Source organism: Lampetra planeri, chromosome 21, assembly GCF_965212315.1.
Source record: "Lampetra planeri chromosome 21, kcLamPlan1.2.h2, whole genome shotgun sequence".
Taxonomy (NCBI): Eukaryota; Metazoa; Chordata; class Hyperoartia; order Petromyzontiformes; family Petromyzontidae; genus Lampetra; species Lampetra planeri.
This window is the reverse complement of record NC_136127.1, coordinates 8,865,074-9,009,252: the sequence shown is the minus strand read 5'-3', so window position 1 is coordinate 9,009,252 and position 144,179 is coordinate 8,865,074. Positions and strand designations below refer to the sequence as shown.

General features: G+C 42.3%; 1 protein-coding gene across 2 annotated transcripts; it reads right to left on the bottom strand.

Moving 5' to 3' along the window:
- Nucleotides 1–39,343: 39,343 nt before the first annotated feature.
- CWC22 (CWC22 spliceosome associated protein) lies at nt 39,344–137,158 on the bottom strand. Of its 2 annotated transcripts, XM_078603944.1 has the most exons (17): nt 136,803–137,158; nt 134,300–135,625; nt 133,128–133,256; nt 132,275–132,443; nt 131,496–131,549; nt 130,228–130,363; nt 128,225–128,431; nt 126,590–126,652; nt 124,484–124,576; nt 123,645–123,729; nt 91,879–91,939; nt 62,094–62,171; nt 61,319–61,471; nt 51,192–51,319; nt 49,955–50,056; nt 49,366–49,616; nt 39,344–41,589 (listed from the first exon to the last, which is right to left on the bottom strand). In XM_078603944.1, exons 1-17 carry the CDS (start codon nt 136,811–136,813, stop codon nt 39,659–39,661), a joined length of 4,977 nt encoding a protein of 1,658 aa, XP_078460070.1. In that variant the 5' UTR covers nt 136,814–137,158; the 3' UTR covers nt 39,344–39,658. The 2 variants fall into 2 exon arrangements, with proteins under 2 accessions (XP_078460070.1, XP_078460071.1); XM_078603945.1 differs by lacking the exons at nt 39,344–41,589; nt 49,366–49,616; nt 49,955–50,056 and having other exon boundaries at nt 51,188–51,319.
- Nucleotides 137,159–144,179: the final 7,021 nt, after the last annotated feature.

The following is a 144,179-nucleotide window of genomic DNA, read 5'->3' as shown; positions in this document are numbered from 1 at the left end:
AGTCCAAATGCGGTTGTCGAGGACTTCTTTGAGTAGGACTACAAGAAAATTATATATACTTTATTCAGAGCGGGAGAAAACTCTCCAGAATGTATACAAAAGCATACAAATGCCCCCCCACTCCCGTAAATTCTGCCAAGAAAATGGTGCATCGACAGTCAACCCCGTTAAGAGCATAATGAGATATTTTTGAGCTCTTGGAAGAAGAAGATAAAATCCGGTCCTGCCAAGCAACCTTCATAACATCCTCCCAAGAGGACAATGACGCACTCTCTGACGATGCACCTGCATCACGTAATGCGAGCCGTTTACAGCCAGGTGATCTCCGTGGTCTCAGGGACAAGAATTCTTCCAGCGCGGTGCCCCCAATAAATAAATAAATAAACGTGCGTGTGTACATATAAATGAGCAGACACAACTTGAAAGTGTCTGACAAATTGTGTGTTTTGCTGTGAGCAGTGCACAATTTGGAAATGGAGAATATGGTCTCTTCGAGAATCCATTACTTATTCCTGGAATTAATTGCGTTTATAAATATATATTCATATTGCCATAAGCGGGATATGCTACTCAACATCCAGAAAATGTGTGTTACTCACTGAGCATCCATATATATAAATGTAAGGTAGAGATTGGCATTCGAAATGTATTCTTACAGAAGGACACTGCATCTAAACTGGACCCAAAAAGTGACCAACGTAAATGTCAGAAAAGGTTGCGCGTAAAAAAGGAAGACCTCATGATGTAGGCAGTGATAAGTAGAAGGAAACTGGCATCATTTGGACACATATGTAGGATACATATCAACAGGAACATTTCAAGTGTGTTGTTTGGGAAAAAATGGAAGGAACTGGAAAGAGAGGAAAACCAAACATCAAATGGCTTGACGACAATATCCGAGATTGATGCCAGAAAGATGTTGCACTGCTTGAGCATATTGGCACAATACAGAAGACAGTGGAAACAAATTATGAAATGTGCAGTGGACACCTACAGGGCTATCTGCCCATGGACCGTGGTGATGATGATGATAAGTAGAAGTTGGCCAGGTGGCTCGGAGATGAAACTGCTGAGCTGGCACCGCTGAGATCGTGGGCTTGACTCTGACCAGCCGCTCTAAATTAAACCGAGCTCTCCAGCGTCGCGAGTGGATTGCCTCGGCCTATTCACCGACGCACTCTAAAGTAATCACGTTACATCTTCTTGGTTCTTTCGGTAAAGTCACGTAGAAGAAGGGAAATATTAAAATAATAAAAATATTAAACAATAAAATTCTCACGACGTTTCGACTGCAACACAAGCAATCATCTTCATCATCATCAGCAATCATCAAGAAAATTTGAAAAAAAATATTGCTGTGGATTTCACACTTGATGATGATTGCTTGTGTTGCAGTCGAAACGTCGTGAAAATTGTATTGTTAAATATGTGTATTATTTAATTATTTCCCTTCTACGTGACTTTACCGAAAGAACCAAGAATATGAATCCCTTCAGTCACGAAAGCTTTAAATCAAAATTTTATCACGTTACACTTTAGTTTTTGTACCGAATTCGAGCAAATTTCCAGCTCTGAGAATGAAACGCAAATGCGTTGCCTGTCACACAACGAGCATTGCTCTCGACTGGTGTGGAGGGCCAATGATCACGGTGAAGAAATTTCAGAAGCAGCTCTGTCGCATATCCTTCCAACGAACCGTTCTCTAACACGGCGTGTTGTGTGCACTGCTCCTCGTGAGTTGCACATTAATTCATCTCAGGACGACGCCAGTGGCGCAAACAATATAAAATTGGAAATATTGGGGGACTAAAATTGTTTAAATACAATGCGGTGTGGCTTCTTCAGTGGGTTGACCGATTCGAGACAAATTCACAACCTGCAGGAGGTTGCTTTATTGCAACAGAAAGGTCACAATGCCCTTCGTAATGATAACTCTTCCACACTGCTACCATAAATTCATATTTGCCACGGAATGCTCAAACTGTTTTTTTTTTTTTTACTGAGGAATGGTGCACTAAGAAAATTGTTGAAGAGCCGAAATGCATTGCATGGCCTATTTTTTCTCCCTGAAATCAATTTCAATTTATAGCAACAATCCCAATTTGTGTTTCGCAAGTCCATAATTAATTAGAACTCCCTGAATATTGAAGACTTGCCGTCAAAACTGTCAGCTCTCTTCTCCCATAACCTTACAGTAATGTGTTCCAAAAACACGTGATTAGGCAACATATATAATTTCCCTAAGCTGTGATATATATGGCGTTTCATGGGGAGCCTGAAGTAATGAACAATGAGATATATGGATATTCCATTTTTCTTGCTGCCCAAAGCAGTCAACTTTTAAAATGGCCATTGTGGTGTGTGTGTGATGTAGGACATTTTAAATGTACAAACACAAGTGAAAGTACAGGACAATAAAAATGCTGTTTAAAATCATTATTCTTATTTATATAATTTAATCAATCAACTTCTGGAGGAGGGCCTCTCCACTATGTGTTAGTCGTGGGGGTTATTTGAGATCGCTTGGTTCATAGTGCAGTGCGCTAACCACTGCACTACCACTTCATCACGTATTCAACAATTAAATAGTTCATCTTCTTGGTTCTTTCGGTAAAGTCACGTAGAAGGGAAATAATAAAATAATAAAAAATAAAACATAATAAAATAATTCTCACGACGTTTCGGCCACAACGCAAACAGCCGTCCTCAGGTGAAGAACAGGTCTGTCGGAAAGACAGCTGAGGACGGCTGCTTGCGTTGTCGCCGAAACGTCGTGATAATTATTTTATTATGTTTTATTTTTATTATTTTATTATTTCCCTTCTACGTGACTTTACCGAAAGAACCAAGAAGATGAATCCCTGCAGTCACGAAAGCTTTAAATCAAAAATTAAATAGTTAATTATAGGCACGTAACAGCGCATCGATCCATTGATTACAACTGATTACTGCACTTGCGATACATGCATCGAATTGCGTAAGAAGCAATTATTTTCTGTACGTATACACTGTATGTAATTGGTTGACACGACCCCTGAAGCTACCACCACGCTCACCAGTGTAACAACAGGTTATGCACAAATCAAATGGTGACAGTCCAATCGACAAATAGAGGGGAATGTTTGTACCCCTATTTTTCGAGACATTTTATATGTACAAACGTAATTTAGAGTACAGGAAAGCAAAATAATGGTAAAATATAAACATGTGAAGAAAAGCCGTAATATGATATCCTGAACCAAGTTTTTACATGGTCATCCATACTACAATAGTTAATCACAGCCATTGCAAAACTGAAATTAACAGGCAAAATGTAATTCTGCCCTAAAGAAATACAATACAAAGATACGCACGCTTGGAATTACAAACACGTTAATGTGCAAGAGCGCAGAAGAGCGTGGAAGCGTGGTCAACACATCTACGCCTCTACATAAGGAACGAAACAATTAGACTTCTCCACAAATCTGGCTGTCGCCTGATGAAGCTAGTTGTAATTACTGGCGAAACGTCGTACTCAGATTGTAAATGTTGTGGCTTGGCTCTCCAACACACCGGTGTGCTGTACTAGTGACGAATTGGCACGTTTTGCTTACGTGACAAACCTTATTAATTGGCTGTGTCGGGTGGTGTCGGGTTTAAACGACACATTTATATATTTACGCGATCTAACCCAAAAACCTCTATTATGGATGATATTGGTCGCGAAAGCCGACGTGTTAAACATGAATGTAGCAATATATTTACTTCTTTTTGCTATAAAATGTGCTTTTTTTTCATTTTAGTGTTACCATTTCAAGGGAAATTACTAAATGAGAGGTTAAAATAAAAAATGGTTGACATTTATGTATGTTAGATGTAAAAAAAACCCCACACTCCCTATCTCCACGGTACCAATTTCTCTGCATAATTATGGTTGATTGAAAGTCATTTAGGGAGTCGTTTGCTGCAATTTTAATGTAATAAAAATGTTAAGAAGTTAAATGCAAGTGACAATACTGCAGTTTATATTTTTGGGACTTCCTTTTTTTGTACTCGTAACCGAATTATGTTTGATGCTCATCCGATCAATGCAAATGCAATATGTTTAATCTCTACAATCAAGCAATAACTTTTCAAAACATTATCAATATGAATGCAATTTTGAAATTTATTTCTTTTTAAGCTGACATCGAAATCTCATTCCGATTGAAGGCATAAGCACATTTTCAAAAATTTCCTAAGCCCGAAAAAAACACGTCTTTCTTTTTTCCCAGTGTATCACGATAGCTGACAACACCATCGAAAAAAACGCCAGATAATTCTAACAACACGAATATCAACGATGACGTTAGGTTAAATAATAATAAGAAAAACAATACATAGATTTTTGTTTAAATAAAAATACGTCTTTCTTTTTTTTACAAAAAATCTGTAAAAAGTCTCACAATACTTGGCAGAATGTAGCAAGGATTCCATTGTACATTTGGCAGCGTTACTCTCAATCAATGCGCCCCCTCCATGGCAGCACATCCCATTAAGCAGACGAGCCATGCCTCGAAGACTTCCAGGCACTGCGCCACGCTCGCGTATTTGACGTCGCTCAAAAAATCGCGTCCGTGGGGCACTCTCGCCTTACTTTGACAAGTTCCTCCCACAAGGCACCATCCTTTTGTGCTCCTCCACTCAAGCGCCGCAAAAAGGCAGACGCGGGGCACTTCTTGGTCATCCGGCGGACAGACGGCACGAACTCACGGCGGGCAGATGGTGGACAACAATCCCCCCCCCCACACCTCTAACTAGCAGCATGTGCAAAATTTGCTCATTTTTTTCATTTAGCCAGTCGGTCACACGCACGGATTGTCAAGCGCTGAGGCCGTTATGAGTGGCCTCGCAAGTGGGAAAGGTGCTTGGAAGGAAGAGCTGCTGTAGGGGGGGGAAAGGAGCAACCTTTTTCAAACTATTCACTCGCGCGACGAATGATAGAAGAAAAAAAAAATGTGCTTTCACCGTCTTCAAATCCGTCGTGACCTTGACGACCTTCCCATTATATTCTCCCCCCCCCCGCCCTCTAATTTCATCTTTGCCCTATTCTAGCAGCCACTTCCTCTGCTCCGTCAATCCCAACAGGATAATAAGCCAATCCTCTTTCGCTCCTGTTATGTTCCATTATTCCTGAACAAGGGGGGAGAAAGAGAGAGAGAGTGGCCGAGCAGCGGTTCAGCTGCATTGTAATCTGAACCCGGTGACCTGAGTTCGATTCCCAGCCTACGGCTAAAATCAGTGGCCGAGTGTTATTTATCTCTCTGTATATTTTTTAACTATCGCTGTTATTGCTTTTTTTATTTTCTTTCAATATCGTTTTGTTGTTTTGTCAGAGTTGACATACGATTGTTCAGCTTATCTACCAATGTAGCAGCTTTTTTCCCGTAATTTTCTGCTATTACCGACCCCCAGATTGCAAAGCTTTGTTGCTTATTGGCTTCTTCCGGCTTAACAAAAAAAACACTCGAATTGTCGACGTCTCTTATGCGTGCGAGTGATTCAGGATTTGCACGCATTAATCGCTTAAATGCCACGGCATATATCAAAGAGGCCTGCAAATATTTGGGAGACACAAAACACGTCAGGGCAAAAATACAGAGGGATGAGATGTGATCGATGCGAGAGTCCCAAGACCTGCAGAGAATCCCATGGAAGCATGGGATGTACACGAAAGATCTTATTTTACCATAGCTAATAGCCCATTGGGCCATTAGCTATATTTCAGAGGCAATCTGACCACAATGAAGATAATAGCCCATCGAAGGAGATTAATCGTCATCGTCGTCATCGCCACATGTGCGGTTTTATAGTAGCATGGCCAAATCATCTAAATGCACGAGTGGAAATGTAGAAGGCAAAAAAATCCACGTGACAAAAATCGTGAGACATCTGATATCCGAAGGGATCCTGGGTCTCCAATTCACCAAGCCACACTGACCGGCGTGGTAATGTACAGCATTGCCGAAACAAACCCCCTGAATTAATGCAGCAATGGTTTGACAAAGGGTCATACATTATTCGTATTGTTCGCAAACAGCCTTCCCTTCATTCACACTTCTGACAATTTCACATTGTTAAATTATGATGGATTTTTTGTAAATTTAATTTCCTTAATCCCACCGGCCAACCCCCGTACAGAATTGTCAACACAAGCAGATGAAAAGACAACATAAACATCCCATCCTCTGGCACCACTGAGAATCCTGATTTTGAATCCAGGCAGGAAACCCATGAGTTTACCAGGTTATCAACCGCAGTGAGTTTATGGTCTCAACCTGATCACCAATAACTGCACAAACAAAACGCATTAATCAAATTTGGTTCTCCACTTAATTTGGCCAAATTCCAGCTCTGACCATTAAACATCGGCTTGACTTTCATGCAAACGAACCTTACTCTCATTTGCAAAGTGCGTGGGTAGAGTGCTTGCCTCTACTGAGCTGACCATAGGTCACCTGAAGGCATATCAGAGATAGCTTTTATAATATCCACTTCCAATGGCTGTTCTCTCATTGGAAGGGTTGCGATAGCACAATCAAAGCAAACAATCCATTTCCAAAGGAAAGCACACTCTGATCCATTATTTGTAAAGCATCACCAGTGCCAGCACCAGGATGAAGTTCTTAAGATGACAAACGCGGGACTAATGGCTGGGTACGTTAGCCTGCCCCAAGAAATTGTCAACGGCTATATATACGTACCGGGAAATAGGAGAACGTATTGCTTGTCAACCGTTGACCTTGGCGCTTGTAATACCTGCCTCGCACTCTGCTGGTCCGAATGCCCCCTCGTGCCACTGTAATAATGGCCACGTTCACAGCCAGCAATCACCGAGACACTAAAATAATTGGCTGGCGAGCACCTCTTTTTCATTGGCAACAACTGCTTGAGTGCAAGCTGAGATTGCTGTGCAGACAAAAGCCTGCATCTCATTACGCCGTATAATTATCAAAATAAAATAGTCATATCTTTTTACTCCGGTGAGTGTCCCGCAATGTAAACCCAATGCCATTCACTTAAATTCCTGCCCACGTCTGACGACTAAATATATATATATATAAAATGATTCATGGCATATCGAATCGTTCATGCAAAATTGCATCCTCACCTTTGCTGAGGAATTACAGACCGCTGGAAGTCTGGCAAACGGTGAGCCGGTGCCAACAATTGCTCTGCAGTTCTCTATGTCAATTTAACACGTAGGCTTTCGCGACCAAATAACGCGATCTGACCCAAAAACCTATATTATGAGTTTTCTATGTGTTAAAATGTCTTTAGCTAATTGCTATTCATACATGTGGGAGGAAACCGGAGCACCCGGAGAATAGCCGCGCATGCGAGGAGGCAACACCCTATCCCACACAGAAGGGCCAGATGGACGTTAGTCAACACCATGCTGTCCTGCATTCTGCTGGCAAGCCAGGGCATTGTACTTCGTTGTCCACGGGAAGGGAATCTCGCATACATTTTGTAATTTGTCCGGCGATCCAACAACTCTCGCGGCCTCCACAGGGCTGGAATGCACACGTGCGCCGCCACAACAGAGGCAAATTGTTATCCAAACTCACCCTGGGGCTCGCCAACCCTCACCGAGCAGGACTGTGAAAGTATGGACAAACAGTCCCCACGACCGAAGCGCCATCATGGGCAAGCCTTCATTCATTCGTGGATTGATAAAGGAAAAACTATTGTAATTCATCTTATTGGTTCTTTCGGTAAAGTCACGTAAAATGGAAATAATAAAATAATAAAAATAAAACATATAAAATAATTCTCACGACGTTTCGGCCACAACGCAAGCAGCCGTCATCAAGTGAAAACCAGGTCATTCAGACGCTGTCGCCCCGACAGACCTGGTTTTCACCTGAGGACGGCTGCTTGCGTTGTGGCCGAAACGTCTTGAGAATTATTTTATTATGTTTTATTTTTATTATTTTATTATTTCCATTCTACGTGACTTTACCGAAAGAACCAAGAAGATGAATCCCTGCAGTCACGAAAGCTTTAAATCGAAACTATTGTAATTATTCAAACTAATTAACATGAAGGAATGTCTATCGTGCAGAATCGTCCAGAGAAGCAACGGCCAATCGGTATATATTTTCGGCAGCACTCCTTGTGTGCCTTTAAAACACATACATATATTTCAACATTACCAAATTCGTCCAATGTGATTTGCTGAAAGCCAACGCTATAAGACCGGCAATAAAATTCTCTCGTACCCACAAAAATGGATTTCAACGTGAACCACATGGCAGGATATTGATGGAAGTGGCCGTACTTCATCATGGTTCTGTAACAGTGTCGTAACTAAGGCAGGGAGGGTGGGTGGGTAGGCGTCCTAGCGGCGTGAAAACAATTCACAAGCCACCCTCATGGCGAGAGACACGAGGATTTACCGGTCGGTAAAGAGTCCTGCTGAAACCAACACTTGCCCCACTCTTGGACAGTGCCCTTAACAGCCGCGACTGTGCGCGCGTGTGTGTGTGTGTGACTGTGTCTTTGTCCTACAACCGACCGCGGTGCTCCTGAATGAATGAATGCCATCTCATTCGAACTCAGAGGCTATTCAGTAGGGATGCCTGGTGAGTATCTGGATGGGAGACCATCTGTCTTGGAAAGCCGGGTGTTATATTAACCGACACGAATGCTCGCTGGGCCTATGCGGTGAAGCAAGGTCACGTGATCAGAACAGAAAACGCATAAACCAGCGGCAGCTTGAATCTCATGCATCAGCAGAGGTTATCTGGGCCACCACCATGCTGTAGCAAGGGACATTTATTTGCTCGTATTCATTCGTTGATCAAATAATGTCTTTTTTTTACAATCTACTCTATTCAAGGGGGTCATGGCAATAGGTTTGGGGAATAGAGGTATTCCACTTAACGTGCGAGCATTTTTCTTTTATACTGCATCAACGAGATTATAATTGGACCTTTTCTTCCCAGTATCAAAGTATGAAAAAATAAGAGTCAGGTTTGACCCCTTTCTGGATATGAAACAGGTGTTAATATGTTGCTGGCCAATCAGTTGAAAAACCAATGCATAGATGATTACAGTTTGTTTGCACGTTCACCACAAGAACGCGTGTGTGATTAATGCAGACGCGATTCCTTGCAAAAGGTTTCTATTTGGCGTTTGAACACCTGTCCTTATTGCCAGAAAAGGGGTAAAAACCTATTCCCATTTTTCTTTAGTTTTTTCAATTCAACGAGATTGTTGTCCATCGTCAGTCGCAAGTTTCCCACCTGTCACGAAAGGTGGTTCTAGATTTGAAGCTTTCGTGACTGTAAGGATTCATATTCTTAGGTTTTTTTCGGTAAAGTCACGTAGGTAAAAAATGAAAATTAATAAAAGTAAAATAAAAATAAAATAAAAATCACGACGTTTCGGAGGCAACACGAAAGCTTGTGTTGCCTCCGAAACGTCGTGATTTTTTAAAACTTTTATTAATTTTAATTTTTTACCTACGTGACTTTACCGAAAAAAACTAAGAATAAGACTAGGTGGCTTTGCGGGAAGTGAAACGATGTGCAACATTCGTGTGTCCAACCCATTGTGCGATCCGATATACAGCGCAGATTTATACACACTGACCCCCGTAGATTAACTCGGACCAGCCATTTCCCCCCCCCAGCTCAATCTATATGATCCGACACATCGCACTCTGCTTATAGCGTCGACAGATTAACATGAGGTTTAGTGTTTTATAGAAAGTATTTTCATATATAAACTCAGCAGCCATATATACAGATCGATTCACAATCCGACGCATTACCTTCTGTACACCTGTCCGCAGTTGAAATACGGCAGATTTGCATTTTAACAAAACTTGGGGGCGGTTGGTTGAGGTGAAGTGGAGCAAATGTACAATTAGAAAGGATGACTTTGCCTAAAATGTAACGGCATCGCACCCGCAGAGTTTTCACGCAGCAATGCACAATAAATGTCACACTTCGTCAGCTCACCATGTGGCCTTGAAAGGAAAAAAACGATACACCGCCAGGAGACGTTTCGGGCAACGGCCCTTTATCATAGCAGCACGTGGAATATACGTGGCAAGGCAGGCATGCACCATTTTAGGTTAAAACCCGCAAGGCGTTAAAACGTTCAAAACGTGTTGATCCCATTGCTGCCGTGTTTGCTCGTGGTGTTTGTACACCCCAAAATAAACAAATACACTCAAATGATCAAATCCCATCGACACGTTCACAAACGGGAACATTCACAATCAGTGTTGGAAGGGGAGGCGCGCATACGACGAGCGCGCGTCGTAGGAGCAATGAAACACACACAGAGACAAAGATCCCCCGTATAGCCTGTAACAGACTGTTGGGGCAAGTGCCATTAGTGAGCACCTATGAAGGCCGGAACGGCACACGACGGGGTGGGTGACCAGCACAATACACGGCCGCCTTTGTCTCCCCAGTGGCGACGTTTGCACACCGCACCAGGTGCTCATCTGAGGCCGAGCCGACCTAGGGGAGGCCCAGGACCGGTTCAAATAAATCGTCACCGGCGTTAATGGCCGTGAGCGGGAATCGAACCCGGATATCCCGTGTTTCATAGCGCAGCGCGCTCACCGCTCCCCATTGAAGCACAGAGACACGCACGCGGTCATACAATCTCATCGGTGCCTGCTATCCAGTGCCACACCGACGCTGGCACGGCGCGAACCGATAAAAAAAAAAGATACAATCGACGCGAACGCCGCCGCGACTCGTTCCGCCTGCCACTCGTGGGCTGTGGACGAATCTCTCCTGGAGTCGAGTTGTTTGATTGAAAGCGCTGGGCAATCTCGCGCACGCACGCACGCACGCACTCGATACCGACCAACAAACAATTGGTGACGCTTCGTGATATGAATTGCTTCTGCTGCTGGCATTGGCGTCAGTTGGTGTGCGCGCGTGTGTGCGTGTGCGCGCGTGTGTGCGCGTGTGTGCCTATGCGTAAGTGAGTGCGTGTGCGCGTGTGTGCTATGCGTAAGTGAGTGCGTGTGCGCGTGCATGCGCGTGTGTGCCTGTGCGCGCGCGGGTGCGTGCGTATATTTTTTGCCCAAGTGTTAAGAGGAGAGAAGGGGGCATATTGCCGTGCAACAAAAAAAAACCCACAGCGCCGGCACCGCTGAGCGCAGCTGGAGGATTTAACCATCGCCGCCGACGCCTCCGTGCAATTTCCACCCGACTACTGAATCTCACACTCGCAGAGAGACGTGGCACCAGTCATCGATACGTATCGTAGGCACGGTAGATAAGGCAATGGGGCGGGAGGTTGTTTTGTTCCGTTGTAACAATGTTTTTTTGTATCGAGTGACCAAGAAAATGGATATAGAGTAAACGTTGGATATTAGCACACCTCTGGGGAGCAATGCCAGCTGTGATCGTATCAGAAAGGACCCTTTGCCTTCAACTCCTGCACCAGTGTGATATTAGGATGTGTTGCTTATATCAGAACCGTGCTTATGTAGAGTGTCCTTATTACCAGATTATACTTTATAGTTCAAATATGGCTAAGACTCACGTGCTAGATCACCAACCCATGGCATGGAATGCCTTCCGTCCACTGTCATATTGAACATAGAGCTTATGTTTAAGTATGTTCGGTATCGTAAGCTATGTAATGGGGAGGAGTGGAATGGGAGAGCAAAGTTGCTGGACATCTGTGAACATACCGGGCATCCGTGAAAAAGATCTTCACAGCTCATCGGAACCCTGCGGTCAAAATAATAATTCTGAGACTCTGATTCTGCAATGAAGTTGGCGCATGCGCTGGACAGCAACGAGCTACTTAGCATTGGATGATCGCGAACGAAATGCATGCAGCCGTGATCCAGGGGATGGAGCAAAGCCCTGCAAATGACTGACTCCTCGACTAATGAATGGGGGCATGGGAGCCAATTATTGAAATAACATATGTCACGGCTGCTGAGGAAATGACCTCAGTGTTTAATTGGACGCTTCAAATATTTAAGCACGAGGTTAGCACACACGACACTACCTCGAGCGGCAGCGCACTTGACACCCCTTACTTCTCCTTCAGCCGCGATGGATAATATGGGTCAACTGTGCAATCGACTCGCCTGCATTTGTTTCCAGGAGCAATTAAGTAAAATATAGTTTGTCAAACAAAATTGATGATGATGATGATGAAATAAAATGGAGAAAAAAATCCGGCGAACGCAAATTTGTCTCGTGCATCTGCTGCGTCAGTCACACGGTTGGCTCATGACGCGTGTTGAACAATGAGTGATACGCAACGTGGCGTCACTTCAAGGTTGCCACCTATCCTGGTTTTCCCAGTATTTCCTCTTTATTTTATTGAGGTAGCTGCTGTCCTGGGACATCTGTAAGTCTTTCCTGGGATGTTAAAAAGTACCAGGTTTTTTTGTCAGCTGCAAAATAACATTATAATTATAATAACACATCATACTCAGTTTTTTCGGTAAAGTCACGTGGGTAGAAAATAAATTAATGTTTTTTTTTAACCTACGTGACAAAGAGTATGAATCCTTGCAGTCACGAAAACTTCAAATCTAGAAATAACACATCACTCAAGTCAATGCATTTACATGCAGCTCACTGCTCTTCTGAGTATTGTTAAATGTTCTTTGCCCCACAATGTGTGCCGGTTGTTTGTACCTACTGGAGCGTTTGCGAAGCGAGTCACTGCTGCGATAAGAATGTTTTCCCTTGCTTCTTTGACATGAAAGGAGAGAGAGAGCGAGCAGATGCTAATCCAAAGTCTTTTTTTTCTCAGTAGGTAAATGATAATGGCAATCATCAACACAAACAGTTATTCTATATTCACTGATGAATGAAAGCCTCCCCGTGCCTCGGGTTACATGCAGCTATAATCCATCTTGCACCTAAATGCGCTATAATTCAATTTCCCCGTCTCTTTCCTGATTGCCCATCACCGGACTCTTCCTTCCCCTGTGCTGTCATTCTGTCACCCCGTCCGTCTATCGATCATACGTTACAACTACTCATCCTCCATCCCCCGCCTCCCAAATAAAATGTAGAATATATGGAGTTAATATTTTCTTCAGGCTGCCAATGCCAGTTTATATATCGTAACCCGCGCTGGTTTAATACAAGGATTCTATATATATATAATTATTAGCACACATATAAAACAACATGCGGCAAGATACATATAATATCGTCTCTGTGTTATGTTGTTTTTGCGCGCGCGCGTGTGTGTGTGTGTGTTTCTAATAAGGCTCGTGTAATTGCGTTTGCATTGAATTTGCGTAACGATCGTTTAGGCAGAAGCAGCGGTTCCAAGGTTTTCAGCCGACGACGGCCCATCATCATCATCCTCCACAAGCCTCTGCCGCAGCTGTTCCCAACGAACCAGCGCCGTTCGTGAAAGTTCCCTTCGCTTGAGCGCTCCAGTCGGAGACGCACGCGCGCGCGCGCGCCACACCGAGCACGCCGGCAGAACTACACGCGCAACATTTTGCCACCACCCGACTCGACTGGCCCCCTTCTCTTGCCGAGTCGACATCGTGACTCGTGAAGGAAACGAGACGTCCGTCGGAGGCAATGCAACGGCGAGTGGGCACACCTGGCAAGTGGGCACACCTGGCAAGTGGTTACAGGCACACCAGGTGAGGGGTTGAGGTGTGTGTGTGGGGGGGAAATGTTGTGCAGGACAGATAATTGGCACGTAGGTAATGCAGATGTAGTTATTGGTTTTTTTTTGCCACGTGCTATGGAAATACAGACGAGCCCTCTCCTCCTCTCTGTCTCTCTCTCTCTCTCTTGGCTACGTTGAAGCGCAACTTTACCCACCCACCCCCCAACTCCCACGGCTTTCTGAGATCGCTTCTTGTGTTGAATTTGTGGTAGGTCAAAAGACGATCCTCTGGCGATCCGAGATGCGTCTGTTCGAATTAAAGCACGTGGCGTGGCCGTTGCTGCAGGACACGTCAACTTGACACGTGCTTGACTCTCTGTGGCATTGCGTAAGCACGGAGGGGGTGGAGGGGGGGTAACCTCGCGTGCCAAAGAACGCAATGTTTTGAATGCATCCAGATTCAAAGTGCAGGCGCGTGAGTTATGAACGCCAATCACGTTCAGTCACCTCTCGCCATATTCTCAACCGAAGGCGCATTGACTGCTTAACAGCTGCTCATGAGAGCCATTGTACGCGATACAATAGATTATCCACTTATTTGCTTAACTTTAGCTTAAATAATAAATATAAGACACCTTTGTACTATGTGCCAAGGCAAAGGACACGTATACCCCGTATAGCGTTTAATAGACTGTTGGGGCAAGGGCTGTTAGCGAGCACCTATGAAGGCCGGCACGGTACACGAGGGGTGGGTGGCCAGCACCACGTCCCGGCCGTCTTTGTCTCCCCAGTGCGGATGTTTACACGCTGCGTCAGTTTAACACGTAAGTAGGCTTTCGCGACCTATATCATCCGCTGCGTCAGCTACTTATTCTGTAGCGAGTCGATCTAGGAAAAGCCCACTTACCCGTCACGTATTGGTCGTGAGCGGGAATCGAACTTGGCTCTCCGACTTGGCAGCTTAGCGAGGCAACCACTGCACTAACCGCTTCTCATATTCTTGAGTTTTTTCCGCTAAAGTCACGTAGGTAAAAAATTAATATTAATTAAAGTAAAATAAAAAATATAAATCACGACGTTTCGGAGGCAACACAAGCTTCCGTCGTGATTTTTATTTTATTTTATTAATTTAAATGTTTTACCTACGTGACTTTACCGAAAAAACCCAAGAATATGAATCCTTGCAGTCACGAAAGCTTCAAATCTAGAATTAATAATCGCTTCTCCCTCTGTGTGTGTGCGCGCGTGTGTACGATGTGGACACACACACACACAAAAACACATACACTTCCCGGAGCTTAGAGTTGCCCTTGTCTTTTAGTCCAAGTCACAATGTCATGCCCTACCGCACTCAAATTGTTATTGCAATAACAATAATTGGTGAGTGCCTTACAAAAAACATAAAGCTGGCTTCGTGCCCTTGATTAGATTTTATTTATCAGCCGCGTGCCACAGAAAAAAAAGCAACTTGCAGACGCAGCAAACTCGTTATACGTGCACACAATGCAGGCGCACTCCACAAATTAGATATGCATTCACAGAATTGTATTTATCAATTTGCATTAATGGCCATTGTTCTCGGCTGGACGCGCGTCTGATATTAGTAAGACAATGGATTTAATCAAAATGCTTCATCTAATGAAACCCCATAGAATCTGGCACACCCGAGCAAATGTACCAGTCTGCCCCTCCTGGCGCAAAGAGCAAAGCCACGGAAGACTTCGAGTAAAACTCGTGTGCCCGCCGATGTACTCTCTGTGCTTCTGCTTCAGACTTTCATTAGTGGCCGCACGCGAGCTCAAAGCGTTGACCTCTCGCTGACCTCTTCAACAGAGACAGTCCGATGTCAGCTACAATGCTGGCATAGATTTACTGAGGCTAACTTGGAGGGGGTGGGGGGGGGTCCATACTCTTAGTTTTTTCGGTAAAGTCACGTAGGTAAAAATGAAATAAAAATTAATAAAAATAAAAATTAAAAAATCACGACGTTTCGGAGGCAACACAAGCTTCCGTCTTCAGGTGAAACTGTCACAGCACAAAATCTGTATCAAGTGGGGGGGGGGGGGGTCTTCCCATCAATGAGTATTTTATTTTTTGTTTGCCCCCCTCTTTCGGCTATGTTGAAATGCAACTTTGACACTGTTGCGCCACTCTGAAATTTGACGGGGATGAAAACGCCTGTACGCACGTTTGCTGAACGAGTTTTTGTTCGCACAGTGCCGTAGCCAACAGCGCTTCAGCAAAGAGTCAAGCGTGTTCTTAGATTCACCACGTGGGCTTCGACACCTACATTTCGTAGGCAGCCTTTATTTTATTTGTTACAAAAGCTATCCGTTATTTTCACGGTTTGTTTTCTTCTTTATGCGAGCTGTGAATTCCGGCAGATAATTCACCACTCTCATTCCTCACACCCGTGTCCACATTTACCAATCGCCTTCTTGCCTCTGCACATGTCACCGAGTACGATGTTGCAATTCGTTTATCCCTGTTTAGTGGTCGGCTAATGTCCCCATCATAAATTGGGGTCTGCTTATTCATCTCTGTAGTTTGCTGTTGAAGTGAGCGTATCATCTCTAAGTTGTAGCGTTTTGAGAGCCTTTGACGTATTCACTTGCATCTATGATTTCATCATCCTTGATGACAGCAGTGTAGGTGTAGCTGTAACCGCAAGCTACATTAGGAACCACTTGGTAATAACATCAGAGTGTAAGGGTCTATTTACCCCTTTGGTGTAAAAGGCTATCTACAATTGTCTTTGGGGCACCGCGGTGGTGAGATGTTAACTACCTCGCCTGGTATACAGGAGGTCGTGGTTTCGATCACGACCCTGACGCCTGCATATTTTGAGTGTGCGGTGTCTCTCTCCCCGTGGTTGCGTGGATTTTTCTCCGGATTCTCCGTTCTCCCCCCCCCCCCGTCCCACACATTTAGAATCAACATCACGCGTTTCAAGTATTTGGCTGCTATCCATTTTCCAGTGATAAGCCACTTCGTTGAGCTATCATTCGTGATAGCCAAGTCGCTTCTGAAAAATAGCTACATAGTTTTGTGGTACCTTACCTTGGTCAACTAAAAAAATATATAGTTTGTGTTTTAGTACATACACACGGGGGCACCTTCAAAATTAATTCCACGTGCTGGCCGATATTCTCTGCGCTCCGACTCTCACACTTGGAATGGTAGCGGTGACACTTCGCTGACCCCATCAATATTTTCCCACACGCCTGGTGCCCCCATCCCCCACCTACCAACGCTGGTATTTTCATGCGGAAAGTAAAAGAGCACGTGCAGAAAAGTGGAATGAGCCCATTGCTCGTGGCTGCTCGGTTTAGTTTTACTCGGAAGACGTTGTTATGTAAGACCCAACACCACCAAGTGCCACTCATGCACATTACGTTTTCTACTCGAGCACCTCCTCCACCCAGAACAATGCACGTGTGTACGTTGAACTTCTTTCGCACCGTACGTAGTCGACCGTGCTAATCGGAGGTGCGGAGGAGGGGTAGGGGGCAACTAACTAAGCACGAAAAATTGCTCTAAAGAAATTAGTTTTCCATCTAAAAAGAAATTCGTTTTCAATCTGAACAAGACAGACATTTGTCAACACATTGTTGTAGGGGAGGGTAAGCTTGAGCATTAACAATATACGAAGCATGGTTTAATATATCGTTATATATTGCACATTATTAGTTTACGACCAGACGAAGCAAAAACTATCGTTATTTTTTTTCAAAAAATATTTTTTTCTAAATTTGACAAATGTCTGAAATGCAGGACAATCCTGTAACGGAGACACACCGAGTGATGCGACTCAGCGGCGTCTTTCTGAAAAGACAAAGCCCCGCACCGGTAGAGATATTGCTCACCGACCGTGTACTTCCCAAGCACACTTTGAGTCGCGTACACCAAAAAAAAAAAAGCGTAGCAACACCAACGCAGGGAGATGGGCACTTGAGATGAACACTTAAAATGACCACTGCCGTTGGCAATGATTCGTACTTAAATAATATATACACATACACAGACACACAAATTCACGATAGCAAGCGCTCAATACGGCTGTCGCACATCGTGCAGTGCGCGAAGCCGCTCGCGGTCCCTCCGCCTCTCACCTGTGCCGACTCGTGTCGATCGGGGTGGCTTGAGGCCACAGGCGTTGCGAACTCTCCTTGCTGGGATCTGTTTCACCTGAGCCCCGCGCTCACGGTCTAACGCTGGAGCTCACAGCCGGATATCGAACGGCACAACAACCCCCGCTGCCCTTCTCTATACCAGCAGCGGCAGCAGCAGCAGCGGCAGCAGCAGCAAGCAGGCAGACGACATCTCACAACACATCGAATCTCGTGCGGAGGAGCTGCGTGCACCGCGCGCGCGCACGCGTACGGCACATTGCACGAGAAGAGGCGCGCTGCATGTCGCGGTTACTGATCTCGCGTTGTGTTCGATTACTGATGCCGGTCGCCTCGCCTAGCCTGCCTGGCTGGCTTCCCACCGCTCCTCCGCTTTGTGGATATGAGCGCTTGTTCCAAGCGGCTGGTGCGAGGGAGGGAGGGGGGGTGGTGGCGGTTTTGATGGAGAGACCCCCCCAAGAGCCGGGTAGCACCTCCCGCAAGCTACGAAGCCTCCCAATTGCGTCGCGAGCAAAGGAACGATCGAACATCCACCTCGCTTTCTTCACACCCGCCCCGCCCGCCCGCCTTCTCGCTCGCTCGCTCGCTCTGTCTCTACCACCTCCCCCTCCTCTCTCTCTCTCGTCAGCCCCACGCTCTCGGTTCCCTCTTTGCTGAAAGCGGTGGCGTGCGGGAGGAGCGAAAGGCGCGCCGGGAACTCGCGTCTCGATCGGCGACGTCACCATCGAGTCGGACGCGCTCCGACTCGGTGGTGACGCTTCGCGCGCAACGCTCGAGCGGCCATCGTCGCGATCGTCATTATCGCCATCATCACCACGAGTGGAACTTTGTTGTTGTTGTTGCTGCTGTCCTTGTTTGTCTGCCGCGCATCGATTTATAGCGGCGGCGGCGGTGGTCGCGTGTTCTCAGCGTGTTCAATCACAGCGCCTTCACCGAACCGCCGACGAAACCCAAAAAAACACCACGGTCGTGATTTGACGGTTGGCAATAATATTGAGGATGATGATGATGGGAGTGTAAAAGTTGCACAGCGGACGTGATGTTCCCGGGCACACTTTTTTCGTGTGCTTCTTCTTAACCGCAAAACACACGTGGCGCGCACGCCGCCGTGCGTGCCACACGCTGCGCTGAATATTAAGCAGCCGAGGGGGGCGGGGTGGGGGTCCCACATAGAGTCCCCCCCCCTTTTTGACCCTCCAGCCCCCCCCCCCCTCTTTTAACCCTCCAGCCCCCCCCCATTTTTAACCCTCCAGCCCCCCCCCCATTTTTGACCCTCCTGCCCCCCCCTCTTTTAACCCTCCAGCCCCCACCCCTCTTTTAACCTTCCAGCACCCCCCCCCCCCATTTTTAACCCTCTAGCCCGCCCCTTCTTTTAATCCTCCAGCCCCCCCCCCCATTTTTGACCCTCCTGCCCCCCCCCTCTTTTAACCCTCCAGCCCCCCCCTCTTTTAACCTTCCAGCACCCCCCCCCCCCATTTTTAACCCTCTAGCCCGCCCCTTCTTTTAATCCTCCAGCCCCCCCCCTCTTTTAACCCTCCTCCCCCCGTCGCTGGATTCTCTGTTAGAGGCACGCCGAGCTTCAACGCGGCCGTGGCGTGATTCCAAACGTTTGATTATTTCATTCGTATTTGAAGCGAACATCATCCGATGGAGTATAAGAATACATTTTGAGCATCTCTAGGTCATTCTAATAGGCAGTCCTGACCGTGTACGTGCATAGAAGCATAACACCGTTGTGTCTACACATGTAAATGCATATATATAAAAAAAAATGTGTTGTCCGTGAACCTATATTTGCTCGATTGGTTTTCCACAGAAACATTCTCAAGAAGAAGCATTTTGTTCAAGCAAGCAAAATTGTGGGGCCAGGTGTCGGCCTAATGGGTCCCACATCAGCGGACCCAGGCTTGTTAAACAAATGCTACCGCGTGAACAAATGTCACAGGTAAGAAGAGCAACGCTTCCTATAAACTAGGAGACCCTCGTTTAAGGAAGGGGTGGTGGGATTTGCGGGAAGAAATAACAGCGTACAAGAGAGACGTATGAATAGGCAATACCTGCAGACCTGCCCTATGCAAGTCGGCGTGACCCATTGAATCGTCGCGTGATTAAAATCAGACGCGACTTAGGGGGGCAAGGGGAGGGGGACACGGTTAAACTACGCTCAGGGAGTTTTAGCTCGAACGCAGCGTTGGCGGTTAATCACGAGAGAGAACTCGAAAGTCAACGCGAACTGCAATCCCAAGTCATTCAGGATCGGGTTCTCTTCATTTGTACGGCTGCTCGGCTCTCTGGTGAATATCGCACACGCGGCGTGTACGAAACGCGCCGTTACGAGCTCAGTGAGACGCTGGGCTGTGAATGATAGCATGCACCCAGCTTAGGAGGCCGTCCATAAATAACGTCACGCGATTTTGGACTATTTTTGACCCCCCCCCTCGTCACACGGCGTCACAAAAAGTCAGACCCCCCCCCTAAAATATGACGTCACAAAGCTTTGCACCCCCCCCTCCCAAAAAAAACCAGGCTTCAAATCGCTTTAAACTATTGTCATTGTAGTGCGTATTTAATGTGGCGCTGCACTCTGATGCTGTAGGAGAAAACATTTATTAAAACGTCTATTTAATTAAGTAGAACGTGTTGTCTATATTTATTTAAAGTTGCGTATTTTGATGTGACGTCACATTTCTCAACCCTCCCCCCCCCCTCGTAACACATCGTCACAAATGTCTGACCCCCCCCCTCCCCCGCTAGGTGCGTGACGTCATTTATGGACGGCCCCTTAACCCGAGTTCTATTCCCGGCCAGGAACCCAGACCCTCTTTCCCCGTCCCCAGCATCACCAACACGCACTGACCAGCGTGGTGAAGTATGGTCAAACAAACCCAGATGCACCACACTGCGTGCCGATGCCTTCACTATGCATATAACCACACCTTGTATAAGCACAGTTCTGATATAGGCAACACATTGCATGACACTGGTTGGGGGAGGGGTGCAAAGAACACATTTTTATACGAGCACACCTCTTCGGATATAAGCACACGTGTGCTTGCTCCTAAGGGGCGTGCTTATATCCAGCTATTATTGTAGACCTTTCCTGTGTATGTATTTGTAAGGAAATAAACGCGCATTGGACGGTGTAACAATCGAGTCTTCTTTTGGCAGCCGTGGAAGACACGTGATGAATGAAAGGCAGAGCAAGAAAATCAAAACCCACCGATACAATAAGAAACACAACTCTCATAAATGATTCACCTAATGAGATATCAATATACGGCCGCACGAGACGCACGCCGAAGTTGTAACTATGGAAGGGTTGGCGTTCTTTTCTTGGCCCGACCTCGACTTTAACGCACACGATGACAAGCGGAGAGCGGCGGTGCGGTGGTCAGACCCCGAGTTACTGTCGCCTGACCACGGATACCATCGGTGGCGAGCGATAGCCAGGTCGTGAGCAGTACGGTTACATTTTTTTTATAAAAAAAATATAAATATGATCACACAGCTCCCATGGCCGACAACAAAGTGGGCGGCCTTCAATTCAGCAGTGGATTTTTTTAAAATATATATAGAAACGGAATGTTAATATGATATATTCGAACACAAATTTGGTACGTGTAAGTAGAAACGTGCACGAGTGCATGGAGTGATACGGGGGGGGTGGGGGAGGCGGTACACGCGTGGACAGCCCACGTGGCTTGCCTGATTGCAGCTCGCCAGATGCTTTATATGGACACTCGGACGAGTAAACACGTGAAATATTTAAGAACCCGCCCAAATCCAATACCCCGACCCCAGACAGCAAACATGCACGCGTGTAATCTTATATGTTTAAAAAAAACATATCATTCAGCCATTTTCAATCCACTGCTGGATGAAGGACTCACCGCTTTACGTCGGCTATGCGGCTGTTTCTTTTTAACCATACTTCACCATCACCTTGCATGTGTATACGTTTCGTAGGGGGGTTTTATTTTTGCTTTGCGTGATATCTGCGCCGGTCTCGAGAATCACCTTCACCAACCAACACGCGCACACAAGTGTGGTCAAGCCAAGGCACGTGGCCCTCTCACGGCGCGGGGAGGCGCCTTCATCCGGCAGCGGAATTACTTTATTCATCGGGCGATTTAATATTCCGAATGTATGCGACTTACACCCCCTCTCGCATAGCAGCCACGTATTGCCTCGCGGCAGTTTCGTGGATGGGGGCGACAACGATAGCCTGAACAGAGAGACACATTATCCGACACTGTGGTGGCCTACGAGGAGCATATGCTACTGCATAGTGTAAACAGTCATGTCTGCACATCGCTCATTAATGCACAGTACACGGGGGTAGGGGCTGGTCCCTCTTGGGATTTATTGCGAAATAAACAAACTAGTAACACGGTAAGACGTGGTGATGAGCGCTGTTTCCCCCTTCACCACCACCACCACCACCGTCCACCCCATCCCCTCCCCCTCCATCTCTCTCTCTCTCTCTGGGATAATTTCTCTTGTTGCGTCGTCAAGTTGGGGAATTGTGGCGCCACAATCGCTCTCTCGGTGCGGGTCACCTGGCGGAACTCTGCGCTGTGTGGCTGCGGAGTTCCTCATCCTCGTGATGACGCCGCAGTGCGACCTTTCAAAATAAACGGCTGCCCTCCGCCTACAGGATCAGAATATTTATATATACTGGAGGAATCCGATGAGCTATGAAGCTTTTTTTTCCACAGATGTCCAGTAGGGGCACGGGGTCAGAACGGTTACAACAACAACACACAGTACAAAAACACGAAAGGAGTGCAAAGGATAGGGAAGGTAAGCATATCACACAAAAATACAACTAAATATTTTTAAAAATAATTACCAGATAACGCCCAGAGCTATCGGCTTCTTTTTCAGAAGAGACCTGGCCACAAATGATAGCTCAACGAAGTGGCTTATCACGCGTGGAAATGTAAAGCGACCAAATAATGGAAATAATTAATCTAACACGGCACGGGCACACCTTATTTTGCAGGGCGACGGATTGATTTGCGCGAGCTCAGAGGCGCTGCTGCTGCTGCTGAGACTCAGCATGGTCGAAATCGGTCCAGAGGTTTTTGCCGATTGATAATGTTGGTCTGGAAAGGCATAATGGTGATGGATGCAAATAATATATAAATATGGTTTGTCTGTATACACGGAGAGAGACAGATTAATTACATGCGGTGCTGCCTATATTTGCAGTTACCCGCATGGCTTCACGACCGCACAGAACGAGTTTGTGTGCGGTGCTGCTTATCGCGTTAAATGTGTTTCCCGTGTGGTTTTTTTTTACGGGATGCTCTTTCCAGTAACATCTGTACATCCGTCAGCATATTTTTTCTTAAGAAAACTGCTGATGGGACCCAGAGGGTCAAAACCAGTCAACCCTGAGCTATAAATGCTCCGATACGTGCATAGTTCTTGTACCGTTTCGCCTTGTGGCTTTCTCTGGTCTGACACTGGTGAGACTGGGCCCTAAAGAAGGCTGTCACTGGTGTAGCCCAATCAGTTTTTAAGACAATGCTAATATTATCAGAGCATGTTTGTGTGCATTTTCACCCCAGGTACGTGTAGCTAATGCAGAATTGATTCCTTGCAAAAGGTATCTCTCTATCTGGTGTTTGAACATCTTAACACCTGTTTTAGTGCCAGAAAGGGTACAATATATTCTTATTTGTCATAAGTCCGGAGTTTGTTTGCTTAAACATATACTGCACGGTAACGTTTGGCCTGGAAATCCTATCGCTTGATCGACTAAAACACCCCGTGCTGTATTTAAACGTGGAGAGAGAGGACAGAGTTCTGTTTTATATTTGCTTTGAGCTGTATAGATATTGATTGTTTATTTGTAAAAAAAAAAAGCGTGTTCGCACATATGATTAACACGGTTGGCTAGGTACGGTGCGAAAAAAGATCTATATATGTGTGTGTGTACATCTCATTTCATCACTTCACTGCCAGCTTACGCGCTCTAGATTGTTTAATAAGCAGCAGGTCGGTGAGTCGGTGAGGGATAGTTCACCATACTTCCCCAGGTTTGTCAGTGCGAGTTGGTTGAAGGTGGCCGGAGAGGGGAGAGTGCTGAAAAGGAAAGCAATGTTGCCAAGCTGCCCTCTGCTGCCCATAACCCCTACGGCGCCTGTGCTTTGTGCGCGATGCTGGTCACCCATCACAGCACTATATCCAGGCTTGGCCGTGGTCAGTTTATGAGATCTGACTGCCATCGTCAAATTTGATTTACTTTTATGTGTAACGCCTCTGACGACGATGTAATAAGAGGCACTTGATTGGGATGCAGCCACAATAAAGGACCCTATAGGCTTCGTGTCTTGTATTCCAGCTTATAACTTCCTCCCGAAAGCCTCCACTCCCCGTGCTCTCTCCCCTTTTAAATTCCTCGAGCCCCCTTTCTCGAACCTTCTTGTCTTTGTTTTTTTAATTTAGCCAATCTCTGTTCTTCCCCACTAACGGATACTCTCTCTGTTGCCCGATTTATTTCGTTCAAACCTTATGCCTCCAATCCCTATAATAAATCTGCCTCTCGACCAATCACCGTGGAGGCCTCTTTCTACCAATCGGAGACCTTTCTTTATTTTGAAATAGCCGTTCGGCTGCATATTAGCTTGTGGTAATTTTTCGTTAATTACACGTGTAATGTATTATTGGTAGTGTATAAAGCAAGAGAGACAAAGATCGCCCGTGCAGTATTAACAGACTGTTGGGAGCTGTCGAACTTGGGTCGCCAGGTTCGTAGGGCAACGCGCTAACCGCGACACCACCACTGCCCCGAGGTGTATAGAACACACACACACACGTGTGTGGAGAGGTGGATCATTCCTACAGCGCATTATTCTACGAGCCCGGCGAGCTGAGTTCGATTCCCGGCCACGACTGACATCAGTGGCGAGTGATGTCTGAACCGGTGCTGGTTCACAGTTCACCAACACTCACTGTCGAGCGTGGCGAGGCATCGTCAAACAAATCCCACACTGGACATTCCGTTGGGGGGAGACCTCCCATCCAGCACTTGATCGACAAAGTGGGGACAAATGATAGTGAAGGAATTCATTCCGAAAACATGCGTTACTTCTGTATTATTAAAATTGCCCTGTCCTAAAATGTGTGCATTAAAATGTTCCATGAGCACGGCAGATGCCCAAATAGGTATGGGGGTGGATCCCGACCTTGGGGTTGTGCTTTTTAATTAAATGCCACATCCATAAATGGGGAGGAGAGGGGGTGGATGTGTCGGTCACATATGACAGACGTCAAGATTTGATTTTCACATGCACACACACCCACTGGAGCGAGTGGAAATTAGCATACGAGTGTAAACAAACGGCAGCCCACGGCCACTGCAGAAATGTAACCGAGGCAATCAGTCTGAAGCCTTCTTCAGATCAACACGCGCATTACGCTCTCATATCGCCGAGAAAGAAATCGGGACAAATAGTGACACAATGCCACAACACGCAGGGATAAAAAAAAACACCCGTTATACGTAAAAATTATAACTATAATGGTAATTCTAATATAAAAAAATATATACACAATGCAAATCACCAACATCTGGCTACTCTCACACAATTCTCCCTGCGGATTTCTTATCCGTGACGAATTGCTGTCGAAATGGAAAAAAATGCTCCCCTGGCCATCCAGCTGAAATAAATAAATAAATGTGCGTGTGTGCGACCAAGCCACGGGGAAATGGCTCGTAATAGATGCAGATGCTTACACGCTTACCCTGCATTGATGCGCATGTGACTGACAGACAGCCGCCTAATTCCAATGTTCACGCCTTCCCCTACGTTTTGACCGTAACGATGGGTTTTTATCGCATTTAGGCTGCGGCTCTTCCATCAAACCGCTGCGCGCAAAGGCTGCGTCGCCATGCCCAATAACGACCACGCGTCGCACGATCATTATTGTTACCGATGCTCATCGCCATCGTTTTCACGAGCCGTGGTCAATTTGCTGCGGCGCGATGGGCTTCCTCGGCCGCCACCGTCTCTCGCGATGAAATTCGCCCGAAGATGTTTCCGTCGCCCGCACCTGCGCGCGAGCTCACCACTCCAGAGAGCTCCATCTCATCGGGCGGTAGATAGCTCCAGGGGCACGTCCCAATTCCTGGCTGCTGCTGTCATTTACTTTGTTTTTGTACCTCCCATCGGCCATCAGTCACCATCGTCATCATCTCTTCTAGCGACGTGTCCTGCCGAAGCCCCCCCCCCCCAACGTTTATTTTTCTTTGCCGTCCGAATTGCGTCTTCAAACTACGCCTCTGAATCCGCGTGTTTTTGTCTGTCAACGTAATTCCAAGCGTGCGTCTCTCCCACGCTTCTTTGACGAGTCGTGCGTCTTAACCCTGCGATACTATGGGGCAAAGTGGGAGCGGTGGTAGGGTGGATCGCACACTGCGCTTGAATTCCGGCCACCTGAATCATCTCGTTCCCTATCGCGGCTCGCATCAGTTGCAGCTCCCCCCACCCCCAATTCACCAACCCGTAATGTCCATCGTGGTGGTGAGGTATGGTCACACAACACTCATGGCTGAGGAGGCCATATAGCAGTGGATTGCCAAACGGCCGTGACGAGTGATCAACAATGATAATTTATCACGTCCTATGCGCACAAAGCACGAAAATCGGATTTCTGCATCATCGGCTGCGGGTTTCAACGCAAACAATTACTCATTTGAAGACTGGGGGGAAATGAGCGGTGGCGTAATTATTAGCGCACGACGCTATGAACCCGGCGACCTGAGTTCCATTCCCGGCCACAATTAACATGAGTTGGCAATTGGTATCAGAACCGACCCACACCGACCAGAATGATGACTTTAGTTTTTTGTCCTAAACGTCATCTATAAGATACGTTTCCCTTATAGGACAGTTTTGTGCACTTTTTTTTTATTTTGGCCAAGCAAGCCATACGACCAACACGACGTGGCGAATCCATCATTCCAGCAGTAGATTGACAACGTGCCGTGAATTATTATTATTATTTAACTGAGCACATGAGCGAGAAAACGCTCGAAGCTCTGGGTTTAACCACGGACAATGAGATGCATGCACAGCCTTGAGTCGGCTATATCCATTTGAAAATCGAGGCGAATTGAACTAACGTGAACGTTGACAGCGATCGATTTGCCTTCAGTGGCCGGATTTCACGGGGTTGGCTCTGCCGAGAGGAGAGCACACACGCTGGGTGCACGGGGGGGGGGGGGTTACACGCGTGGGAGAGTTCACCCTGAAAATGACATTGCGCTGAGCTCGGCAGGTTCGCTATAATAAGGGGGGTGGCTTTCAAAGGCAAACCCTGTGACCCGTTCTCCAAACATCAATGAGGTCAGCGTACAGAGTGGGCATGGGTAACCTGTGCATAAATATCATTTTCAAATCCAATGTGTCCTCACGCTCCAACGGAGGGTAAACACGTAACCGCATTCCTCGCAGCCTGCCTTCGTACATCTTTTTCAGGTTTACCAGCTGTAATGACGATGACGTCCAAGGCACTTTGTCAATCTCAAGTTTCAAGTTTCAAGTTCATTTATTAGGTATAGCCATGTGAGCCATTCGGCTCTTGAATCGGGTGCAACCGTAACAAACACAAAAACATGAACAAGAAAACATCTTAAAGTGACTATGTGCAAACAGAAAATCCAAGAAAAGACAGCGAAATATTGCAGAAAAAGCACCGTACACCAACACTGTGTGCAAAAATCTCAGTGGGATTCAAGTCAAACAACAACAACCACAAGACAACTTAGATTAAGGCCATCAGTCTAACTCTGTACTACAACAAACAAACATGGCCAAACCAAAATTTTTTCGAAAATCACCAAAATAAAGCCATAAGCAATGAAACAGTGATCATAGGAACTGTGACCGAATTTTCACAATAAACGACGTAAACAACATGTACCACCAAACTCTGCAGCCATAGCTGGCTGCATGAGTCACTCCACAACAGCATTCTACTGATAGATCAAGGTATCCTCGTGCTTTGTCGGTCATGGGGGGGGGGGGGTTCTGTTTGACCATACTTCACCACCCTGGCCAAACGCCAGGATGTTGAATATTCTTAGGTTTTTTCGGTAAAGTCACGTAGGTAAAACATTAAAATTAATAAAAGTAAAATAAAATAAAATCTCATTTACTTGATACAGCTGTCGTGGCTGTGACGGTTCCACCTGAAGACGGAAGCTTGTGTTGCCTCCGAAACGTCGTGATTTTTTATTTTATTTTACTTTTATTAAATGTAATGTTTTACCTTCGTGACTTTACCGAAAAAACCTAAGAATATAAATCCTTGCAAGTCACGAAAGCTTCAAATCTAGGATGTTGAATGTCGCAGCCCGGCACCGGCAGGGGATTCAAATTTCGTGGGCCACTCGTGGTGGCTGCGACTTAGCCGCACATCTCAGTAGAGCCTCCCAGAAAACCGTGGCTTCATCCTCGCCCGCCACATCGCCAAGCAGGGAAGTCGCGCGCAAGCTTCAGGTCCGCTTGGCAGTGAGCTCTCACCCCGGGGTTTGCCAGCCAACATAAACTCGACGCAGCCTCCCCGGAGAACCGGTCTGGCTCTAGCCCAGCAGCACGAGCTGATGGCACGAAACTTAGCCTATTGTTCTCCAATCATTTAATCAACTGCTCGCGAAAATCCGCTTTGAGGAAACCCGCGGCGTTTGCGGAGTCCACCGGCACAACATTTTTAAATCCTTTATATTAAGTTCACTTGCTTGCTTGCTTGCGCGCTTACGACCGTGCAAATCTTTCGGTCGTTTTTTAACCCACTTCCCGTGATCCAATCGAGCTGACATTTTGCACACAGACTCGTTGTGCGTGACAATTTATTTTCGTGAAAATTCTTTTTCCAAAATTTTACACTTTTAGGAAAAAATAAATTATATGTAATTACCAATTGCTTAATGGTGGCAGGCAATCATCTGACCCATAGGTGGCAGCCATCTCAAGCCAGAGGACGAGAGGACTCTAGCCGCCACGCATATAAAGTATTTATAGTGAAAAACTTTGTTTTTACGGGTTAATTTTTTTAACGGACAGAGAAGAGTGTGTTGCGGGTGAGATGTGTGTGATGTATTTACTGCACTGATGATTCCTAATCTCGATGAAACCACGAAGAAGCTGTCCCATTGCCCTGCTGCTGCCTACAATATGGTCACAAAATGTAGTCTCGGTGATATTAAACCAAGGTTGTTGTGATGAATTACACATGCTCTCCGGTGATGTGTGACATGCAAGGCATGCTGAGAGGACCGATCCAATGGTCACACAAGCACGTTTGGGTTTTTCGTTTAATCCATTATAGTATATCGGTATTTCGTTTCCCCCATTATCGTCTAGAGGCATTTTGTTTAGCCCAATAAAGTCGACGGGCATTCCGAATTCCCCATGCGAGCCAATGGGCATTCCGTTTTCTCCAAAACCCTACAGACTGCGGACATTCTTTTTTCTGAAACATCGTCGAGAGGCATCCCCCGCCCCCCACCCTCCCCCCCCCCCACCTTCCCCCCCCCACCTTCCCCCCACCTTCCCCCCACCTTCCCCCCCCCACCTTCCCCCCGCCCCCCACCCACCTTCCCCCCGCCCCCCACCTTCCCTTCGCCCCCCACCTTCCCCCCCCCGCCCCACTACCCCCCACCCCCACCTTCCCCCCGCCCCCCCCCCCACCTTCCCCCCGCCCCCCACCCACCTTCCCCCCGCCCCCCACCTTCCCTTCGCCCCCCACCTTCCCCCCCCCGCCCCACTACCCCCACCCCCACCTTCCCCCCGCCCCCACCCCCACCTTCCCCCCGCCCCCACCCCCACCTTCCCCCCGCCCCCACCTTCCCCCACCCCCACCTTCCCCCCCCGCCTCCCCACCCCCACCCCCATCTTCCCCCCGCCCCCACCCACCTTCCCCCCGCCCCCACCCCCTTCCCCCCGCTCCCCCCCACCCCCTTCCCCCCGCCCCCCGCCACCCACCTTCCCCCCGCCCCCCCGCCCCCTTCAGCTATCTCGGGGCATTCATGTTCACCTCCCTCCTTTAATCTTTGCTTAGCTCGACAGAATCCTCGTTGGTATCGTGCGAGAGAGGATTCTCCGAGATGGTCTCTCTCCCCGAGCACGCGTCCCCGATTTCGCATCGGTCTGAAGGGGTTGGGAGGGGGGGTGTGGAGTAGGGGGGGGGGCAGGGGATTTTCATCGTAAAGACCCCCCCCACCCCCACCCGCTTATTGTCTTCCGAGCGCGGCGCACATTAGCATAAGGAAGGGTGCATGTGCGCATCAGCGAGCACATTATGTCTGCCGTGTTGAGGGAATATGGGAGACATTCCGAGTGGAGCCATTTAAAGCCACGCAATTGGCCTAATCAGTGCTTGAACGAATACTGATTAATAAAAGCGTAGTATTCCCATTGAGGAGTGATCAGCGGTCGTCCGATGTAGAGACTCGCCTCTCCTGCCACAGGGATGTGGAATTGCCTGCAAACCGGCTCCGGTATGTAGAGAGCAGATGGGCACCGCCTCAATGTTCATTTGAGGAAAAAACAATGTTTTGACTTCAAAACAATAATACTCACTTTTCGATTTAAATCTTTCGTGACTGCAGGGATTCATCTTCTTGGTTCTTTCGGTAAAGTCATGTAGAAGAGAAGTAATAAAATAATAAAAAATAATAAAAATAAAACATAATATTTCATTATTTTTATTTTTATTATTTTATTACTTCCCTTCTACGTGACTTTACCGAAAGAACCAAGGAGTAAGGCACCCATTGGTTGCCTTGTTTGACATACATCATCAGCATTAGTTGCTGAAGCTTTTGTAAATGTAGTGACCCGTTTCGTGCGTTCTCCACCTCGTTAATTAAACTTAAACAGCTTGAAACGCGCGGGCAGAATTTTAGACAGATGTAATTCGCCCCCCCCCCCCAGGCTGCCCCCCGAACCGTCGGACTTGGTTGGGAATCTAACTTGGATCTCCGGGGCTCTGACCGCTCGCCTCGTTGTTATCACTTCTCCAGCAGCACCTGGCAAGGCTTTCACTGCGTCTACCTGCCTCGTGGGGACATTCAGAAGTGTCCGTAAGGGTGATGGGCATTGCAGTTCACAGGGGCCGTCCATAAATGACGTCACGCACCTGGGTGGGGGGGGGGGGTCAGACATTTGTGACGATGTGTGACGAGGGGGGGGGGGGGTTGAGAAATGTGACGTCACGAAAAATGCGCAAGTTTAAATAAATGTAGACAACACGTTCTACTTAAATATACTTTTTTATGTTTTCTCCTACAACATCAGAGTGCAGCGTCACATTAAATACGCACTACAATGACAATAGTTTAAAGCGATTTGAAGCATGTTTTTTTTTGGGGGGGGGAGGGTGTGGCAGAGCTTTGTGACTTCATATTTGAGGGGGGGTCTGACTATTTGTAACGCCGTGTGACGAAGGGGGGGGAGAGGTCAAAAATCGTCCAAAATCGCGTGACGTCATTTATGGACAGCCCCACACAGACACTCGGCGGGTTTGGGTAGCGAGCCGCGTACACAAACTCCATGCTTCTTCCAAATACAAACTAAGTCGCTACACGCGCCTGATGGTTGGTAAACACGTCGCACGTCACGTGGAGAGCGTCGATTACAATTTAGCAGGAATTTATTTTGAACCAGAGCTCTCTGCCACGTGTCACAACAATGAACTATTGGGGCAAGTGCTGTTAGCGAGCACCTTTTAAAGGCCTGCAAGGCACACACACACATACACAATGGGGTATGTGCACAGCACCGCGCCCGGCCGCCTTTGTCTCCCCATTTATAATGTACACGCACTGCCCCAGGTACTCATTTAAGGCTTAGTTGACCTAGGCGAGCGTCCAGGACCGGTCCAGGCATTCGTCATTCATAGTAACAGTAACACGTACACGCAATAGACCCCAAAACATTTTATCTTAATTATAATCGGTGCTTCCCCCCAACGTCACGTGAGAGGCACAGATCTCTTATCTCCATTTGATGCGGTGCTCTTGTAAGTCGCCTGTGACACACACGCACACACAGACAACGATCTCTATCTTAATTTGAATCAACGTTCTCTCCACTACGTCACTTGTGACACACGCACAAAGACAACGATCCCCCCCTCTCCCCCCCCCCCGTGTAGCCTCAACAGACTGTTGGGTGCAAGTGCTGTTTGCGAGCACCTATGAAGGCCGGCACGGCTTTCGCACGAGGAGGTAACACGTGTACGTCCATACACTTGCCCTGTGTCACGCAATTCGAATCAGCAAACTCTCGCTCTCTATACGCAGACTTGGGGGACATGTTTGCCAATCATCAGGCGCGTGTGTCGCGCGTAAGCACTTCATCTCTATTTGACACGAGACTGTTGACAATGCGTGGACAACAAGGTGGACATTGTGTGATGTTGTTGTTGGATCACAAGGACGGCAGTTGGGGAAATGCTGCAATGAAGATAGCCTGGCAGTCGAGGGCTGGCTGTGCCGCATGCCTCTGATGGAAGAAAGAGCTTGGGGACAAGGAGGGTGGAAAGAGGCGTTTGGGGGGCAGGCGAAGTGATGCGTGTGGGGGGGGGGGGGGGGGTCAGCAGAGTATTGTGCTGACCCGCGCCCCTCCACACACACAAAGACAAAGCCCCTCCGTGTAGCCTCAACAGACTGTTGGGGCAAGTGCTGTTAGCGAGTAGCAGGGGGGGGGGATGGCCAGTACCACGCCCGACCGCCTTTGTCTCCCCCAGTGGCGATGTTTACACAACGCAACCAGAAATTCACTTGAGGCCGAGTCCACCTAGGGGGAGGCCCAGGGCGGGTTCAGATAATTATCGTCGCTGGTGATGGCCGTGAGCGGGAATCGAACTCGGGTCATTAACCGGCTTCACTTCGGCTCCCCCCCCACACACAACAACCGCCATTCGCCACTAAGTGGCGGTGACGTCACAACGACGCTTGTGCCAGGCTAGGTGCACGTTGAGGCCACGTGAAGTGTCGAACGCCCGCTGGCAGGAGGTCACGGGGCAGACCCAGGTGCCACGGGTCGACTGACTGAGATGACCGAGATGAGTGGCCGATGCACCACCCTTGCCCCCTACTGTTCCAACTTGCTGTGCTTTAGCCACCCGGGGCTCCGCTCATTGTTGTGAGCGTCGCTCCTTTGCCCTCTGTTGTTGTTGGAGGGCGACTGCCTCCAACTGCCCAGTAGCAGCGTCCTTCACGAGCCTCCTCCTCCACAGAGGTCGATGTTGACACCGCTGGTACCAGTCATCGGCAAGTCCACTCAGCTCCACGTCCTCCTGTACCACATCACTCCATCTCTTCTCTAGCCCGTGCCGCACACACACACATCGCCTCCCACACACACCGCTTCTCAAACTGCTTCTCACACACGCACCACCTCTCACACACACACCGCCTCTCACACACACACACACACCGCCTCACACACACACTGCTTCTCACACACACACCACCTCTCACACACACACCACCTCTCACACACACACACGCAGGCTGCAACGCTGAGCTTCTCCGTAACCGCACGGCGCCAGTGTTCAATCACTGTAGCCGAGCCCGGTGCTGAACGGATTGAACCGTGTGGGCTGGGGCTCTGCTGTACGTAAGCGAGCAAGTCTCCACATTAACCCTTATCACCTGTCGGCTATTTTTGGTCCATTCAATGAATGCTGTTCAATACTCAAACGATTGCCATATTTGTGGCATGCGCATTTGTGAAATCAATTCGTCTCTTAAGTGATTTAGCCATTCGATTGCTTTGCAAGCTGGTGGATTGCAGATACGCCTCCCTTTTTCAAAATCTATATTCGGGGGCAGTGTGAAGTTATATGGTCCATGGATCTCTAATAGTCGCTCTCCATCGACTATATGAGATCATAATCATTATTCAATCAATTCATTTTCAAATTACGCCCCCTTTGTCAATCATTGGCTGAATTAAGGCCTTCCCCAACAGTGTCCGTCGCGGGGATTCTTTGACCAAACCTCGCCGGCGAGTGTGAGTTGGTGAAAGGTGGAGAGAGGGGGGGGGGTGAAGTGAAGGCCAGGGCCGGTTTGGTAATCACTTACCACTGATGACAGCCGTGGCCCACGATCAAACTCAGAGCGTGCAGTGAGCGAAATGCTGCTAACGCCCCCCCCACCGTCATGCACGACGTTGTTGATCTACGCCTGGAACTTCGTGCTGCGTTAAAGATGTAATTTTAGATTTGTTATCCACTCAATTGTCTTTTCAGAAGCAGAGTGGATCTCGTCCCACTCCTCACTTTAAAGGAGTGAAGACAACAGCGGAGTGCTCACGATGTCGTCGACGGTTTAGGATTCGTGGCTGCACCACTCCAAGGGCCGCTGAACCTTTGATGGTCGCATCGTCTACATGGTCGACCATTCACTCCTACTGCTGGGCAAACTTCATTTCAACAAAGGCCCCCCCCCCCTTCCACCCCAATGATCCGATCGAAATCCCCAATTTCGATCAGATCATTGGGGTTTATTAGTAATAAATCGGCATTTTGCGACCCCCACTGCCACTGTGTAGCATATTATTACGTGCCAGGGACTCTATGAGATGATAGGACAATAGTCTGAGTCCATAATTGGCAATAAGTAACGGCAAAGCAGTTCTAAGTGACTCACAGAATTGTGCGCAGTTGCGTATACAGTCCACGACTTCCCTGAAAGCATTCACCTTCAGCGAGCGCGATGCCGATCACACAACGCGGTTAGAATTCGACCCTCGATCGATGGCTGTGCCATCGCCGCACACGCGTCGAATAAAAAGCAAGGCACAATACCTTACTTACTAACAACTCCTCTATCATTTTTCATTGCTGGAGGGGTTGCCAAACCCCCTACCTGAACATCCTGGCTCCGCCACTGCACCCACCCACTCCCTATTCCATATCTACCACGCACACTCGTTATTGACGAAGAACGTATCAGAAAAGTAATGAGCAGCAAGAAAGAAGACTGCAATTGCCCGATAGTCAACTTGAAGACCGACGACGCAAATATTTTCAACCGTTATGACTTTCACACAATGTGTATATATTGGTTTTCTTTTAAAACCCAACTGATTGTTAAATACAGCTGAAGTCACCCTCATTTAAATTGACCGTTTTAAGTGGCGGGACACGAATCCACATCACGCGTACGTCGAATGGCACGCGAACACGCGAAATGTCACGGACGCGTGCCAAGAGTGGGTGAGGTGCGTGGAGGACAAATTGTGCCCGAATTTATGCACGGTTGGCACCACACGGAATCACTTCCTCCCACACGTCTGATTATTTTCAGCATGAATGTGTGGTGGGGTTCTGTGTTAAAATTTCAAACGCAGATTTAAAAAAAAAATTAGGGGGGAGGTGTGACTTAATTAAAGTCTCAATGCGCAACGTGTTCCAAATGTATCCCTATTCATAGGCTATTTAACGTGTCGTCGGAAAAGCGGTTCGCGTTGACGTCAAAGAACGGTTGAACGGGGTTTGAACATGAATGAATGATACATTGGTAACTTAGCAAACGAGCATAAATAAAAGCCAGTTATTGTTATTTTGACAAGCTGGATGTATGGAGCATCTCATATGCAGTTGCACCTGAAGACGTACAGAAAGTGGAAATGTGCAACGTGGAGAATCAAGAAAACATAAGATCATGACATGAATTTCTATATTAGAGGGGTCTTTCATCGGTTTGTAGTCCACATTAACACTGCTGACAGCTTCAATCATTCACTGGCAGAATTTCAGATATTCACGTGGCTACTCCTGATGCCATCCACTGGCTCACGCCACGAACATATTCACGTTGCTGATTAACCGCCCACCATATGAAATAACTTACGCGTACAAAAGTAGTCTTCGTTGAGCTTAGATTTGAATAAAAGGCAGGGAGTTGGTAGCGCAGATGTCTAAAGGTGCATTTTGTGTGGCCAAATTCAACTTTACCATTGTGTACCGAATTCTCTGTATTATGATAAGACGCTCCAGAAAGGAAGCCGCACCCGAAAATGGTATCCAGTGTCAATATTTAAATCAGTCTGGTCACACACACACACATCTACCAGATTATAATACGCACCCCCCATATGTTGCTTATAAAACAAACAAGGGGAAAAGGTATTCATATTCTTGGTTCTTTCGGTAAAGTCATGTAGAAGGGAAATAATAAAAATATGAAACAATAAAAATTCTAACGACGTTTCGACTGCAACACAAGCAATCATTATCAAGTGTGAAATCCACAGCAAGAAAATTTGGAAAAAGTGGATTTCACACCTGATGATGATTGCTTGTGTTGTAGTCGAAACGTCGTGAGAATTTTTATTAATATTTTTATTATTTTATTATTTCCCTTCTACGTGACTTTACCGAAAGAACCAAGAAGATGAATCCCTGCAGTCACGAAAGCTTTAAATCTAAATTTAAGGGGAAAAGGTGTTTTATAATCCGAAGATTTCGGTATTATTCTGTTGCTTAACGTACACCGTTATATTATCTGAATTCCAGTTTTGTATTCTTGTCAAAAGCACAGGACTGCATTCTGATCTCTATTCAAGTGCTGCTAAAATTGCACAACTCAGCATTTTGGCCCACTAACCCAGTTACAATAAACAATGGACGGTGGAAAAAAGCAGCAGACTAGGCACTATTTTAGAGAATCACTGCACAGAAAAACAAAGGTCTGCATACGCCAAGTGCAATTTGTTGTCGTGGCAGCAGAGAAATCACTTTGTGCTTTTGAAAAAATCTGGCGGCTGATTTTGTTATTTGTAAGTTTCCTAATGAAATATAAAACCGGAGCAAAAATTATTCAGTTGATCACAGCTGATTGATATTAAAAGGTCATCGCCCCGCAGGTATTCGCCATGTGTATTATTTTTTTACTGCAATGTCACAGATGGGTTTGCATTGATTACTAATTACTTACAAGTGTTTGGCAAAAGGTCTCAAGAGAAAGATAATAAACATTTAAGTCAATGTAAACTACCAAAATGTAAGATGACAAAATATGTATGGATACTAGATCACTTTCATTCAACAATAGTGTACCTGTGTATTTTAATGCATTTGATCTTGTCACATTATAAGACGATGAAAAACATTGGGTTGTTTTTTTTTCTCTTCTTGGTTCTTTCGGTAAAGTCACGTAGAAGGGAAATAATTTGTATTATTTTATTATTTCCCTTCTACGTGACTTTACCGAAAGAACCAAGAAGATGAATCATTGCAGTCACGAAAGCTTTAAATCGAAAAATTGGGTTGTTTTGTTGTTCAAGACAGACCTTAGCATATCATACTCCTATATAATAAGAAAAAAAATCTATCCCTCGAGTTTCCTGGCGAGCTGCTGGGTGGGATCCTTTCTGCCCCAACAATAACTCTGCGGTTCGTGACACAAACACGGAAGTTAATCAAAACGGCCGAAGAAGTTCGGAAGAAATAACAGCTTTCGAGAGCAAAGAGATGGGAGTAACGAAAGCAGCAGACTTGACATTTAACTTGTGCTCCTGTTAATGGACGTTGAACGACTTTCGCACCGTGATAATCGGAGGTGCAATTCTTTAAATATATTTTTGAAATCCCATCGCATATAAAAAAAAAAACACATCACAATATACATTATGTTGACATTTTATTATTACAAAATCTATTCGTTTGAGTGTTCCGAGTACAGGACGATTGCGAGAAGAGTATGAAAACAAAAAGCGGTCTCTGTTATTTTCCTTCGCAGAGACAACCGGGTTCTCGGAGACCATCTAGAAGGTATTCATACTCTTATGTTTTTTCGGTGTAGTCACGTAGGTAAAAAACTGAAATTAAAATTTGTATAAATTATTTTTTATTAATTTTAATTTCAATTTTTTACCTACGTGACTTTACCGAAAAAACTAACAGTATGAATCCTTGCAGTCACGAAAGCTTCAAATCTAGAACATCTAGAAGGTAACTTGGCCAGGCTGGGCAGACGTCTTGGGAAAATGTGGCATGACCCACACTTTACCCCATCACACGTGACCTGCTGGTGCATACTGCTGGGTGGGCACACGGCAGGAGAAATTAAACTGACGACTTCTGGCATTGCAATGCCAGCGTGCTAATCATTATAACCAGGGCGTCATCCACAAGTAGGGAAACACATTTGTCACGTTTACTTGAGTCACTTTTACATATGCTTCATATTTTTTTTCATCTTAGGAAAGACCGCGGCAGCGTGCAACAAACACACCGCAGCCAGGCCCATTGCTTGGCCTTTGGAAGTTCTGAGCAAACAAATAAATCACATTTACCCTTGATTTACTTATTGATAAAACATAAATGAGCAATCTATCCTAATAAGCCGGTATCCAATGTGGCCATTTTCGAGATAGCAAAGGCATGATTGACTACAAATGTAAATACCCAGTAGAATTCTCATTGTAAAACATTTTATCTTTGAGAGCCAGGTGCATTTCTAGTGTACAACAAAATGGTTTGCAGAACGTGTCCTGTACACAATGTACTATGGACTATTTTTTATTCAGTTTCTTATTGTGGGTTTACACATCAAGATTCACATTAGCAATTAAACTTGGTGATAATGGAATTTCGTGCATGCACACAAGGTCTATATGCAATAGAGTGAATGGACGTACAGTATTGATGATCATGTTAAAGTGGATCTTCGATTGTAATACTCGAAGCCGCTTAATAAAAGGCTGACCTTTTTTCTGCAGCACGAACCATCGGTGACCTTACGTGGACACAATCAATACTGATAGTATAGAAAACCCACGTGTACTGGCTTTCATAGTCAATATAATAATATCGAACACCACACTCCATTGTATAATTAGCCATTGATGCACCGAGGCATTACTGCAGTGGACAAGCGTCATAAAATGCGGGCGCTGTGAGAATTGAATAATTACAGGAAATAATTTTTGTAATCAAGAGAGCAATGTACATTAACAATTTAACACGCGGAAAATGAATACCCCTTCGCCATACTATGTCCGAGCAATGCATGTCAATTTTATGGACACATTATATTGCAGTCGAGGGAGCCATCAACACAGGCACAATAGCACGACGTCGTGACAGGATGAGTCTACGGAATTGACCCGAGGACTAGGGTGTCCAGATGGTTTCTGCGAATTATAAATCTTATTTGCATTTAGCTTTTCATCTCCACTCGTCTCTCAAAAGCTGTCAACACCTCACCAACTGACAACGAAATGTCGTGCAGGACATTGTGCACACAAAAGGTAATACAGAAGCATTCTCCATTGTACGCTTTGAACAAAAAAACACTTCCAGCACAAGGGTAAACGGGACGAAAGATTCAGCTGTTCAATTGCTATCGTTTTGTCATCGGTTTTGAATCGTATGGAAGAGGTAAAAAAAAAATGGAGGCGAGGTGCATGTCAAGGGCGAAAAGGGTCAGTTTACAAGCTCAAGAGACGACGATCTTGACCACCCACTCTCTTTGCAATTGCCCTCCAGCACGACCAGATTACCTCATTTGCTTTTATGCCGTATGGTCAGAAGGGTCCGCTGTGTCACGCGATAGTGATGTTGTTGCAAAGCAAGGACATGTTTAAGAATTCTTTATTATGGTAACATGCGGAGAAGGGAGGAAGGGGGGAAACACAGACGTCACAGGGTAATGTGAAAGAGTTAGGCCCGCAATCGGTACACGCCACCCCCCCCCCCCCCCCCCTTTTCACGAGGATATTCACAACAAATGTCAACCATCATCCCTAAAAACTTCCGAATGCATTCGGATATCAAAGAACATGACAAAATATTTTACATAAACATGTTATGTTATCACATTTTCAAGCATAACGATGTGACGGTATTACAAAGGCAAACAACTTTTCACAAAAATATTTAAGAATGTTTTCCTAACTGCGGCGATCGCGATCGTGGGAACTGTCACGTTCTCGATTGCGGGGTCTGCCCTGGTGATCCCTCTCTCGTGACCTCTCTTGATCTCTTGCTTTCCTGCTCAAACGGCTGTCATCATTTTTCCTGCCTCCTTTTGCCTCACCTTTGTCTCTGGTTCTGTCTTGCGACCTCTCCGTGTGTCTCTCTGGAGATCTCTCCTTGCGTCTCTCTGGAGATCTATCCGTGTGTCTCTCTGGAGATCTCTCCTTGCGTCTCTCTGGAGATCTCTCCTTGCGTCTCTCTGGAGATCTATCCTTGCGTCTCTCTGGAGATCTATCCGTGCGTCTGTCTGGAGATTTCTCCCTGCGTCTCTCTGGAGTTTTCTCCCTGCGTCTCTCTGGAGATTTCTCCCTGCGTTTCTCTGGAGATTTCTCCCTGTGTCTGTCTGCAGATTTATCCTTGCGTCTCTCTGGAGATCTTTCCCTGTGTCTGCCTGGAGATTTCTCCCTGTGTCTGTCTGGAGTTGTCTCCCTGTGTCTCTCTGGAGATTTCTCCTTGCGTCTCTCTGGAGATCTTTCCCTGTGTCTGTCTGGAGATTTCTCCTTGCGTCTGTCTGGAGTCTTCTCCCTGCGTCTGTCTGGAGATTTCTCCTTGCGTCTCTCTGGAGATTTCTCCTTGCGTCTCTCTGGAGATCTCTCCCTGCGTCCGTCTGGAGATTTCTCCCTGCGTCTGTCTGGAGATTTCTCCCTGCGTCTGTCTGCAGATTTATCCCTGCGTCTGTCTGAGGATCTCTCTTGATGTCTATCTGGAAATGTATTCTTATGCTTCTCTTGCGATCCGTCTACATGTCTTTCTTCTGATTTATCCCTACGTCGGTCTTGAATTCTGTCCTGGTGTCTGTCCTGAGATCCACCCCTATTTCCCACTGGAGCTCTCTCCCTATGCCTGTCTTGGGATCGGTCTTGAAAGGGTTCTGGGGACATGTTCCTGGCTGTCTCCTGCACCTTCATGTGATTATTTTCTCTGGAATTCTGTTTATATCTTCCCCTGTCCATTTCCATGTCACTGGAATGGTCATGCTCCTTTCGTTTGTCAGTTGTCTCTTCAGGTCTGCCAGATCTCTTCCCACTTCCATCTGCCTTGTGATTACTTTTCTTTCCTTCTTCATGCCTTCCACGATCATCATCATCGTCATCATTCCTCTCTTTCTCATCACTAGCTTTCTTGCGTCTTCTGCTTCTCTGCATGTCCTCCTCCTCATCCTCATCGCTTGTGTCATGTCGGGCCCTTTTGCCGTCGCTTTGATTTGATTTCCGTCCGGGTTGTACGTCATCCTTTTCCCGATCATTCTTCTTCTTCCCATGTCTTTTGGACTTCCTTGGTTCTTCATGCTCCTCATCTACACTTTGATTTGTCTTTCTCCGTCGATCCTTATCGTTGATTTGCGGGCTTGCACTGCTGCCATGTTCTCGACCTCTATGCTTCTGCCCGTCGTCGCTTTTACTCGGCCTGTTGCTGCCCTTATCCTTGCTTTGATCTTTCTTTCCTTTTTGATCGCCACCTTTGACTCGACCACCATCCTTCCTTGCGACATCCCTCTCCTGGCTCGAGTCTCCGTGTCGTCGTTCATCAGGGCTGGCGCCTCTGCCGCCGCCGCGCTTTGCTTTGGTGCTCGTCTCTCCGCTGTGACCCCTGCGTTTTTCCTGCTTCTCCTCCCCCCTCTCTGCATCACCGCCCCTCTCTCCTCTTTCCAGATTTGTCTCGCTTCTTTGGGCCTCCCTTTGCCTACGATCCCCTCTTTGAGAAGTCTCTTCATCGCCCTCCCTACCTCGCCTACTCGTCTTCTTAGTTTGGCTCGCATCTTTCTTCCGAGCCTTCCCCTTTCCGGAGACTTGCTTGTCTTCCTTTCCGACTTTTCCTTTTCTCTTTTTCCTGGCACTCGCGGCGTCTGTCGTGAAACGAAATGACAAGGATCAGAACAAATGAGTCGCAAATAAATCTAAGGTATTATCACATTTGCCATTACACATCACGTCACACCTTGACAGAAGAGAGTGCGCGCGTATCATGGATACTCCGACAAAAATATGTGTGTATAACGTAGATGCATTAACAGAGACTTAAGAATATTCTGAAAATCTTCACGTAGAATGGAAATAATAAAATAATAAAAATAATAACATAATTCTCACGACGTTTCGGCGACACTGCAAGCAGCCGTCCTCAGGTGGAGAACAGGTCTGTCGAGAAGACTCTGTCTGACTCTGTCTTCTCGACAGACCTGTTCTCCACCTGAGGACGGCTGCTTGCGTTGTGGCCGAAACGTCGTGAGAATTATTTTATTATTTGTATTTTTATTATTTCCATTCTACGTGACTTTACCGAAAAAACCAAGAAGATGAATCCCTGCAGTCACGAAAGCTTTAAATCGAAATTTATTCTGGAAATGTTTAATTTAGTCATGTTAATGACAAATACGCCCCGGGTTGATTAAAGCAAATTGCAGCCGTAACTATGCAATTTCTAAATTTAGAAAGCCTCCTGCCGATTCTAATTATTATTGGCATGGGTTCATTTTAGTTGGGCAATCGATCACAACTCAGACTCGCTGTTAAAGGGTCCTGACTTGTGACGCATACCTTCCCTACCAACATCTGTGCGGAAAAGACAATGCCCAATGAACTGGCTTCAATGCCTGCATAATTCGGAGCTTATGATGCATGGCCTGAAAATGTCATCATGGCATATTAAAATAATTCTTAATGACAAAATATGTTCTAATGAGAAGAAATACCATAAAAGGTACCACACACACAGGGCAGTGACATTTAACTACTCAAGCATGGCAGTATGGGTGCAGTTGCATTTTGTCTCCCCTTACATAAGCCAAGAAAGACTAAACAGCAGTGTTGCGCATGTTCTAAAAATAAACATTCATGCACCATCTTCTTGGTTCTTTCGGTAAAGTCACGTAGAAGGAAAATAATAAAAATAAAACATAATAAAATAATTCTCACGACGTATCGGCCACAACGCAAGCAGCCTTCTTCAGGTGGAGAACAGGTCTGTCAAGTAGACAGAGTCTGAATGGCACGCCCCAGTGGGTAGAATAAAACATAGTGTAATATGACAATGTATAGTCAATAAGGATATTAGTTGCTGCGGCGCCATATTATTAACATTCCTTCCCTTTATTAATTCTAACCTTACTCCCTCCCTTTGATACTGCTAATCCTGCATAATGCATGGGCATAATGACTTTAAACCCCTCGCCAAACCTCCTACACATTTCACAAGTAGCACTAATCGCATATCTGCATTTCCCATAAATATGCTAAATTCCTCTTGATATGCAAATTATTTTGTCAAAGCGCTCTTCGCCCCTCCATCCCAGCATAAATAGTCGCTCCAAGCCTGGGGCGTGCCATTCAGACTCTGTCTACTTGACAGACCTGTTCTCCACCTGAAGACGGCTGCTTGCATTGTGGCCGAAACGTCGTGAGAATTATTTTATGTTTTATTTTTATTATTTTATTATTTCCCTTCTACGTGACTTTACCGAAAGAACCAAGAAGATGAATCCCTGCAGTCACGAAAGCTTTAAATCGAAATTCATGTACCATTTGACTCAAAATAACTTCAATCTAACATATACACTTAATGCAAAAAAAACCTATTCATGGATAGTTTAGTAAATTTCAAATCACCAAGCGAGCAACAATATAAATGGTATCCAGAATGGAAAGCTTTAATGTCCCCAAAATGTAATAGCCCCGGGCAAATGCTATATATTGGGCTAGTTGTCAATATAAACTCTGTGCTGCGAAATGATGAAACCACCTGCTGAAGCATCATTAGGATGCAGTATTGATCCTCTGAAGCCCCAATACGTCAAAAGAGCGATTAGGAGTCCAATTTATGAAAACAAAAAAATATGGCACGGAAAGCAGAAACATAACTATAATATTAACAAGAGGCCAGGAGATATACCAGGTTAGATTTTTACGGCACAATATTTCAGTTTATGTTGACATTTTCAAAATGTACCGAGAAACTCCATAATCTTATTGTATTGCACTATATATATATTTTTTTTTTACATGAAGTTAAAACATTTTACGAAAATTTGATTTAACCCCAAAATGAAAACTTGCCATTGGCCATTCAGCAACTCTTGAGCCTCTGTCACCGAATTGTGGCAATGTTGAACCGGTTATTGGATTTTCCTGGAGCAGTGTTAAAGTGCCTCAGAAAATTCAGAGGCATTTCGTATTGGTCTGCAGAAAAGTTAACTTGATCAATTCACGAACAATGTGTTGGCATGACGTGGAGGAGGTTACTGCTCATCATGTGGCAATGGCAGAGTTCGTCAAGAAGCCACGTTAACTTCCGAGGCGCTCTCTCCTTTAGGCCATCAGTTGCTTTCGCAGCTGCACATTTTAGGCTTGTCATTAAAAGGAAAACATCAGCAGCAGCCTCAAATTTGACGGCAGCCACTGATTTGGTGCTGCGGTCGCGAGATAATAACTACCTTGCCTGGCATGCAGGAGGTCGTGGATTCGATGCCGACCCTGACAATGCCTGTATATTTGGAGTTTGCATGTGCTCCCTGTGGTCACGTGGTTCTCCGGTTTTTCGCTCCACATTTAGAAACATTCGTTTACAGTATGTATGCCGAGCTCTTTTCGCACCGTACGTAGCCAACTGTGCTAATTGAAGGTGCGAAGAAATATCACGTGCTGGAAATTTTCCACGTGATAAGTCACTTCGTTGAGCTATCATTTGTGGCCAGGTCGTTTCTGAAAAAATAGATAAATAGCTCATGGGGCAGCTTGCCTGGTTAAAATAAAAAAACAAGTTTTGTTGAGTTTAGATTACAAAATGTATTATGAAAAACAAATGAACTTTGGCGGGACCACGCTGCTGGAGAGGGACGATAACCAATGAACAAAATTAACGGCAAGACAACAGTCAAGCGGGAGCACGCATGAAAGGACAAACAGAACATGAAGTGAGGAAATTGAGGCACATAAGAGTTAAAGAGGAATTGAAAAAGGGGTGGGGAAACATTAACACCGAGAGCTTAACATTGCTGCACGTAGGCGGCTGGTGGGGAATTTAAAAAACAAAAGATAAGAATGTGCATTTGTAAAAAATCATATTGTAATAAGCGCACAACTTTATCTATCTGTGATGAACGCTGCACTTTCCGTCGTTTTCATGCAGGGGGCGCTGCAAACCTACGCGCCCCCTGCATGAACGACGGAGGCGCAGGGACAGACGTTCAATTACGTTGCAATCGATCTGCAGACGGCAGTCTTCTCGCACAGACAGCTCTATGTCGTCTTATCTCGATCCCGCAATGCCAAACAGGTGAAAGTCCGCATCGAACCGAACCCCTAGCAAGGCCATATACTTAACGACGAGAGAAAATTCACACGAAATGTCGTTTTCAATTAAGCCTTTCAGATGTAAAATGATATAAGCTTTTTATGAAGAAATACAATTATCTCATTTAAATCATAATACAATTCAAAGATGTTTCATTTTAAAACTTGCGTGAATGCGTCGTTCGTGTGCAATTTTTTTCGTGAATTTCCTGGCCGAAGGCCGAAGGCCATAAATGGTTGTTCGGGAATGCCCCCGAACAACCCCTAGTAATATTATAATGTACTTATTAAAAGGAACAGTTTATGCTATAAACCATCAAGGTACATTTGAGCTTCAAGAAAGGTTAATGTTTTTGTCGATTTCTTCTTTGCATGGTCCAGGAATTATTTTCATAGTATGACAACGATATTGGCGCCGGTGGTGCATGCTACGGTAATATGCAGTCGCGATTGAAAATACAGCCAACACAATGCGGGTGACACTCTTGGGCTGTTTAAAGGCCGATAATAAAGCAATAATCGTGCATTTCAAATTTGACACGACTAAATGGCCTTGTGAAAAATATATTTACGCTAAATTAAAACTTTGGCTGGCAACAACAAACAAATTTACCACAGAAAAACAACTTCATTTACACAGTCATCATGCTGTCCATTAAAGAAGTCGGTCAAAGCACGAGCAGAGAGGACAGTAAAACAAAATAATACGCATTGTGGGCTCATTAGCAGACGGCACTTAAAACGGCATTAACTGCTTTTTCTAAGTGAAATGGTAACGCAGGCTCTGTGCTTGTGCAAATTCTACGTCTGGGAGGCGGCGACAGTTTAGAATCGGAATCTTTATCCTGGAGAAATCCGACGAGCAATGAAGCTCTTTTTCACAAATGTCCAAATGTCCTTTTTCACAGATGTCGGAAGAGGCCGAGTGAGTGAAGCGAGCTGCTCAATTTGTACAAGCCACACGCACGTGCGCACCGGGGGCAGTGCAAACCACCGCAGCCCATTAGGATCGGATAAAGGCTGCCTAAGGCCCAACACCTGGTGCTCATTAACTTTCACACATTTCTATTCCAAGGATTATCACAAGGTCAAAGGAAGATGGAAAGTAAATTTTCTTAAACGCACCTATTTGTTGACATTGCACACCACACGCACGGTCTTTATTTTCCATTTGGATTAGAAAAATGTTGAATTTAGATTCCCTGTTTGTGGAATTCTATATGCATGACTAATGCAGAAAGCTACCCAACTCTTCGTGACTTATTGCAAAAATGACATCCACCCTGAACTGTTACGGAACTCATTGTTTGAGAAATGGCCCTGCCATTTGGCATTATAAATTGTGGTATAATTATAACAGCCCTGACAACTGCACATGGTTACATTGCTTAGTTTGTAAGCAAGTAGAATATCTAAATGCAATCTCGTCCAAATTTTATTTTGTATGATTGCATCTTTTAGAAACGTATATGTATCAAATATAGTTCCGACATTAAATTCAACGCACAATGCTCAGAATCACGAAATATTAGGTGTATATAATTACTCGATAAATAAAAATCGAAAATGTCAAGGTAAATGTATCAAGCAATTTAAATGACAGCTTACAATCATTTTTGTTTCTTCAAATTAAAAGGATGTAATAAGAATAATGCAAAATTAATTACACTTTTTTAAAGTAGCAGTATATTTATCATAATGCAATTAGTGTTTTCACACATTCATTACTTAAATAAGCTCGTTAGCATTTCGAGGTCAGCGGCTGACGATCAGGGGGGGGGACGACTCCTTAATAGCGGGCCTCAGGATTTTATTAATCATTATCTTTTACGGGGGCTACATGTTTTCCTTGGAGCTGCAACAAGCTATAAAAAATATAATTCTATGCGCTTCAATGCCTTGGAGATGGAATAGTCATTCCACACATGCATTGCTGTAATCCGTGCTAAACCCAGTGAGATAAAATGGGTTGAAGTGTTGTTTTTTTTGTTGGCGAGATTTCGCACGGCTTAGAAGAAGCGGCAAAACACTGAGTTCTAAGACGAAGCGTGTGCCGGGCACAGCGACGACCGGAGCTGCTAACATGATAGATGGTTCTGTTCAGAGATCTTTAGTCACTGTCAGAATGCCGTTACAATTATATTCAATCAAGCTCACAGTGTGTGACCTCACCGTGCAACCATTGGAGGCGATGCAGACAAGGACAACCCAGCAGTCAAAATAATTTGCTTGCCCGTTGGGTTACAAAATTAGGGCATGGGACATGGGACCAAGAATGTAATGGGACAAAGAGAGCCCAGTATTCACTCAGCGTTAGGCTTGCTACACCTCCTCAATTGTCGCGTGATGGGTACAAAATCAATTCCACAGCACCATGCCAGCTTTGTACAGGACACAGCGTGTATGCTACGTTATTAATAACAAACAACCTTCATATATGGCACTTAATTCACTTAACAAGGAGTGCCTACAGAATGAAATCCAAGACATGAATATGCACGTGTAGGGCTCAGGGGTCTGTGGAGTGGCCAAGTGCCATGTTTGTCACTGGCCCCCAGTGAGGGGGAAAAGGGTCATTCGCTGCTCAATGACTTACGACAGAAAGAGTAAATCTGCTTTGAAGAACCTCGAGGGCAAACTCAGCATTTCCTTTACGAGGACGTAAATATTGTTTGTGCTGCCATTTGATAAACCTATACTGGCTTTTTTTTTTGTTAAAGCTTAGCTGAGCCGTGGCCAACGTTTCCCCATTCGCACCACCGGAACATCGCCGCTCGCAAAAAAAAAACAGCAACAAGGCTGCAACGCTGTAGGTTTTTTGGCGGGTCGCCGTTTATCAACTGCTGCCGCACTGACAAGCAACGAATAACATTTAACTGTCTCCATCTAAGTTGCGGTCTTCAAACTGTTCTAAAATAAAAGCTTGCTGGGCGAGTTCACCCACACTTGAGCGCAAAAGCATAGATATATATCTTTTACGAAACTAGTCCACTTTAAATTCTATGTAACACATTATTAATATGGTTCTGTATTTTTTTTTATACAGAATATTGATGTATTCCACATTGTTGAGAATTTGCTTAAAATATGCAGCCAGACTGAAGATTTCAGAAGGGCACACGTAATAAGAGCTTTTGATATAAAGAAGCCAGCACTTTCGATGACTGAATGTAAGAACGCACTGCTTGGCATATGGGACATAAGGGAAAAAAAAAGCCTTACAAAAGTTAGGAGTCATTATTGTCTGTGAAAGTGTTTCTTGCTGTTATTTTTTACGTACAAAACACACCACAACAGCTGCTCCCACTGTTAAAAAGAGCTGCACATCCTACTTAAATGCCATGCAATTTAAAACCCATTCATCATGTGCATTGCGTGTAACTGCTTCCATGTGCAACTAGTAACAGTAAATGGTAGCACCTCTTTCATGATGGCCTAATGCAATGCAACCAATCAAAATGAGTATAGCAAATACTATTAGCCAAGCATTTTTATAGCAATAACACGAATGTATTCCCTCAAGTCTTTCCTCACGTGGAAATAATTACTAAAACATATTTGTTTTTAAATCTTGACTCAAAGCTTTCGTGGCTGCAGGAATTCATATTCTTGGGTCTTTCGGTAAAGTCACGTAGATAGGTTGTAATTAATGCCCTTTTATTTAACACGACGAAAGGCAATTACCATTTTTACCTCGAGGTGGTTATCATCATACATTTTTATTTCTCGGTTGCACATTTCACATTTCACGTTCGACACGGATGCAAAAAAAGGCCCGCAATGTCACGCAGTCCTCAACGTTTGCCGACGTGTGCTCTGGTAACTCACTGGTGTAGACCGCACTGGGCCTATCCCAGCTGCCTTTCACAAATAATGTCCCACGAGAGAACCGCCACTGCGACACTTCACCAAAAACCTTCCCGTGGTGGAGGGGGGGGGGCACGTGTGGCAGTGAAAGTGCGATGTTTTAACCCTTTCGCGTTGCAACGATGTACGTGTACGTCATCCGTTTTTTTTCTTTCCGACTACATTCTGATGACGGAACCGAATCCGAGCGGAAATCGGAAGTAAAAGGGCATGCGGGAGGGCGTGGTGGCACAGTTTTGGCTTCAGCCATCGTAGAGTGCGGCAGTCGTGTCCGCTACGGTTCTTTGCGGTGAGCGACAACGTCATTTAACAACAACGGTGCTACCGCGCCTCTATAAATAACATTAACCCTGAACCGCTCGCGTGTTCAGAGATTCAGCGGCGAACGGGACCCACCCACACCCTGCAACTTGCACGACGTCTAGGATCGGGAAAGGGGTTAAGCCGTGGCCGGTTCCGCTCTGCACCTGAGTCACTGCTGCTGCTTTCCTCTTCGCTGGAAGAGTCCGCCGAGCCGGTGCTCTCGCTGCTGCCGGAACTGCCCGAGCCGGAAGACGAGTCGACGTCGTCGTCAGATGACGAGTCAGAATCGTCGTCCGTATCGTCCGTCTCGTCCGAGGATGAAGAGGACGAAGAGGACGAGGTGTCGGACTCGACCTCCTGGCGCTGGGCCATGATCAGCTTGGGGGCGATCTTCAAATGGTCTCGCAGCTCGTCGCTGTAAGAAGAGAAGAGACACGTCGAAATAAACACGACTCGGTGTCTGCGCGGTGAATGAAACACTTCGAAGGCAACACCGATCGATATTCATCCCCAAGAAGAGCATCGAAGAAAATTCTCGCCGTTCTCAATTTTACTCGCCACGCCGAAGCAAACATTCCGCACATAGCGATGTGATCTATTAGGCCAATTTTCTGCCTCCCGACGTGCAGCGCAAGCCAGCTGGATGCACTATATTACTAAATGGGGCCGGGCGCGCGAGGCGGCTTGGCAGCCTCGCAACCACGCGCGCATCTGGAGGTCAAAGCAGGAGGTGCGAAATTCAGAAGGACCTACGTGAGACCCCCGAGCCCAATGGAGGTGAAGAAATTGATGGCGAATCTGGTGTTGCGTGGGTTGTCCCGTGGAAAGAGCCCTTCAAAGAACGGCTGCAGTGTTCTGTGGGGAAATGAGAGGTCGCAATCCATTAACACAGTTCGGACGAAAGTACAACAAACCAATCCAACACGCGCGCCTAATCAATACGCGCCGATTGTAAAATGCTCCCCCACCTCTTTGGTTTACCCAAGTGTTGCACCTAAATGAAAACACGTTTTTACATCTTACAGTTTTACATGATACTTGGGTTTTTTTCTTTAAGAGTGTATCATCATCAGAGTTGTTTCTTTTTGTTTGCATTTTGACTGCTTGTGTTGTGGTTATTGCAAACATGATGCCTTGTATAAAGGTGTCAGTTTTTGTACCAGTTGAAAGGTTAAAAACCTATTACTACTAGTGTAAAAATTGCCACTGTTTATCGGTTGAATATTAACAAAAAAAATATTTATTATGAATATTGCTGTGCAATACAAGCAAGCTGTATATTAGTGTGTCAGATCTATGTTTTGTCTTGTGGAGATTTATATATATCTCCAGTAGCGACAAGGAATCAATTCAGTGTGCAATCACGCTCAATTTAAATCGACAAGCATCAACAGAAGCGAAGACCGAAATACCCCACGACTTCACAGCACAGATGTACTCACGACTGTAGCTTCGGTTAAATACACACATTTACCGTGTTAGATTTTCAATCCCATTACAATTGAACACGTGGCAACACTAATTAATATACTGCACAGTATACAGCAAATTTTACAGTGTAAATCGATTGCACATGTGAAGCTGGGAAACCCAAGGCAAAGAACTTATCACAGCCAAAGTGAACTACGCATCCACTCCATACTATTTCGGTTCTTTCGGTAAAGTCACGTAGGTATAATATAAAATAAATTAAATCACGACGTTTCGGGCGCAACACAAGCGCCCGTCATCAGGTGGGACAATCACAGCAAGAAACAATTGCTGAAGTGGGCAAAAGGGCTGCTGTGACAAGAGGCTATGTAGGTTAGAGAGGGGGGAGGAGCCAGGGAGGAAAGATAAAGAGGGGGGTGTGGGGTAGGGGGAGTGGGGCACTGCTAGAGGGATTAAAAAAAAACTTCAAATCTAGATTACGCATCCACTGTCTATGAACAGGATTTATTGGTCTAGTACTTTCATACTGCAGTTCATATATCTCGCAGTGATCACTCACTCGTCCTTTAAGCGCGTGTTGAGGCGTGGAAGTCCCATGTATTCGCAAAGCTCTTGAAAAAGGATCTTGACAAAAATACGGCTGGAGGATGTGGTGGTGTCTTCACTGAGAACCACAGACTCCAGCACCTGCAGGAAAAACAGACGAAGAGAAATGGGTTGATAAGCCGCCATCAAAACAAAATGTTACTGGTTTTGTCAACTATCATTATCAACACCATTTGTCTATCCACTGCCGTTGACATTGCCAGCGGACATTTGAAAAGAGCACTTATACAAGTGTAGGCACGGAGCCTTTACATTGAGAATAGTTTGGCCTACTCTTTACCCGCCAGATATGTTACGTTAGTTTGGATGATTAGCCGATTAAGTTAATGAATATACAAAAAATAGTGATTTTTTTCAACTTTTTTTGTGGTCGATTGCCTAGGTGCTGCCGGACAACATCGTGCCTCCTATCAAACAGCCATGCCCAGCGTGATACAGATGATATTGATAACATCAACAAGACTAGCCCATTACCTCTCATCCAGTGGCACCGTATAGGAACAGAAGTGAGATTTCCCCCCCCCAATTATTTTCCTGTTATCAGATTAGTCGAGTAATTGATAACTTAGGTAATCGGATTTCCCATTCCTAGTGAGAAAATATAATGGTACCAACACTTTTCCCCCCCGCCGCACGTATGTACAATTGTTGAACTTCTTCCGCACCACACGTAGCCAACTGTGATAATCGGAGGTGCGGGGGAAGTACAACAAACTAAACACAAAAGCGGTTATATAATATTATTGGTTCTTTCGGTGAAGTCACGTAGAAGGGAAACAATAAAATAATAAAAATATAAAATTCTCACGACGTTTCGACTGCAACACAAGCAATCATCATCAGGTGTGAAAAACGCAGCAAGAAAATTTGAAAAAAGTGGCGGTTTTTTCTTAACGTCAGCACCACGGACAGCGATTTTGGCAGTTGTTCAGACGGATAAAATAATTGCCAACAAAAGCAGTTGTAAAGAAATGAGTTTTTCAATCTAGATTTAAAAGTGCATGGCGCAGAAAGGCATCTGAAAGCGCATCATATCCTTTTGCTGCTGGTGACAAAACCGAAGAAAGTCGCCCAAATAAACAAAGATCCCCCCAATGATTCAATAACCCTGCTGACAATTACAACCCATCGAAATAATTGCCAACACTGAAAAAATATGAATAGTCTTGTAACAAAGGCAACAATTGTCTGAGTGTTGTTATTGTAATGCTTACTAAAAAAAGAAATTGCAAATATCAAAGCCGACATTTCTCAAGGAGAGCCTTTCTCCATCAAACTCCTGCGAGTATCAAAATAGTTATTTCCATTAACCTTGTTTTAAATGAACAAAGAGCAGTCAATCTTAATGACATTCCATTTAGCGTCGGGGAAAAAAGAGATTTAAGAAGTTTAACATTTAATGATCAAAGGTAGGGGGGGAAATGAGAAGGTATCGCAAGCGAGCGAGCATGTGAACGAGGAGAAAAGCTTTGGTCAAGATCAAAACTGACATTTTTTGTTATTTTGCCAGCTAAGGCCCACTGAGCTAAAATAGCTCGTTTTCAGAAGCGACCTGGCCACAAATGATAGCTCCACTAAGTTGTTTATCATGTAGAAATGTTTAGCATCCAAATAATCTAAACACATATTTCTAAACATGGAGGAAAAAACCGGTGGAAAAATCCACGCGACCACAAGAAGAACATGCAAACTCCAAATATACAGGTGCCAAGGTTGGGATCGAACCCACAACCTCCTGTATACCAGGCAAGGGATATAATATCTTGTCACTGCAGCGCCCGAAGGTCACGGGGTCAGCCACATTGCTTCTTTTATTCTGATATTTTTTAAAGCAGTTGCAAAGCCTACATCAGACCTCTGATAACTGATTTTGTAGTATCTCACAATCTGGCTTCAGGTCTTCTTGATTGCAGAACTATGGGAGCCGCACTCCACCACAAGTCTCGGCAATGCACAAGTGATTCAAACTGCTCTTTATGATACCATCTCAATTCTTTTGTGCCATGTCTTATATTTAACTTTCCAGTTGCTTACCACGATTCTTGCCATGACATTTTAAGCATTCCCCCCTTCATGCACTGTGCTCAAAGGTGAAAAGCATTTCCCTCTTGTCGCTTGTTAAATCCACGCATCTCTCCCCCACACAAGAGGAAACCCATTACTCCAAACGCACACATCCATGTTTTATCACTCAAGCCGACATCTCTATTCTTTCAAAAGTTTATATACCACATCAATAACCTGCCCTACTAATATAATATGCCTGTTGATGTCCTTCCCACTACATGCTGTGTTAATGCACGTTACTACCTCAATACAGTCTTCTATTACCATCATATGTTTCACTTTCTCCTGACACCTGTGAATAGCCCCGATATGAAATTTTCATATCAGGGCTCTAGGACACATTTGACCACTATTGAGTAGTGACATAGCCAATACGGTGGCATCTAGCAAAGTATCTACAAGGCTCAATTAATGCAACTCACTACTCTACGGGACTTCTGGCAAAAACATTACCAAGCTGCAGCGTGTACGATATTCTCTGGCACTTGTTGCGACGGGTACTGCAAGTTGCCATATAGAAGGGTAAAAAAACAATCATCATATTTTTACTGGCAAATGAGGTTCCCATAGTGTAGATGCTTGCCCCGAGCTGTCATACTCTGATGGTGCATTGTCTTTGAGTTGTGTGCCTTTTGGCGTCATCTGGTCCAACCCATGTGAGACTAGGCTCTAAGGAAAGCTGTCTCGGGTGTGGACCAATCAACTTCAAGGACAGTGCACATTATCAGAGTTATGTTCTTTTGTTTGTATGACTGCAGGTATTGCGGTCTATGCAAACATGACTCCTTGTAAAAAGGTGTCAGTTTTGTTGCCAGATAGAAGGGTAAAAAACCAATTATCATATTTTACTGGCAAATGAGGTTCCCATAGGGTACTGCAAGCTTCGACCATCCAGTGCTCGCCAAGCTGCATTGGCTTCAAGTTGCCAAATGAATACGTTATAAGGTCGTACTCATGACACAAACAATTCTTGCCACAAATGAACCACAATATCTTCCTGATCTCATCAAGGAGCATTAACCATCTCATGAACTCCGGTCATATTCACAGCGGCTTTTGGCCGGCCACTGAACAAAGACGGTCACTGCATCGCGCGCTTTCAGACGCGCTTCTGCGTCCGTCTGGAACGCTCTTTCTTCCGATGTTAGGAAGCCACTGGAGCTATGCGCTTTTAAAATCTCATTTCATTTAGAGCTGTGTTTAGTTTGTTGTCTTTCCCCTGCACCCCCGATGAGCATGGTTGGCTATCTACGGTGCGAAAGAAGTTCAACATACGTACCTGCAAAGGTACATGAAATCCACCTCGAACCACTGACAACTTTGTTTATGTAAAGCCCACCCACTACATTGTTGAGCCTTAGTAGCTAAATGCCAAAATGTGCAATGCCCTAAAGTCAAGGTCCTAGCTAACATACCTGTATCGTCTACCTACTCAATCTCTTAGGTGCTAATGATCAATTATGATCCCCGAGTGTTTTGCGACAGTTTCATTAAAAAATAATTGACAATGCTGTCTGCTTGAAAAATATATTACTTATGCTTTGCTTATATTTAACGAATAGAAAACAGTAAGAGTAAACAGCAGATTGAGGGATTTTATAAAATAAGGGACAAACCACACAATTAGTTCACCAATGATATATTACGTGTAAATTAGTCTCCTGAATAAAATGTTCTCTGTTTTAACAAGCATGTCATGTCTTTTAAGTAGTTCCTCACCGAATCTGTTATTTTGCAAGTGACTGTAATGCTCAGCCGATAGCAGGCTGCAGTAATGCCTCGCGTAAAACACGTCAATCGTTTCCATAAACGTCGTGTTAATTGTGAATTGGAATGCCCATGTTCCAGGGCAAACTCATTAATCACCAGGACAAAGTATCAATACCTTTACAAGAGCACGTGAAACACCTTAATTGTTAATGAAAATATGCACCGAAATTGTATCAGCCCCTCTGTCAATCAACTGCTGGATGAAAGCCCTGTGCACATGTTAGGCACATTTTGCAACGTTGGTGAAAGGAGACTGGGAGGGCGAGGCCAGGATCGGTTCTGATATCACTTCGCCACTGATGTTAGCCATGGTCAGGAATCAATCTCAGGTGACCAGGCTATTGTGATTTGAAAGACGTCACTTCATATAAAAAAAAACAGATGCCACTAAAAAGGCCCCTTTGGCTGAGACTGCCAAACTGAGCATGGAAAATGATGTCCACCTCTTATCGAACTGCAGATCTCAATCCCTCCTTGTTCTATTAGACCTCACAGTTGCTTTTGACAGCACCCACGATGAGCTTTTTGACTACCTTTAAAAGTATGTACGAATTTTCAGAAAATTCCTCCTATTCAGTTCGCTTACACTGTACTTCCTACTCAGGTCCTACTATGTTTCCATGCAACCACATAGTATTTTTTCGCTACAGCATTCCACAAGGTTCCATCCTAAGTCTGTTCCGCATCTCAATTTACCACCTACAAAGAAAAAGATCACCTCCAACTTCAACGTTCACAAGCAATTTCTATGCTGACGACACTCTTACAACCATAGACCCCATTACAACGTAAACGCTCGCACTTCGCTTTGACGTTGCCGAATCTCCCGATTATGGTTGAAACTCACCCTGGCTAAACATTGGCAATACCTAAAGGAGGAGTCCTCATAAGCAAGAGGTCCAAGCTCAATAACGATAAGAGCTGAAGTGTGTGTTTCTCTTAAACTTTGCCATGAAGCTGGCAAAGTGCCTGAACATTTGGAGGCAAGGGTCCCGAGCCATTATTCTCCTCCCACATTTCTCAACTCTGCAAGACATGTTAATTTTATTTCATTAATTTTATTTTCACCTACGTGACTTTACCAAAAGAACCAAAGAGTATGGATCCTTGCAGTCACGAAAACTTCAAATCTAGAACTACTCTCTTGTCTGCAAAGCACAATACACCTCCTGCATTAAACACTTTCTCGCACCATATTCTGCCGAAACCCGTATCGACATCTTCATATCTCGACTGGACTAGTGTAATGCTCTGCTGCTTCACGGCCTCCCAAAAATCCTTCACCTCCAAACTCCAATTGCCCCAGAATGCCTTTGCAAGACTCCTCACCTGCATCAGTAAACAAGGCCACATCCCCTTGATCCTAAGATCCCTTCATTCTAAGAATGCCCTCGCAACGTTCATGCTCCACTGATCCGCCCCCAAACCTACGTATCCCTTCTCATCTGACTCTCTATTAACCTCCACTTTCCTCTCTGCTGCAGCAATCTTCTGCCAAAAAAAACCCCAGTCAACCTTTGGTGATAGGGAGGGTCACTTCTTCTCTCATGTTGTCACTGCTGTCTGGAATTTCCTTCCTACTGGTTGTACAAACTGTTGAGATCCTTCACCTGTTCAAGTCGATAGTGAACATCGTCTCTTCATTGAAGAGTTTTCATTGCACCTTTACAATAGACGTGACAACGAATGGTGATGATGGATTGATTTAAATGAATTGTTTTAAGCTCACAACACATGCCATTGAATCGTGCACGAACACATCGATTTATTTTTAAATGTATGTATGTAATTGGTGGATGTAATCCAAGCAGGTGTGAGATATACGACATTTACCATAATGTACAATATATTGTGGAATTGAACGGTCACCACAGATAATAAATTGTTATGTGCAACACCATCTCACCCAAAAAAAAACCCTATTATGGATGATATTGGTCGCGAAAGCCTACGTGTTAAACTGACCGTTTCCCTTTCCTCCCTTGCCAGTAACCCCTTCTACTCCTCATTCTCTCCCTGTCTAAAAAAATAAATGGAATACATAAAGAAAAATAAATGCCATTTGAATTACCTCAATGCATATGTCCTCTCCATTTTGTACAGAATTGAAATGCGGTCACATTTATATTCATACAAATATTCAAACGGTCACTCGTATTTTTGAAAAGCGTCGATGATTGGTTTACTCTAGGTGCGCCGTTTGAAGTTCAAGAAAGTTAATGTGCATGGATGCTCACATAGTCGGAATATATTTTATGGAGTTCTTTCATCCCTGATACGGTATCAATGTAACAATAACCTGTTTACGTATGCATTACCATGTATGTAATAATGAAGAAAACTTGTTTTACTCGTAATACTGATTCAAGAAATGTATTATTATCTTATTTTTTTATAAATTTCAACAACTGTCCAATAAAGAAAGATATATTTACTGCCTATGTATTTCAAATATATATATGTGTCATCTGTAAATGTGTGCTGTGCATGTGTGCTGTGCACATATGTTTTTCACGTCATCTGCATATATGCAGTTTGCGTGTCATCTGCATGTGTGCCGTGCATCTGTCATCTGCATGTATGATGTGCATGTGTCATGTGCATGTGTCATGTGCATGTGTCATGTGCATGCGTGCTGTGCATGTCATCTACATGCGTGCTGTGCATGCGTCATCTGCACCTGTGCTTTGCATGTCATCTGCATGTGTGCTGTGCATCTGTCATATGCATGTATGCTGTTCACGTGTCATCTGTATGTATGATGTGCATGTGTCATCTGCACGTGTGATGTGCATGTGTCATCTGCAAGTGTGGTGTGCATGTGTCATCTGCACATGTGGTGTGGTGTGCACGTGTGGTGTGCACGTGTGGTGTGCACGTGTGGTGTGCACGTGTGGTGTGCACGTGTGGTGTGCACGTGTGGTGTGCACGTGTGGTGTGCACGTGTGGTGTGCACGTGTGGTGTGCACGTGTGGTGTGCACGTGTGGTGTGCACGTGTGGTGTGCACGTGTGGTGTGCACGTGTGGTGTGCACGTGTGGTGTGCACGTGTGGTGTGCACGTGTGGTGTGCACGTGTGGTGTGCACGTGTGGTGTGCACGTGTGGTGTGCACGTGTGGTGTGCACGTGTGGTGTGCATGTTGACTGCACTGTGTTGCTTGCGGCAGCCATGTTGTGAGTGTGCACAATTGAGTAATGTGACTGTCGTCCGTGTGCAGCAACAAAACATATGATTTATGACCTGCTCATAAAAAAAAATCCCCTTCTCAATATTGTTCTGCTTAATTTAACAGGCTCAATATGTAAAAAAACTAAAACTGTTGGATTTAGGTTAAATTGAGTCTCTAAGGAATACCGCAGTCTTTTATCTCAAAAGCAGCCAATTCTCCTAGCTTTATAGTCTCCATTTCACTTCTAATGTATGCCACCGTATTAAGAGCACCCTTTCATGTTTTCCAGCCGTAAATAAATATTTCAATTCGGGCCTTAACAGTAACCCTTTCAGTGACATAAAAAAAAACCCGTAGGTTTACTAACAAGCAATAAACCCCCACAAGTCTATTCGAGTGCTATCACTAATGGAAGGCTAAAATAAATCATCACATGCAACAGCTCCTAATTGGAAGGCAGGGCCGTTAAATTAGCGCCGTCACGAGTGACAAAAGAAGTCAGGGGGATGCACAGCGAACAAAACCACGGCCCATCAGTGCGAAGCGTGGAGGATGACCAGCAGTTGCCTCCCGCAGTGACTGTGGCACCTGGTGGTTTTTGCTCTTTAGCCGAACTCCACTTTTCAAGTATATTTTGTTTAACCAGGTGACAACTCAAGATATAGTCCAAGATAGTCTAATCAAGAATGTACGGGGGGGGGGGGGGGGCATTAGTCTGCCAGTCGGCGGCTATACGATTGCTATGTATTGTCCAACATGAGTCATACGACATGGTCGAAAATACATTTTTTTTAACCCTGACGCCGGCACACAACGACCTACTCCTAGGAACGATGTCCCGGGGATCTTTAACGTCCACTCTGAAATAGGCCTCGTCACCGACCAATGCACTGCCGCCACACTGCGCGGATCCACACCGATACGCAGGAAAAATCCGTACACCACCTTGTGACTAGCTTTTCTAGGCAACTGCCAGTTTCCCACTTTCTCGAGGGAATCCCGATTTTTCGTCGCGTTGTTTCCCAACCGCTTGAAATATAAACTCAATCGTGCGACGCTCCATCAGTCGCAGAACTGGGCGGCTTAGCGATCTATCCTCGAAAATTTACGTTCCCGTAGGAAGGTTGAATGGATCAATCGCTCCTTAGCGGTCCCATGTGCGAAGGCTGAATAATGTTTTTTTTTTATTCTTTGAAGCTTTACAATGTATCTGTGCAAGAGTGTTACCTGCAGGGCATGTAAATAACACAATAATTGAAATCTTATCAATAGAACAGGCTTAGTATACTTCTGTAATCATTTACTCAATATAAACTGCCCTCAATCAAGAGCCAACGATATAAATAACTGCTTAATTTAATTCCTAATGGGGAACGACAAAGCTTAGGAATTAAATAAGTTTCAACAAGTTAATGTTATTTCTTTTAAAATCATGTTAGGTGGCATAGAAAATAAATCTTTACGAATGTAAAACCCATCTTAAAAAGGATATGAATATACCAAAACTCTACAAGAGTTATTCAGTAATAATTTAAATTCACTGGGTCTTAACTTCTGTCTCCAAATAAGACAGCTTCATTGTCTGCTATATTACTCGCCATTACATTTAAATTATTACATCTACTCTCCTAATGTCTCCTTTGAAATGTCCATAATTCTATGGCTGAGCATGAGAACCAGGTTTTAAAGAGCAGAGGTGTTAAGGAGTGTTGGTCAATGTTGATTTTAAGAAATCTAAGATATTTTTTGTATGTAGCCAGTCACATTTTATGAATGTAAGTAGTAAATGTACAAAGATGCGTGATATTTCAAATGCTCAAAACTGTTTGACACTCATCATAGCTTTTAATATACTGATATTATCCTTGATAGTAATCCACTTTTCAATAAAAATTTAATTTCATGAATTCTATGCCAGGCCATTTAAAGTTCAATACACGCAATGTATCAATTAGCTAACATGGTACAATTAGTACTTACATTCATAAAATGTGCCTGATACATGCAAAAAATATCTTAGATTTCTTAAAATCAACATTGACCAAAAACACTCCTTAACACCTCTGCTCTTTAAAACCTGCGTCTCATGCTCAGCCATAGAATTATGGACATTTCAAAGGAGACATTAGGAGAGTAGATATAATAATTTAAATGTAATGGCGAGTAATATAGCAGACAATGAAGCTGTCTTATTTGACGGAAGAAGTTAAGACCTAGTGAATTTAAATTATTACTGAATAACTCTTGTAGAGTTTTGGTGCATTTATAGCCTTTTTTAATATGGGTTTTACATTCGTAAAGATTTATTTTCTATGCCACCTAACATGATTTTAAAAGAAATAACATTGTTGAAACTTATTTCATTACTAAGCTTTGTCGTTCCCCATTAGGAATTAAATTAAGCAGCGTTTTATATCGCTGGCTCTTGATTTAGAGCAGTTTATATTGCGTAAATTATTACAGAAGTAAACTAAGCCTGTTCTATTAATAAGATGTATCATCAGCGTACTCTGTTGAAATCTGTGAATAACATTAACTAGGATTTGTTTTACACGATGACACTTAAAACAAATACTGAATGCAGGCCACATGACGCACTCAAAATGTTGTCAATCCCTAGCAGGCATATATGCATCTGTGTTAACCAGGCTGCTGCTTCCAATGCATTTGAAAATTGTGAAACCCCATAAAGCAATAAAGCATTTTCTGATATTCCAGCGACTGCACTGGCCAGATTGAGTAACAACCTACGCATCAAATCTCACTAAAAAAGTGCTTCTTTTCTATAACACAATGCGACCTAATATGGGCTTAAGTGTCAGATCTGACTTTAGCCATGGAGACTTTCATACACTTGTTTTCAAGTTTTTTTACTGTGCAACGTAGCCTTTTGAAGTGCAAACTCTATAATGTATAAGCTCGTGAACTCCCCGCCAAAACATTAAGTCTCAGCGCACAATAGCAGATGTTGGCTTGATTACGGAGCACATACCCAATCTGTGTGACAAATAACAAAGTGGCATGGCAATCGCTGCCTGCCCCCGGACTGCTAATAAGTGCGGCAAGGCACTTACGCTCCACGGTATGGAGTCGGTGAACAGCAGGTGGGCAAAGAGCTTGGCCACGTTGCGGAGTTTATTCGTCTCCAGCCGGTGGATCGCCTCGTACTGCTCCCTGAACAGAGCCTCGTAGCTCTCCATGTACTCCTTCTTCAGAAGGGAAAATCTCTGAAACCAAGAAATGCGTGACAATTATGTGAGGGGTAAAGCGCAATCAAAAGGAAAAGGTAAAACGCCTTTTTTTGAACAAAATATTCGGATTGTATTGAGTTTCATAAAAAGCACAACGCAAAAAAATGGATAATTGTTATGAGGTCGTAAAAGGTAAAAAGGTGCAGCCTTGCAATCGTTTGCTCATGCCACTGCTGGCAAAAGGGCCTCCACTTAAGGGAACTATCGATAGGCCCTGTAAAGGGTATTTTTGCCGACTCTACCTTGCTGGCCAAACCTCCTGGAAGGGGTGGGAGAGTTCCTACACTTTATCCCACCACACACAACCTGCCGATTGACTGAATGTGGTGTATCTATTTATATTGCTCCGTGGACAGAGGCAGAAAAATTTAAAATACCTGCCCATTGTTTCAACTGGCGTGCCGGGGGAGATCAAACCGGTGACCTCTATATTTAAAGTCCAGCATGCTTCCAATTACACCAGCAATTATTTTACGACAGACAAAACTCTGTAACTAAATGAGAGCCCATTAAGACAATAAAATAACAACATTTTGCAATGGAAACTGTGCTGTATGCAATTAAGATGGAACAAAACGAGTGTAGATGTATCCCTTACACCTGCCAGAAGGCCAAAAAACTTTTCGTATGTCCTCTGTTGAGCGCAGCAGTCCAGAATCATGTTGCATAACTCCTTCTGCAGCCACAGATTAAAAGAGTAACAAAAACAACTTTCATCAGCATTCATAGACGTCAAATCGAATTGCCAGCGAATAACCATTTGGAACAGCGTTGTAAACACTGTGCCTTCACAGTGCCATGCTCACAGGCACATACCATAGACACGCACCCATTCAAAATGTCAAGTGTAGCACACAAAGTTATTTTCTGCAACAAATTCCTCTTTTTTTTTAAACGCATTTCTCAGAACCACAAATTACATATCCTCCACATGCCCAGAATCAAATACCGTACAGTGCAGATTTCTACAATGATATTTGAGAACAACAAAGAACATTTTGTGTGAAAGAAAAGCAACAAAAACGAAAAATAGATGTTAAAAATAGATGTGCATGCCTCCTTTTATTGCCATTGCCACCTTTTACCAAGAATGGCACACAGCACTGGCCTTCTCATAGGATTAAAATCAACACGGGTAAATAAGCAGACTGCCTCGGGTGGCTGCCAACCGGATGCATTATCACATCGCCAGCGGATTGGAAATGCAAAAAGAAGCCTTCCTGATCAACTATGCTGGTCATGCCACACGAGTATGTGCATTTTGATATTGCCTGTAGGTCTCCAAGCATTAAAAAAGCATGCGTAAGTGCACAGACGGGAAGGTAAGAGAAATGTTGACTTTTCCAACATTACACAATTCAACATTTCATTTTAGGATTGGTTTAAGTGCTATGTATATCTCAGACAAATCATACAAAGTGTACAAGAAAAGGATGAATGGCCTTATGATTAAAACATATATACAAATTGGTTGGAATTGTAATAAAAATTCGACGCAAATTGGTATGAGAAACAGTGTCAACATTGCAAGGCCAAACCCTTTAACACTAAACTCATAAAAAGCACCAGTGCAGCACAATAAAGAACAATAATTCAGAGTAAATAACTCGGCACAAAAAGATGCATAACAAAAATGACTCAATGCAATTATAATCAAAACCCACCACTGAATGAATGTGCACAATTTTAGTCAGTGGAAACAACACCTTACAAATTACTAAGATTTACCTACGCTTTGAGAATTCTCAGGAAATCAAAAAATGGGCAGACTGCTCTAAAGGCACCATCAAAGGGTGAAAATTGTGGCTTCTAGGACGAAGCAAATCGACAGCATTTCCCAAATTGGACGATTTTAAACTTCATCCACTGAGCCGACTGCAAGTGCTGTTCCCATTTACTGAATTTTCTTTGTGTGGAACAAAAACCGCATGTGAATACAGACTATTGAGAGAACAAAATAAGGACATGTGTTTTTGAAGGTCTCTCTAAATATCAGAATGTACTATGCTCTGGTATAGCTTCATTGGGTTTAAAAAAAATTAGCCACAAGCAATACATAGAAACAACATAATTATGCATTACCCATTTTACTGTTAAAAATAACAATTTGAAACGGGGAAATAAATAAATAATCGTTTTGAACATTTATATTTTCATTGCTTTTTTTACGTGACATTATTTCCTTCTGTTTCTTTCTAAAACTAGGTTTGTTTTTTTTGGTAACGAGAACATTTTTTTACAAATATGCATGTGTGAAGTGCTCTGTTATTCTGCTGCTGGATTAGGACCCATCAATAACCATGAGGGTCGAGTTATTTGACCACACTCCAACACGCTGTTAAGTGAAGGTTTAAGGCGGAAAGCATAAATATTAGAGCATAGAGTGCAGTACATCAATGGAATTTGCTGCACTGTCCTTTGGTTCCCAACACTTAAGCCCAACAGCAGCCTATAACAACCTGTTGTGTTCACCCAACCAAGCATTATCCAGGCTCAACCCTGCTCAGCTTCCAATATCTGACGAGACCAAGTGCATTGAGGGTGACTTGGTCAAAGGCTTCGAAACATGCAGGTGAATAATGAACAAACATCAAACAAAACCATGTACGACTTTGCAAAATAAAATTTGTTAAAAGCAATTCCCTCCCGTCGAAAAATTTTCCCCAAAAATGCGATAGGAAAAAAAGAATTGGCTGACCTACATCTGACGGACAGTTTTATTATGGCCCAAATGTGTGAAAATATAGGAACATTCTCTATCAAAAAGTAGTCAAACTTGAAGGCACAAAGTTGGGAATGGTTGGAATGAGGCCATTGAGTGCGGATATAGCGTTTCCTGTCCATCTCCTACAAGCCCTCCACATGCCACTGCCAAATGTGCCCGTATCAGGGTCACTAGCTTTCTCCGTAGATCCATCTTATCTGAAACGGTCTAGCAAATAATGGTGGCTACAGACACCCATCGAAATTGCCAACACTTCTATAAAAGTGCATTTTTTTTTATAAGTTATGACATTTGCATTTGATTGCTCAAATTCTACCAAACATGCACAGCCTTGCAGAGATTACTTGTGGTGAGAGCAAGTCACAAATTATCTTGCTCAGAAAAAGCTGTCGTGGCTTTGGACCTGACAGGATTTGGCATTTGTCGATGGGAAAGCCATGGGGGGGCTTTGCTCACGGCTTCGCAGTTCAATTGCGGTATATTCCAAGGCTCTGGCATGCCGTGCTTACTGCAAGCAAGACGGACCCCAATCGAATTCAGAGACACAACGTTCAAGGAACAATTGTCAAAAATGTTTCTTGTCGAAATATTTTAGCAAATAAAACCATACGTAGAAGGCACTTAGACACATACACTTGTCACACACATTAAGCCATACAGCCAATTTAATTGTGTTCACTAGTTCAAGTAACAATCGCCAGACCGAGGTAAAACATGGGCCTCATATGTAGGAGATTTGTTGGGCATCTGCCAAAACCAATGCCTGTGCAAAACGCCATTTTGCACTGAATTCTATCAAGCCTGGCTGAGCTTTTGCAGTGGTATTCGGAAAAAAAAATATTTGCCGAGTGAGCCCCTCTCTCATCTTTGCTGCGGAGGACAGCACAGTCAAATAGTTATTTTAAATAGATCTTTAAAGGATATCAGGCGAAACCCTGTGATGTCAGTTTCCAAACTATCCCAAATGTGGCCCTTGTACAAGCTCATGGTTAAGTTAATAATCATGTGTAGCAAGCCCAACTCACAAATAACACGTGAGAATAATTAAACATTATTTCAGCTCTATGTCATGAATCCACAGGGCGAGATCAAATATCACTCACCACTGATATTCACGGAAGGCTGGGAATTAAATTCCGGTCGGCAGGTTCAAAGTGAAATGTGCTAACCATCGTGCTACCACACCAGAATAATAACACACCTTAAATGGACATACTTAGTCCAGACATGAGTAGAAAAAAACGCAACAAATTGCAAAACTGCAATCAATAGAATGCGAAAATAATTCCAGATGTGAATATCACTGGATTCATTATATATACAGCAGCTGCTTCTAAATGTAAGAGACAACATTTTAACTGGGGAGCGTGGTCAATTATGAAGCACACATTCCATTCAGTTTGCTCATGAATAATAATGAGAGGCTATTGCTAAGAAAGATTAATCCTCGTTTCACACAGCATATGGTATGTGCATGTTAAGTATAATGACTACAGGTGTGTTTTACTATTGACACAGATGGCCTTCTTTAAATTTTTAAGTGCTGAGCTTTACAAGAATTCACCGCACAATGTATCTTCAGAGAAAAATAAGAGCGTTAATGAAATTATAAACAACGCAGTGCTGGTTGTGCAACTAATGATTTTCCCTTAAACCCCTCAGTTATAAAAACCATAATTCTTTATACGTTGCAATATAATGCCGTATATAGTTTGCAATATGTGGCCTGAACGTGAGTAACCATGCCCACTGAAAGTCTAACAATGCAATACCTATTATTAGCGTTCCAATGCAACCTGGCTCATATCGTGCACAATACAATTTCTCAACTAATCATGATAATTTCACACCCCAAAATTGGCAGCCGGATAAAATTAGCTCCATTTATGTTTCGACAAAAGTAAGCGTTTCAAACTTTGGAAGAAGCAACAGTAAATGTGTCGATCGATTGTGGTGAACTAAAGTGTGGATCCTCGTGCCTACGATAAGTCACCTGGTCAGAGTGAAATAATATTCTATGTGGAAGGATAGTTCACATAGTGAGATGTAACAACTAACCAGATGTGTGAAACTACGCACGGTTTCAGATAGTTGCTGGGTCAAAATGCTATACTTTCTCTAACCAGAAATTCAAACGTATGCCTGTTGGAAACTGATATTCGGCTGATGTAATGGTATCATTTGCACATGCATGTGAAACGATGAGTTCATTGTTGTTACGAATACAACATTTACCAAAAAATGTATCTGCACACGTGAGCTTGCAACAGCGACTCTGACAATAAAACAGCAACAGCGACGAATCACTGTGCAAAGATCATTATAAGGCAAACATGTTACACAATTTTGATGGAAAGCTTTCGTGACTGCAGGGATTCATATTCTTGGTTCTTGCTGTGGATTTCACACCTGATGATGATTGCTTGTGCTGCAGTCGAAACGTCGTGAGAATTTTATTGTTTTATATTTTTATTATTTTTTATTATTTCCCTTCTATGTGACTTTACCGAAAGAACCAAGAATATGTTACAAAATGTTACACGATTCATAATTTTGTATTTATTTAAAGCCTTCGTGACTGCAGAGATTCATATTCTTGGTTCAATCGGTAAAGTCCCGTAGAAGGGAAATAATAAAAGAATTTTATAAAAATGTTTATAAAAAAATATACAAATATAATATATATTTATTATTGTATTATTTCCCTTCTACGTGACTTTTACCGAAAGAACCAAGAATATGATTCATTAATTGGCAAATATTGGCAATATTTGGCATCGTTGTCACTCCTTGTGGTGCTGCGATGCCACAATCCATGTCCCTCCTGCATATAAACCGATGTCATCAATCCATCTCTGCGACGGTCAACCTCTGGGGCATGATCCCTCCCCCCCCGGTTGGCAACCTTGATTAACTGTCTTGTCCATCGTCCCATCAACCCTTCAAGTGATCTGTCCTGCCCTAGCCCACTTACTTTTCCTCACAGTCACTCCGATGTCTTGGATTTGTGTTTGTTCTCTGAACCATGCGTTTCTTTTTCTGTCTCTCAGTGTAATTACATGCACTCGCCACCCATGCTTCTTCATGTAGTCGGCTACTCTTCTACTTACTATTTAGTGTTCTCGTTTTTTCACTCCATTTTTCATAATGCATTATATCCATTGCTTTAATGACTTCCTCTTCAGCCACAATGTTGTGTTTTTTTATTAGTATGTTACATTTTTCCAAAAGCACTCCAACCTGCACTTGCTCGCCTCTATTTCATCATTGATCTTGGAGTACCACCCCTTTGGTATTTTTCCTAGAAAGAGACATACATAGTCTTGTGTTCCTCCTACAACGATTTTTTTTTTACTCTGAAAAGTTGTAAACAAATTTCATTTTGCTCATATTTATCATTATCCCAACCAAAGAGAAAAAAATCGGAATACTGGAAATAGAAATCCATGGATTCGTTGTATACCCAGCAGAGGAGTCAGGCAAGGAGATACGCTGTCATCCAGGATATTCACAGCAAATCCGATTATAGCACGGTTGGCTACGCGCGATGCGAAATAAGTTCAATATGCATACATACATACATATACACAATATGATAATTACATTTCAGATTAGAAAGGTGAAATAAATGCATAAAATAAAGCCAAAATTGGCCATCTGATATTCGGTAATATTGGACATTACAAACAATGAACTAAGAAATATTGAATAAACACGATAATAAATTATGATACATTTAAGCATAGTTTATGAGGAGTTAAGTTGATGAACTATTTCTATTGTGGTTTCCTAAACGCAACATCATAGGCATATAGACAAATATATACATACATAAACAAACGTGTAAAAATTGTATTCTCATGTTGGACAATGTAGTTTTGCATAATACAGCTTTAATGGGTTAAATAGCGTAAATATAATAATGTCTCGATTTAAAGCTTTCGTGACTGCAGGGATTCATATTCTTGGTTATTTCGGTAAAGTCACGTAGAAGGGAAATAATAAAATAAAATAAAAAAATAAAATTCTCACGTTTCGATTGCAACACAAGCAATCATCATCAGGTGTGAAAACGGCAATACATTTTTCTTGCCGTTGTTTTCACAGCAAGAACATTTTCTTGTTGTTGTTTTCACACCTGATGATGATTGCTTGTGTTTCCCTTCTACGTGACTTTACCGAAAGAACCAAGAATATAATGTTGTTAAACCCGCCACCACCCGACACAGCCAATAAATAAGGCATGTTCTGTTACTGTGACAAACCTTACTAATTGGCTGTGTCGGGCCGTGGCGGGTTTAACGACACATTTATATTTACGCAATCGAACCCCAAAAAAATGTATTATGGATAATATTGGTCGCGAAAACCTACGTGTTAAATATAGTTTCGCCACACGTTTTATTGAATAATTGGAAATGAGTGGAGAGGAAGTTTGCTCCTTGAAAGAAGCGCATCCTTTACAAAAATAACAAAATTAGGATTCACATTCTCACGTGAAAATACTACTTTGACATTTAATTTTAAACTTCTTAATGATTGCATCAGAGCAAGCACATTTCTCATCACAACTGAGGACCGTCGTAACAAAGATTTGCTGATGCAACCATTTTTAATTCAGCATTGTTATAAAATGGGCCTTTAAAGGATGATTATAACTGATTAGCATACTGTCACAGATGGTGGGGCAGTGGCATTTAAATGTTAATGCTCATCGTGCCTCACACAAAACACCCCATATGTATTCTATGTCTGGTCAGGAAACCAAACATAGGTTGCCTATCTTGCTTGTGGAGATATTTATATTGAGGATTTTTTAGGAGGATCTGAAACGCAAGCAGTTATAATTTGTAAACATATCTTACGTTTTCTTTCTAACAAAGGACATTTATTTTGGCCATTAAAAGGGACATGTAACATGGCGTTTCTTTAAGGTTTCTTTTTCATTTTTTTTCATTCAGGCTGTACCTTAGTATGAAACAATGTAAAATCTCCACGAAACACCAGGTCATATAATAGTTGTTTTGGTGTATTAGTGTGATGGAAATTATACTGTGTTATTCCATACATCACCACAGCTACCTAGATATGGTCAGAAATGTTTTTGCAAGTAACATACTTTCCACAATCTAATATGATGCAATACATTACTGTTCACACCAAACCTGCAATGGAAAAACTCAGCAGGTAAATAACAAGTTGCTTTAAGAACGGGTTAACACGTGTTTTGGCGGAGCCCAGCTGCAAGCAGACAGCTCAATCCAGAATCAAATTTTCACACTTGTAATGGATTCTGTCACTCACTGAGCGTCAATTTCCAGCTCTATAACATACCCAAGAAAGCAGGCTGAGGCTTTTCCCCATGCAGATTAATTGCCGGGATGGAGCAGCAATATCCAAACTTAGTTTAGCAGACCACACGTGATAGCCATGCGGGTTGGCCACGTGGCTATTAGCCAACCCAAGATCAAAGCTCATATTAAATGATGGCTTAAAACTCTACAAAATGACAATTTTATTCATTAATGCATGGCACGACTTTTAAAGAACTGCTATCCGTACATTTTCAGCTGTATTTCAATCTCTGAAGTCACCCACAAAGACTAATGTACAAAAATTATGATTGTCATATTTTCGTGCCATATTATAGCATCCGTGGCGTTATCAGTTGTATTGTCTGTTTGATATTTATTTTAAATACATTTCTACTTATATAACATTTTTATTAGATCACTTTTATTTGTATGCTTTTCTGTATGTATGTATGTTGATCTTCTTTCGCACTGTACGTAGCCAACCATGCTAATCGGGTGCAGGGGAAGAACAATAAATTACTTTTCAATCTAGATTTAAAAGTGCATAGCTCCAGTGGCTTCCTATTATCGGAAGGAAGAGCGTTCCAGGTGGCCGCAGAAGCGGATCTAAAAGCGCGCTATGTGGTGACCGTCTGAAAATTGCTGCAGGGTGATTCGACTTAATGGATATAGAGAAAGAACTGCAGGAAATTATTTCATAACTTAATAAAGGTGGAATATTGTGGTTCGAGATCTAAATGAAGTATAAATCGTTTTTATGTATGTAGAACTTCTTTCACACCGTACGTAGACACCCATGCTAATCAGAGGTGCAGGGGAAGGACAAATAAACACGAAAATAAGTTCGTTAAAAGCAGTTCTAAAAGTAGTTTGCTAAGCAAGTGAAAATACAAACTCAAGGGATGCAATTAAAAAAACACATCAGAGTATGTATCGCTAGGGCAGTGGTGAAGGTGGTAGCATGGACAGGTGCATGCTTAGAATCACACGTAATAAAATATTTTAAAATACTTTTTTTTAAACACGCTTTAATGAAATGTACTGTCCGAGCTGCCCCTCCCCCTGCCCCCTTCCCCCATCGCCCCTCCCCTCCCTGACGTAAGGGACCACGTGGTGATTTACAGGCAACGTTAGTTGAGCGTGGACAATTACAGCCGTTAAAAATGATTGTTTAAAAATATTAATTTTTAATGATAGAATATAGTATTGTCATCAGTATGACACACCTATACGAAGTTTGCAGTCGATAAGACGTTGGGAATACGGTTGAAATTAAGTTACAAGATTTTTGAATACGACAAGACACACAGTAAGTTAAATAAAAGCGTGTAAAATTTTGAAAAATATATGTTTTGGATTTTTTATGATAGAATATAGTGTTGTCATTAGTATGGCAGCTATTTCAAGTTTGCAGTCGATAGCACATTGGGACGTGTGTAAAAATTGAGTTACAAGATTTCTTTTTTGAGGATACAACAGACGAAGAAGTGAGTTAAATAAAAGCGTGTAAAAAGAAAACATGCGTCGGAGAACATAGGCAGATTAGAGACATCACCTTAAGAACAATAAGTGGGTTTGGGGCATGAAACTTGTTGGTAGATGAGTTGATGGCCGGTGGTGGAGGCTATTGATGGAGTTGCAAAGGAGGGATCATCCCAAGAGTGTCTACCGTGGAGATGTAGTGATGGAACCCTGCGTGTGTACAGGAGCTAGACGGATTATTGCATCGTGCAATAGCTTAGGCAGGTGTTCAGGACTAATGATGATTTTGATGACGAATATCTTCACACATAAGCAGTCTCCAACTCAATAAGTGGTCAGACAATATTAAGATAAATAATATATTTGTTTGATTAATTGGGTAGTACAACTCAGACTGCTGTAAAAAAGAAACACATTCCTAAACTTTAAAAAAAGCTAAATAAAAGCATATGTATTGCAGCACAGAATTATGACCATACAACTAACCCTGCAAAAGTTGTTTAAAAACAAATACAACTGTAGATTAACACAGAGAATAGGACGTCTTTCTCATGAATTTCTAACAAATCAACTTGGTGCACAATTCAGACACTCTTAATTTGTGATATTATAAAATATAAAACATTGTGGTGAACATGTTACCCAAATAAGTTCGAGCTCTCTTTACTTTGTGAATGTTTGTGTATGAGTTGTGTATATGCTGTGTATACGTTGTGTATTTTGTGTATATTTGATGTATATTTTGTGGATGTTTTTTGGTATATTTTTTCCCGCTTTCAAGTGACCGTTTTTTTTTTACTCACGCACTAATTGTGCACTTCTGCCACACGTTCTCCTGCTCGAGAAATATTTCATTGCATGGCTGTCAAGCCAATATTGCCTAATTGCGAACAAATGTGTATAGGCAGGTTAAGTTAAATTTCGATGTAAAGCTTACGTGACTGCAGGGATTCATCTTCTTGGTTCTTTCGGTAAAGTCACGTAGAGTGGAAATAATAAAATAATAAAAATAAACCATCGTTTTATTTGATTTTATTATGTTTCATTTTTATTATTTTATTATTTCCCTTCTACGTGATTTTACCGAAAGAACCAAGAAGATGAATCCCTGCAGTCACGAAAGCTTTAAATCGAAATGTGCGACATCGTTTAGTCTCCTTTTATTAAAAGGCATTTCTTCTCTTAATGGATTTGGGTACTTTTGCAGAAATGCCAGAAAATGCAAACGATGCTTAAAATATAAACTTTTGTGAGAATCAAGATTTCTAGACGACATGCTATTCTCTCTTTTGTGCGGAGAAAAGTCATTCCTTTGACGGACCAGTGTGTAACTTTTTCTGTTGCTCATCTAGTTTCTCATACATTGTATTTGGACATGATTTTATTCCTTGCATACCAATCAGAATAACATGTTTTTCTCTTAATCCTTTGATGTGCTGTGTGGAGCTTATAATCAAAGTCTCACATCTCCTCCCTTTGTATACTCTGATTTCTCATCTATATTGTGAATGCAAATTGAATGCATGGTTGGTCACAACGCAAGCAGCCGTCCTCAGGTGAAGAACAGGTCTGTCGAGAAGACAGTCTGAATGATACACCCCAGGCTTGGAGCGTCTATTTAAGCTGGGATGGAGGTTAAGTTAATACCCAAGTTTAATCTCACGATGTTTTTGTATGCACTCATGCTGGCAACTGGGCTGAGGACCAATAATGATAATGCACTACACTTGCAAATTTGGCTTCATCGCAGGTGCCCATAAATCACAAGTTCCAACCCGGATCTCAGTGGTGCCAACTCGGGACATGTAAAGGGTAGAACCGCCCGGCAATTTCAAAACTTAACTCGATCGTTTAATGTTGACATGGGGCAGATCAAGACGACGTATCTCAATTGTACGTGGCGGGAAGAAAATTACCCATCAATATTGGGGTTATCTCTCGCGCACAGAAACACGATGGCAATTTTATTGTGGCCTGGATTTAACAAACTAGCATTTTTATCACACGGATAATATCAACTTCATTACCAAAACCATACATACCTAATGCAAACTAATTTTAATGAGAAAATACAATTTTCTCTGCACTTGCCATCAATGTGCTACTTACACCGACTGTGTCAATGTGAAACGAAGGCTTGTTATTTTATCCAATATCAAATGTACACGGGCCAGCCAAAACTATGGGTTTTTTTCCTCTCTCTTCCGGCAAACCGTTAATGGTTCTGTGCGTTAAGCAAGAGAAGCATGTCTGGACTGCCCTCCTACACTGACCTCCATTAACCCCACCCACTCCCTTGTCACCGAAACGGATCTAACCCGCACATATCATGGCCAGGCTGCGAGGGCTGCTCAATTAAAGGAGCCAGAAGCCATTTGCCTCTGCAAATGTTGATGTTTCTTTCCGATACAACACCACTATGCATGGATTGTTAGTGATGCGTTTTAATCAGCTTCTGATTGCATGTGCGGCTAAGCTCCTTGTTGTGGGAGTCCTTTGGGGAAGTGAACCAAGCCCTGAAACCCTACAAAATGGAATGCCCATCGAAATGTGTGCAAAATCTATAAGGCGAATTCAATGAGAAAGAATAGGTTTTACCCTTTCTGGCAATAAAACAGGTGTTAAGAATCATGTCTGCATTAACCACATATACTTGTGGTGAACATGCAAACAAAAACATCCTCTGGTAGTATATGCATTGTCTTTGAAACTGATTGGTCCACACCAGACATCTTAACACAACTGTTTTATTGCCAGAAAGGGTAAAACCTATTCTTATATTTTGATACTGGCGAGGGAGGTCCCAAATTCAATGAGTCTGGTGAAAGTATGGCCACACCATTTGCTTGAGTCCGTTTTACCTTGCAACGGCACTCTGCGCGGAGACATTGCTTTTAATTGATTTGACCCTTACCTTTCTTTATCGTATATTCCTATCTCCCTGAGACATTATTTGAAAGGACTCTCATCATCATCATCATCATCTGTCATAAACAATCCACGACTGGATGTGGCCCTCCCCAAATTGTTACCATCTCCCAGGGTTCAGCAGCGTAGCAATTCACCCAGCTCCTGCAACCCGAGCAAATTTCATTGTTTCATCTCCGCAATTTCAATTAAATTATTTTTATTCGTCAAGCTCAGCTTTTCAAAAGCAACAATTTAACATGTTCTCATCCACCTCCTTACTTCAGAGTTTTGATTTTGGTGTGCGTTTTAACAACTGTCTAAATGTATGCATATTCTACTCGTTTTCAGCTCTGTCCCTCTGACAGAAAGTTTCAGTTGTCTAGCAAACTCATACCATAGGGCACCCCGGTGCCTCGCCTGGTATACAGGAGGTCGAGGGTTCGATCCCAAACCTGACGCCCGTATATTTCGAGTTTGCATATTCTCCCCGTGGTTGAGTCGATTTTTCTCCGAGTCCTCCGTTTTTCCCCTCCACATTTAGAAACGTGCGTTTATAGAGTATTTGGCTGCTATAAATTTGCACGCGATACGAAACTTCGTTGAGCTATCATTTGTGGCCAGATCACTTCTGAAAAAATATCTATGAAGCTCAGTGGGCCTTACCTGATACACAAAAACAACTTTAGTTTTAGTCATAGTTCCAATACTAACTTTGCTGGCATCACTATCAAATTCTTCCTGCGCTTGCTGTAGTTAATTCCGTTGTATGTTGTCAAGGACCGTGCTTGTCAGCAAAATCTGATACGGCGAATATTTTTCTACATTTATATTTGACGCCTTTTTTTTTCTATCCAATTTTATGAAAACATCCTCCAATGTCATCGTAAATAATTTAAACAAATCTGGACACAGCTGGCACGAGTGAGATGAAAACTTAAGGGGGAAAAACCTGACGGTGGATTTTTGCACAAAATGATAACTTTATACATGAACATATTTATGGCATCACAAACAAATATGAACATTTTATACAAGTGCTTTTTATTTTGCATAATCATAACCAGTGGCCTGAGGCTTGTAGGATGTTGAAAATCAACGTGCACAAGTTGATGGTATGCTAATAAATTGCAATTAAAGAAAGATGTTGATAGACGTCTCATTTTAAGTGGTAATGCAGCAAAGGTTTATATCAGTAAATTATAAAAGTATTGTATTTGGCAAAATGTATTTTTCCTAATTATGTTAGAGACTTAAAGTTGCATATCAGAAGCATGCCTTTGATGTTTTCAGAGCATGCCAAAGGGAAATGAAATTTTAAAACTAAATAGAATGCGCTATCTTACGTTTACAGTTGGCACGTGTGCTATGCGCGTGTGTGTCGGACTGACACAATTAATAAATTCCTCACCGAACAAAAAATCCACAGCAATTGTAACTGCTCTATAATAAAAGTGAAATTGCAGCAGGCAGCATCTCATTTACATCTAATTACATTGTAAGCTGATAATGATGCGATGTGCCAATGCACCCGAGGGGGAGAAGGCATCTGCTCTTGCTTACATACATAATTTGAACAAACAAAATAGTTACCTTTGCAAAATGCAAATATTACATTCGTTGTTATCTTTGAATGAAGCACAATTTTTTGCTATTTAGAAAGTTGGTTGCTTCTATTCCCAAACAACATGGCACTTTATAAAAGAAAATTTTCACGGATTACTAAATATTGCATGATGTCTATGGCATGTTTATTTGTGCTATACAGGCTGACATTCTATAAACGTAGTGGACTGTTAACAAATCAATACTGGCTCTTAAATACCAAATGGCATAACATAATAATTTACAGTTACTTCAAATTGCAAATCTGGAATACACTTCGTGAAAAGCACGTCTTGCAGAATTATGTTATCAGCTGCCAAATGGAATAGAAGCAATACTTACGATCACAAGCTCAATCCTGAGCAGTGATTGACACCCTTTCTATGAGAATCAGAATACCTATTTACACTGGAGGAATCCGACAAGAGCTATGAGGCTCTTTTTCACAGATGTCCCGCAATTCTAGATCCACAATTCTAGGCCCCACGAACCACTATCAACCCTTAATATATCTTGCAGACCACCCATGCACCACCCATGCACTATATATTCTTGGTTCTTTCGGTAAAGTCACGTACCGAAAGAACCAAGAATATGAATCCCTGCAGTCACGAAAGCTTTAGATCACCCATGCACTATTAACATATTTTTCTAAATTCAGCACAAATTCAATGGCCCATTTCACGTGGCTTCACAAAACCACCAAAGGTGCCACACAGACCACAGGTTGGAAACTAAGCGAGGTCGAGAGTGCTAGGCGTTCTCATCTCAATGCAACCCGCTGACCTCATACACCTTTAGAAATCAAAATTGTAAGCTCGCGCACCTCAGGTCAATCTGGCCTGTACGGAAGCCGCATTGCGGCCTGCTACAATATAGCAACCAAGCACGCTGATAAACTGAGAGCCCACTACAAATAAATAGGTTGTGGCCAGAGGCACAATGGCACTGTAGCACTGGCCTGTTTGACGTCAGATTGGAAACATTTTACCTTTCTTCCAGCGCCGTTCTTGGGAAAAGTTTGCCTAACTGCTACACTGATTCAACGCTATTTATTTGTTCAATTGCAGTATTGTTTGAAATTGCTTTTGTTAAGCATGAGCGCTATTGGGGTTTAAATAATTACTAGCATAAGTACCCGGCGTTGCCCGGGTGAAAAATATATTTCTTAATAACCTTACATATATACACACCCTCACCACTCACCCTCACCATTCACCCTCACCACTCTCCCTCATCACTCTCCCTCACCACTCATCCTCACCAATCACACCCTCACCAATCACCCTCAACACTCACCCTCACCACTCACCCTCACCATTCACCCTCACCACTCTCCCTCACCACTCATCCTCACCAATCACACCCTCACCACTCTCCCTCACCACTCATCCTCACCAATCACACCCTCACCAATCACCACTCACCCTCACCACTCACCCTCACCATTCACCCTCACCACTCTCCCTCACCAATCACACCCTCACCAATCACCACTCACCCCTCACCCTCAACACTCACCCTCACCACTCACCCTCACCATTGACCCTCACCACTCTCCCTCACCAATCATCCTCACCAGTCACCCTCAGCACTCAACCTCCCCTCACCACTCACTAATCACCACTCACAACCGCCCTCACCATTATATTTTTGCCCCAGTCAACGCCGGATATTTCCCATTCGTAGCAGTTTATATCAACTCTATAAGCAACTTATATTAAACAGGAAGCGCGATCCTAAAGTAATTTACAACCTTCGATTAGACCTTTGTGCGATTCAAAGAATCGATTCCTGGCATGTTGGGGGTTTACATTTTGAATGATAGAGTTTCATTGTTATTTTATTTTTTTATTTTTTCAGGAGTTTTTAAGTACATTTTTGCCCCGGTCAACGCCGGATATTTCCCGTTCGTAGCAGTTTATATCGACTTTAAGCAACTTATCAGAGGTGTGGACTCGAGTCATGTGACTTGGACTCGAGTCAGACTCGAGTCATGAATTTGATGACTTGCGACTCGACTTGGACTTGCATAACAATGACTTTGTCCCACCTATGAGATGTGGACTCGAGTCATGTGACTTGGACTCGAGTCAGACTCGAGTCATGAATTTGATGACTTGCGACTCGACTTGGACTTGCATAACAATGACTTTGTCCCACCTCTGCAACTTATAGTAAACGGGAATCGTCCGAATCTAAAGGAATCTACAACCTTCGATTCCTTTGCGCGATTCAGAGAATCGATTCTTGGCGCGTCGGGTTTAAAAGTAATTACACAGTTGTTTTTTCATTGGTATGTAATGTTTGAAAGTTTTCATAAGATTTTAAATGTATTTTCCCCCTGGGCAACGCTGGGTATATCGAGTTTATACCACAAATGCGTGTGCATATTTTTAACGGGAATTAAAAATGGCGTCCACCCGGCAGCGAATGCGTCGCTATCCGTTGCCAGGGGCAACCGCCGTCCAATGAAACTGCGTATGGTCCGGCGACACACAGACACACACACAGACAGACAGATTTGCGATTTTATATATATAGATTTCCTCAACCAGTTTTTCCCCATGAATACAAGTCAACTGTAATTGTGTAGCAGCCATTAGGAAATGTGTAGGGTACGTGCAATGACATCTGACGAAACCAGTAAATTACGCGTTGTGAATGTCTTCTTCAGTTCACAATGCTAAGGGTATTATAATCGCCTGGACTAAGTATTATACAGCAAGTGTAATGCATATGTAGTTGTTAATATGGAAAATGTATGCTCTCTTTTTGGGTATACTATATTTGACATTTGTCTAGGGATTCATTATTTATTCCGAGTTTATTCGTTATTAGACAGTATGGCGGGGCACTACAGTTTGAAATAAAAGCCATATTTAAAACATACCTCTTTAAGGAGAAATTTGGCCAATATTTCGAGAAGAGATACATTACAGCAATCACACGCATATTTTCCGTCATTTGTGTTGTCACACAGCACGATGCGCTCAATATTTACAAATGATTTTCACAGCTTGAGACAGTGTATAAAACTCGCACACATCTGTCTGCAGCGAACAACAGCAGGGCGGAAATAGCATAACAAGGTAGAAAAAAAAGCTTGCCACAAAATGGTCAGATTATTATATAGTCGGTAAAAAACAACACATACTCCTTTGGTTCTTTCGGTAAAGTCACGTAGGTATAAAATAAATCACGACGTTTCGGGCGCAACACAAGCGTCCATCATCGGGTGGGAAAGCATGGTCTGCTGCTGAGGCAGACTGTTTTAAAAGGTTTGAAATGGGTGTAGCTCAAGGGTCATAAAGAAGTGGCGAGGACTAGTGATGTTAAATAACTACACAGCCAATACAAATTGTCTATTAGTTAATCAGGCCGGGGACAAATATCAAATTGCGCGTGCAAGCTACATTTCAATGTAACGTTGAGGATAATGGCGTGAACACAAGTGTACAAACAAGACAAAACATGCAAAACAACACAAACGAGATGGTGAAAAGAGCCAAACAAAATAATCATTCGTAAAAAAATCTCATTACGACCTCGCATCACACCAACTCATCCAATCACAAGGCAGTGTGGGTCTTCACGCCAATGTTATCAGACATCCTATATTGAAGCAAGGTATGGTTATAATTTGTATCACCTTAGCTGCTGTGGTCGCCTTAACGTATGTCACGCTTCTGAACAATGCCATTATATTTTGCTGCTGAGAATGCTTTTGGCTCGACGGACGGTTTCACACATGCCAATCGAGCATGCGCGTCTCCCGGAGACTTCCTCATTGTGGAGAAGTGCGCACCGCATGGGCCAATTACCGCAAACGAGCGAGGGAATTTGTGAGCCGTCGACATCGTAACTCAATCAGCCTTGCTCTCCACGGACTAAAGCTACGGGGGGGCACAGCCGCAAAACATTGTAAACCCTTACAAGCCCGAGCCAGTAGAAATCAGCAGAAATGGAAAGCGAAAAAAAAAGTAAAATGTATTTCTTGATAAAAATGAGCATTGAAGCGGTGCACGCTCATCTCCCGTTTAAAACCCCGGATACGGAAATGAAAATGTCACATTCCAATGGCAGGGTTGAGTGTATCCATCGGACAACCGCTGTTCACTTCCCCACAAGGTGGTACCCTTTTTATCGGCCCGGGAGAGATGATGGGCTGAGTCAACTGCCGAGCAGGATTTGAACTCTCTTGAGCTGTCGATTTGCGAGCCACTCGCTCTGCTGCAGAGCCACCTGGCCCGGTTATTCAATGCACAACACCGACGCAAGGCAGCTTCCTCATACATCGTTGCTCAGATTTAGCAGTAAAATGGTTCTAGTTGGCCCAGTTTGGTGGAGGGAAAAATGTATTTCCTTTTATGTTTAATGAAGTATGCGCTTCAGTGCACATTATTTCTTATTCCCCACGAAAGTGAGCTTGGTCTACGCGGAGTCTGTACGGATTGACCAACCATGCATTCAATTTGCATTCACAATATAGATGAGAAATCAGAGTATACAAAGGGAGGAGATGTGAGACTTTGATTATAAGCTCCACACAGCACATCAAAGGATTAAGATAAAAACATGTTTATTCTGATTGGTATGCAAGGAATAAAATTATGCCCAAATACAATGTATGATAAACTAGATGAGCAACAGAAAAAGTTACACACTGGTCCGTCAAAGGAATGACTTTTCTCCGCACAAAAGAGAGAATAGCATGTCGTCTAGAAATCTTGATTCTCACAGAAGTTTATATTTTAAGCATCGTTTGCATTTTCTGGCATTTCGGCAAAAGTACCCAAATCCATTAAGAGTAGAAATGCCTTTTAATGAAAGGAGACTAAACAATGTCGCACATTTCGATTTAAAGCTTTCGTGACTGCAGGGATTCATCTTCTTGGTTCTTTCGGTAAAATCACGTAGAAGGAAAATAATAAAATAATAAAAATAAAACATAATAAAATAAAATCAAACGACGTTTTATTTTTTTTATTATTATTATTTCTCTTCTACGTGACTTTACCGAAAGAACCAAGAAGATGTCGCACATATTTGTTCACATGGATATTATTTGTCAAGTTGCTCGCTCAAGCTTCTACCCTGCCAATAAAGGGACGTCTCTTCTCTCTGTACGCTCAACTCCTTTCGTACCGTACGTAGCCAACTGTGCTAATCGGAGGTGCGGGCCAACCATGCTAATCGGAGGGCATCTTCAACCATATAGTCTCTTAGACTGTCAGTGCCTTACAAACAATAATATTTAATCCTGAATGTGCACATCCCCCCCACCATGTTTCATTTGTAAAATCAGTTGTGGAGAACAGCCACAAAAGGTTAATTACTCCGAGAATGTATCATCAACAATAATAAACGTGATTTATAACATGCACATATTTCAAGAATTGGGAAATAATATTCAATTGGGCGCAAATGTTCAATTCAATCGAGCAAAGTAACTATTCAAGGTGTTATTGCGAATGTTTCTTAAACGGAGCAGGGTTATCAGAAATTCAAGAGACAATGTTCTATCGTACAATGTCACAAGCAGCGCACCCCGAATCAAAACTGCAAAAGTAAAAAAAAAAATCCTGAACGCTTCTCAAGAAATGGGAACAGTTATTGTTGTTGCCGTTGTCAACCCAACAATAGCGTGTGATTGCAAGACGGCACCACATATAACAAGATGATCGTACACCACCCCGAATTGGACAAAGGGAGTGCCGCCAAGCACTGCGTCGATATTTGGCGTGTGAGTGCACATTTTTAAAAAAATGAGCAGACATTACAATAGAACAAACTATGAAAATTCCCTTAAAGAACACTGTGGAAATGTCAGAGCCTGTGGCGAAAAACTAACAAAAATAACTTTCTAGGCATAAAGTACATTGGTGATGTTCTGCTGGTTGGCAGAACGATCTTATTCTATTTCTACATTTCTTCGAGTTCAGTTTATTTTAATTACCCTGTGGGCCAATAAGTTCTTAAATCGGGTTTCATCAACAATAAAAAAAAACACAGCCGCTTCTGCGACATACGCAAGAAGTCGTGAAAAAATAAATAAATAATAAGCTGTGACAGACGAAATAAATGATAGATAGCAAATCATAATCACAATGTAAACATTGCCTTTTGCTTTAAACATACAAATGTAGTTACATAGAGAATAGTCGGGAAATAGAACGCTTTATCTCGAAAGATGACCCACATGAAAGAAAACACTTATTGGAAATGTTGAAATTCAGCGCCACTAACCAAAGAATAATTGGAATAGTGCACATATGGAGATAGTACAAGTATATTTTTTTATGTACCCACAATGCAGTTTTAAATTTGAAATGGGTATTTAGGAACATGCCAACCGATTTACGTTCCTATACTGTGGACCTTGATATAATAAATGGGAAACCACGTACACATTTTACGTAATTGAGGCCAAGTGACACAAAACTTTATTTAAAATTGTTAAAATGGCCTGTTTATTTCTATTCGTGACAGCGTTTACATTATTTCCCATAAACAAATGCTCGATAAAATACACAGCAGTGCATGGAAGCTTCCAACATTATGTTGCCTTAAATAGAGATTCCTTAAAGAAAATGTCGATATGGATTACATTGCATATCCAAGTTCACGCCACAATAATTCATCAAAAACATATCAAAACATTACATAACGTACGCTTAGCATTAAATAGTTTAGACAGACACAATAGCGATAGTACTCTTGTTAGATAAAAAAAAACAACAATAATAACTTAAAATTATGGTCTCCAAGAGCGGGCCATGTCAAGCGAAAATTTGAATCATAATGACACCTTTTAGAAGCACTTCAGGGGGAAGTGAACACTTGAAAATAATCTAGTGTGCTAATAATAAGGATTAAAAAAGAAAGACCTCCCTATTAGTATGACAACTAAACTGCAAGGCACAACCGCCTTTGAGCGACATACAAGCAGCCAGAGGGCTCGGCTGCAAGGATGCAGCCCTTTTTCTACCACGAGGAAAGACAGTTTGATAATTGAGATATGCAGGAATAGAAATGAAAAGGAGCTGACAAGAACAAGATAATTGAGCTGCATGCCTTGCAGCACGCTTGGAGGAGAGGGGAATAAAACATTTTATATTTGGCTGCTAGGCAGCTGCGAAGTATATATCCGATCAGGGCATGGGCCCATTCACCATGTTTTGTGGCCGCGACCGGGCACATGCGTGTGCGCCAGTTCAGTATGCGGTGAGGATTTTAAGAGAGAATAACGTCTTTACTTTAGGACAGTGGTTCTTAACCTGGGTTCGATCGAACCCCAGGGGTTCGGTGAGTCAGTCTTAGGGGTTCGGCGGAGGTTAAGACACACACCTGACTCATGATTGTGCACCAGTAAAACATATGTTTTGAATTTGAAAAAATATTTTATTTTTCCAATTAAGAAGGGTTCGGTGAATGCGCATATGAAACTGGTGGGGTTCAGTACCTCCAAAAAGGTTAAGAACCACTGCTTTAGGAGAACTGGGCCCGATGGCATAGGTGTTGCGGAGTGGTTGAAATTCATCTTTGGGCGCACAGTTCATTCACCAAAAGGCAGAAGCTCTTTTACACAAATTGGTACCTTCACACGGTCCTCTGTCCTAAGTGTGCTCTCCTAATTTGTCAACGATTGCTTTGAAGAACGAGTGCCACCTCTCTGGATAACGCATGTCGTTCATCGACCTCCCAGCCGGAAACGGCAAGCCTTTCATCGCCGACCTGTGCCTCTCGACGGGTGCAAATTGCAGGCCAACAGGGCTCGAAGCCACACGTTACCGTCCAACCAAAAACCAATTGCTTCATTTGTGAACGCAAGCAACAGATTATTGCAAGAAAGGACACGCAATTAAAAGTTTCTTGGGTTTCACAATTGAACAGCGTTATCTTCGTGGCTAAACATGTAACTTTTCGGAGATTATTACTACTGTTTCTCTGTGGTTTAATTGTATTTTCGTACTGGCAACTGAAACCACTGCTACATATAGTACACGGTTTAATAAGCACCCTCTCCAAATGGTACAAAAATTACACTTAAAAAGCCCTGCTTGGCCCTGACATTCTGCTTTAGTACATTCAATGTAACAAGCCACGTTTTTATTGATGGTGACAAAATTACTATGGCAAGTCCCGTAAATTTCGATTTAAAGCTTTCGTGACTGCAGGGATTCATCTTCTTGGGTCTTTCGGTAAAGTCACGTAGAAGGGAAGTAATAAAATAATAAAAACAAAACATAATAAAATATAATTCTCACGACGTTTTGGCCACAACGCAAGCAGCGGCTTGCGTTGTGGCCGAAACGTCGTATATTTTATTATGTTTTGTTTTTATTATTTTATTACTTCCCTTCTACGTGACTTTACTGAAAGAACCAAGAAGATAAAGTCCCGTAAAATTGAAGTATGCAAATTTATCTTCCCTCACGACGTGAAAGTAAAAGTTTAGCAAATTGACGCAAGCGATGGGCGGAACGTTGCGTGGTTTATTTCTGGACTAACCGTTCACGTTGATGCGATTTGGAGAATGAAAAGTTTTAGGCGAGTGTTACTCCCGTTTTGAGGTTCCTTATGTATAGCAAGACAGGAATGACTCGAAAAATACATCCAAATCTGTCTTCTAAAGCGCTAACAGAGCATCCCACAAGACACCATATGCAGTCTCCAGAGCCATTTTCACAAAGAATCATCAGTAACAACCTCATTACTGCTTTATCATTAAGCGTTTATTCTGCCACGCATTGCACATGGGAGATAAATCGCATCAGTGGCAAACACTAACTTTACAGAAAATTAAATTACATTACAGTAAAATTCCATAACGCTGTTGTTTGATTTTGTATAATTTACATCACACCTTCAGGGTGTTACCATCCTGGTCCTCTAAATATAGAAATCTAAGTTGGTTATTATCAAATAAAAAATGTTATTTCCCCCCCCCCCAGAAATCATTGTTATTACATGCGTTCATGTGCATGTTTTGGTGCTTTATTGAAAATATGAAAAGCAATATTCCGAGATTTAAATATTTATTTAAAAAAAAGAGGGCATTTAAATTAGCTTGCTGTGGATGTGAACGTGTAATCGCAACAGATTGCAGCCTTTTTTTTTAAAAGAGCTATGTTGTTTTGTGCATTCATCATTCATGGAATGTCGGTCGATGACAAGATGTTTTCTGTCTTCGGCTCTTGCTAGTATATATCTGACTTTGTTTTCTCAGTCCAAACCTGTAATCTTTTCCAGACCAAAGGTTATGTATTTCTTGTTCCAGACGCAATGTTCTTAATGCACGCAGGTTTCCCAAATGTCCCCAGTGATGTGATCAAGGTGCGAAAATGAATATATTTCCTACGCTTCACTGAGGAATGTATCTTGGCATCCTGCAGTTAATTCAAACGTGCACGACGCACCCATTGCAACAATAAATAATTTGCAGGTCTTTATCCATCCACTGCTGGATGATGCATCGCATGCACGATAACTCATGGGAGTTTTTTTTTTTACCAGACTGACATTAGCCGTGGCCGGGAATTAAACGGAGGTTGCTGGGTTTTGATTGCATTTGCGCTAACTGCCGTGTCATCCAGTCATTATGTTCCTTGTGATTCTGTAAAAGTAGTTATTAAATAATGAAAAGTCAACAATTAGGAGTTCTAAATAAAATTTTAGTCAGAAATAATTGGATACCAGCTTAAAATGCTGTCCTCGTAATTATAGCTTTTCCAAATTAATTAATCCAACAAATGCACAAGCCTGAAAATCTGTGATTGGGAAAAACAAAAAAAACTCTTCTTTAGGACAACATGTTCTTTGGGCCTACGAGCACCCAAGAATACATTAAACATTCCCACGTTAACGTTTAGAATGCAGAGTGCGTCACCGTTTTGTACCTCTAAACGTATCATCGGCCTGAAGCTTGTATATCTGGAAATAGTTTGAAGAATGATATATACTTCACATTTGTTTGATGTGGCTTATTTTCGTTTGTCGTCATACATTTTTAAATTGCTTTCTCTGAATATTTTACGCTACACGCTTCAAGGTTAATTTCCATTCAAAAATCCCACATGAACAAGCATAACGTCTACAGCAAAGAAATAATGGTTTAACATAATTTACATTGTTATATTTTTTATTGCATAATTAAAGTGTAATGACATTTTTATTTTCTTAAAAACAGATAACGTTATATATTCTTGGTTCTTTCGGTAAAGTCACTTTACCGAAAGAACCAAGAATATTAATCCCTGCAGTCAGGAAAGCTTTAAATCGAAAGACAACGTTATATTATTGAAGAGTTAATCGATGACGGAGGGATAAACCAGCCAGAAACGCGATTTGGATGAAAAAACTCTCACCAAAGCAGCGAGTGAAAGCATTAAAAGCAGCGTTTCAATTGTCCAATTACAGCACCCATAACGACACATGGCGACTACACATATACCCGTGTTGCGGTACGACAAGCATCTAAGTCACAGTGTAAAGGTAACGGGGGAAAGGTGCAGCCCAGCAATGTCTTGCTCAAGCAACTGTTGGCTGAAGGGAGCGCTATAGAGAGCCCCCTCAAGAGGCTTGTTGACCTCTTCTTTCACGCTGGTCAGACGCAGTGAATGAGACCGAAGTGTCCACACTTTTACCACATCAGACGCGACCTGCTCATCGACTGACCGTGGTGTAATCGTTTATGCGGCTGGGTGGACAGGCATTATGGGGGGGGGGTGGTTAAAAAACGTGGCCAGTATTTCAACTGCTGCACTGGGAGAACAAATCGAAGCAAGGACTTAGTGCGCTCATAGTATTCAGTCTAGTGCGCTCATAGTATTCAGTTGTTTTTATTTTACCAGGTAAGGCCCACTGAGCTATTTCGCTCTTTTTCAGAAGCGGCCTGGCCAGAAATCATAGCCCAATCAAGTGGCTTATCACGTGGAAAGGTATAGCAGCCAAATTACTCTAAAATGCATGTGATTCTAAATGTGGAAGGAAAAAACCGGAGGACCTGGAGAAAAATACACGCGGCCACAGGAACAACATACAAACTTCAAATATACAGGCGTCAAGGTTGGGATCGAACCCATGACCTCCTGTATACCAGGCGAGGTAATTAGCATCTCTCGCCACCGTGGCGCCCACTTGGCCGTATCCCTAAACCGCAGTGTAGAAGTTTGTAAATGGAAACAATAATCTCACTGGGTCAGGATGCAAAAGGGAAATGTGCTGCGGACTCACTGCTCCGCTGGTAAATATTACAAAGACTATTTGCTTAAAAACATGCGCAGACACTAGCAAGGGACAAGTCTAGTGTGCTCAACGATTTACCCAATTGAACGTGCAGGCTTTTTACCTTCTGGAGAGAAGCAACTGCTGCAAAGCCTCTTAAAAATCAAACAACCCTAGGGGAATGGGAGATCGCACGAAATGGACAACCAAGCTGTGCGGAACTGCCGTAGTTGTAATTGCATTAACCCTTCTCTGTGATTGAAAGGCAGCCAACGCCAGTTTGGCATTGCGGACTTTAATTCGGCAAAGCTAGAGGATGTAATTATCATCGTGGAGGCGTTGCAGGAAATTGGATACCCCAATACCCGAGCAGTTAAAGTCGTGGAGGGACAAGCAAAAGTCACCTTCTTAAGCAAGCCTTGAATTCTTAATCGGCATTATTTTACAAAAGCAGCTGCTTCTTGATATCCGAACGACTGGATATCCACAAGCTCAATAGTATACCATTACAGCACTTGGCCAAATGTGAGATACATATATTCTTACGTTGTCAAACTTTTACCTACAGATGGTATGATGGTTCCTCCTTTGAAACATAGCATATGTAGCATATGCGCAGGATCCTATGGGCAATCACACTTCATAAATATCTGAACACATACAATCTGCACTATTTTACTTGTTGCTGCAGACAAACAAATCAACTCCACTGAAGTGGCCGGTCGATTCGCTGTGGGCCCTTGAAAGCCTTTAGACAATCACACATGTCCCATGAGACCAACTCCTCTGCGTTTCGTTTCATCTTTTCAAATGGTAGAATGAATTCCCTTGTAGCTTGCCGCATTCTTGAGCCGATTTAAATCTGCTTTGAACAATGCCCTCAATGCTTTGTTCTTGAGCGCATATCAACGATTGTTGACTTGAACAGCAACAGCCTCAACTCGTGTTAAAATTTACTTGTTCTCATTTTTTGCAGACTTCCCACCATTCAAATAACAAAAATATCCCTAAATTAAAATCATATCATATGAATAGATTTTTTTCGTCACTTACTTTACAACTCGGTCCTTGACAACTTTCTTTAAAAAAAAAACCCTATCGTCTGTCATATCTCAGAGTAGAATCCTATGACTTGCCATACCCCAAAGTTGGAAGCGGCATCATTGGGTGAATCAATCGACTGATCAAACACTATCCACTTTGCAGCTGACGTTCGATCGCTGCACGAGAGGTCGTTTAGTTTGTTGCAGCTGCCAATGCAAACTAGCTGCGGACCACTCACTGGCTTATAAGCATGTACCTCAAACCCAAAGCCTGTCGAAGATGGACATGTAAGGTAATCCGCAAACTGATGCAACTTCAGAGCAAGATTTTCTCAAACGACTATGAACCTCTTGTTTGTGAAGTTCTATCAAGGGCAGCCCCCCCCCCCCCGCCGTTTAATTGGGGTCACGCAAATAAAGAACGCTATGCAACAAGTGCAGTCACACATTAAATCAGCCGCCATAATAATAATAATTTCAACCTGTAATGCACCGCACAACATTGAATGACTCAAAAGGCACGAGCATGAACCGGAAAGAAGTGGGAGTAAGGCAGTCAGGTGGTGAGCCGTGCCAAATTTTATCCCACACCTCCCCCACGCACCCCCAAGCTCTGCAGTCCTCTATATATATAATGCAATTTATAACGCGCGCAAATTTGCGGACGTAACGGCCGCAACTCAGAGGCGCGCAGCCAAGCTCAGAGTCGCTTGAAAGCGTGGTTATAGAGGTGAGTTTTCAAGTCTCTCGAAGGAGGCGATTGAGGTGATGCTGCGAATATGCAGAGGGATGGCGTTCCAGACTGTTGGGGCTGCCACCGAGAAGCGGCGCATAGCCGTGACCATCCTGGATCTCGGTATCAAGAGGTCGTGAGTCGCGCTGCGCAGGCATCTGCCGTGTGCTGAGCTGCAAGTTGTCTATAATGAAGAAAGGTACGGCGGGCAGGCAGATGTGAAGGGCATTGTGGCAGAGGCAGGCGATCTTGAATATGATGCTACTGGCGATGGGTAGCCAGTTGAAGGCACGGAGACAGGCTAGTGAGTCGAGACGGGGATGAGTGTGGCCAATTATGACGCGTGCCAGGTTGTTTTGTAGTCTTTGAAGTTTTTTTAGGTTGCCAGTGGAGGTCCGGACTAGGACGGAGTTGCAATAGTCAAGGCATGACCCAACTATGCAGCATGCCAATGTGTTGGCAATTTCAGTGGAGATGAGAGGACGTAGGTGTCTGAGAGCCTTCAGGTGAAAGTTACATGAACCGATGATATGGTTGGTTTGACGGTCGAAGGATAAAGTTGAATCTATATACACAAATACATTATTGTCAAATTCCCAAGTGTTTTACGTGGTCAATCCACTGCTGGATGGAGGCCCACACCCTGAAGCCTCCAGCATGTCTCAGGATCCTGCCATGCATTGATCCACATAGCGCCATCGCACAGGAACTGATTTCGTCGCTACCGTTCCCTCGGTGAACTCGCTCTCGGATGCAATTTCACTCCTTGGCTGTGACGCCGTCATTAACTTTTACCATCTGCCACCATTCCCTGCCAGTGATGCACCCTGCCCAAGCCCACTTAATTTTCTCAAGCAGTTTTAATTACGTCATGAGGCTGTCTATGTTATATAACACACGTGCGTTTTGTCTTCATGTCTCTCAATACGATTCCAAATGTGCATTTCTCCATGCATGTGTTCTTTTTGAGATTGTTATTTTTTCGTGAATGACACACATTGCATTGATGTGTTCCTTTCCATTATCGAGTTCAACCATCCAAAAGCACTCCAACTTGCTCTTATCCATGACTAAAGTGAAAAGTAAACTAAACAAGAGCCTGGCACTACGATTACAATGCATGCAAATGCATTCTGAAAGTCACCGACCGTGATAATCCCCAAAATATGAAGTAACACCTGTTTTAGAGATTACAAGATACGCGAGGAAATTAACACACCTCAAACATGTGCACGATGTCTATTACAAAGTTATACAAATCTGGTCGCGCACACACACACACACAAACCCATCAATTTAAATACTCTGAACTCTTGCTTTATGATGCAGGACAAACAAGCGAGTGATATAATCTGAAGAACACAGTATTATTTACATTACGTTTACATTTGCTTTTACGGTAAAATAGAGGGTGACATATCGTAAAGTGTTTTTCTTTTTTTTGCTCCATTAACATAAGCAAACACAAATTGATTCAGGCACGTACACAACTTTTGCCAAAAATTGAAAGACCAAAGTGGGGGAAACCCAGAGTTCAGACTGTGTTATTGACTTGGAAAGCAAGAATCGTACATGTTGATCCCTGACATGGGAAAATGTTAGATGTCATTAAGATAAAGCCCACCAAGCATGTCAAATAAAAGCATTTTTCATTGTATTGTTGGCAAAGCCAACAACACATTGATTCAGTGCTGTCAGTGTAATCACACCATTTGTCAGGCACTTAAATGGCCCAGCAACTCAAAGCTCCTGCCATCTCAGCTATACCACCAATGCCCGTGCAGTGACTAACTCGGAGACGATAAGACTTCGAGGCACTTCTTTATTAACTGGCACCATCGGGATTAACACACTTAATATTGAGTCCGTCTATTACACTGGTCAACACACTTTTTCTGGAATAAGGTATTCCAACGGTTTTAAGGTAATTTTGGGGTGCCTACTCTAAATCTGGCATCAGTTTTTGTCTATCACATCAGGTTTTTTGAGATATCAAATATTGCATTTTCAATAAAAACTGCAGAAGAAAAATATTAAATAAATGTGGATAGCTACCTAAAATTATATTATAAACACACTATCCTAAAAATACAGCACCATATCTTAACACTAAAGCAGTCACTGACTCGCAACAACTTGCAATCATAAGTGACAGAGTTAATTTCGGGTAAAATCAATGAAAATGGGGTATGCCGATAGCATAATAAGTATAACCCGTAAAAACTATAAATCCTTTATATGCGTGGCAGCGAACTTAATAAAAAGGATTTAAAAATATATTCGCATGTGGAGGACGCGGGGATCGATCCCGCGACCTTTGGCATGGGAAGCGAGGGCGCTACCAACTGCGCTACTCCGCCACGGCCTGTGGAGGGGTTATGCTCTGAGCTCTTATACTGTGACGTTCAGCCAAAGCGATGAATGAGTTCTATTTGAATATATGTAAAATAAAAAATTTTTGCCTAAAAAGTGTAACATTTTGGGAATTTTTTTTCACGAACATTAATTGTCTGGCACAACGAGTGTGTGTGGAAAATGTCAGCTCGATTGGATCACGGGAAGTGGGTTAAAAAACGACCGAAAGATTTGCTCGGTCGTAAGCAAGCAAGCAAGCACGCAAGCACGCAAGCAAGCACGCAAGCAAGCGAACTTAATATAAAGGATTTAAAAATGAGATGTGATAGAGCAAATCTGAGATCAGATTTGGAATCAGCACCCTGAAATTAGTCTAAAACAGCTGCAAAAGTCCAGGCCAGAAAAAAAAAAAATTTTGTTGACCAGTGTTACCGGCGACACTACTCAGCCAGGACAGTTGGTAGGCTGTCTGACTAGTGGCGCCCCGAGATGGTAGAGACGACGACGCGAAGAATGGTGAAGACGACGAGAAGAATGGCGACAATGGACTTCAGCAGCACGACAGGGATCCCACTCCAACAACAGCCTCGAGGTCCCCCCCACAGGGGCCTTCCTCTTATACCGTCAGCGTGGCCTCGTTCCGTCCCCGGCCACACCCCCTTTCTGGAACCTACCAGCGGGTTCCTGGTGGGTCCCTTCTGTGATCTTTCCCCAAGATCCCCCTCTCGTGTATATCCTGGCCTGCTAACGTCAGGACGGCCACACGCCGCAGATCCCCTTTTCTGCCAGCAGCCAGCGCTATGCCACTACACCCGTATGAAGGTTTTAGCTGACGGCAGACGTGTGGAAAAATGTGTATGTAGCAGTGGCTTGCAAAATGGGTTGCCAGTAGGGCACGATGCTGCCATTGGTTTTCCAAATTAAGTAATGAGTGACGAAAATAAATCTAATCCGTGGAATTTGAAACGTGATGCAAAAGGAAAACATACCTCTTGGCCAGCTGGTAACTCCATCTTTAGTAGCTTGTGGGCACACTCCTCAAAATCCAAGCTGTAAAGATATAAAGGCAACAGCTGAAGACGCGTATTCAAACTTGAATTAGCACTATTATATGTACATTCATTGTTCAGTTTCTCCTTAGTGATATATGTTTTATGTAACCCATTCAAATGCAAAAATGAAAGATATACCCAAACTATGCAGGGAATTAGATTTTTGAGACCATAGTCACTTATACATAGCAAAGACAAAATAATTACACACTTTAATTCGCTAAATGAGAATTTTGGTAAGGATTTTTTTTTAAACATTCCTTAGCTTTTATATCTTCCCAACTTTCAAGACTGCTTTATTTCACTTTAATGCGTAATACAGTGGCCTATTTTCCACAAAGCATATTTCAGGCATTATTAAACCTCTGGAGTTACATTTTCTCTCAGCGAGTGCTGAAAAGTGGTCACACCGGGACCACCAAGCGGGTTTCTCTCCATGAAAAAATCATCAAAGCAGGCGGGCACAAACAAAAGCAAAGATCTCCCGTATAGCCTTAATAAACTGTTGGAGCAAGCGCTGTTCGCAAGCACTTACGAAAGCCGACACCGCATACGAGGAGGTTGGGTTGTTTACACACCACACCAGGTACTCAATTGAGGCTGAGTCGACCTAGGGGAGGCCCAGGACCAGTTTAGGTAATCATCAATGGTGCTGGCCATGAGCGGGAATCGAACTCGGGTCGCCAGGTTCGTAGCACAGCGCGCTAACCGTTGCACTACCGCTCCCCACAAAGCAGGCAGGCACACACTCACACACAAACATACTGGGCTTAAACTACCGTTCACTAGGGCAAAGCCAACATCAAACTCTGCACCATATTCCCCCTGTATATTTGAATTGAAAAAAACAATCCTAAATGTAACCGTTCACAAAGAGATAGAATTTGGCACAATGCTGCTGGTAATTTCAAAAGAAAACTATATAAATGCACTACAAATTTAAATTGAACACTACTCGGAAAATTCTAATTTGTACTGAAAATTAAGAGCATTATATTTAATCGTTTAATTAACAGCATGTAGCAGATTGGTTAAAATGGTAAAAAATATTGATGCAGTCGAATTGGCTCACAATTAATACGATTTTACATTCAACCAGACTGTTAAAATACATAAAACTCTACATTAATTTCTAAACGTAAGTTAACTATGGAAACACCACACAATTTTCAAATGAGCCGAAATGTACAGAGGGGATATTTATGAAGCTCTCTTCATTGAACTGTACAAAAATATTCCTTCGTATTTTTACTTAGAAACTTAAATCGGACTCGTATACCTGGCAAACGAAGAACGAATGTCCTAACGGCACAAAACGATGGCTTTCTGACAAGTATGAACGATGACAAATGACAATATATATCCCATTGCCTTATGTAACAAAATGTTTCAAGCACGTATAGACGATACCAGAATCAAAGTGTTCTTCCCGCGAAGCTCCCCGTCCTTTCAATACGTTTTACGAAAGTACTCGACACTTGCAAACTGTGCTTGTAGTTTACTGGGCACATCTGAAACAAAGCCAATCTGTGGCTCATGTGCAAAAATAAATGGACCGTTTTGCATGAAAATTGCTGATTTTATTGGGCTGCTTTGCTACGGAGCGAAAAAAAAACTCCCTGCCAAAAATGTTTTTTTTATTAAAATTATTGCTCGGCTGTTCTTCAAACATCCATAAGGGTCCTATGCGTATCACAGACACCTAGCGTGGCATAAAGAGCATCGACCTGACCTTGAAATATGCAGTTCAGACTATTTGCCGGGTTTGTTCTGGGAAGAACGAAATGGCAGAGCACAAAATGTAAGTGCTGCACAATCAATCGTGGATCCCAGTGAGGGAATTAAAGTACAAATTTTCCCATGAGCAATTGAAGTCTTCCATTAGGTCTAATGCACATTTCCATACAATTTAAATGACTGTAGCTCTACACAGTCCCGTTTAATAAAGCTGATTTTGTAACGTAAAAACAATCTTGGATTCAGCACTAATTGGACGATACCTATTATACGAGAGGAAATTGTATACGAAAACTAGGTATGCCTCATTCAGACATTTGAACATATCTTCCACACAAACATCAGTGTATACTTTTGACTTAAAACTTTCGTGACTGCAGGAATTCATATTCTATGGTTCTTTCGGTAAAGTCAAGTAGAAAATTTTTCTTTATAATAAAATAATAAAAATGAAAATAAAGTGAAGGAAAAATAATAAAAATATCACGTTTCGATCGCAACACCATAGAATATCAGTGTATACCTTATTTGTGTAAAAACATTAGAAATGTTATATGAGTGAAACATCATCCGCACCTAGTTTACACAACAAAGGCTCATTCCTAACAGCGTGCTTCAGCCGCACCGAACCTCACAAAAATAATATTCAGGGCCTACCTTGGCTCCTCCCACCCTCAACCAGTATATATACAAATACTGTTTCTTGGAATTTTTCTCACTTGATACAGCTATCGTGCTGTGACGGTTCCACCTGAAGACGGAAGCTTGTGTTGCCTCCGAAACGTCATGATTTTTATTTTATTTTCCTTTTATTAATTTAAATTTTTTACCTACGTGACTTTACCGAAAAAACCTAAGAATATGAATCCTTGCAGTCACGAAAGCTTCAAATCTAGAATACATCAAACAGGGTTTATCGAACACCAACGCACTGTGTGTGTTCAACATTAACGAGTTAGATACAAAGATGGAAAATAGAATGTTCCCTTCATTATTCGCGAGGGATACATTCCGGAGATGCCAGTGAATAGTACATTTTGCTGATAACGATATTGGCCTATGAAAACCTTTTTAATGAACACTCTTAGTTCTTTCGGTAAAGTCACGTAGGTAAAAAAATGAAATTAAAATTAATAAAAAATAAAATAATAAAATCACGGCGTTTCGGAGGCAACACAAGTCTCCGTCTTCAGGTGGGACCGTCACAGCCGTCACGACGGTCCCACCTGATGACGGAGACTTGTGTTGCCTCCGAAACGTCGTGATTTTATTATTCTATTAATTTTAATTTCATTTTTTTACCTACGTGACTTTACCGAAAGAACTAAGAGTATGAATCCTTGCAGTCACGAAAGCTTCAAATTTAGAACTTTTTAATGAAATGCATTAAATAAGTAAATAAGCTATTAGATACGTGAAAATTATCATAATAATATCTCTCAACACCACATCTCATCACTTTCTAACATCAGATTCTCCCTCATCACTTTCTTTCTCTCACTCGATGGAGTCGTGTAGAGTTCCAGATCCAATTCGTGGAAAGAGAAAGTCGCAGATAGCAAGTTCGTGAATAACGAGGGGCAAATACATTAAATGGGTTGACCTTTACAAATAAGAATGTTTAAAAAAAAATAAAGCCTTAAAAAATGCTGTAGTCAATTTTTGGGAAATCTGATTTGCTGTTCAATGGCTTGTAAATGCCACGAACATATGAGTTCCCTAAAGGCCAGAATAATGTCAAAATAAATGTCTCCATTTTTTTTTACTGGTCCCACTGTAATGTCCAACGTTGCTAAAGGTTAAGGTTTCAAGGCTATTGTGTTACAAAATACAGAAAGGTTCAGAGCACTTCCCCAAGCACCAAACATTTGCAATCATTACAAAACCAAAATCTAATCCAGCAGGAAATTTACAAAAACACAAGTAGCCTTTACGTATCAAGGAAAAGTTAAACTTTTTTATCGCAAATTGTGTACACACAATGATCAATGAAGTACAAACCACAGTAGTTTTTGACCTTTACATGTGTAGGTTTTACTTTAATGCTTAGGTTTTTGCAATGATTTTACAAACTGCTAGAATATGTCAGGCCGTCAAAATGTAGACGTAATTGGATGAGGGGCACGCAATGAGCTGGATAATATTGGTCTGGTAAGCCGATATGTTGACGGACTAAAACGCATTTTACTTTAAAGTGGAGAAGCGGGGATTGTAGACTCCAACATAATTTCCACTATACATTGGTAAAACATACACCAGTCATTCCTTGTGCTTTGCATCCAAATGCCTTTAGTTAATTGTAGTTAATGCTTCTTTTCATGAACAATAACACCTTCATTGCATGCATAAACCCCATTATGTGTTGTTGAGCATTTCTACTAGTACCGTGCATAGATCTCCATTCATTTTGAACAAAAATAGAACATATCTGTGAGTCTGCCACACTCGAGGCTTTCCAGGCCAATATTATCCAGCAACATTTTGTATTTGTTTAACATGCTTTACTGTACTGATGAAATCCAAAGGATTAAAACAAGCCAGAGTGTGTTTGTTTAAACAAATACTGAGAGAAAAAAACATTTTATCTATGTTGAGAAAACGACCATATCAATGTTAATTTCAATCAATTGACAGGATTTATTTCATTCTAGGAACAAAAAGTATATATTGCATGAATAAAAATAACAGCACAGGTTCATCAAACCTCATCAGAGTGCCACAAAACCTTCTGAGACCAGATATTTTAAAGACTTCATTACAAAGTTGAGGGAGGGAATGGCACAATAATTTCTGTCCATGCAATTAGTACTTGTAGACTTAAAACATGTTCGTGACTTCCTTAGTTTTCCAATACTGTGCACTCCTATCAGTCTTTACATTGTTTGTTGTTGTTTTTTGGGTATTTGGATGTGATACATTTTCACGTGATAAGCCACTTCGTTGAGCTATCATTTTACATAAAATTTCTAAGTAACTTTCTGACCCGTCCTGACTGGACATCTGTGAAAAAGAGCTTCCTAGCTCATCGGATTCTTCCAGTCTAAATAAAGACTCTTGCTTCTAATAAAAACACTATGCAACAGAAGGACCAGTGACCACAACCTGCACAAACCAAGTGACGGATGAGGCCAAACCAGGATGATGCATCCGAGTGAAAGTTGTAAACAGAATATAAGAGGACAAAGGTCAGCTGCAGAGGCGATGTTGCCACCTTTGTCTGAAAAGAACATTGACTGTACCAAACGCCACAGCCAAGAGATGGCATTGACCCGACTCTTGATTAATGAGACCTCCAGCGCCACCCTTGGATCTTCAGACCGAGCACGATTAGCACGTGAGTTGTAAGTAGGTGCAAGATTTGTTTTGCTTAGAGCCGTGTGGTTAACTGTAAATGCAAGTCACGGGCCTGTGTGATTAATCGTTAATCTATGTAAAACACAACTTGTGGGTCATACAGGAGGTGAGTCTGCCTAATCTTTCCTGCCAGAAAAGAATCCAAAGCTTGTTAATTATACATCACTCACTGTGCAACTGCCAATTTTTAGAATGTTCGATGTTTAGGGAAAATCCTCATGGGAATATACTCAAGAGAGTTTTTCAGAACCACCACAAGGAGATTTCGAGAGCATCATTATGGGTGACCTCACTAATGCTAATCACGGACCCTTTGCAACAGCTTACGCCTGCTGCTAGAGTTACCATGAGTCTGCCTAAATAGTATTTGATTGCTGAAGCAATCATTGCAGCAGCAATCAAATCATTGCTTAAGTTAGGTATATTCTTTGGAATTCATCGCGACTGTGGAAGGATGGTGGAGTGGTGGCGCAGTGGATAGAGGCGCACTGCCCTATAACCGGAGCGACCAGAGTGTGATCACCGGCCAGGGACTAACATAATTGGCGAGGTGATATCTGAAATGGTTCTGAGCACCCCTCTCTCCTCTGAACCCGTGCTGACCATCCTGGTGAAAGTAAGGTTAATAAACCTCGCAAATTCATGAGGAAGCAGTGTACTTCGACCAGCAGTAGACAGGCAAGGGGCTGCACATTTGTACATTTATTGTGATGTATGAAGTCAGGATGCGCAGCAAAGAAAGGGCTCAGTTCGGTGACTGCTGACTGAAATCAGTGATCCCACGTCAGAGAATAACCCTGGAAAATGACCCATCTTTCCTTTCCTAAAAAAACATGATCCAGTGCTTCTTCGTGCTGTCTAGGGTGGTTTGGCGTGTGAAAATATAGCGCGTATCCAAATATAGCCATTGCGGCTGGGCTCGAACGAATTTAGTATTCTGAATCATGCACATGATGTTCTTTTCGTGCAATCATTTGTGATCCAGATTGAGACCATGAACTCACTATACTATAAACTCTGGTTTAATCCAAGTGGAAATGTATGACTTTGCCAACACACACAAAAACTACATAGATGAAAGATGTTCACTACATCTCACACTGATTTGTTTTCTAGATATTGTCCACTTCATAACCCACAATCACTGTTGCATGTAATGCACTGTTATATTAATTTCAATTTGGAAATGTGCAATTATAATTTTAACAATTTAACTTGTGCCATATTTACAATTAAGGATCCAACCTGGAGGAAAAAAGGCCCAATACATTATCACAGTAGTCTAATATTGATTATACCATAAAACTATCATTAAATTTGTGTTGCATGCAAAATGTATTATATTTGGGTTGGGGCGAAAGATAAAAGAACATTGTATATATGCAATGAAAAATCACAATTTTCCTGGCGAATGAGTGTTTTACAACCACAATTAATATAATAATTAACTACCTTGTAGTCTATGCAATAAATGTGCTTGCAAAGCCATTGTGTCATGATCGGGTCCCCCCCCCCCCACTCCTAACCCCATACACACACACTCCTCAGTCTTCATTCCCCTATATTTAGTTTAATTACAGATTACTTTAAATACTAATATCAATTGTGACCAACGCTGAAATAACTTAATGATGAGTGAAATGTTCCCAATGAGTAATGATCTGAATGAACATTACATTACCCGCGTCTACGGCTTCCTATCCTGCCAACTTCACAGTTAGCCGAGCGAACAAGACAGCCCTTCATTTAACCTTCACGACAGCGCTGTGGAAAGCGCAGCTCAAACAATGCGACCGCTGTGGACGACTGTAATGTACGAAACCATTTTTAAAAAACCCTCAGGAGGGAAACGAGCAAAGCTAACGTATATCTTTTTGCGACGGCCGAAAAACCAGAGATTATTTCACAGTCCGAAGAGGCAATGACAAACTGGATTGTTAAAATACACTCAGTTCCTCGTCACCATACAAGGCCGCGGCTCCGATTGGCACGGTTCGCCACATGCTGTGCGAAAGAGGTTAAACAAACACGCACATACATAGGAGGCCAACATCTTGCGTGATCCAAGACTTTAGCTGTAAGGGAGTAAGTATAGAAGTGCCTACGACGCTATAAAATGGTCCACTTGTGCAGTGCTTAATGGTCTTGGCACTGAAGCTGATGACTGCACACAATATCCATTGAAAATTGTCGTCTGAACCTCCTTCAGTCATGTTCAACTCTTCGGAGGACGAGCAGCAACTGGTGATTGCTCACATGTTGAGTGCACATTAAGCTCTAGGGAGTCTGAATAAAAAAAATTGCCAATTGATCAGGCGTTAGCAAAATCCTTGATCCATCTGTACTCTTAGACTGTAACTGGCAAATTACATTAGCACATCTATAAAAAGAACAAAATATAAAAACCATTAATGCGTGGTTCCTGTAAAGCTTTCCAGTAGGCATTTATCCTTGCAAGTATTTATTAAAATAAAATGTCACGTTTCACACCACAAACGGACATGATGTCACATGTAGTGACATCACCGGCAGGGAAGAGGAGGTGCTTGCATGGCATGTGATGTCATAAGATGATGTCGCATGCAATGTCAAAGCAACTTTATGAGTGCTGAATTTTGTCCCTAAATATTGGACGATCTTTTAATCAATGTGGTGGGCTTTCTGTAAGCAAAGCCCTAAAAGCAATACAACCTTTCTATAAAGTTGCGGTCACATTTGATAATATTTACAATAGTTAAATTGATAGTGCATTTCAGACAGACAAAAAAAGGCCATAGAGATAATGTAATAACACTTTCAACCTCAGTTGGCAAGTGTTAAAAAGAAGGTAACAATTTGCTGCAGGTTAATACAACTTTTGGAGACCTGGAAACAGGCATTAACCGTATTTGTGACGTTAATTAAATCCTATATTAAATTAAAGTTCAGAGTACAAGATCTGCATAATAAGTGGAATAGCAATAATAACGGCTAAAGTTGAGTCTCTTCAAGTACTCACTGGACGGTTAATGAAAATGAACTTTGGATTTCAAAGGGCATTCACTGCAGGATACAAAGAAATCTGGTGAGACTTGGTAAAAAAAAAACAAGTTCCAACAAAAGCTCACCTTCAATACTCTTAGCTGCATAATAGGCAATATTTCACCGTTATACAAGGAAGAACACAATTACATAATCAATAGTATACTTCCGCAGCTATTCACAGTCGAAAAGAATGCCCTCTCAGCTACCCGATTCATCCTGCACCACTGTATCACTTTAACTCTCCGATGTAATCTCACCGATACGGGCTATAGAAAGCAATGTGCATGGTCTGTGGGCACTATTCAGCCTTCCCGACACTCCTGGTATTGATTCCTAACTCCCCCCACCCCCGCATAAGATTAATATCATTCCGTGTAACCTGAAGACATCAAGCCAGCAAGAACAGAGGACACCTAGACTGACTTTACACACAAAGTCAATCAAGGTGCAATTTGTTTTTATGAAAAATAAGGTGTGGCCTCGAAGACCAAACAACGTGAAGTAAAACAATTATATCTGCAAATCCATGGCCAAGTCTAATTTTAACCTGATTTTCTGCAACAATTCCATAATTTGCGACAAAAATCTACCGAATTTATTTCGGAATATTTTTTTCACAACAGAACGTTTCGTCTCTTATTCAAAGGCCCATTTAAAAACTGGTCATCGGAAAACATTTAAAACTGCAATTGTCATCAGGCCCCATGGTGTAAAGAGCAGTCTCCAATTCCTCTGTTCTGCAATCTCTTTGATATGGGGCCTTTGCCCAAAATGTCACCCATTATATTTCCTTTTAAGATAGTATTATTGACGAATGTGTTGAGTTGTATATTGGAATTGCAACGTTTATAAATAAAAGGAGCGGTGATAAGAGTCGTTAGCACACAGAGCTATGAACCAAGCATCCTGGATAAGATTCCCGGCCACGGCTAATACCAGTGACGAGTGATATCTAAACTGGCCCTGGGTAATCTTAACCAACCCACAGTAACCAGCTTGAAGTATGGTCAAACAAGCTTCGCAACAGACACGGGCCTCGGTAGCCCTTCATCCAGTTGAGGATGTATCATTGTCTTCATTTGTTACATGCATTATAATTGCATACTGCACTTCCCACACCTTTTCCATTTGCAGATCTCCCACAAATATGACGTATATAGTCTCCATGGGCTCTCACCTGAACATGATGAAGATGACATTAAAAAGCAATCAAAGCAGCACAGGGTTAACAAGTACGATCATGTTACTACATCTTATGCAAGTTTCTCTCCACATTTCACACATGATTGCGCTTGAGAGCTGCTCACAGCCAGAACAGCAGGACACACTTTAATAGCCCACCACACATCGCGGTGCTCACTACGTCTAATTTTCATCATTGTCTCCTTTTTGCAAAGTGCATCGCGCTGTAATATGGGTCCTGCTTAAAATACGGTTTTCAAAAATCCATCGCTCAAACGCACGGGGCCACGATGCGTGGCGCTAATATTTTTTTTATTCTATGGTAGAAGGTACGACTTTAAAACGATACACACATCGAACGCTTTTCAGAATCAAAAGTATGTGCGCTAATGAGACAATAATTTCAAGCTGAGAATGTGTTTATGCGTTTTCCAAAACCTCCCCTCCAACCAACCCTGTCCACGCATATAAACATTTTTTGTCTCGAGTATTCACGATAAAATACGGACGTTGTTGGATCCTATGAAAAAGCTAACTGGCAGCAGCAGCAGCAGCCGCGTCCGAGACTTTGCAAAAAAACAACAATGGCATTATACCCTGTGAGGAACGGCTGGGTTTCCACATAAAAATTCCGAATTCAAAGCAGTTTTAACAGTTTACCTTTTCAGTAGGAAATACAAACTCTGCACCAGTGGAATCACTTCGACTTTCTTTTTTTATTTCTGGCAAATACACACCGAAACTGTATCGAATTTCATAACTTCACAAGGGGTTTAATGTTTCGTATTTTCGTGCCAAACGTAAGCATTAATATATGGAAGTTATAAAGATTGACTAACCGATGTATATCAATAATTTATGAATCTCAGATGAGATGCGCAGGAATAGTTATTATTATAGTTATTCAAAGTTGAGGGTCGACGGATATTTATGCTCATATTCAAGTATCTACAAAAGGTACTGCAGCATGAGGGTCAGTAGATGAAATTTACAGAAGAAAAGTACGTTTTTTTTTATATAACTCAATCCACATGTCGGTCAACAGCTTTGCATGGGATGGATGAAAGGTCTTCAATGGCAAATATATAAGAAATGTAAATGCGCAAGACTGAAGGCTATTTATATATCTGCAGATATATTTAAAAGCAAACCTGAACAATAACTAAAGTAGATTACATCAACAACACGTTCAAGTTCACACACTCGAAATCTGCTCTGTGCCACAGAATCAGATATCGGTCACCACTTACGTTAGACCCAGCCGCTAATCAAACCCGGGTCAACGGGTGCATAGCAGTGTCCTAACTACCGCGCCACTGCTCCCCCTTGACTTGTATCCATTTCTGTCTTGATATCACGTTCTGTGAGATCTAAGGGCGGTCTTTTTTTCACGGCAAGGACCCTCAAACCACCATCTCAAGTCCTTGGCCGACCCCTCTGAAGCCATGAACCACATTCTCTTTCACCTTCCACCCCAGTGGGATTGACTAATTGAGAAGGAAGCACTGGAGAGAGCTCAAACGCAGAGATGAGTAAATGTGACGATGTCTCCCGAGAGGTTGCCATGAGAGGTGGAAACACAGGGAATCACCTTCATCTCTTACTCCCAATGTCAAGGAGATGTCTAAAGTGCCACGGGGTGGAACAGATTTCAAGAGTAAGGAGTGGAGTGTGCCAAAGGCTGTAAGGTAAGCCAGAGTTATGTGAACACATTCTTTGGGGTACAAGCGTTGAGGACTCTTTGGTTCTTTCGGTAAAGTCACGTAGATGAAAATAAAAAAAGGAAAATAACTAAATTAAATCACCACGTTTCGGAGGCAACACAAGCTTCCGTCTTAAAGCTTTCGTGACTGAAGGGATTCATATTCTTGGCTGTCTTTCCAACAGCTCAAGTTTCTTCACCTGAGGACGGCTGCTTGCTTTGTGGCCAAAACGTCGTGAGAAATTTGTCAGTATGTTTTATTTTTATTATTTTATTATTTCCCTTCTACGTGACTTTACCGAAAGAACCAAGAATAAGCTTCCATCATCAGGTGGAACAGCCACAGCAAAATTACTGTAACGAGTAGTCACTCACTAACTATTACTGTAGTCACTCACTACAATAATAGTTATTTTCATCATTATTATTTTATTATTATTTTTCATCTACGTGACTTACCGAAAGAACCTATCCTTGCAGTCACGAAAACTTCAAATCTAGAAATGTTGAGGAGTAGCGTGATGACGTCATGGGGTAGTGGGATGACGTCATGTCACGGGTATTGTAAGGGGGTACTTAAGGGGTACTCCCCCCCCCCCCCGCGTGACGTGAACGGCGTCGTTGTGGGAACCCGGGAGTGTGGATCGGCTGTCGGGCTGTGACGGTACCACCTGAAGACGGAAGCTTGTGTTGCCTCCGAAACGTCGTGATTTTTATTTTATTTTACTTTAATTAATTTAAATTTGTTACCTACGTGACTTTACCGAAAAAACCTTAAGAATATGGAAGAGGTCTCGAAGAGATAGCCGAGAGTAGAACTCGAAGAAGCCTGTGAGAGCCGGCTGATAGTGAGCGAGGTTCTTCTCTCCTGTGAGTTTAGAGTGTTATTATACTGGGAGGAACCTCTGGTTACACCAGTCCACAGGGGATTATTGTGTCCATCCGTCGTGCAGGTAGGGGCTGGGTGGGGAGGGAGGGGCTGGGTGGGGAGGGGAGGGTGGGGAAGGGCTGGGTGGGGAGGGTGGGGCTGGGTGGGGGGTGGGAGGGGTCGGGCTGGGTGGGGAGGGGCTGGTCACCCCGTGGTGCCCTTATAAAACTCAACGTTTAACCTACTCACACCGGCTTGCGGAATACACCACGCCACCGTTGACCCTGGCCATTGACCGAGCAACCCAACGTTCCTACCAGCTCCCTCCGCAGGAATGTGTTTAACAGTTTTTAATACAGGGATAAAGCCCTGACATGAAGTTCTGTCTCCGAGTGGTTCTACATCTCAAACACAAGCATAGATGCATGTATGGATTGGAGCAAGACACAGTCACACCTGCAGATGCATACACATGTGGAAAATACTCATTGGCATTGATGAGAAATGAACATGGCACCACACACAATTGGACTCAAGCATGCTATGCCAAGCTTGAACATTTACAGATGCTTGTGTACACAAAGGCACACGGCACCAATACAAATGTGTTTGACGCACATCAGCTCAGGCAGGGAGTGAACACAATATTTTTTTTCATCAACAGCATTGTTGGTTGTAGCTTCAGGTTGAAAATGTCCAAGGGGAAAAAAACTGCATTTCCAAAGCCTTTGGTGGTTCTCAAAGCTTTAGTCATGATGCTCTTCACGACAAAAGTAATTCTTTATAGAGGTCTCGTCTCACGGTTGACTTACTGGGTACAACAGTAAATATCTTTTAACAACAAGCTGTCTCGGAGAAACATGGCCAGAGATAGTCAGGGGCCTATCTTCACTGACCTCCTGCGCCAGCTGAAGCAATGCCTGCCAAGCCATTGCTGATAAACTGCAAATTACAACAGGCAATTACATGCTGTCACTAGCTATGACCGTGGCCTACCTCCCTTTACTGTAACCAGGATGAATTACATCTCCGGAACAGCCCACTAATGCAGCGAGGCAATCGCTATTAATTACACGTGAGGTAATGTACATCCACAATGCACTGACAAAGAGAAACGCATGCAAAATCGTGAGTGGGTTATTTTAAAGAAACTACAGATACTCAATAGTTTACATCCTGTTGGAGGCTTCAGGGCTGAAGCTGCAAAAATAAAAATCTCAGCTGATCAGAGATGTGTATTCCAGGTTTTGGCGATTTGTGTGTGTAGATGTTGTTTTCACCATGATTTAATTCATGAAGTGTTGACATTTTTTAATGCACAGCGCTCTGTGATCTTTCAATGAAAGGTGCTGTATAAAAGATGAATTATTATTAATTACAAGACATGTTTGTGATGAGGTTCAGGTTTCATTTTTTTTATTTTAGTTCTGATTTCGCATATTTTTGGATTCCAATACATTATATGTTCATCGTCGTCACTGTTTTTTGCAACAAACATTTCTTTGTAACATGAAATCCCATTGGTGAAGAAATCGTTTGAACGTAAAACGTTGTGTATAATAATAACTTAAGTAATGTCACATCTTCTTGGTTCTTTCGGTAAAGTCACGTAGAAGGGAAGTAATAAAATAATAAAAATAAAACATAATAAAATAATTCTCACGACGTTTCGGCCACAATGCAAGCAGCCGCAAGCAGCCGTCCTCAGGCTGCTTGCGTTGTGGCCAAAACGTCGTGAGAATTATTTTATTGATTTATTTTTATTATTTTACTACTTCCCTTCTACGTGACTTTACCGAAAGAACCAAGAAAATGAATCCCTGTAGTCACGAAAGCTTTAAATCGAAATTTAATGTCACATCGTTGAAATTACATCACTTGTTTTGTGGGCAAAAGTGCAATACATGACGCCATGGAGAATAACTTCAAATACAGCCAAAATTAATTTAATTTCCGGACCATCTAAAATGTTGCATCTTGGCCCAATCTCCTCGATTAAATATAAAAATTGGGAACACATCTCCCCCCCCCTCTCCTGTGTGCACGTGAAATGTTTCAAATGTTGAGTTAGGAAGCAGACTTTTCAAACAAGGATTAATCCAGTAAAATTCAAGTGCTGATGAAATCATGATTCTAGAGTACTTTGGTTGGCAATAAAATCGGAGGGCTCGTTCATCACCCACTGATCAAAGTATCAACGTGTGTGGATGTCTTTGTTCACGTATAATGAACGCAAGTGAATCGCAACGCAAAAATAAGCACTCAGAAACATGTGTATCGTATAAAATAAAATGGCAGCGATAAATATTTTCCCGTACGCAATTAAATGTGGACCTTTTAACTTTCAATAGATTTTGGTTTGTAAAATTAAGTCAATGGTGTACAAACGGATGTATAAACAGCGGGTTACAAGATGCTTCGTGTACCTTTAAAAGAACAGAATGGCAATAACAGCAGCATATTTGTTTGGCGTGCTTTTGGTGTCCTATTGCGCGGGCATGCAACAATTGCTTTTTTAAACCTCAGAATATCATCTACAAAAGGCCAAAAAAAACCAAGGATTGAAATGTCAAACATGTAGGATGGATCAAAGAAAATCAACAGTCTTGTCTCCTTTAACCTTTGAACTGTGATATTGACATTATGATACTTTCCCCCTGAATGGCAAAACTCAATACTGTGCCATCTTTACTGTTTAACCTGTGAAAATCTTCTTTCTTGGCTTTTAAAATAATGAAATAAGTATCACGTTGGATCCCTTGACTTCAGCACAACAAACCTCATTTAACGCAGCCATGAACCCCGATTGAGACTTGATGATGTTGTTCAATTCCGCCTTTTTTCACCCCGATTGCAGCCTGGCGACGCCGTTTGAAGCCTTAAGATAATCTCGACCACACATAATAAACGTAGCTAAAATCATATAAAGGACCGCTTTTTTTATCAGAAGCGTTGAGGTTTATTGCGCTATTGATGCGAGTTCTGACGCCGCAAGAGAAGGGTACAGCGCAGTTATTTCTTGCTCACGCCATGGCTGGCACAAGGGGATTCAACCCACGAATAATTTTTGGCCTACTCTTCCACGCTGGCCAGACGCCCTCACAAGGGGTGGAAGTACCCCGCACGATATCATCTGCCGACCTGTGGTGTTACCCATTTAGCCTGCTGGGTGGACAGAGGCTGGGGGATTTCAGAAACTTTCCCACTTGTTCAACTGCCTGTGGGCAGGGGGTTAAATCAATTGCGCTAACCATGAAAAGTAGAGCTACAGTATGTGTTCCAATAAAAAAATGTAGGCAACTTGGTTTAGGATGAATAATGAAAGAGGAGTGAGAGGTGGTTAGTTGGCTCTAAGGTCAGAGCACTAAGCCATCACTGCTCAGTTCCTGGATTTGAATCCAGGCAGTCCCCCACAATTAAACTGGGTTCTCTAGTGAGTCACAAGTTGAAGGTTTTCACGCCTGGCCATGAATGACTGCTTAAAAACAACCCATAATATTAAGTGTTTTTTTATTACTGAATTGCACAAAAACAATTTCAAACAATTTCAAACAATCTCCTAGTATAGTGCTGGGTAAAGTGCAGTCCCGACTGTGAAATCAATAGAGGCAACGCGAATGATTCCTCAGAAGTCAAGTAAAATCATCTCGACTGTGGACCCTTTTACACTTGGAACGCACCCATCCTGTGAGCATTCCAAATGGAATTATGGATCTTATGACATGACACCGATCGCAAAATTGGAATAAATCGGGGGTCAACTTGCGAAAGAATGTTTTAAAAAATTAAGGACGGTTTAAACATTCTTAATTTTAGAACTTTCGTGACTGCAGGAATTATTATTTGGTTCTTTCGGTTAAGTCACGTCTAAAGATAAAATAATAAATTAAATTAAATAATAGAATACGACGTTTCGATTGCAACACAAGCAATCATCATCATTGATACTTAAAATGGTAATTAATCGTGCATCATGATAAAAAAGTGCTAAAAACGACCATTCAGTTTCTGATTGGTAAAAGTGGGATGAGACAACCACGATCTAAAACAAATATGAATCTTGCACAATGTGCTAAAACTCAAAGGTCAGACCTGGCATCGGAAAGAACAGTGATTAAAGCAGTACAAAAACCAGGTCCATTTTCACACTTTAGTAAATATAACACTGAAGCCAGTTGTTTCATCTAAAGAAATCCCCCTTTGGTGACAGTGATTCAACAGAGAATGGAAGTAACTTTTTGTGGCACAGACATTCCTGGTCCCCACGCTCCCAAAGCAATTTGAAGCTACGCTTTGCCTTCCTGCAGCAACACAACTCCCCGTGGAATACGCTCCAGCTGGAAAGAATTAGATTAAAACCTCTCGCAGTGATATATAGCCAACCGGCTTCCCAGCACTGGCTCAGCTTATGACGTCCAATAAAAGCAGAGTGTCTTTGCCGCAATTTCATATGAAGAGATGCAGTAGCAGAACCTCCCCTTAAAAGGAGTATATGTTGAGTTTATAATGGGACTGCCGTTTTAGAGATTTTTCTAGAAACTTGTCATTTTGGCCATGTTCATGAAAAAAAAAACATTTTACCTTAATCCTAAACTGATCAAATTTAGTAAACCTAAAAAAGGGGACATGAAGCCCCTTTAGACAATTTCCAAATATGTCGATTATCATAAAAAAAAGACTCATTCATTACCTTTACGAGTATTTGTGCTCATGCAAATTGTGACCACGTGATCTACACATTAACGACAATTTTCAGATCATTTTAAGGATTGCATTTTATGTTATTCTGTACTAAAAATGCTTCATGCAAATTACACAGCACATTAGTTTCATGTCAATGTTTAGCACCACACTACAGCACGCTATTTTATCCCCCTTAAGTGGCTGACATGCTTTGCATCCACAGTGCTTCACGAGCATTAAAAGCTCATCACCTGCTTTAAAAACACATTCTGCAATCACCTACCTGTTCCCACACAATTACGAGAATACAGTGTGCAAAAATGCAACTTCTTTCTCGAACATACCCACCGGGATAATAACCAAATTATAATTTATCTTTCTTTGTCTCCTTCCTCGGTTTTTATCCCGATGGTGCTAACGGATCGGTGTCATGAGATGCAGAATCCATTCCATCTCTCGCACGGCAGCGCAACCCTTCTTCATGTTAGAGAACAGCTCACGGATGCGGATATCAAAGAGCTACCACTGAAATTCCTTCAAGCGACCTCTGGTATACAGTAGAGATGAGCACTGTCGTACTCAATGTACCAGTCAAACCGATATGACAGTCAAACCGATATTTTAAATTATCAGAGGTGGAATAAGTCAAATTAAGTGCGCATCCAAATCTAATATGATGGGGCTTTTTTGCGCAGTGATTGATGACTGGGGCTGAGACCATGAATTCACGAAACCCAAATTTGAACCCTGCATCTCAGCATGCGGATATCTGAGCCACCCAGCCACCATAATTAATATTTATTTTTAAATTACTTTTTCACAAGATTTGTATGACTTTAGAAAAAAGAAATTAGACAATAAGCAAAGGTGCATTAACGCAATTGAATGTAAAATTATCATTAATATTCGACACATTACGTATACTGTGGATTAGTAAAAACATGTTTGGCGCAAACAGGTACATCGGCTTTACCTCATCGTGAGCAGCGATTCATTGGTGATGACAAATAAAAGGTGAGCGAACACATGCAAAACAAGAGCGGCAACTTCAGATGTGTTTGCATTTAGACTAAAATAACACAAACTGGATTGTATCCTATAAAGGTATTGGGTGGGGTGGAGTGGCAGTGCAATGGCTTAGTGCACTGTGCTATCAGCCTGGCTACCTGAGTTTGATACCCAGCCACAGTTTACCATCAGTGGTGAGTGACATCTGAACTGGTCCTGGGCAATCCTCATCATCCCACAATGACCATCGTGGTGACCTGATACTAAACAACCACATGAACGCCAATGCAATGGCGAGGCCAACATCTATCAATGGATTGACAAAGGTTCTAAATAATGATTACGAGAGAAGTTTTATCATGCACATATAATGAACCAGTGGTAAAAGACAATGGCATCCCACTTATCCAATACTGGGGCAAAGCACCATTGTTAATCTTAATTTCAAATGCATTAAATGTCTTCTTCACTTTCAAGTTAGGGTAGAGCAGTGAACAGTTCAACATAAAATATTCAGGAACCTTTTAAAGTACAAATCTGTGCATCTGCGAGATGCATTCATTGGTTATTTTACTTATTTAAAACATGCAGGTTAGAGTTAAATGATTCATTTTGTGCTATGCATGTTGAAATACAATGCAATCAGAGCATTACTATTAGCACGCACCGTATGGTGCCAAAGAAAATGCCCAAATCTTTAATCCCGTCCGACTAGTTTGTCGGTTGCCCGAGTAGAATAGAATAAAAACGTGACTGCACCAAGAAAAAATTAACCCGTAAAAACAAAGTTTTCACTATAAATCCTTTATATGCGTGGCGGCTAGAGTCCTCTCGTCCTCTGGCTTGAGATGGCTGCCACCTATGGGTCAGATTATTGCCTGCCACCATTAAGAAATTGGTAATTAAATATAATTTTTTTTTCCTAAAAAGTGTAAAGTTCTGGAAAAAAAATTTCACGAAAATAAATTGTCAAGCACAACGAGTCTGTGTGCAAAATGTCAGCTCGATTGGATCACAGGAAGTGGGTTAAAAAACGACCGAAAGATTTGCACGGTCGTAAGCGCGCAAGCAAGCAAGCGAATTTAATATAAAGGATTTAAAAAGACTGCACTTCCAAACAATGTAATGTAGTACTGTAATTTAAATTCTCATTGCTCCAAGAATACATGACAGAATGTGCCCTTAAATTATATTTCATATTTTCAAGTGTTCAAAGGTTATGTTAATTTCCAACACAATAACAACGACTGGAAAGCCTCCACATTATTATACTACGGTCTTCAATTATTCCAATATCCATTTATTTTTCACGAAATATTTAATGAAATGTTTAAGTACTGTATTTTATAGCTATACGAGCACTCTGTCAGAAATCGCACATACACTTTATTTATCACCATTGCAAATTAATTCTACAACCTATCGTAAACTGGGAGACAAGATATGTAAAATACGAAATCGGAAAGTTAAAGATGTTAGAACGTGTTAGCTATGTACAAAAAACACAAAGTGCTTTTGGAGCTCAAAAACACTAAAAACTGGGAACAAATATTTTAATTTGAAGTGCTTTGTGCTAAGCTTTTGGGCTAGGTACTTATTATCACGATGCCACAGCAATCATAAAAAATGGCTCAAAGTTTTCACAACTCGATGAAGGTACCAGGCAAAAATATCTACCGTTTTTAGCTTCACGCACGCGCAATGGAACAGATTATACCAGAAAGGCATAGATGTTCGAAAATAACTACACGCCAAGAGGGAAAGCCAAATATCAGCAAATGGCATGCTTGTCTAGTTATGCCATGTGTGTGCGCTGGAATTGAGAAACCAACTGTGTTTTACTGGCCGAGTGCTGCTTATTGAACCAACATAAGCAAATTATCGGTCAATGCGACCGAACAAATTAGGAGAACAAAGAGATGTAATGGATCAAAAACCTTTAAAAACGTACCCTAAATGTAGGCTTAAGCACGGGTTAAAGCTTTGCTTTAATGCGACTACAGAGAACAATCAGTATTGAACCAAGTGTAACATTTTCCAAGTTGCCAACAAAGTTTTCTTTTTTAAAGGTACTGATGTTTTGCTCGGCATCGATCAATAGATAAAAACGTTAGCGGTTAGAAAGGTCATCTTAATTGTTGTTGTTCTAAATGTTGAGGTCACTTTTATTAGCTTATTTTATTGCCGGTGGAAAAAACACAATGTCTTCAAGACTCCAGTGTCCAAAATCTCTGAACTATCTTTCACAAGTGAAACAAAAATATTTCATCAATCAAACTACTCTCTCGAGACTGGTCTCTTTTCCCCACCCCCATGCCCAATTTAAAGTAGCCCACCCCCAAATGTACTTGAAAATATATATAACGAGATGCAGATTAGTTTTCCATTTACGAAGCAGTAATAATAAAAAAAATTGTATTACACTGAGGGACGGCTGCTTGCCACAAAGCAAGAATCCGTCCCTCAGGTGAAGAAACAGGTCTGTCGGAAAGACAGATTTGTTTCTTCACCCGAGGACGGCTGCTTGCGTTGTGGCCGAAACGTCGTGAAAATTTTATATAATTATGTTTTATTTTGTATTATTTTATTATTTCCCTTCTACGTGACTTTACCGAAAGAACCAGGAATATGAATCCCTGCAGTCACGAAAGCTTTAAATCGAAATTCAAGTTTTAAAGTTACAAGTGAAATGTTTCCTGACAAGTAAACGTGCAAGTTGCGCGTACATTTTTTACCGCAGTACGAAATAAGCACTGCCACTGCAAAGGGGAGATCACAGCTGAAATGCCATCCAATGAGTTGCACCAGCAACCATCGCAAGCCCTCATGCATATACAGCGACGTTTCTTTTTTGCTTCCCATTGGGATCATCTTACAGCGACTCCCATATATGTATGAAGATGCCCTCCGATTACACTGGTCACACTTTCTCTGGCATCAGGTATTCCAACGGTTTTAAGGTAATTTTGGGGTGCTGATTCCAAATCTGGCATCAGTTTTTGTCTATCACATCAGGTTTTTGAGATATTAAATATTGCATTTTCAATAAAAACTGCAGAAGAAAGATATTAAATAAATGTGGATATCTACATAAAATTATATTATAAACACACTATCCTAAAAATACAGCACCATATTTTAACACTAAAGCAGTCACTGACTCGCAACAACTTGCAATCATAAGTGACATAGTTAATTTCGGGTAAAATCAATGAAAATGGGGTATGCCGATAGCATAAAAATTAGATGTGATAGAGCAAATCTGAGATCAGATTTGGAATCAGCAGCCTGAAATTAGTCTAAAACAGCTGCAAAAGTCCAGGCCAGAAAAATGTTTTTTTTGTTGACCAGTGTTAGCACGGTTGGTCCGTGCCTCCGATTCGCACGGTTGGCTACGTACGGTGCGGAAGAAATTCCAACATACATGTTATACTCAAAAAAATTCCCACAATGCTCCGCAGAAGGTTATTTAATGTGAAAGTAATTATATAAAGGGCATCATTGATTTCAGGTGCAAAAACAAATGCATGTCACACTTTACGAAAAGGTCACGTGCAAGGCAATTTGAAATTACAAATGGCAGAAAAAAATTGTATTGTGCAACCACTGCATCGGACCACCCCAATAAAATTGATGTTTTTATTCTTACCAGCCCACCCCCTTAGCATATTTATTATTTCAATTGCTGATTATTTTCACAATATTATTTCAGTATTGATTGTTCACACGCCAACAAGAGCACCCGTGTTACCATACCGTCACAGTGCTCCCCACAAAACATGAAGCTAAATATCCTCAATAAACTCAATATGCATGTCCATTTGCAAGATACAGTTCCTTTTCTCTGGTGGTGGTCAAATGCTTGACTGAATGGCCCCATCTCTCTGAGAAAACTAATCACCCACCAACGCTGCTTAAAGTCTTAACCCAAAACCCATTATTCTTAGTTGACCTTCATGCTGACCTTTCCAGCACCAATTATCTGACGCATCAGTGAAAGCTTTGTAGTGCAGAAAGACTGAATATTTCCCCAAGCACTAACGCGTTAATGCAACTCAGCCTGGTAAACTGCAGGGTTGAAAGGAAAGAAAATCTTGTCACGATAGTTTTGTCCGCACTTATCTATGAAAAACATCAATTCCCCAGGCTAACTAAGCAGTGTGCAGAACAAAATATGTAGGTGTTAATGCACACATGCAGACTCTCCTCGAGTCAATATTAAATGCTTAGCAGTAATGGATTGCTTAGGGGTCTTATTTTCAATGCAGCTATAATATTGGCAATAACCAAGTTGGAAGCAAATGGTGCTCACAGCATGGGTTTCTGTGTAAACAAAGCATTGCACCCCGGATAAACAAAATGCTGCAAAAACATTTTTATTTTATAAAAAAAATCCTACCACTTTTGAGCCAAACGTACACGAAATAAATAGCACACACGAGAACACATTTGCAACCACGACGGGAGCTAAGGCATCTTCGGGGCTGAGAATGACGCTCGAGTAAGATTAAACAACTTGCTCTTCCTCTTGTAACATTGATCTATCGGGCTTCAATGGGCCTTTAAGCGCCACCAATAGCTCAGCGTGGAGAACATTTTAAAGACCTCCCCATGGAATACACAACACACATCGCCAGAGCATATTTTGCCTGTAGCATGTAAAAAAAAAAGTAAACACTAATATCAAAGGCTCAACGGATGCAGAAATACTGTACTCTGAATCTATGAGTAGTTTTTGCATCAATGATAGATTTTTCCCTTGGCTTTTTAATGCAAGGTACTGATAATATGGTGAGCTCCAAAGACAAACATTTGTGCGGTCTTTATCTCGTGGTGATGGTCTGCTCTGTACATTGTGCTTTGGTATCACAAATCTGTAACAATATAGTAAGTGATCAAAGTGACATATGACAAAGTGTAAGTATAGCTCCGCATTCAACAACCCCCCCCCAAAAGCATTTCCTCGTGTAAAAAAAAATATATACTTGAAAGAGTGACAACCATGAACAATGTTACATGGATAATTATGGCAAGACATCAGCATTAACAGCAAAAGTCAAGCTATCTATAATTAATACATCAGCAAAAAACCTTTGTGAAAGCTAATAAGTAATTTAAACCGTGTTTTAACGTCTCTTTTTTATGACGAGCAAACCTGAACCTTGTATCCAGATATTTTTTGACCATATTCTGTGCAAAAAGCCATACATCTCGTTTTTTAGCACTCGATAGCCGAGTAATGGGGACATTCAGCCATCGCATTACCTGGCTATTGTGCACGGTCTATGAGCATAATTCTAAAGCGTATAATATACGATGTACCCCCCTACCCCCCCCCACTAACTTTACAGCTTTTAATTTAACACCAAGAATGTAAATAATACAAGAGTTCTCAATATTCTGTTAACAAAAAAAGAATGTGCCCGGAAAAATAAATACCTACATTCAATGTGGCATACACGTTTATGACTGTGCAATTACATCACAGTAGCTTGCGGATCATTTTTAAAAGCCACACATTTTCATTTGCACAGTTCGTAATTTTGCACACACGCAAAAAAAGGTCACGCGGGATTTTGCACGTCAGTGATATGCCTAACAATGGTCCCAACTACAAGGAATGGCCAATGTTAATGTCACAGGTTTAATGAGATGCTAAAACCTTTCCATGCTTAACATGCAACAAAAAAACAAGCTCATGGAAGAAGGGTGGAATTTAATTGCACTGGTATCTGCATACATTCTTTTGTTCAATGCCTCAAACGAGCGAGGCAGAACAGATGCTGATATGCATGCTGAAAACAGCGCTCTGTTAATTACCTGCAAGCATCAGCCAAAACAATAAGTTGGACCCCCACTGATAAAAAAACGCACTCCCATACTCCGCTTGCTTTGTTGAGCACTTTATTTTCATTAGCCTAAGCAGCAGGGTTCCATGAGAATGCTGTAAAAAATATCTGTGATTTTACGAGAGCCAATAAAGCTTTGCATGTCACCCTGCCACTTTAAGATGTCAATAACACAACCAATCTTGCTTTGGTGGTGTAAAAAATTATTTTACCGTTTTAGTCGCCTTTTTAGTCACCTCAAAGTGAGAACCAAAAAAATCCCGATTGCGAACCGCATTCGCTTTAATTGCATAGCCTTCACCGTGTGAGGTTGGCTTGGAAACTACATAGACCCCCCCCCTCCATTTCCTGCTGTTTTCTGATCATCGATAATGACCCCCTCCCCACATCTCTCCTCCACACAACCCCCACCCCACACACAACACGCCAAACATTCCTTGCTCATCACCCCCCCCCCCAACTCTCAGCTGCTTACGAATATTTTACATAAAGACTGATGGATGTGCTTTTGCAGACCATATTTAACTTCATAAAAAAAACATATATATAACTGAATTGGTTACAATAACTGTATATTCAAAACACATTGCATGCTGTGGTCGATGGTTTTCTCTTGAATTTTTTTTGAAGTAGACCAATAAACCCCTGCTTAAAGACGCCAGCTTCCAGGACGATAGGGCTACATGCAACAATAAAAAAATTATTCCGAATAAAATGAAGCAACTATTTATTATTTATCATTGCACGTTCCTCTGAGGAGCTCATTTCCCTCCCAGAATGGCATCCGCGGTGCGAAACCTCTAAGTGATAGCAGTGACGCGAAATTGCATATACCACAATTAGCGTTCCATCAGAGAGACGGCGAGATTCGGCTCGCGCAATTTAGTCCCCGCGATTGGAAGGAAGTCGGTGTCTGTTACGTACTAATGAGCAGTTTAGGAACCAATTTTGAATACAGAATGAGAGCAACAATAATTGTTTCACAAATCCTAGAGGTTTCCACCCCCCCCCCCCTCTTGACAATTTAATTATTTTCCCAGGACACGAGAAATTTGTAAAATTAGAGTATCTTCTACTCTGTAGAATATGATCACCACCTTTGGGGCATTTCTGCAAATAAGCATACTTAAAAGACATTTCAGCATTCTCGATTGCGTGTTAACGAGCACAAACATGCAAATAAAAAAAAATCCAACCATTGCAACACGTCTGCCTTACAGATCACAGCTACGTAACCAACAATGCGATTCAGAGAATAAACAATAGCCAAGCATCTCTACTAAAATAATTGAGACTATTCACAAGCAGAAGCTTTGATCGAGAAAATGACAAATCTCATGGAAACCGCTACAAGAGATTAACACGTAGGCTTTCGCGACCAATATCATCCACAATAAAGTTTTATTTGTTAGATCGCTTAAGAGTTTTACACGACAAAAGCAACAAACTAAATGACACCTTGCGTCCACGAAAATGAATTTCAACGTAACCAAACGAACCGCAAATTCGGTTAATAATAAAGCATGCTGAATACACGAGGCTTTAATGAAGCAATGGATTCACTAAGGATTGTGAATTATTATAGTTTTAAATGTTCAATTTGTAATGAGTATTTTGAATATTGAGCCATGATTTATCCACTGCTAGACGGAGGCTTGCCTAAGCCATCACCTATTTGTCTCGCAAAACAAGAATCCATATAGCTCCTATACCCAAGCTTCTGTTGTCAATCCACCCCCCGCAGTGGATGTGTTCCCTTCTGTTGGCTGCAAATCCATCATTAGTCTCGACCACCATTTATAGCGAATGCTCCTGCCCAAGCACACTTTTCTCGAGTAAAAATTACATTGTTTACCTGCATATGCTGTCTATCACATATATTCCCGTTTCTGTCTCTGTAATTCCCAAGCGTGCACCTTTGCACTCATCACGTTTTATTTAATCACAATTGCTTTGTCAATTTCTTTGCACAGAGATAAGTAAAAGCATTCCTTCCTCCGTGTAACCTATGCGATACATCTATGAACTCAGTCTTAGCTAAAGACAATTCACATCACATCAACGTGAATTATGAGAATGATACAATTCATCTTTTGTCTCTGAAGTTATTTTATACAATGCGGTCTGGTTTCCTAATAAATGAAATGGCCTGAAAAACATCGTAAAAAGGATTAAGATTGAGTCACGGTAAAGCATTTTTTTTTCTCAAGTCCAACGTTATCACACAGTTAGGCTGAAATACTACCTAGGTTTTGGCAACAAATCTTTACAAGGTAACACTGAGTAGCAGCGGCCTTTGCATAAAATGACCTTGGCTTCAGATGAAGTGCGAAAGCATCACTTGTCGAGTGCAGTGCAAAGCCACTGTGTAAAAATATTACGCGGGTTACCCATACCACAAAGACCACCAATCTCACGGGGAAAAAGGCAAACCTTCGGGCAATTGACCGAATCGCAAACGTTTGGTCCACCATTCCTTAGAAGATTCCTCGCAGTCGAAAGCGAGACTCTATATTAAGCAATGTGCAATATTTTATACTTCGTACACAATGTGGCTCCTCAATTTTAAATAAATCAGTACGGTACAAGCAAAATATGAATTGCCAATTCATCAAACACACGTAGCGATAATCAGTAATTAACAGCCATCGGCAGCGGCTAATGAACTGAAAAACATCGAGGAAAATAATTTAATTCAAATCGTGTTTGATATTGCAGAGGGACATCTTAAATGTGAGACACAATAGGGACACACATTCCCATAATAAATCATCTAAATACAAAATACCCAGATGATGTACAGCCTTCAGGTTGGCTACATAGATGTGAATGCCTCGGATAAAAACTAAATAGTGTGCCAATTCTACTTTGTATTCGTTATTTCTGACAAAAGCACCGCTATTTTGTAAGGAACCATTATAGTATAAAAAGAGACCGTTGAAATGGACTATGCTTTGTGTTTTATCCAGAAACCAAGAAAGTAATTTAATTTTAAAGTTGTATCACATTATCCATCCTACAATAAAATGCGTTGCGAGAAAATTGCTTTATTCAGGCGTTCTTCACAAACGCCAACAATTACTCTGACATTATTTGCAATGCCATTGCAACCCAAAACATAGCCGAGACAAAGCTTCCACGAAATTTCTGCAGGCAAATGCTTCCCCGGGTGACAAAACCATAAATTGTCAACATAAACCACTTCACTGTAATCTCTCATTGTGCATGCATGGGGCCTGTGCTTGTCACTCTTGGTTTGTGACGGGTTTTTTCCACTGTATTTAAGTTCAATAATTCGAGTTCAGAGTAATTATTAAACGTCAATGTCTATGACAGATGAGCGTTATCCTTTAAACGGAGAAATTGGATTTGATAATTAACACGAAATGTGCTTTCTTGACAGACAAAAAGGTGCTTCCGTGACCATAAACAATGGCGATCTAAAAAGAGGCATCGTACGTGCAGCAACATCGGACTGCAAGGTCTGGAGAGGCTCACTTCCAGGAGTGGATTGGAAAAATAGGCCTTACATCGTGATGTCATGTGACATGCAAGGCATGATGGGAGGACTGAGCTTTGATCAAAATACATTAGTCAATAACACTGCCATACACATTCCTGCGGAGGGAGCTGGTAGGAACGTTGGGTTGCTCGGTCAATGGCCAGGGTCAACGGTGGCGTGGTGTGTTCTGCAAATATGGCCGACTGTGATGGCGGGCACAAGCCGGCGTGAGTAGGTTAAATGTTGAGTTTTATAAGGGCACCACGGGGTGACCAGCCCCTCCCCACCCAGCCCCACCACTCCCACCCAGCCCCTCCCCACCATCCCCTCCCCACCCAGCCCCTCCCCACCCAGCCCGACCCCTGCAATTTTTAGATGCACGACGGACAGACATAATAATCCCCTGTGGGCTGGTGGAACCAGGTGGTTCCTACCAGTAAAATATATATAAAATAGGTGATGTTAGGGCAATTACCCTTTTTCAAAGCACATGACTGTATGTGCTTGAAGGGCGATGGCCTGAATTATCAGCTTTTTTTTTCTTCATTTAAGGCCAAAGTGTTTTTTTATGAAAAAATGTAACTGCTTTGTTAATTGTGCTTGTGCACCACTGCCAACACAGCGTCGCCAAATAATTTGCTTCATTGTTACAACAATTTCCCATTTGCCATGTCTGGAAATAATCGTGTGTGTGTGTGTTTTATTAGCATTACTGAGATACTGGTCATTTACGGAAAGAGTCAAAATTGATTTGTTCACTCCAAGGCAACTCTTCAACAAGCTGATTTCAACTGCATGCTTTTCATTTACACTCACTATTGTGCAATGTGTTCATATACGTATTTAACTTACATTAACACAGTATAAAATACATCAAAGTTGACATTCATAATATATAATGGATATATACAGACAATAGAAAAACTGTGCAAGGACGACCTTCTGATGAAAGATAAAGAGAACAAATCAAGTCCAAGCTTGCTGATGAAAAATATTGATCTTGAATACCAATCATCTGAAAATATTTGACCCTAAAATTTCCAATTTCTTTTACATCTAAATCATGTGGAAATGCTGATATGGCACCACATGCTCTGTACATATGCAGGTTTGGATTATTAACAATTTTCAAAAACAAATAAAAGGTAATGGGTATAATGATAAGCCATAAAATTATATACTACAAACTTAAGTCTCACTGGCTAAAAACTCTAAACACAATGGGTAATGTTTTCTGAGGTAAACTATGACATCACCATGTGTGTGGAATGCAGCAATTAATTTAAATCATTTAACTAGTTTCGTGCCCGAAAAAATGTACACTTTTTTTCAAGGGAAGACCTTTATAATTGCATTTATATACGAGGGGATACATTAATTTATTCATGATGTAGGTGTATGGACATCGTGGACACCATTTGGATGTGGTTGCAGTACCGGCCCTAGAGGGGCTCGGTGAGCGCTGACTGACAGTGCTGGATGGCACCACGCTCTGCGTGCAGTGCCAGCCCCTACAGGATAGGGTGTGGGAGTGACGGCCATGGGGTCACTAAGGGCCATGACACTCTGATTGACCCGAGAGGACACGTGACCGGTAAAGTCTACACAGGGCCCCCAAGTGGGGGCTAGGGGTGGTCACGAGATCCTGGTCGAGGATTCTAGGTGGTCGTGGCTAAGGGCGGAGCCAGCCACGCCACAGAGGATATAAGCCGGGTCCCCGAGAGGGACCGGCTGCTGTTGTTCATCCTGAAGAATCTATGTTCTACGTCCTACAGAGTCACCAACACGTGGACCTGGACCCAAGCTGTGGTCCGGTCCGTTATAGCTCGTTACAGTGCAATTAGTGTAGTTAGCCTGGTGGTCACCACCATAGGTTGTTATCCTGTTGAGGGGCAGCTACCCCGTGTGTTGGTGTTAATAAATGTGTTGCCTTCAAAGAGTACGTCTGCGACTCAGTTCAACTCGCTGCATAGGTATGCGCTATTTTAAAATGTTGTCTGTGAAACCTGCACACACTGGCTTAAGTCTGGGGAATTCTCTGGCAGGATCGTTAATGTTTACTGACAGTAATCAAGGCATCTTGGTAATTCACCATCTAAATTCATCATCTAATTCATCATCTAAAGAATAACAGTTTGTATTTTGAAGTACAACACTACACAAATAGTTCTCAGAAATATTTTGTATTATGACCAACAGATAATGGTGTCAGTGATTTTGATTCAAATTGGCCATGTTGTAATATATAGTTATACAGTATGCAGAATGTTTCAGTCCTTGGTCCATCTGCTATTAAATCAAGGCCTCCTCCATATTGTGTCGGTGATGGGTTTGTTTAACCATACTTCGCCGCACTGGTCAGGGAGGGTTGGTGAAACGGGAATAACCCGTGAAATGGTTCAGAGATCACACACTGTTAATGTTAGCTGTAGAGAAAAATCGAACTCAGGTCACTGGATTCATCACATGCAGGGAAATTAACCGCTGAAACACTAATTTCAGAATCAAAATACAGTAAAACCGTGGATTGCGAGCATAATTCGTTCGGGAAACGTGTTTGTAACCCAAAGCACTCGTATATCAAAGCACTCGTATATCAGTTGTGATCACGTGACGCTCGGCAGACAAAGCGTATACACGTACTACTCGTATTGCAAGACCTCGCTCGTTTATCAAATTAATATTTATTTTAAAAATTTGCTCGTCTTGCAAAACACTCGCAGACCAAGTTACTCGCAATCCAAGGTATTACTGTATTAATTTATACTGGAGGAATTCGATGAGCTATGAAGCTATTTTTTACAGATGTCCATTAGGGGTTGGTCAGAACGTGGCAACAAACAGTACAAAACATGAGCGGAGTGTACAGTATAGGAGAGGTAAGCACGTTACTTACAAAATATAAAAATAAAACGAAAATATGTTTATCTTACTGGGTAAAGCCCACTGAGCTATTAGATTATTTTTCAGAATCCATCTGGCCACAAATTATAGCTCAACGAAGTGGCATATCATGTGGAAATTTATAGTAGCAAAAAATCTAAATATTATCAAGGCATGTTTCTAAGTATGCAGAGAGAAACCGCAGTACCTGGAGAAAAAATACACACTGTCCGTGTGGTAAGAAATACAATGAAACATGTTGTCAAATAGTTCCTGTTTGCCAAGCAGTCTGCATTTGAAATGTACGTGTTAAGAAATTGCGTTTCACATTGGCAGAGTTCGTGATTTGTACACCACATTGGAGAGCGGTATACTTGGCACAAGATAAAAATGGACAATAACGCAAGAGAGGACACTGTACACGAAGGGTTTGAAAAAAAAAAGAGACAAGATCTGCACTCGTTACACGCAAAGTGCTTGCCACAAATGAGCCACAATACCTTGATGATCTCGTCAAGGAGCATAAACCATCATCACGTAAACTCTGGTCATCCCCGCAGAGGCTTTTGGCTAGCCATCGAAAAAAAAACTATCACTGCATCGCACGCTTTCAGATGCGCTTCTGCGGCCAACTGGAATGCTCTTCCTTCCGATATTAAGAAGCCACTGGAGCTATGCACTGTTATATCTAGATTTAAAACTCATTTCTTTAGAAGTGCTTTTTGTTTAGTTTGTCCTTCACGCACACCTCCGATTGGCATGGTTAGCTACGTTACGGTGCGAAAGAAGTTCAACATTCATACCTATATGCACAAAAAGGAGAGGTGCCAAGAGAAATAGTAACCTTTTTCAAGTATGATCATAGCTTCTAAACAAAGCAGCTGTTTGAACATGTTTTTTTAATATAAAATTGGCGAGGGCTTTCAGCGAGTAAACTTTCGGCCCTCACTACATACCATTACCCCATGTTTGTGAAATCCACCTCCCCGACACATCGCGAACAACATTCTACACCGTACCGGTAATGCAAATAGTACGAGCATTACTGAGCAACACACATTGGTATGCCGGATGGCTTGCAACACTGCCATTATAAAAACTGACAAGCGAATATTGAGAAAATGTGCTGTGCCATTTATTTTGAAGCTGCAGTTTATCAACTGTGTTGAAGAAAATTCTCACGTGGGATGAAGCATAACACATTTTCTGTGATGGAATATTAAATTTTAGAAGACATTCTAAAGGCAGCCACATGTACCTGCTCAAAAACAATGTCCAAGATGCCAAAATGTTGTCCAAATTTATTTTTTTGTGTAAATCACTTCTCCCATACAAGTATGCTCTTTACAACTTGCTGACAGGTTTGATTTTCAACAATTATTTTACAATCTGCAGGTTTAAATACTCAGAACTATACAACTTTTTTTTTTTTTTTTACACTCGGGTAGCTGGATACAAGGATAGAATTCAAAGTCAACTATATTTTCAGGTACTTTCTCCAGTCGATATCCTATATTTCTCCCTTTGGGCTAGGTACTCGGTGTTCTAAAAATATATTAGCATATAAACGTTACTTGAGAATTCATTTTTAATTCCCCCTGTATTGGAGGTACAAGAACACACTGTTTTATTGCTGAGCAATGAGCCAGGTTTTCACACTGGAGTGCATGTAAATGCGTTTTACCAACAATTCCCCAAGTACACCAATGAACCACACATAAAAAATATACATCATGCATTGATGATAAAAAAACTAATTGCACTATAAAAAAAATACTCAACACATTCATCAATAATAATAATGTCATAAAGGAACATACATATAATAGGTGATGTTACGGGCAGCTGCCCTTCTTCACAGCAAATGTAAAAAAACAGGATGTTTACTGCCTTCGTATCCATGAAACGTACCTGGACTGTATGGCAAGGTAGATGGTGCGACGAAAAGAAACCAGGTTTGTTTCTGTTTGGTCCAAAATTGTCATCTTTTGTTTCTCTGCAAGCGGAAAGGCAAGGTTGGTATTCACTTCAGGCATCATGGACACACAGTATAAACCATTTTTTTTTATCAACATTTGTTTATCATAAGACGTTTTTGGGTTAGAGCGTGTGAATATGAATGTGTCGTTAAACCTGCCACCACCCGGCACAGCTAAATTAGTAAGGTTTGTCAATTAAACAAAATGTGCCAATTCGTTACTAGTTCAGCACACCGTTGTGTTGGAGAGTAAACCCACAACATCTACAATTAGAGTAACGAATTGGCACGTTCTGTTTACATGACAAAGCTTACTAATTGGCTGTGTCGGGTGGTGGCGTGTTTAACGACACATTTATATTGACGCGATCTAACCCACAAACCTCTATCATGGATAATATTGGTCGCGAAAGCCTAAGTGTTAAACATTTGTTAAGATACACGCTTCTTGCGATTTCAAAAACAGGTGCTCAAATCAATTCGAAGTCCTTCTGTGCTCATATGAGCACCGAGGCAAAATTGCACATACCTATGGTGGGGATGAATATATCCATAGGATACCCACTATTAACTTCCCCACAAAGTGGTACTCAATTCGACTCCAGAGAGATGATGGGCTAAGTCAACCCGCGATCAAGGTTTAAACTCGCAACCTTCCGAGCCACCTGGCCGGATTCCCAGGTTGCTCTCAGCAGCAGTGGTAATTTGCAAGGTCGGTTACAATCAAACAAGGCAACTGGCTGCTGTGAGTGCAAGTGTCTTGTTCACTCACCTGCTTCCTCTTCATCCTCTTCTTCATCGTCGCTGTCACTACCTTCCCCCTCCCCGCTCTCGCCTTCCCCGCTGCTGCCTTCATCCAATATTTCTGTGGAGTGATTCAATGAAGCGAGTACATTACAGTATGTGCACATCGTCTAAAGCAGTTGTTTCTCAAACTTGTTTGGGCCGCGGGCCGCTCAGCCGATGCAAACATTTCCACGGACCACATGAACCAGAGCCAGCCCACCACCCCTGGTGACAAAACGCATTCACTTCTCTCTCTAAACGCCAGTAATACAAAATGATTAATATTACCGGAATATAACAAAAAAACGTCTACTTTTTTTTTTAGGGTTGGCATTTAGATCATACTAGCGGGAAGTACCCGGCATTGCCCGGGGGAAAAATATATTTCAAAACTTCTCTTAAAAACATAACATATACATACACAAATACTAAGCTATTGTGAAAGCCCGGCGTGCCGTTTTTCTGTCCATTTGTCCATCAACAAAATTAGAAGAGGGTTGCAGAAGTCCAAAAAGTTAGAAATGGGCGGTAAATAGTTGATCTAAAAGGTTTCCGAAAAATGTCGACCCCCTCAAAACATATTTTTACCCCCGCATAGGCATATATACCTACACACCCTACATACAAGAGAGTGAGTAGTATCTACTGACTATAGTAGTAACTAACTCTTTAGTAGTAACTTCTGACTCAATAGCAGTATCTGCTGACTCTATAATCATATCTACTGACCCTGCAGCAGTATATAACGACTATAGTGGTATCTACAGACTGTAGCATCATATACCGACTCTATAGTAGTATCTACTGACTATAGTCCTAACTACTAATTCTATAGTATTTGCTGACTCTATAGCAGTATCTGCTTACTCTAAAGCAGTATATGCTTACTCTACAGTAGCAGCTACCGACTCTGCAGTAGCAGCTACCGACTCTGCAGTAGTATCTACTTACTCTGCAGTAGTATCTACCTACTCTACAGTAGTATCTACCTACTCTATAGCCGTATCTACCTACTCTATAGCTGTATCTACCGACTCTATAATAGTATCTATCGACTCTATAGCAGTTAAGTACTAACTTAACAGAGTGCCGTGGTGAGGCCTAGTCCCGTACAGAGCCCCCGGCCTCGCCTAGCTTGCCCAGCTGGCCGAGGTGGCGCATTGGCCGGCTGGGGCTAGGCCGCTACCCCCCCCCACCAAGATGGTTAAGGGTCGTTTAATCAGGGTAGTTTACCTAACTTCATATTTTTTTATGAAATACCATGATTAAAATATGAACTAATGTGCAAAACAAAAGGTATAAACGTCATGAATTCCAAATCAACCTGCATTTGCATCACACCCCCGCAGACCACCGGTAGTGCCGGGGGACAACACTTTGAGAGCCACTGGGTTAAATTAGCCACACAGCAACAATTGTAGCGGTGACATGGCCCAACAGTCGTGTGGGTGTATTAGTCATGAAATAGAAACCATCGGCTTCACAGCGGGCGTTAAAGAACCCATGATGTTCTTCGCAAGAGTAGGCCCCATTCCAAATTTGGCAAATTAGAAAAATAGCCGGCAAAATAAAACAATGAGAATTATACAAAGCAATTATCGCCCTAAATTAGAAGACTGCAAAGCTTGGGCAATTGTTGGCGCCGGTTCTGGCTGCCAACAGGCCAAACTGTGGTTTACCGTGCACAGCACTGTGGGATGCAATTTTTGTGCAGAACGCGATATAAAATAACAATACGGAATCACCAAATCGCAAAAGGTGCAATGAACATCCACAATCAATGGAGAAAACAAATCTCTTAATAAAAAAAAGGTTCATGGGATTTATACAAAATAAACCGGTCAATTAAGGTGATTAAAAATAGAAACTTAAAAACATATATCAATAGAATTAATTCTGTATAAATAATTAATTATACCAGTTTGTTTTTACGACAAAGACAATTATTTAGGAATGCTTTCAATCTTGTAATAATATCGAATATATTAAAACCCAAGTGCATTCAATAAACGCTGGAGGTTGCATGTCTCCAAACACATTAAAGTAAATATGTAGGGGGAAAAGATGGAAAAACTTCAGAGGATTGCATTACCTTTCTTGATGGCTTTGTATTTTTCTTCATTGTTCAAAAAATCTGGATCCAGCTTGAAAATATCTGCAATGACACCAATATGCAAAAAAGCAAGTTAAGGTCAAAGTCATAATTATTCATCTGAAAACTCTTGGGTATATGTCATACAAGATTAATTGACTCACCTTCCAAACAAGCCTAAAATTAACCAAATAAGTGGCAAGTGATGACCAAACAAATTAGGAAGAATATTATAGTTGGGTGGAAACTAATTACATTTTAACTGGAAGAGAAAAATACTTTTTTTTTAATTCAGTCATCTCCATACCAATTTTGTACCAAAACTCACACAAATAATACAATATCACAAATAAGTGCTACAATGATCAAGGTCTGCATATTGCCACATACTCTATCAAAACACGATATTCCATAGCAAGTTGGTTTACATGCACACAACTCTTCAGGCTAGAGCTCTGTGTACACCTGAAGCAAGGAATACCTTAAAAATCAGTTAATTGTACCTAATTTCCATAATTACCTTCTAAGGGACTCTCAAAAGCCATCATTTTCATAATTAGCCTTATTGGAATACAATTAAAGTCATTAAAACTTAAATTATTTCCCCGCTTGATGTTCTTATAATGAAATTCTGTGGTATGCAATCAACACTTTAAATCAGTCCAGCGAAAAATGTCTTTAAACTCAAGTTAAATTAAAATACTGCAACACGTGCAGTCAGAATACGTTAAAAAACAATCTTTATTTTAAACCAAGATAATGATTTTTTTAATTACCTAATGACTATAGCAATTGGGCAATGCCAAATCTGCCTACAGCAGCAATAGTGAAAACACGTTTTGTTACTTTTGAGTGAATCGTGGCTTTCTATCATTTTACACACTTTGTCTTTTTCTAAAGCCTGGTTTCGCTTTTCATGAACGATGATGTCGGTGTGCATAAAACAGATACACCAAAGTCAAACAAGCATCTCGCCTAGTTAAAACAAAGGAAGTTTCTGATCCCCGATAGTAAATATTCCTGATCAACCGTCTCCTTCCATAGCTCAAAAGGATGTGGGCGGCTTGACAAAGCTGTATCCAGGATGATTACTCCATGCAAGATCTAAGCTCTAGTGCTAAACATGGTTGGCCTTATGAGGAAGAACACTTTAGGCCCTACATACAACACTAGAGAATAAACCAAATCAGCATAAATGTATTTTATGTCATATCTTGCAAATTACGCAAAGTTGAGGCTGTTAATTGTTAGCTGGAAGGACTGTGAATGAAAGATGAAAAAAACACCACTGAAACCACTGTCAATCACAAATCAATTGTGGAACACAATGCATTGCGAGAGTAGTTACCGTAGAGTAACTAAGCCTCCCTGACGCCTGCCATTTCTGTGCAGCGTGGAGATACCGATAACAACAAGGCAGCATTGTTTTGCACGCGGTTCAGTTTTTAATCTTTGGAACCAGAATTTTATATTTACAAATAGCTTTTCATTTTTTTAAGGGATCCTGAAAAAAAAACTCGTTATACGCGACACAAGGGATATCTGCCCATATTACTCCCAGGGACAAGCTGCGACACTTCCTGGCGCTTCCGCAAAAGGGGCCACCAAACCTCCCACCCACGGACAAGTGCTCACTTAAAAGGTCTTCGGAGTTGTAGTCATCCTCCAGCGGCAGCATGTGCGTGAACTGGTCATCCTCTTCCACAAGGTCCAGGCCTTCAGGGATCACTGGGTGGTCCTTGAAGCCATCCTTGCGGATGGCGAACATCACCTCAATCATGTACTGCACGCGCTTGTCGATCTGGGACTCGTGCAGAATGTTCCGCAGCCTCTCAAAGATCGCTGCAGAGCGAGAAGTACGACAGATATTATTAACAGGGGTCTGTGACGGCGGCGTACGCGTGCAGGCTCCCATGATGCAACCATGCAATTTGTTAATACTGTAGGTAAAGGTACGGAAAAATAGTTCACATGTGTGAAGGTGTAGAGATGCCATATTTAAAATGTAGTCTATTTTTTTCAGTGAGAGATGGAAACAAAATAGTGTAGACACCCACGTATTTTCACATCCTAAACAAACAAGGAATTTTGTCTCAATTTACATCCATCTCTCAAGTCGCGCTAAAATTTGAAGAAAACATGCAGAAGCTTTGACAATGTAGAGATGTGTCCAGAGTGCGGCAAGAGTCAGAAGAAACCATGGCAATTGCAGGACCATGCTGTGTATATTGTGGTTTGTCGTGTGCAGGGCATAGATGGCCTCGACATTGACCCTTGAGGTCAATATCAACGGACCTCGTGCCAATTGACTTGTTTCTGTGGGGCATACTACAGTGACTTTGGCTGTAATGGTTCCACCTGAAGACGGACGCTTGTGTTGCCTCCGAAACGTCGTGATTTAATTTAGTTGTTTTCATTTATTTTATTTTACTTTTTACCTACGTGACTTTACCGAAAAAAACAAAGGGTATGAATCCTTGCAGTCAAGAAGGCTTCAAATCTAGAATCATTTTAAGTAGGTCGTCCACACGACTACAAAACAAATAAATATTAATATACCAAGTTCGGTGCGTTAATACAATGCAATTCACATTTATATGACGTTTAAAATGCAACCGCATCTCCGGACAATTAATAGGAAAATAAATTAGTCTCAAAGCTTGACCTGCCTGTCCGAGGGCACCGTCTAATATCTAATATCACTGTAATACACCATGAGGAATGTTCCAGCATCCTGTGTGAAACGGACTGAAACATGTCCAAGCACATGGCGCACGGTTCAAGCATCTGCTCTAATTTACCGTACAGATGGCACCGCAACTATTGCCGCACCCTGCACAATATACCGCAACATTAATTTAATGCATTTCAAAACAGGTTAATTGTACTGTGTTCCTTCACAATTAGTACATGGAGAATTTTTTTACATATGAGCCATTCACAAATAAAAGATGAATAAGTACACGCTAAGAGCTTATAAAATGTCCAATGACCATCAAAATGAAGGTACAATAGCACTCCCTAGTGGAGTATGTCTAAAACTGCAAGATTTAATTAAATGGTGTGTATTAAAGAGAATGTCAATTAAAGCAATTTGTCACTACATGCTTGTGTTGTGAGATTTTACAAATTACCCCAAGCAAAAATGCGAAAAGGTAAAAGCATGCATACACGCATGACATTTGAAAAATTACCTTTTCACATGATTCTGCTGTTTAAAATGTTGGAAATGCCAGGAGGAGGGGGTGTGCCTGGTGTTTGGCATTGTTTATTGAACCATCCGACATTGGATCCGCAAAAAATGAAATTAGGCCCATTAATTCTTAATTTCACACAATACAAAAATCAATACATTGCAATAGTTAGTTGGCTTTGAACCGAATTTCAGCCGAGCGAGCCAAAATATATATTTTCTACAACGCTTTTGCGTAAAACAATCGATGTACATCGTAAAATAAGTTAGTTACCAACTATTTAAATAAGTAATTAAAACTGAAGTACTGCCAAGGGGCATTTTTGTGGCACCAGGATAATGAATCAACCCAATACAATTTCCCAACATTAATTAAATTTAGTTTATTCCTGGTACTCGAACAGCACCGGATGCCTTGTTGATGCCACCGTGTGTGCGTACTAACCGTTGATTCCCCGCGGTGAGACCTCTGTGAGCTTGAGACCACACTCCTTGAGGAAGCCAACAGCCACCTCCACGCTGTCATCCGTCGGCCGCTCTAGCAGCAGAGTGAGAATCTCCAGGGACAGCACTTCGTGCGCCTGTGGAACGAGAGCACGCACGCATGCAGTCACTCATGGGCATCACGATGCCAATTAGCAGCAGAAACATGGGAATTAGTGTGACGTTAACAGAGAATGGTACGAGTTAGCGCTGCGGACAATTTGTGCCTAATGCAGATCGCTTAGGTTCTTCTTGTATTTATTCTCACTGATTATTTTATTATGTTTTATTTTTATTATTTCCCTTCTACTGACTTTACCGAAAGAACCAAGAATATGAATCCCTGCAGGCACGAAAGCTTTAAATCGAAAGTTTGAAAAATGTTTGCTTTTTGTTGATGTGGTGATATTATAACTGGCAACTCCTAATAAATGTTAACGTTGATGAGCACTCCCTGTGCATTTGAGCTGGACACATGGCCAGAGTGGAGCTTGACGTCGGTGTGACGTGCGAAACGCCTCAACGCTGTGGGACACGGGTGACGTCATCGCACAGATCCGAACACGGAGACTTGCCGCCCGTACGCCAGCCAGCCAGCAGTTCAGAAGGGTGGTAAAACTTTTTTTCTAGTATAGTATGAAATGTAGCGGCAGTGTATACAGTTATCATTGTAATATTAGCAGCGGGTACAATAGATATGTTGACATTTAATTATAGTTTCATATAATTTTAGATTTCAAAAGTCGGAATAAAAAAGTGAATGAGTACGCATGTGCATTAAATTACATTTTAATTACAAAATGAACCTCCTGTTCAATTGTTATCTTATATTGTATTCATAACCATTCCATACCTTATTAAAAAATGTAAACAGAGAACTATTTATATAAAATATCTAAAATTCAGCTAGCCAAAGCGCTAATTTATTATGGGGGTGTTTTTATTAGATAATACAATTGCGCTTCATTGCCATTAAAACTACTACACCAGGTAATATTTCAACAGTGCAGCTCATGCCAATGTTCAAACTTAAAACAATCTTTGTTTAAACATTGGTGTGACGGTGTAATGTTTTTAAAGCATGCTGCTCTGAGTCATGAGGTTCACAATAAAATGCTCACCTTAAAATTAATTTTAACAATACCCATCCATCCCTTATGCTCTCAATAACAGATTGGGTGCATCTAATGTAATAAGTCAATATTGAATTAAAAATAACAAAGTACATACCACATTCTGGTTCACAAGGTGAGCAACGTACTTGCTTGTCGACAGGCAGAGTGGCTGTAAAAATAAGCAGAAACAGCCAGTTAGTGGAGAATATATTTCATTTCACTCTCCATCATAAATTAGAATGACCTTCATACCCATGTATTATACAGCATTGGCAAAATTCCTAGTGCTAGAAGATTCCAGTAAAACAATGTATTATTCAATACCGTACAAAACCATGATTCATTTACCATAGTGCACATTATACAAATGAAACGAACCACAGCAGAGGTTTATGTAAATATCACAATGGCTATTCTGCCAGACTAACAAAAATGATAAAAGTAAATGGTTAAGAGTGAAAACAACCTTATTTACCAAGGTCAAGGAAAGATGACTACAGAAATTTGGACATGTTCCGAGACTGGTCTGAAACCCACACTTGGTGAAGTGGAAAGAAAGAATAGTGGGGGTTCAAATGTCGAGAAAAAGGATTAAGATTGCATAAAGCAGAATTACTGGCTCAAGAGAACAATGGCAAAAAGTAGTTTTTATTCCCCATTGTAGCGAATAAACTGACAGAATGAACAAATTAAGACAATGAAAATAACACAGCTATGAAGGACTTTGGCAGTTTTCAAATCTGCACGGATGATCATACCACACACGATCACGTGACTCTGCTTCTCAGGAATAATTTGTTTGCAGAGACTCTCAATTCCATGCAGAATTGACATGCAATGACCTAGGCTCAAGTCAACATTCACATCCGATCCCTGGCCTGGGGAACGGCTTGCCTTGTCGTTACGACGGTATCCCTTGCGAAAGTTGAGTATGAGACGCCGAAGAATGAGCTCGCCAATCTGCGGGAACTTGGAGTTGATGATGGCGGTGAGCGCAGAGTAGACGTGTGTGAATGTTGGGGAGGCCATCTGCGCTTGGATCATGGAGCGTGACAGCAAACCACTGCAGGAGAGACAAAATAGGTGATGAAACCGTGTGCTCTCACCCACACAATCCCAAGTGTCGATTCATTTATCCCACAATAGGAGACAATCTACAATTACTGTGGTGGATGTACTGTACATTTAGTGGCACACGAACGTACATGTACCTTGGGTTTGTTAAAAAAATGCACCTGCTTTTTAAAAATACGTGGCAAAGGACAGTTTAGGCATCCAGAAGAAATGCATCACCTTAATATTACCCAAGCAAAAACAAAATCCGATTACAGAAACATTGAAATGAAACCAAACCTCTTAATTCACAATGGTCATAGCCCTAAATCAATCCAATTAGGATGACAGAGCAGGCACATGTTCTATATACTTGTTTTATTAGTATTCTTGCGATGCTTGTTTTGGAACCTATCCACTGCACATCATCATACTTCAAATGACGATCACATGTACCCCAATATGTACACACGAAAACTCGACAGAATTACTTAAAGATGCAAGGATAACAAATAGTTGAGAACCATATCATGACTTTATGATTTATGGATACTGCACGCAAAAAAGTTAATGTACGTTAAGGGAACAAAAGTGTAAAAAGTTTTTTTTATATACATATAAAACTTCATGATGTTTCAAAGACATGTTTGTAAAAAAAACTGAAGATTCAAGGCTAAAGGGCAAGAGTTCTTACCGTCCCCGAACAACGTTCTCTTGCAACAGCTCCTTGATGATGTTGAAGATGTTTGAAACGTTTACTTTGTTGATCAAGCCATTTATTGATTTCTTCAGAGCTTCCCAGCTCATTCGCTGATACGCCAAACTTGGATGGACATAAACGGGAATACCACGTTAGTAAAACGCAACACAAATTACATACTGCCATATCATCGGTGACTATAAATCACAAAACGTCTTACCAAAAAAGCCTGCTTATTTTTGTGTTTTATTTTACTGGATGAATGAAGAATTAAATGTGAAGCCAAGCATTCGTTTCGAGCAGCCATGGTTGGCTAAGGGAGGAGGGTAGGCATGGAATTGGAGCTGTGATGGCATAAACAACCCCCACCACAAGCGCATGGTTAGTGAGAGACAAGAGAGATGAGACAGGCAGAGACGGAGGAAGAGATTGAGGGAGACGGTGACAGAAATGCATATAAACAAGACAGAGGGAGAAAGAAAGACACTCAGACAGTGGTAGACAGTAACAGACACACCGTGAGACAGAAAGAGACACAGAGGGACAAAGATAGGGAGACAGACGAAAGGGGATGGACAGGATGATACTTTTCATCTTCTTGGTTCTTTCGGTAAAGTCACGTAGAATGGAAATAATAAAATAATAAAATAAAACTTAATAAAATAATATAAGACATTATTTTACTATTTCCATTCTACGTGACTTTACCGAAAGAACCAAGAAGATGAATCCCTGCAGTCACGAAAGCTTTAAATCGAAAGATACTTTTCAGTTTAGAGAATACATTAAAACAATACGACTCAGCTTAGAATTCTGATTTGCCGAAGGAAAATAATCAAGTGCTATTTGGTCCTACCGCAACTTACAATAGAAAACACAAATAGTGCACGCTGCATCAAAGCAGTATGCAGTGTTAAAACAAAATCATCAATCCTCATGTGATACTCTTAGTTCTTTCGGTGAAGTCACGTAGGTAAAAAATGAAATTAAAATTAATACAAATAAAACAATAAAAATCACGACGTTTTGGAGGCAACACAAGCTGTTTTATTTTTATTAATTTTTATTTAATTTTTTACCTACGTGACTTTACCGAAAGAACTAAGAGTATGAATCCTTGCAGTCACGAAAGCTTCAAATCTAGATCCTCATGTAATAGTGCGTACCTGCTCTTGTCTGCAATTTGCTCTTGCATCATGCGCAGCCTTGCAGGAGGAATGTATGCTCCCCCTGAGCGTGTCAGGATGGGATCCACTTCATCCTTCTTTTTCTTAGTTGGTGGTTCCTCTCCACCTGCTACCTCCCCGTCTGGCTCAATTCGTCCCCGCACACTCTCCGCTGCGTTTGCATCTCCCAACTCACGCCCTCTCTCGGCCTCATCCTGGGTAGGGGATTTTACTCGCTTCCTCCGCTCAACATCACGGTCTCTTCCTCCTCTGTCCCTGTATCTGTCCCTGCCGCCATCTCTGTATCTGCCCTCGTCCTCAATCATATTCCTATTTCTGTCCCTATCTCTGTATCTGCCCTCGTCATCATCCAAGTCTCTGTGTCTGTCCCGATCTCTGTCCTTGTTCCTGAATCCATCTCTTTCTCCATATCTGTCCTCATCGTCATGTCTATCTCTGTCTCTGTACCTTTCATCATCCCTCTCTCGGTCTCGATTCCTGCCACGGTCCTTCTCTCTATCCCGGTCTCTACCTCCATCTCTACCTCCATCTCTATCCCTGTCCCTCACTCCATGTTCCCCATCTCTGTCTCTCTCCCCATCTCTCATCTCATTCTCATCCACACCACTATCCCCACCACTATCTCTGTACCTGTCCCGGTCTCTCTCTCGGTCCCCATCTTTTTCCTTACCCCCACGTCTATGTCTTTTCCTGTCCTTGCCCTTATCTCTTTCTATGCTTCTGACATTGTCCCCTTCCTCATTCATGTCTCCATCCTCATTCCTATCCTTGTTTCTCTTCCCACTGCCATTTTTGTCACTGCTATTTTCTTTTCCCCGATCCACATCCATATCACTATCCTCGTCTTTATCATTGCTTCTCTCCCTGCGATGATCTCGGTCCCCTTTCCTGTTTCTGCCTCCTTCCCTCTTTCTGTACCTGTCTGCCACACCTTCCTGACCTCTGCTATTGCTGCCATTCTTATCTTGGTCACTGGTTCCATCCCCATCATTCGCCTTGTCTAAATGCGTATCCTTGTGTTTGTCCTTGGTGCCGTCCCTATCTTTGTGCTTGCTTCCATCATCATCAATGTCTCTTTCCCTACTCTTATCCAGCTCTCCATCCTCACTCGTACTACTGCTCTGGTCACTGTCACTGGATTCATCATGCTTTATATCTCTTTCCTTGCGTTTGTCCTTGGTCTTGTCACTGCTATTGTCATCCTTTGCTCTGCTGCTCCTCCTACCCTCTTCTCTGTCATCGCTCCTGTCCCCACTCCGGTCGTTTTCCTTTTCATGATCCTTGTCACGGTCACGACTTCGTTCTCTGTAAAAGATGCACATGGGCTTCGAATTAATGATCATACGATATGATTTACTTCCATACTAGTCTTACCAAAGACAATATATTTTATGTTTGGAATATTAAAGTGAGAATCTGTATGCATTTTATATTGCATTGCTTGTTAAATGCAAAACGTTTATGTGTAACTATGACAGTAACGTGAACGAACATGTCATACTGTATCCCATTCAAAGGCTTTAACACCAATATACGGATACTGTACATTGATGTCATACATGTATCGGCAACAGGTTGGATTTCTAATAATGGGGTATACGTGGAGTAGAAAACAGAACGCACACTTAATGTTCTAGAGTTGAGGTGGTAGAAGGGTGTAAAGAAATTAATGAATAGTACTTAATTTTCATATGCAAAACAAACATTTCCATACAGGGTGAACAATTCATAGATACCCCACTAAATAGGTAGTAATTAAACTTACTATTTAAAAGTATCGACATGTCTCCCACCAACATAAACACAAGCATTAAATATGCTAGCGCTATCTTCTGTGAGGAATGGAACCATCGCCTTCATGACATTCAAACATTTGTTTGACAATAAAGTAAAAGGGGTAATCATAAATCCGTGGAATATCTACAGATGGCTCACTTCATACAACACATGTCAGGAGCGTTCACGCACGTGCGTATGAGCGCATTTTGATGCCAAGCCTTTAGTACCTAGAAGTTCGACACTTAAGTTTCCCGACAAGCCGGTGTTTACGTGTCCTTATAATTAGAAGGAAAAAAACGTGCAATGGATATTAAGATAGTCACGATACACGCAACTGCACGGTTTGATAAAATGGGCGCAAAAGACAAACTTACACCACCACACTACTATACTTCGATATCGTAGCACTGGGCGATTTACAAACGGTTCACCAAGGGCTCTATCGTACTCTGAACGTGGCTGCGAACACCATAAACACACTAAGTGGGCTATTATAGTTGATTACATTACGTCAATCGCAACAACAAAGGGGAAATGTGAGGGGTTTTTTTTTTACCACACCCATCCTCGCCTAGTGCCCCCCCTACGGGAAGTGAAGGGAAGCCGGTACGTAAGCTAGGCAAGGCAGGCTTTCCGTGGGGTGGGCCCAGTGCGCTCACAACCCAACGATTTAAAACGAATATTTAAAGCAACCGATACTTACTTGGACGACATTACGGGCTGCGTCACAGTGAACTATCCCCCTCCAACAATCTTTAAAAATTAAAAAGGAAACTCGCTAAAAGCAACGGAGTTCTGAATTCAAAGAGCCACGTTCTGGCGCGATGTGGAGCCTAGGCCGTGCGTGGATGGGGCAGCGTCGAAGTTGGAGGAGGGGGCGGGGGGTTCCCGCAAGGGACGGCGGCGATTTTTTCCGGAGATTGATCGAATTTTCTGAGCCCCGACACAGGCAGTCCCCTGGTTACGGAAGGGTTAGGGGCCGTCCATAAATGACTTCACGCAATTTTGGCCGATTTTTGACTCTCCCCCTTCCCCCCTCGTCACGCGGCGTCACAAAAAGTCAGACCCCCCCCCCCCCGTCAAATATGACGTCACAAAGCTCTGTGCCCCCCCTAAAAAAAACATATTTCCATTTTGAAAATAAAATATGCTTCAAATCACTTTAAACTATTGTCATTGTAGTGCATATCTAATGTGGCGCTGCACTCTGATGTTGTAGGAGAAAACACGTATTAAAAAGGTGGCTTTGGAAAGCAAAAATTTAGCATAAAATGCACTTGAAAATATTTAACGTCTAACTAAAACTGCAGATGTTCATAATATTGTAATGAAATTCTCTTATAATTATAAAATATTAAAGTCATTCTATTAAAAATCCTGTATTTGAAACTTTGTAGTAAAACGAAGCAAAATGGAGAGTACAATCACATATTCATTCCACAGAATGAAAAGCCCTGGTAGAATTATTAAAATAAAAATATTTAATAACAATCATTCAAAACATTTACAAAATGTATGCTTCTCCATTCTCCCATGGAAAAGCAAAATGCTCCTTCATGGAACAAAGTTTTTCACTATAAATCCTTTATATGCGTGGCGGCTAGAGTCCTCTCGTCCTCTGGCTTGAGATGGCTGCCACCTATGGGTCAGATGATTGCCTGCCACCATTAAGCAATTGGTAATTAAATATCTTTTTTTTTTCCTAAAAAGTGTAAAGTTATGGAAAAAAATTTTCACGAAAAGAAATTGTCACGCACAACGAGTCTGTGTGCAAAATGTCAGCTCGATTGGATCACGGGAAGTGGGTTAAAAAACGACCGAAAGATTTGCACGGTCGTAAGCGCGCAAGCAAGCAAGCAAGTGAACTTAATATAAAGGATTTAAAAAGAGAGGAAGTCTGATTTGTAAAAAAAAGGGAGAAGAATTGTATATCTGCCAGGGCCTGGCAGGGATGGGTTAATAGCAAACTGAGATAACCCTGCTATTAACCTGCTCAGGTCAATATCAGTTTGCTGTGTGGAATATGAAATGTGCAGGTTGCAGTGGACTGCAGATACTGCAGTTAACTGTGATTGCACCCAACCATCATTATAAAGCCACAAGATATGCATTGGCATTGCTCTTCTATAATGCAGACGTCAAAGTGGTTCGTTTATAAGATGTTGTCGGGATTGGCAAATTACACACTCGCTTGAGCACGCTTCATCGGTGGCAACCGACATGCAAACTCGCGCTAATCCTATGACCATCAAGTTATTCCAGTGGGGGGAGACAGGGGAGGGGTGCAGATTTGACACGATCAATTGTATGCCTGTCAAAGATAAACGAGGGCCACTGTAGAAAGACGTCACAAATGAACAGAGGCCCTTTAAACATTCACGTGATTGATCCACGCAGGCGTGAGACGAAGCGTCATCGCTGCTGTGGTGGAAAGGCACGGGGTGACAGGCAGTTTGGGAGGCATTTTTTCCAATGTGATGGCTCCACCTCATCGACAAGGACACACTGCCTCGTTTGTAATGGGTGCAACCAGTGCCAGATTAAGCTAGTGCAGGGCCTGTGGCATGTATGTTATAAAGGGGCCATAAATTAAAAAAACGTAAAAATTAAAAAACAATTTTTTTACGTGCATAGTAAAGAAATTGAATTGTTTTATTTGCTATACGGCCAGATAATACGACAAATTGCTAACCTTGAACACCCAGTCGTTCAAAAACGTTGAAGGCAGTATAGGTCTATAGGACAATAGTAATAGAGCAAGTGCAGAATCACTGAACCGGAATTGATAGCTTGAAAGCATTTAGCGCGGGGCCCTTGAAAGTGCGGAGCCCGTAGCTGCTGCACATGTAGCTGCTGCACATGTAGCTGCTGCACATGTAGCTGCTGCACATGTAGCTGCTGCACATGTAGCTGCTGCACATGTAGCTGCTGCACATGTAGCTGCTGCACATGTAGCTGCTGCACATGTAGCTGCTGCACATGTAGCTGCTGCACATGTAGCTGCTGCACATGTAGCTGCTGCACATGTAGCTGCTGCACATGTAGCTGCTGCACATGTAGCTGCTGCACATGTAGCTGCTGCACATGTAGCTGCTGCACATGTAGCTGCTGCACATGTAGCTGCTGCACATGTAGCTGCTGCACATGTAGCTGCTGCACGTATTCCCCATCAGCATTCGCTGATTGATCAATTGTTCGCAAATTATAGTCCTCACACCTCTCCATGTGCTATGAAGATAATCCGACATTGGGTGCAACTGGGTCGAGCAACCGTGTTGATACAGTCACATTGGCAAATGTGATTTGTTACTTCGATCCTTACCTTATTATCTGCGAGTGTGCAACAAATCCTATTATCAATGCCCCATATTCTTCCTCTCATCTGCGGTTCATTGTACATTGTGCTTTTAATTTTTGTAACACTTCTGAGAATTTGCAACAATACCACGAGAAATGTGCCTCCGGGCTATGAAGACCAACTGGAGAAGATTCCAGGCACGCGTTGAAGCTATTAACATACATTTGTTATCATGTTACAGTGTATTATCCATTCTTTCGCCATTAAAAACAATACTTCCATATAAGTGTTAACATTTCCTGGTAGGAACCCACTGGTTCCACCAGCCCACAGGGGATTATTGTGTCCGTCCGTCCGTCGTGCAGGGAGGGGCTGGGTGGGGAGGGGAGGGGCTGGGTGGGGCTGGGTGGGGAGGGTGGGGAGGGGCTGGGTGGGGCTGGTGGGGGGTGGGAGGGGTGGGGCTGGGTGGGGAGGGGCTGGTCACCCCGTGGTGCCCTTATAAAACTCAACGTTTAACCTACTCACGCCGGCTTGTGCCCGCCTTCACAGTCGGGCATATTTGCGGAATCCGCCACGCCGCCGTTGACCCTGGCCATTGACCGAGCAACCCAACGTTCCTACCAGCTCCCTCCGCAGGAATGTGTTTTTAAGCACCCTGTATATGAAATACATTTGCAGATAATTACGTGGGCAGTCGGATCCACGACGCTCATCCAGCACATTGCCGCAGATAAGAGGAGTCATTTTGTATCGATGAAGAAAGGAAATATGTTGTGTACCACCATGTTGATGTCACCTAACATCAACATGGATGTGTTCCCTGGTCTATGTTGCTCATGTTGATGCCCCCGAGTGTAAATCCAAACAAGCGTGTAATCCATTTTCCTCGTCAATGGCCATGCGTTCTGACCCATACTTCACAGGAGGTAGTAACGTTTAAAAAAATGTACTTCTGAGGACACACGTATGTTGGAAAGCGTTACAAGAATCCACGCACGTACATGATTTTTCATGCTTGTTTTAAACAAAAAAACACATTTCCAAATGACCACATTTGACTCTTCAATGCAAATGTAGGGCACAGTCGTCTCGAACCAATCCCGGCTGGCAGAATGGAAATGCAAAACAAACAAATAAATAAACGCTTCAACAATTGACCAACGAATGTGTATGACAACACAACACACATCCTTTATTAATGCAACATTTACCTTATGCACAAGCAAATGGCAGTTATGGTACTGTTGTATAGAAGGCATAGGGATTTTTTTGGTATAGATTTGAACTCCTGCCAGAAATACAGATATTCAGCGCTAAAGGCCTTTTGTTGCTCTCTTTTTATTATTGTTTAATTTCAAACACAATTCAACTAAATCGCAAGCCCGGCGAAATGACGGTCATATGACATTCCTAGAAGAGAAAAAAAAATATGTACAGATTTCCGCACAGTTTAAAAAACAACGTCAAAACATAAACACCCCTTTTGTTTGCCCAACAGTGTTCAGTAGCCATGTTGGACGCGAGCCATATGAAATGCTTTCATACAGCAAACTAGGGCACGATACAAAGTGAAAACGGATGCTTACAAGATGAAGGTTTCAGACATTTAACAATTTAATGCACTCTTCTTTAAAATCGCGCAAAACTTGTCACCAGGGTACTGTTCAAGATTGCGACGTTCTCGTCAATTCCAGGTTTTACAGCCCTCCACAACAGGTATGTGCAGTTGCATTTGTAGTATTTCAAACATTGAAATCTGGGTTTCAAATCTTACGCTATCTCATTGATGAGAGTTGATGACACCCAAAAGGTTGAAATCCTATCCAGAATTTGCTTGCTTAAACAAATGCTACAATAGGTTGTTGATACTAAAACATGTTACATATATGTGGAGACAGAAATGAGTTCTGCTTATATTTGAGTTTAATGTCTTTAAATATCATACATAATAGTTCCTAAGTTATGCAACGTCAATCAAATTAGCAAATGGACTGTATGCTCCAAAAGCATTTTTTTGAGAAAAACATCACACATCAAAGAGCAAAAATACACAATTGTTATTTGTAATGCTCACACTATGCACACAATTATACCTTTGATTGGACCTATTTTTGAGCAGGGTCCTTCAGCCTGGATTATTATTATTTTGTAATGAATTCAGCAAGCAAGCTGTTCCAATGTTAGGCTCATGAACACTTTATAATTGTGAATACAAATGTGTTGGCTTATTTTTTTTGCTGCATTCTCTGACGCCGTAAAGCAAGACTGCAAGAACGACCTTCCAATACAAAGTAAGTCTTGTTGACAGTTCGGGTCACGTGACCTCTCATCATTATTTCCCCTTCCAGCTCCCCCACCCGAAATGAATTTTGGGAAAAGGCATAGCCGAGCAACATCTCATTACACAAAGAACATCCAAGTGTGCACGTATAATGCATGTCAAGCGAGACGTGTTATTTTTCTGTAAGTGAAACTATTAGCATGCTGCAGGGATACGCGGAATCAAAATCAGCAGTAACGAACAGCGATGCAATGCTATGCAGTGTATATATGTTTATATAAGTGGACTTATCAAACGTAGCTCTTAAAAAAAACACGACAATGTTTCCCCAGCATGTGCCTTGCGATCTGTAATTCATGCTACAATTCAATAACTGCCCTTGAAGTCTGAATTTACGCGTTTATCATGACAGACAAATATTCCTTTTTTTTCTCTTATAGAAGCACAACCTAGTTGGCTGTAGCCCTCCCCCCACCTTCTCATGTTTATTACTTAAACATGTTTTACATTTAAAGTACCTAAAGTTAAACCACTTTTCTCTTCTCAAGCAAGGCGAGCGCGAATAAGATTTGACTAAATCTATACAGGTCTCTTAAACACATCGCAAACCGTGCGACTCTTTACAATGACGTAAAGTACGTATGAAAAGTGGCGGGTCAATTATTACCACGATGGAACACACACACAGGGGAAATCTTTTTATTTTTTCACACAACCGCCTGCTCAGAATATACTTGCAACTGGGCTTACAGGTGAGCACGTATTAACAAGATACTGCTTTTCCATTGGCACATCCGTGCCAAGCCAATGCAGGATCCTCACCGTGCTGGTGATTTCCCACTGGCGATTCTCAATGCGGAGATGGAACCTAACCCTCGGTGCCATCTGAATCCAGCTTGGTGCCAAGCATGGCCAGCCAGGGGCAGGTGGGCAGGTGGGAGGCGGAGGGGGGCTAGTGACATGTGCATGGCGTGGAGAAAAACGTGAGTCGGCACGATTTGAGAACGCAACATATCACCACGCCATCTGCGTGCGTCGCGACTCGTTCAACGCGTGTGACGTCAGCGGCTCGGCTTGTGCAATGGAAACGCAACCTGGCTGAACCGTGCCGGGCTGGCTCAGCGTGGCCCTGGCGCGGCTCGGTCCCCTGGGTTCGGCAACAGAAATAACAAGAGACATTTGTTTTAGTAATTGGCAAAAAAGAAACGATATTTCTAGAGCCGCAATCAATGCACGTGCGGCTTGGGAACTGCAGGTTGCCAACCTCTGGGCTAGGCTGTTCAGTAGAATAGTGAAATGGTTGCTATTGAAAGTTTCTTGCTATACAATATTACCAGGCATGTAACCAGTCATCCCACGGCGATTCTTTGAGTCGTCACGATTCATGGTCACAATTCAATTCAAGAATAAATTATATTTCGGTCAGATTTTATCAGCTCATTTGCATTGTTTCTTGATAAAAACAAATGTTTACAGTTTTCGCCACACCATGAGGCTAAATGCGACATTAGCAAATAATTTGCATACATTGTAAATAATCCATTCTCATGCACATTATTTGATGCAAGTATGATGAATCGCATCGATGATTTTAACCGATAAATCGATCCGTTGTTACATGCCTAGGTAATTCATCCTGGGGATCACTTGGTTAATGTGGGGCAGAGAGCAGAAGAAAATAGCAAATGTAGCTCCTCTTTATCCACGGAATGACGGGAAACGAATGTCGCAGATCCTATTGTCCACGGAGTCGTTCATGAATTGACTCCACTAAGGGGCAAAGGTTAGTGGTTTAAATCTGGCGGGCTGCCCTGGTTAATATCGCCGATGCAATAACCGTAAAATGTGTGCACCGTCTGTTTCGCAGTGGACGTTAGTCATCCCGTGGCGTCGCTCAAAAAGAGATATTTAAAATTACACCGAAAATTACTCAATTAGGATTGCACATAGCAACATAGCGGCCCTGCAGTGAAACGACTGCACACGATGTCTGTAAAAGTGCCATCCTTCGTGATAGCCTTGCGCTATAAGAATGGCATGGATACTAATTGTACTAACTTATGACGCATTTTTATTAGTAGTCTCTCGTTATTCACGAGGGATACATTCTGGAGATGCTCTTGAAAAGCAAATGAATAAAGCTATTAAATACATGAAAATAATCTCATCACTTTATCTATCATCACTTAAATCTCTCATCGCTTTATCTCTCATCACTTTATCATCACTGTATCTCTCATCACTTTATCACTCATCGCTTTATCTCTCATCGCTTTATCTCTCATCGCTTTATCTCCCATCGCTTTATCTCTCATCACTTTGTCTCTCATCACTTTCCCCCATCACATTCTCTCTCTGTCGATGCAGCCGTGTTGAGTGCCAGACGCGATTCGTGGAAATACAAAACCACAGATTTGAATAACGAGGGAATATTTTACTTATCCAAGGAAGAAAAACATGTGGGGATAATAAATAAGAATTGGGTCGCGGATAATTGTAGA

Bases quoted from the DNA above. Each gene is read 5' to 3' on its own strand.
- CWC22 (XM_078603944.1), bottom strand. The intron at 126,653-128,224 runs GTGAGCACTTGT...GTGTCATTGCAG, and splicing joins CAACTCCGAAGACCTTTTAA to ATATTTTCAAGCTGGATCCA. The intron at 49,617-49,954 runs GTAGGTCCTTCT...CTCTTCTTACAG, and splicing joins ATTGGGCTCGGGGGTCTCAC to CGACGAGCTGCGAGACCATT.